Source organism: Rhinolophus sinicus, linkage group LG04 (assembly GCF_036562045.2).
Source record: "Rhinolophus sinicus isolate RSC01 linkage group LG04, ASM3656204v1, whole genome shotgun sequence".
In the NCBI taxonomy this organism is placed as follows: domain Eukaryota; kingdom Metazoa; phylum Chordata; class Mammalia; order Chiroptera; family Rhinolophidae; genus Rhinolophus; species Rhinolophus sinicus.
In genome coordinates, this window is record NC_133754.1 from 72,444,332 (window position 1) to 72,588,510 (window position 144,179).

The 144,179-nt window shown below is 35.7% G+C and overlaps 3 protein-coding genes across 50 annotated transcripts in view; 1 reads left to right on the top strand and 2 right to left on the bottom strand.

Annotated features, from left to right (window-relative positions):
• The first annotated feature begins 3,691 nt into the window (after positions 1-3,691).
• PCM1 (pericentriolar material 1) lies at positions 3,692-82,559 on the top strand. 48 transcript variants are annotated; one of them, XM_019737978.2, is made up of 44 exons: positions 3,800-4,144; positions 5,702-5,771; positions 13,243-13,387; positions 14,029-14,146; positions 15,543-15,788; positions 16,809-17,078; positions 17,765-17,935; positions 18,120-18,236; positions 19,725-19,913; positions 24,213-24,390; positions 24,552-24,641; positions 26,740-26,849; positions 28,906-29,119; positions 31,010-31,205; positions 32,310-32,483; positions 32,971-33,128; positions 33,254-33,489; positions 36,054-36,208; positions 36,346-36,475; positions 37,477-37,617; positions 38,338-38,528; positions 39,740-39,943; positions 41,282-41,501; positions 41,605-41,750; positions 42,261-42,451; positions 44,413-44,584; positions 46,984-47,342; positions 54,161-54,325; positions 56,554-56,610; positions 58,931-59,103; positions 59,443-59,574; positions 63,642-63,762; positions 65,204-65,362; positions 65,616-65,752; positions 70,760-70,894; positions 72,590-72,787; positions 74,454-74,513; positions 74,779-74,911; positions 75,220-75,380; positions 78,039-78,114; positions 78,638-78,894; positions 80,531-80,623; positions 80,736-80,853; positions 82,219-82,559. In XM_019737978.2, the coding sequence occupies exons 4-44, from the start codon at positions 14,051-14,053 to the stop codon at positions 82,242-82,244; spliced, it is 6,555 nt and encodes a 2,184-aa protein (XP_019593537.2). In that variant the 5' UTR covers positions 3,800-4,144; positions 5,702-5,771; positions 13,243-13,387; positions 14,029-14,050; the 3' UTR covers positions 82,245-82,559. The 48 variants fall into 48 exon arrangements, with proteins under 48 accessions (XP_074185839.1, XP_074185833.1, XP_074185846.1 ...); XM_019737977.2 differs by having other exon boundaries at positions 78,620-78,894; positions 82,219-82,379; XM_019737975.2 differs by lacking the exon at positions 82,219-82,559 and adding an exon at positions 81,676-81,842 and having other exon boundaries at positions 78,620-78,894.
• An 8,050-nt stretch (positions 82,560-90,609) lies between these two features.
• Positions 90,610-121,601, bottom strand: ASAH1 (N-acylsphingosine amidohydrolase 1). Its single transcript, XM_019738009.2, has 14 exons — positions 121,252-121,601; positions 109,698-109,744; positions 105,824-105,914; positions 105,254-105,340; positions 103,031-103,109; positions 97,884-97,958; positions 96,488-96,533; positions 95,776-95,920; positions 95,188-95,242; positions 94,981-95,062; positions 93,581-93,712; positions 93,353-93,476; positions 92,874-92,930; positions 90,610-91,708 (listed from the first exon to the last, which is right to left on the bottom strand). The coding sequence occupies exons 1-14, from the start codon at positions 121,444-121,446 to the stop codon at positions 91,619-91,621; spliced, it is 1,305 nt and encodes a 434-aa protein (XP_019593568.2). The 5' UTR covers positions 121,447-121,601; the 3' UTR covers positions 90,610-91,618.
• A 20,229-nt stretch (positions 121,602-141,830) lies between these two features.
• FRG1 (FSHD region gene 1) overlaps positions 141,831-144,179 on the bottom strand; it is a 15,751-nt gene continuing 13,402 nt past the window's right edge. Inside the window, exons 7-9 of the mRNA XM_019738013.2 lie at positions 144,055-144,146; positions 143,142-143,252; positions 141,831-141,936 (exon numbers count right to left, since the gene is read on the bottom strand). Coding sequence (XP_019593572.1) covers positions 141,900-141,936; positions 143,142-143,252; positions 144,055-144,146 — 240 coding nt within the window. The 3' untranslated portion in view covers positions 141,831-141,899. The remainder of the gene's footprint in view (positions 141,937-143,141; positions 143,253-144,054; positions 144,147-144,179) is intronic.

Sequence of the window (144,179 nt, forward strand, 5' to 3'; positions counted from 1 at the left end):
TGTGGTCCTTTTCATTGAACATGGTTCTTCCATTTAGGCCTCCTCCTCCATCTTTAATACACCTGTTAAATTGTTCTTAAATGTGGAAAACTGAGATATAGTTTCAATGTGTATCTCTTAGCGGCCACTCATGTTCCCCATCTATATTTCCACCAGACAGTTGCCCCCAGTTTCATCCTACTTGGAAATCATGGAACGATCATTATCTTGGAGGTAGTTTGTCAATACTCTTTCTCTAAATTCCTACAGCACTTACTGTCTGTATTATTTATTTGCCATATTCATACACTACTGGTACTAAACTGATCATTTGCACAAGTTTTCTTTTCTAAATTAGATGGTACTTTTTTTGGAAGTCCGGATAGTTTTGTAGATTTTTTGTTTTTTTTCTTTCCTCTCTCCCCTGCTAAGATCAGTAATGCCCATATTTGAGTTTAAGTACCCCTTTTAAATGAGAAAAATTTTCAGACTTCTCCCTCCACCACAGACATATTTCTGGGTCCGTAAATTAGAAAAACATGAATGATCATACTGATTTTAGTAATGTTTTTGAATTCATATGAATTGTTTCAATGACAATAGCTTCAAAATACTTAAAAATAATATTATGTATGTATATGAGTGAACCAAAGTTTTGCCACCCCAAAATTACCTTTTGGCATATTGATTTTAGGCTGGTTGTTTAAGAAACAAGACCCTTCGCCTTATCTGCCTAAAGGAATTCAGGTAGGAAAACCTGCTTAAAGGAAGGGAGCATCACTTAGCACAAACTAAACTAACAGTAGCAAAGAGAGAAATCTAGGAAATCCTGTTTGTTGAACTTCCTTCTGCATACCATTGTTTCTATGTGGCCCAGCAAGAATTTGTTTATCACGTTTGCTCTTTCTACTTACCTGTAAATTGCCTGCTTTCCCTTTGACGTCCCAGGCATCTGTCTTCTCTTTCGTCCAGAATGGCTTGTAAGCCTAAACTGCCCAATGTTTCCTTGGGGCTCATGTTCTTATGGTACTTCGCGCAGATACATCTGTAATAAATTCTGGACATTTTCTCCTGTTAATCTGTCTCATGTTAATTTGAGTATTATCTCAGCCGAAGAACTTAGGTGGGAGAAAAAATTATTTTGCACCCCCTCATATAAAACAAATGGTGATGATAATGATGATGACAGCTAATATTTTGGGGTCTTATCATATGCTAGTACTTATTTAATCAGAAATCCTTCCAAGGCCTCAGTAGACCTCAGTTTAAACCTGGGCTCTACCACTTGGTGATTTATTTAACCTCTCATTTGTAAAATGGAACCAATGTAGAATCAATCTCGTCAGTAGAATTGTGAGAATTAAGAAAACCACAACAGATGAAATGCTTAATCCTGTGCCTTGTACAAAATAAACATTACTTTTAAAAAAAAATCCCAGGTAGGCAATATTATTATTCCCTCCCCTTCATTTCATAGATGGGGCAATTGAGGCTCAGAAGGGCAAGTAACTTCTCTAAGACCTTAGAGCTGCTGGAATGGTGGAATTAGAATGAGGCCGAGGGTACCCTTCACTACAATAAATACCTAATCCTTGGTTTCTCTGTTCTCTGAGTTCCCACAGCACTTTGTTTTCTTACAAAACAGAATTTACTTACATCACACCCTATTTCTTCACCATTGACTAAAGTATGAACTCTTCAAGGGCAGGGAGTATATTTTTGTTACCTGATTAGCAATGTTAAGACACACAGAAAGTACTGAAAAAATGCATGATAGAAAAATAGTGTCAAAGATCACTGCACTGACTAAACCTGGATACAGTAGCAAGTTACAATAGGCTGGAAGAGCTGAATTTATCTAAATTATGTATTGAATTCTAGTAGTTGGTTTTGCAAACTATTTCTGTTGGTTATTGAGAACAATTTGTTGTTGGAACCCAGGTGCCCATTGTAATGCAGGGTCTTAGATCCCGCTCCCCACACAAGAACGCAGGATATGGTGAGGCCAAAAAGGAACAACAGCCATAGATAGGGGTGTCACACCATTATATTCTTGATGCCAGCTGGTCGAGACACAAAAGCAAACATCTGCCAGTACCCCAACAACGGGTCTTCCTGCACCCCAGTCTCGCTGGCACCTGGGAGAGACACAGGATCAACACGATCTGCAATGTAATCCACTTGCTAACCGCACTTGCTAGGTGTGGGGACAGAGTCCCAGAGAGCAGTTTCCAGGCTCTCGGCCTCACATAGAAAGGTGCTGGCTCGGGTAGTAGATGGCTATCAGCTGTGGCTAATTGGACGTCAGCTGTAACCAGTGAGACAATTAGCCACTGATATAACTGCCGTGGCTGCGCTGGTTGGAGTCAGGAGTGGAATCAGTGAGTTGGTTGGTTGGCAGGCAGAAAAGTGGACAGCAGGTTGCAGGTCGTGTGACTCCAGCCACCAGTGAGACTATAGTGGGGTTGTCCAAACAGTGCCCCGCGGGCCAACTGCGGCCCACAATCCATTTTTTTATTGGCCCACAGCAAATTCCAAAAATATATTTAGTTTACTTAAATAAACCAGGTGAGGCAATACATACTTCACCTCGAGTGAGTGGCCCGGCTGTTTGTGTATTTTACTGCATATGGCCCTTGGTTAAAAACGTTGAAAAAAGTTTGGACACCCCTGCTATAGTGATATGACTCCCCTACCTATGGCTCCATGGGTGTTCTTTTTTGGCCTAGCCATATACTGCGTTCTTATGTGGGGAGCGGGACTAGAGGCTCCACAGGCCGCCTCACAGGACACTACGCGCAATCCGCTGTCTGCTTCTCTGCCAACCAACCAACCAATCCCTTTGCCAGCCTAGCCATGGCAGTTGTATCAGTGGCTAATGGCTAACTGGTTACAGCTGATGGCCACTTATTAACTGAGCCAGCAGCTTTCCACGTGAGGCCCAGAGCCTGAAAACTACTCTCTGCGACTGTCCCCACACCCATTCCTCATTCCTCCTTTTGCTTAAAACAAACTTATCCTACAATTACAAACTGTCTAAAAAGAGAATGCCCTTACACTCAAGTAATATTGACTGGTGTTTTAACTTCTCAGGTAGGCACGCTGAAAGCCTTAATTATCCCTTTGTTGTATTTTGTTGTTTTACGAGAGAACCTATCAACTTACTAACCTTAAAAAATCTGCAGCTGAGAGGAGCGTAAAGAAGTCAGTGTATAGTTTTAGAGAAAATTTCTCGATATAATATTTGATGTAAATCATCTGGTTCTTCTAAGGAAAAAGTAGGACATTAACCCAAGGTGGTATTAATCAACATTTATAATTCTCCCATTAACTGTATGACTTCAAGCCAATTAACTCCCGTGGCTTTATCCTTCACCTATAAACCTAGGGCGAGATAGCAAAGACCGTTTTGTTTCCATCCTTTCGTGACCAGGATGTGGGTGGACAGGGACTAGAAAAGCTATCTCTGTCTTTGGTCTTTTGTCCTCCTTCCGGCACCGTCCGGAGCTGACACCCCCACGGAAAACAAGAAGGCACCCACGCTGTTTTTCCAGCCTCCATGAAGGAGTTGGGGGGTGCGGGGCCGTGAGGGGGGTGGGGCAATCCACTTCCGCTCGGGCCTCGACTCCCTCGTTCCGCCGACCAGCGCCGGAAACCGCATAGTACGCTGGGATTTGTATTCCTCTCCCTCGTGGCGGATGGGCCGGAGCTTACATCCCGGGGTCGAGCTGGTATTCTGGGATATGTAGTCTCTGGTTGTTCGTTGGTGTAATTGGAGTCTGGCTGAAGAGCCAGGGGTTGATACCAGACTCCGGCGGGTCACATGATTCCAGTCCAGAGCGTTGATCGCACTGCGGCTTCGGCCCGGGAGAGTGCTCGCCTGCGCGCGGCCGTTGCCGAGGAGACGGCGCACGTCCCACCGCGCTTGCCCCCTCTGCAGTCCCCCGCCCCTCTTCTCCCACCACAATGAGATCCTAAGATGGCGGTGGCTGCGGTGGTTGGCGCCGACTAGCTAAAGTAGGAAAGGCGGCCATTGGGCCGTAGGCAGCCAGGGGACTTGAGGACTCCCCCTGCTGTGGTCTGTCAGGGAGGACCGCTGTCGGTGGCGGGTCGTGGGGGCTGACCGCTACTCCGCCCTCGGCAGGAGCGGCTGTTTCGTTTACAGGTAATGCCTGCGCGTCCCCAGCCCTTGGCAACCGAGGGCAGCGCGGCGCGCAGGGGCGGGAGAGCAACAGTTCTGGGACAGTTGACCCTGTAGGGCCTGGCTTCGGGCCCACGCGTCTCCGTGGGCTCCTGGGTCTTCCTGTTGCCTGGGCCGACAGTCCGCTCCCTCCGCGGGACTAACCGACGCGATCTCCGGGTGAGCATCTGGAGACTCGTTAGCGACTGCGGATCCCCCTTCTTGCGTCCTCGCCCCTTTGTTTTTTTTCTGGCCCTGAGGGGGAGGCCGCCTTGCGTCCCGGGTGCTCCAGGAATATCCCTTGCAAGCCGAGGAAGCGGAGCTGGGGCTGTGGTTTGGTTCCCAGAGGCAGGGGGTCTACTTTTCCATAGCAAGGACTTAGTGGCCAGTCTTCGTCATTGCGCCCCCTCCACCTCACCCCACCAATTCCATTCTGTGGGGGCATTTAATGTCCAGATCGGGTGAGATAGGACGGGTGAGGAGCGAGGCGACTTTTGGGTTAGGCTGTGAGCAGCGGGATTTCTGCTGTTTCGGGTATTAGAGCAAAAGGGCCGCGCGGGAGGCGTTCCTGACTTGGGCTAAGTGGTGCTTTATACTTGCGAGGAGAATGTTAATAGCTCTTACCTACCTTCCTCCCATTTCTTCCCTTCTCCATCCCTTACTGCACTCCAGTTGGAATGAGTCCAGTATGGGGAAAACTAAACGCCAAATGGGTTTCGGAAAACGTTGCTTGCTTTGCAGAAACTGGTGTTTGGGGAGAAGGTAGTAGGCCCCACTAGTGAGACGGGTCCTCCAAACTTTTCATCCCGCGGCTTCAGGAGTTAGCATTGTCTGGGGGTAAAAAAAAGTTTTTTTTTTTTTTTTTTTTTTGGCTGTTTTGAGGTGTACCTCATGTGCCCTGCTGGTGACGGATCGTGTTTTGGCGCTGGAAGAAGCGGGCTTTCTGGGCGCCCCTACCACCCCCACCCCATAACTGCTTTCCAGACTCCGCCTACTGGTATTCTCTAGTTACTGGAGTGGGTGTTGTAGAGCTCCCCGGTGCACCTGCTCATTCCTTTCTCTATCACCTTCCCCGTGATAGGGAAGGAAACCATTAAAAGACTGAGTTTTTGAACTGAAGGCAAACCTGGTGTTTATGTAGTGACAAGGTTGTTATGAAACCTAGCTTTAAATAAACGTTTTTTCTTCATCGGATAGGCAAAGTTCCTGAATCGTTTGAGTGATAGGAAGTTAAGGACTTGATCAATCCGAAAAGTAAACTTTGGCATGGATCTTTACATAATTAGAGTTAACCATTGGCCTTACATTCCAAAGTAGGTATCAGATTGTTGTTTGGTAGGATCTTGTAAGTTTAGAGGATTTAAATATTTATGTATATCATCACGTTGTTTTTCAAAAGGATTGAAGTAACAAGTTTAAAATACTGGATTTTTTCTTTCCTTTGGTTTTCTAAACGTATTTTAGGTTATAAATGTATTTGTTATTCTATACTTCAAGTGTAAATAATTTATTGAAGGTTTTTGTTTTTTTTTTAATCAAAAGCAGGCAGCAGCTTTGAAGTGTGAAGCAGGAAAAGAGGTGTTTCTGAGCTGCAAAAACTAGTTTCTAACAGGTAATTTGACATCTTTATATATGCATCGTCCTTCCTATTGAAGTAGAGGGATACTTTAGGATGGAGAATGCTGTCAAAATACCAGTGCCTGGTTGAGGCCCTCTCTTAGTAAACAGACCATCTGGGTTTGCTGCCCTGTTTGCCCTGCTTTTTGGCATGCCACTTTAGTCTGACTTCATACTTTTGTTAGAAAGGAGCCATGCCATTCCTAATTATAAAATACTAGAATAGTTTATGTAATACCTTTTGAAATGTCTTTGTCTTCATAGAATTTTTTCAGTCCATTTGAGTTTGAATTTGTCATATAACAGCTGTTTGGATAGCCAAATCATTTCATCTTAAAGTTATCTTTTACAACTTTTCTATTAATTAGCTGTTCCTATTTTTTATTCAAAAACTTTACTTTTTGAGGTTGTTACATATATTACTGACTGAAGTTTTGTTTTTTCTTTTAGCTTTATAAAATTACTTTAAACATTAGTTTTAATGCATACTCATTATCAAATGCCAGTTAGGTAAAGATATTCTCTGACCAGAAGAAAAAAGTCAGTATAAGTTCATTGAGGGAAACTGAAGTTTGCTAAGAACAACTTAGATATTAAATGACTAATGGATGGGGATTAGAAGAAATTTTTGTTAAAAGAGTTTTCAAAATGTTCTTTGAAGAAAATCTCAGACAGTCTGAATTTAATTCTGGTAAAATTTTAGGACAGCCCACTTAAAAAATTTTTTTAGTATGTTCTTGCTTTCAAGGAAATCAGACAGCTCTTCAGCTCTATTACGAAATAAACTGACCCTCATGAGAAAATAAGGACTGACGGTAGATTTGTAGCTTATTTGTAATTTTCAGTAGTATTTTCTTTTTTAATTGGAATACTATAACAAAGTAGGACAAGAAAAATTGAACTCGGGAAATGTCAAATATTAGTGTGTGTATTAGAGTTTTTAACAAGAGTATATGGTAGGAATCTGGTAAAAGAATTATAGGATCAGATATAAACTAATTTTCCTTTTAACACATTAGGGAAGGTGGATAAGATGAAACAAAAACAGGGCTATTGAGTCAACTCACATTAGAAGACCTTGGTTTTCTCGATAGGGGATTTGGCTATTTGTGAAGGAGGCAAGTGTATTTGAGACTTGGAACGAAACATGAAGCATTTGGAATTACCACGCTAGGGAATTCAATAAGCCAACAAGGGATACATAGCAATACATTCATCTTACAAATTTAATTGAGTGCCTCCATATGCTACTTAATGTACTGGAGATACGGCAGTGAGTGAAATAGCCCAGATGTCTTAACTCATGGATTAAGTTGACATTTTGAAAATGTTCGTGTGTGTGCGTCCGCACGTGTGTGTGTACAGTATAGCTTAGTATACCTTATGGTGGACACAGGAAGTACCACTTTATAACTTTTCCCCACTGCTTGACAGTGTGAGAGGATTGGTTTGGCAGAATGGGCAAATAGGTAAGGAAGTCAGGGATGCTAACAAGGTACTTTTGGTATGGCTCACTTGGGTGGATTCCTGGAGAGAGAAATGACAGGGTCGAGAGCAGGTTCAGCAGGAATGAGAAAATGAGAGCTAGAATACAAGAATTTATGATCAGAAAGAGGGACTTCAGAAGTTCAGGATCTTGAACAAATTACCACTTCAGAGTGAAAACAGTATTGGAATAGAGAAGATGAGATGGACATTGGAATTGAGTCCAGAGTCTTAGAAACATCATTGCAGATGTTCAGGTCATGCAAGCAGGGAATGAAGTGGAGAGTGAAACCATGAGCTAGTGGTTATCAAAATTGCAAGATTTTCTTGGGGAGGAGAGTGGGAAATGGTGCCCAAGATAGGGGAGTGATATTTTTGATGGCTAATGTGTTCAAAAGAGGAAAATTAAGCATTAGTTAAATAAAAAAGGTCTGCAGATGGTAGCCTTTCCCCATGAATCTGGAAGATTAGGAAGAGTAGCATTTTTTATAAATTATTTCCAAGGAAATAGTGCTTTCAGAGGGATTGGAATTTTATTGAAGCCAAAGAAATAGGAATGTTTGGGAACAGATAGAAAACGGATGTAATACCAAACACGTAATGCATTTTGTTTTCCTCAGTTTCCATTAAAAGTGCTTATTGTACACTGTATTGAGACTTTCAAAACTGTACGCAGTATTTCCTTTTTATGATTTGTAAAAGAAATACCCCAAATTATGCAATGTTTAGAAAATTTGTACAGATACATAAAATGCCAGCTTTGGGTATTTCTGATTTTAAGTAAATATTTTGGAAAAAACTATACTTGATACATTATTTTATTTGGATGAATATTTCTAAAACCTTGATTTACAGTGGTCAATTGATAAGAGACGATTATGAATAATTTATTGCATTTAAGAAATAATATCTGAACTTTAAAGATTTTAGGAAAATAATCTTTTTTCTTGATTACTTAATTTCTTTGAATTTCTTCTTTGTGTTCTTACTTTAAAAGTAAACCTTAGTTCTCGCTGGAGGGATGTCTGCGGGCAGTGGGACACGGGGCTGGGGCACCTCGTGAAATAAATACAGGAAAGTAAGGGGTGAAGAGGCCCCAGTTTCCCCTCACCCCTCGTGCATATCTCGTTTCATAGTTAAGCTGCACCTTCGACTCACCACTGCAACTGAAACTTTATAGTCGACAAGAAATGAAGCAGGTCAGCAAACGAAATATCGCCCCTGTAACTGATCAGGATTTTACTCTGAAATTATCTGAAAATGGAAACCAAAAAATGTCAGAATCCAAATCGTTAAGCGTGTTCACAGTGACTTGGGAATCTTTCCACAGTTTAAAATATATCCACTTATAAACTAAAGATGGTAACTTGAGTGCAGACGGATTCATTTTATAATCAGAATTCAGGTTTACTTAATTTTGATCATACCTGTGGCACCGTCCATTCCCTTTCCCACTTACATATTTTGCTGGTGGGACAATCTCAAGAGCTTTTTTCCAGTCTAATAAAACGGCACAAGACAAAACCAAAACCAAAAGTAAACCTTAGTCATAGGCATTTTCATGGCAATTATGCTGTGATATTCTACTTACTAGATATACAGAGGGTACCAAAAAATGCATATACATTTTAAGAAAAAAAGAAACTATTAAAATTGTAATAATATATACCGATAACAAAAGATGAATACAAGTCATGTGTATACATTTTTTTGGCACCCCCAGTATATGACACTTTGCTGTAATGAATTCTGCAACAGGATTTGCTTCAAAAAGATCACTCACTGAAAGTAGCTTATAAATTGTGTTTTTGCATTTTGTATCTGCAGATAAGAGCCAAATAAGGCTGTCATAAATAGCTAAATGAAACTTATAAATAGTAATTTCAACGTAGTTTAGTAGGTCAGAGGATGCCTAGAAGTGCTTTTTTAAAGTAGAATTTTCCTTTTATCCCCATACCATCACCCATCACTTGCACCACCAATTGTATTCCAATGGTTTCACCTTTTCAGTCTCATTGTCCGTTAAACTTGCCTGGAAAAATCCCAACCTTGGATGGATTCAATGGAGTGTTTATATCAAGGCTGATGAGAACTGCTGGGGGAAAAAAAATTAACACTGCGGATAAGTGAGATGAGTGAATGTTCTCTGCTCTTACCTGGGTCCTTAATGCTCCCATCATTCTCTGTTTCCTACTTTTCTCAAATCTTTCAGACACTGCCATCTCACCTTCTCACATTTAAAGAATAATTCTTTCTACTTCATATCACTTAGGAACTCCCTGAACTTCCAACCACAAAATCTGCTAACCAGCCTTATCCAATTCCTTTTTCCCTTTCCCTTTTTCTTTCTGTGAAGAGATGTTTCTCTGCCTGTCTAAAGCTAATCATGTTTCTCATGCTCTGGATAGTTTATATTAGTATGTTACAGAATAAAATTGAAAAGGTAGAAATACTATATTTTTAATGGTGACTTTGAGGTGGTTAGAGATGTTGGCATGAAGAAGAGAGAAATGACTTGCCTTTATTTTTTAACTGTTATATGGGGAGATAGTTACTCGCTTAGAGAAATCAGCTGAATGTTAACGTAATGAATATTGATCCACATGCAGTTATTTAGCTTCATACTAATAATTTTATTTATATAGGGATGTGCCTTTTAAACACTTTTTTTATCACTTTGTTATTAAATATTCTAATTGTTTATGAGACCTCGTATGTCAATCACAATATAGCAGTAGACAAAGTTGTTTATTTTGTAAACTAAGAGACTTTGCTTGGTAAATAGTCTTTTAAAAAAGATTTAGAAAATATTTGATGTCTTTTCCCCAAATTAATTTCAATGTATTTAAATTGTTTTAGAAACTTATTTTAATAGTGTTCAGTCATTGGCCTATAAATGGATCCTTAGAAACAGCTCTTCATTTTAGGGGGAATTTATCATAATATAAAGATAGGATATAAAACATTTCTCCAAATACATTTTTAATAAGTTTATCTTAAGTAAATTTGCTTTATTACTCTACTGATAGAAAGTATAACAATCTCTATTTTGAGAAAAAATTGATACGTAAGAGTTTTTACTTAAGTAACCTTAATTTCCATTTTAATTTACAATTTTAGACAGTTTGCGTTTAGTACTTTTAAATACAGTATCACCTTTACTGCAAATGTATTTTTTGAGCTCCTAGTTGCAAAATGTTGAGTTATTTAAATGGGTCATTTCAGTTCACCAGACATATTTCTCTACGGGTATCAATTATTTTGTCAAATTCTTAAGTATATTTCCAGTATAAAAAATAAGGTATTGCTGAAAATTGATAAAGACAGAGGAAAGAGGAAAAATCATCATATTCTTAGCCCTGTAACTGACAATTTCTTTCATGCAAGCATTTTAGTATATGCGTATTTTCTTAAAATCTGTGTGCAATTTTTCATGCTTTTTTCCTCTTTTACACTATATGATATAAACAGGCAGTATTGTTCAGCCTTCATAATTATGTGTTTTGAAGGGTATTCTTGTCTAATGGCATTCAGGCTATCGTTTGATATTTAGTTTATTTGCAGTGGACCAAAATTACAGCATAATAAATAATTTCCTTCCTTATAGTGCCCCCTCCATATTTAAGATTGTTTCTTTAGACTAGCTACTGTCAAAACTCAATTTTAATTCTTGATACAGTATCGCCAAAATGCATTTCAGAAAGGTTATAGGAGTTTAAATTCTCACCATAGTGACAGAATTCTGGTTTCCCTTTGCTGTCATTAGTATTAGGTAATACTGAGTAAATTTAATAGTCCCTTATTTTAATTTTCTACTGGACTTTATTAATATTTTTATCATTTTACGTTTACTGATTTCTTTGTAAATTGCCCAATCATACTTATTTTTTTGGGTTTTCTTTCTTTTTTTTTTTTTAGTGATATTTGTGTTATTAATTTTTAACAAATTCTTCATGTAGTAAAGATAATAACTGTATACATTTCTTTTATAATTTTTTTCCCCAGTTTGTCATTTACTGTTTATTCTCAGCATACTTAGGATTCACTTTTATGTGACTAAAATCTGTTGAGATTGTTGTCTTTTTATTTCTGCTTTCCAAATTAGTAAGATCTCTCTTTTTAAAGGCCATTCTATTTTCTTATTTGTCTGTTGTTTGACTTTTAAAATGTTATCTATCTATTTTTTATCTACTTACTATCTTGGTGTTATGGTATTAAGGCAGCCTTTCTCAATTGGAAAGAATTAAACTTAATGCTCTAAGGCATCCATTGTTTACTGTGAATTAATTCCTCTTTTGTGTCTGGGATGGTACTGGGTATGTACCATCCTTGGAAGAATTGAAAAAACAGTCATTCAAATCATTTTTCTGTGTTCTATGTTTGAAATGAAGAATATCAGTTAAAGAAAGGCTGGTAAAGCTCTAAATCTTTTTCAAAATAGTTAGCAAATTGTCCCATCAATTAAGTAATCCTACATCATAAAATTGTAAAGATTAATTGATAAAATGCACATAAAATATTTAGCATGGGACTTGGCATATATATACATATATATGTATATATATGTATATATATGTGTGTGTATATATATATATATATATATGCTTACACATATAGTAAATACCAATATATAGATGTTAGATATAATTGATTTTTCTCATTTTTTTCTAATTGGGTATATTTGAAGATTTTTTTGGGGGGGCTGGTACTAATTTGGCTATGTAGCCGCTTAATGTGGTTGAATATCTTACTCTCCCAACCTCTACTGTTGCTACTCTTGCTCTTGCTTTCATTTTTCAGATATTAAAATTTTTTTCTGGCTTGTTTATTCTGACTTGCTTTGTCAAATTCCAAGAAGAATCCCAGTGGGTTTATTAAGCCTATACATTTAGAAAAAAATGGTATGTTTATAATGTTTGTCTTCCCACCAGGAAGGTAGTTTGGTTTTTGATTTATTGAAATTCTGTTTGTTTTTTTTTAGAGTTTAATAGTGCTTCTTCACATAGGGCAAAATTATGTTATTCCTAGATACTTTATTTTTTTATCAGTACTATAAGTGATTATTTTCCCCTGGTATATTTTTTAAGAGGCTGTTGGTGGCGTTTTGAAGTTCTCTAGGTTTTTAAGTGCATCTTCTTTAAGAGTGCCACCTTTTCTCTTTTCAATATAAATATTGCTTTCATATTTTTCTGTTGTTTAGAACTTTCAAAACAGTGCTAAATAACTAATAAATGGCATTCTTGTTTTGGTCTTTATTGTAATAGGGATGTCCTTCATGTCTTATTTTAAAATTACTGGTTTAAAGCAATACTTCTTTCAACTCTGTAGAAATTTATTAAAGTAATATATACTCCTTGAAAAAAACAAACTATAAAGTACATACAACTGTAAGAAAGTGTCAATGTATTGTACTTTTTAAGATTTTTTTCTTTTCCAAATTTGAAGTGTTGAATTTTATTACATCATTTATTTCGAGAACATAAAATTTAACCTACTACTTCGTCTGTTAATATATTATTCTAATAGATATTCTAGCGTTAAAGCATCCATTTGATAAATACTACTTTGTCGTGGATGATAACCCTTTTAATATTGTGCTCTCATGAGTGGGATAAAGTAGGATCTTAGAATCCAAGCGCCTGGGATTTGTATTCCTTTGACGTTTTTAGCTGAATGACCTTGGCAAAGTTATCTACTGTGTTTCCCGAACATAACCAGACAATCAGCTCTAATGCGTCTTTTGCTTAATATAAGACTGGGTCTTACAGTAAAATAAGAGCGGGTCTTATATTAATTTTTGCTCCAAAAGATGCATTAGAGCTGATTGTCTGGCTAGGTTTTTTGTTTGGGGGAACACGGTAACTCCTTTGAATGTTAGTGTTACTGTTTGTAAAATGAGAAATCTATTATAACCCTGATGTCTAATGGCCTTCCCTTCCCTTGAATGATAAAGTTATCTCACCATCTCTTCTTTCACTCAGTCCTCTAACCTGTGCAGTTCCACTCCCAATGGAAATCCAAAGTCTTCCACCAAATATGTAGAGATCTTAGTTTCTCATGATCATCTCTGCTTCTGAACCTCTGCTTCTACCATTGCTGCTTCTGTTTCTCATCTCTCTGACCCAGGTATGAAATTCTTTACTATCTTCCTTGATTTTCACAAAATCTCCACAATACAATTTAAAATAGGATAGTAGACACTAATATTTTTAAAGTGTTTTTAGCCACTGTCTTTGCACTTAGTCCTACTTCTTTCTTCCTGCCTTCTTCTCATCTTACTTACCATTACTTTGCTTCCTAGTAAAACCAAACCTTTCTCCATGTTTCATGCAGAGCAGTTTTGCCTTCTGAATCTTCGACACAAAATGAATGCCCAGGTCTTTGGGGAGTGGGGGTCTTTAGGTTCTTTGCTAAGAGCACTTTTGGTTCTAGCTATTAATAACTTTTTCTTACCTTGTTACCTTTTAGGACTGTATTGAATAAATTAAGTACAATAATCTTAAAAGCTTTCAGGCCAGTACACTTAGTGTATATTCTGAGGTTTTCCTTCCCCTCACCGACACTCCAGCTGTTTAACTCATGTTAATCATAATATGCCTTCAACTGCTAAATCAATTTGTTCGTGATGAGTGGTTGACGGTGCCTCTTTTTATTTTATAAAATCAACTTTTCTGAGATTCCTTTATATTGCTAAGCTTCATGGAATGGTTTAAAAATTAGAGTTTGTTTTTATGTGTTAAAAAGGTTAGTTTTCACTTGTTTTACAGAAAGTTAATTGTTAAAGCCAGTATGGCCACAGGAGGAGATCCTTTTGAAGAAGGTGTGAATGACCAGGATTTACCAAACTGGAGCAATGAGAGTGTTGATGACCGACTCAACAATATGGTATGATGTCTTATTGATAGTTGTATTAGTAGTATTAAAACACAACTTTCCCTTACTTAGCCAAATAGAACTCACTTTGTATGTTTGTAAAGCAAACATATTTTTACTTGCTGGCCAAGCTATTAACTGACACAAGATATTAGTTGAAGATATTTTTGTTTGCAGGTAGCAGATATCACTTGAGTTAGCTTAAACCAAAAAAGGAAGGTTTTTAAAATAAGGATGTAAAGATGTTTTATGGAAAACAATTAAAAGGAATAAAGCTGGGTTTTAGGAAGGGATTGGAAAAAAGAACTAGAAGGTTGTCAAGAATTAATTTTTTGCTGCCCTTACTCTGCTTTTCTCTGCTTTTAAGTGCCTCTGCTTAACACAGCTGTTTCTTCACAGACCAGCTTTCTCTCTTGTCCACATGGAGCCGCCTTTTCATTCTAAGGTTTTCAGTTATGGCTGCAATTATATACTGACTAGTAATCTCTTAGCTACAATTTGAAATTTTAAAATATGATTTTCCCAATTTGAATTAGATACGCATCCCTTTTTCAGTCAGCTATGGTCAGGATGGGGTTGGGTAGGTAGAACAAGAGGTTGGCAGGAACACCCACACATGGGTTGGGGTAGAGGGACAGTTTGTAGAGAAGGGAGTTTTGTAAATGAGGAGGATCTCCCAAAGGTTTTACTAGCAAAAGCTAACAAAATTGTTTGGTGGGATTTGATAGACTTTTTTTGTTGAATGAGTTAGGTTATGTGGGTATAATTAAGTACATAAAAATGTGTTTTAGATGAACAAGTGTTTTTTATCAGATCTTATACAATGCATTGTTGCCTATAAAAAATGTTATATATATGCTTACCATGTACTAGGCACTGTGTTTTTATGTATGCTATTTTTAATTGTGTTTTAAAGGTGACACTTCTAGAGATTAAGAAACTGCGACTGGGAAGTTAATTGCCTAGGGTCACACAGTGGAGCATTTTTCCAGAAAACTTTACTTTAGAACTCGAGTTGATTATAGGTCTGTTTTCTTATACATAGTGACTTTAAAGGAAGTCAGTAAAAGTATCTAGAATTCATTTCATTATTTAATTATAAGTAGTAAAGAACCATTTCTAAAAATGCTTTTGAAAATAGACTGTCTAGGGTTGGAATTTGGGGGTTTACATTTGTTAATGATCTATGAAAAGGAAAGTAATCTATTTTTTGAAGAACAATCCAAGAAATTTAGGCTAGACATAGTGGGAAATTGGTTAGTAGAAGCAAATAATTGTCCCTAGGACTGTGTTTATGTGAACAGTGTTTTGCCATTTTTAAGACTGACCAACGTTTTTTTTCAGCATACCAAATTATTTTCCTGGTTTGGTAGCGGACATAGTAACTCTTGCCTTTACTTTTTTAAAGGATTGGGGTGGCCAACAGAAGAAGGCAAATAGATCATCAGAAAAGAATAAGAAAAAGTTTGGTGTAGAAAGTGATAAGAGAGTAACAAATGCTATTTCTCCGGAGTCATCACCAGGAGTTGGAAGGCGAAGAACAAAGACTCCACATACGTTTCCACATAGTAGATACATGACGCAGATGTCTGTCCCAGAGCAAGCCGAGTTAGAGAAACTTAAACAGCGGATAAACTTCAGTGACTTAGATCAGGTTTGTGAATTATTTTAAAAATCAAGTCATAACGGGGGGAAATTTTGAAATGGATTAATCATTTGTCTTAAGAATAAAATACTGAGCTGTTTATTTCCTTTTCTTAGTTTCTGTGCATGTGAAAAGAATTTTAATCAGTGGTTATGGTACTGTGTTCTTTGAAGGGCAACAGAGTCTTATTTCTAAACTTGCTAAGGACAAGTCTTTCTGGACTTTATTACTATAGGATCTGACTAACTTAAACAATTTCGTTATGAAACTAAATTTTGCATGGTAGTACTGAATAAGAATGCTATTAAGGACAAGGGAAGATCCAGTTTAGAATATTTAGTATTGGCTCATAGTGGAATGTTCTGGATAACCTCAAGTTTAGAGTAAAACTATAGTTCGTATTTGTAATCACTGAAATAAAGTTTAGAACTAAGAGCAAGTAGAAATGATAATGAACTTGTAACAGATAATTTACTATCACATCTATACTTGACAAAGATAAACAGGTTTCCAAATATGGATAAAGGTAGATCAAGTCTAGTATGGTGAAGATAGTGATCATATATCATTTAGTCATCTATTTACTAATTGTTGAACACTTACTGTATGCCAGGCACTGAGCTAAGTACTTTTTCAGGTAGTGCTTCTTAAAGACACATTGTTATGCTGATGTTCATATTAATTAACATTGATTCATTGGGACTAAAGCCTATATAAGATTCTGTGGACAAAGAAGAATAGCAGTATGAGTTATAAATATGGTTCATAGTCCTAGTACCTCATTTAGACTAATCTTGCTTACATTCATCAATTGAATTCTGTGATAAAATTAGAAATTGGAAGTACTAATCAAATTTTGGTATTTTAGTAGAATTTTGTAGATCTGAAGCTGTTTCAAATCTTACTACAAGCTGTATATGCACACCTCCCGAATCAGTATGTGATGGTGAAACTAAGTACACTGGAATATTTTTTAAAAAATTGTTGGAAGATTAATGTTTGTGGGTTTGATTTCTTTTTTATATATAGAGAAGCATTGGAAGTGATTCTCAAGGTAGAGCAACAGCTGCTAACAACAAACGTCAGCTTAGTGAGAACCGAAAGCCCTTCAACTTTTTGCCTATGCAGATTAATACTAACAAGAGCAAAGATGCTGCTACAAGTCCTCAGAAGAGAGAGGTGATTGGATCAGCACAATGTAAAGAGTTGTTTGCTTCTGCTTTAAGTAATGACCTTTTGCAAAACTGTCAAGTCTCTGAAGAAGATGGGAGAGGAGAACCTGCAATGGAGAGCAGCCAGGTCATAAAATTTGCTTCTTTTACTCTTTGCTTTCACAAACCTCAAAGTATAAACATTAACATAAAAAAAATTAAATTAGGTTATGTACATAGGAATTTTAGTTAGGTAGAATTAAAGTACTTCCCTGACACTCATCATTAATCTATCACATTTATTCAAAATAATGCAAATTTCTTTTACCCAAAGTGACTATAGAAATAAATGGCATATTGAGGTAAATCAACCTTCTGCCAAATGCTATATTGACCATTGTTAGTAAAGGGGGTCTGGGAACAATGGGATTAATAGATTATTGTAAGAATTTTTTAAAATTATGATATAATTCTTTTAAAAGTGCTTTCAAAAGCATACTACTTGAAATTTATAAATAAATATAAACATTAGAAAAACATAGTTTGGTATGCATCTCTATAAATAAAAATTTTTAGGTAATATAGATTAAAACTAATTTTGAAATTTTAAAATTAATAGTAGTTGGAGCTGTTACTATTGGCAGTTACGTTTTGGTTAAATTCTAAATTTGATTCAGATCTTTTGCATGTATGAATTCACACAAGAATTAGAAGTATCTTTTGTTGTTACATCTGAAATTTAAAATCCATAAAATTGTTGCTGTTGAATGAGTTATGCTAAATTTTACATACTGTTTACTTTCATGTTCTTTTTAAAAATATTTCCCTCTGCAGATTGTAAGCAGGCTGGTTCAAATTCGTGACTATATTACTAAAGCTAGTTCCATGCGGGAAGATCTTGTAGAAAAAAATGAAAGATCTGCTAATGTTGAGCGCCTTACTCATCTAATAGACCACCTTAAAGAACAAGAAAAGTCATATATGAAATTTCTCCAAAAAATCCTTGTAAGTTTTAGACCTTTTAAATAATGTATTAAGTTATTTTGTAGCATGTCAGTGTGTATGTACTGATGACATTCTGATGCCACCTCAGAGGAATTGATATATTTTCAGAAAATCGTGTCATCCATTATAACATTTTATTGCCCTTTTTAATAGTTGTATGATTTATACCACTAAAATATTTCAGGCTAGAGAAAATGAGGAGGAGGATGTTCGGACTATAGATTCAGCTGTGGGATCTGGTTCTGTAGCTGAGAGCACATCGCTAAACATAGATGTGCAGTCTGAGGCTTCAGATACCACGGTAAGCAGCTTTTTGGTAATTAAAGTGCTAGAAATGAAGACTTAAACTTTTCCTCCATTTTTGAAGGTGATATTTTTATCAGCATTCCTTAATGCAAAGTGTTTTTTGGGGAAGAAACCCTCAAATTATTAATGCTGAATATATTCTTTTTAAACATGGAAGTTAAAGTTTTATTTATTACCATTAAAGATAGTTTTAATAGTTGATTTTAAAATCTAGTAATTTCCGGTCTTCAGCTTACAGACACATGGTTTTTCTAGTTTGTTTCATGAAGCACAGCTTTATTCATTTGGAGGAACATGGGGAAAGTTCACATTCATCGCGGATGTAAGAGCTATAAGTAGAGAATATCATTGCTTAGCATATTGTCTATTGGAAAAGTCTCTAAGTTCATTGGCCATTGAGGAGTTATTTTAAGGCTAGTAGGATTTTTCGTTTCTCAGGCTAGCCTAAAACTGGAATAAATCAGATGACTGAAAAGTGGAGATAAAAATGGGACAAGTTAGCATTTCCATTGTGATTCATTCACAGCGAGAAAAAATACTATAATTTCTGACTGCAAAATGAAATTTATTGAAATACTTCTTTCAAAAAAATAATCAGGAATTTATTTTTGAAGAAAAATTTGTGAAATAAACTTAGTTTATAGAAATTAGTGTGCTTTGAAACGAGTTTGCTTTTTAGCATTTTTATTTTATGCATAACAGATATACCTATAATCATGCATTTGTAAACTTGAAAACCTGTTACCAGTAATGACTTTTCTTGTGAAAGGGTAACGATGTATGTCTATGTTTTGTTTTTGAGATATGTTCCAAATACTATTCAGCATTAGGAATTGGAGGGTTTGTTTCCTTTTAGAATTGACCTGCATAGTTTATCTGCCTCCTTTCTCTTTCCTGCCCTTCTTAATTTGAAGAGGAAATTTGAATTTTTTTCACTACATTATTTTCACCAGTAGATACTCAGGCCTGATCCAAACAGTTGTTGAAGAATGAATTCTACTGTGGGGAAATTGTTTTTTCTATTTACAGTGGTGCTGGGAATAATTTCTTCCTCACATTTCATTCTTGCAGAAATCGAAGGGTTGGGGGTGTGTGGGTAAAGGAATGCTATTGGGTGGGGTGGGAAGTGGTATAGTTGATTATTATAATTTATATACTAGCACTTATAGTGATTACTGTGAAGATAATTTTTTATAACAAAATCATGATATTATGAAAGTTGATTAATAGCATAAATGTTAAAATATGCTTCAGCAGTTGTTATATAGCTTGAGAATTGCCCAGCGTAAGATACTTAATTACAATAAGCAATAGTCTAGTGTACAGAAATTTAAAAGTCTTAATTAAGCTTATTGCCACTTGGGGGAGGGTGGATTGATTTTTTAAAAGATGGATTGGTAAATTTTTTGTATTTATAAGGCGGGCTTGTATGTTAAACAGGAGTTTGTGTTAAGAAATTAATATGCTACACTATTTAATAAAGGAGGCATCTTTTAGTCTGAGAATTCGGCCGTGCATTGAGGACAAACTAGGGAATTCAGCTTCACAAGAACAGGTTTCAGACATTGACGTTACTACAAGTCCAAAAGGGAAAGTTGACAGACCTCCTCAGAATGACAGGGAACTGAGGCCTAATAGGAAATATAGCCGAAAACGTGGATTTCCCTCAAAGGTATACTTCACAATATTAACTTGGGAAGTCTCTAAATGAGCAACTCTTTGTTAATATTTCCTTTTTCTTATTTGCTTTTCTGTTGTTGCTATTACTCTCTTAAATATGTAAATTGTTAACATGCTTAATTATACTGTAATTTGCTATAGTAAAATGCTGTCCTTTAGTGTTTTTACTCTTTTCTGTTTTCTTATATTCTTCTCCATAGATTATATTTGGCAGCTGTTTTTATTTGTGTGAACAAAGGACTTGAAACTTAATCCATTTTCCTTTTTAAATTTTTTTTGTTTTTTTTTTGTGCTAAAATCCATTTCCTTTTTTTGCTACTGAGAACTCATAACACAAAATATAGCAAAATATTTGCCTGGACCATTAATTGCCTTTTGTTTCTGATATTTGTGTTCGTGGATTAAGATGATACTTTTAAGTTTTGTCTTATTTCCTGTAGTCATTCATTAAAGAAAAACAAAATAGAGCAAGTTATTAGCATTCCTGTCTTTGTAAGAATGAAATATTTTTAGTGTTGGTTTATGGTTTTGATCCTGTTGGAAACCCTTACCATTTTTTTTTTTAAGATAATGCTTAATTATCCAGTGACTTGTTTGCTTATATCTTTGCTATTTTTTTTCCTTGAATGTTTGCTGTAAAGGTTCTTTTTTTTTTAAATTTTTCATGATTTGCCTAAAGGCACTCAGGAAAGGTTTAAAGACAACTATTTGTGTACTTTCACTTAAACAGTTTGAATAAAAAAATAGCATTTGTAAAAGGGCTCATATCCATTTGGCAAGAATAAAGTACTATTTTAATAATCGAGTATTGATAGGACTAATTTCATGTTTTATTACTAGCTTATTACCTAGGATTAGTCTTTCTTTTCTATTATGTACCGTGTTTCCCCGAAAATAAGACCTAGCCGGAGAACCAACTCTAATGCATCTTTTGGAGCAAAAATTAATATAAGACCGGGTCTTATTTTACTACAAGTAAAATTTTACTATATTTTACTATAATTTATAGTAAAATAAGACCTGGTCTTATATAATGTAATATAAGACCAGGTCTTACATTAATTTTTGCTCCAAAAGATGCATTAGAGCTGGTTCTACGGCTAGGTCTTATTTTCGGGGAAACACGGTACATATTTTATATTTTTGTGTCTGTTTAAAAATGACAAAACTTAACCTGTAGGTATTTTGGCTTTTTTGTTTTGTCTGACTCTCACAAGAGTTTGAGGATATGGTTGGAAATAATCTCTGGTGATGCTACCATCAAGTACCCCAATTCAATAGAAGAGTAAATAAAAAGGTAGCCGATTATTTTTAAATGCTATTTCTTTTAGCATTGGAGAAGAGAAAATGAATGTGAAGCACAAGTAGATATCCTTTGGAACTTATTGTTCTTCTTTTTAAGTCTTCTGAATAGTGACAAACAACTTAAGAGTTGACAATTACTATAGCATAGTATCTGCCAATTTTACTTTTTTTCCCTAAAGCATTATATTTACTTTTAAAAACCACTTTCCTCTTAAGTTTCTTCGGATAATATCCTTATAAATGAATACTATTCTCAAACTTTCTTCTTGGAATTTATTCTAATTTGAGTCTCTTTAATCTTACGATTCTTAGGGCCATCCAAGGGTAGTTCTATCAATACTCCGTTCACAAAATGATTTTAATTTCTTTAAAAAAAATTCCTAATTCCCACCATCTGACTATTCTTTTTCTGCTATGCAGAATCTGTTCTCCCCACCGCATCTTCATTCCCTCCTTAACATCCTTTCAAAATGTAGTATTCTGTTAGAAGAGGAGGAAAAAAAGTTGAGATCTTAACTGAAATTCAGAGTTTAAAGTAATCTTGTGACTTGCAGTTTAATAGGAAATGATTAATATTCTTGAGTGCCTAGAAGGGCAGAGTCCATTTTGTGGAATATTTTATAAAACTTGATATTTTGCATAATTTTTAAAAAGAAGCCTTCCACAAATACCCATGCCTTCATTATTTTTCCATACTCATCTTTCCCCCTACACTTAATCTTAGCTTTTACAGGATTTATAAGCTTATTTTATACCATCTACCCTTTTTTGCTATTATTTTCATCATTTCCAGTTATTTCATATGGGTTAGTTTTGTCTCTCAAACCAGACTTCAGAGAATTGTATGTTAGACTTTTGTATTTAGAACTATCTAAGTGAATAATTTTGGGGTAGACTGGTGTGAAAACCACTGAACCTAGAATTCTGACTTCCCCTAACTGTGATATTGGATAAATTCACTGTTTATCTCCTTTGGGCTTATAATTCCTTACTTTTCACATGAACAAAATTGGAATATTATCTGAAGTATTTTTTAACTGTAAAAATATATTCAGATCCATGAAGAATTACTAGAGGAACCTCAGTTGAGTAGAGGAAAGGAAGACTTTGGGTTTTCTGAAATTGGTCTGTTACCTCTATATAACTCAGGATTTTATACCCAAGTTTTTTGTTTCTGTTTGATCTGTAAACTGAAAATGTGCTTGCTAAAAGTGACTGAAGAAGTTTAGATGAAAATATGTATTGGAATTGTGGATATAGTCCTAACTCCCTTTTTGTATTTCCTTTCCATGTAACATTCTCTTGGCATGTTCCTATCCCTAAGTATTTTTATTTCCATTTTTTCATCTTCCCTTTCTTTATATTTGATAGTAGTCCCCACCCACCTCCCTCAGCTCAGTTTTTCTAAGTATTCTTCTTAAATGTTATTTTTATGGATGCAGGTTATTAAGCAGTAATAAAACCTCTTGAACTTAAAAAATTGTTGGGAATTCATCTTTGGATTAGTGAAAAATCTGAAGGTAATTGTGTTTACTTCAATAAATAGTTCAGAATTCTTTATAATTAGAGCATCAAAGCTTTGCAAATAAATGTGACTAACAAGGATTAAAGTTCTTTTAAAAAGTTTTTTTTTTTAAAGTGTAAAAATCCGTGATATCAAATTGTTTAGTACACTATTTAGATAGCTTTCAAGATACTTTGATGTCTAAACTATTTTTGAGCGGTGGGAGGATTATAAATTGGGTGTAGATGTACATTTTTGAAGGTTTGTAGCCTAGATGACATTTTGCCTTATTTGTGTAGTGTTTCTTCTAATGAATGGCCATTGATAATTCGTTGGAGTATTTGGTTGATACCAATTTGGAGAGACTTCTCTTCGTTATTCAATTGAGATCTGTACTTATTTGGGTCTGGTTTTACATTTTACCAGTGATTTTGATGAAATTATTTTGGATCAAATATGAGAAAGATAGCTATTGCTATGTATCCATCCCCCTTCAAATTGTTTTTTCAAAATGTAAACAGTCTTGAAATATTCCAGAACTAAGAAGAGGAGTTTTGACAGAAAAGAATGTAATATTCTAGGTTAATAGAAATATTTTATGTAAATATTAGGTAAAATCGTAAGATTTCTTTTAGAAGGCAAGTCAGTGTTGAAAAATACCATTATGGTATAATTTCAAGCATAATTTGGCTTGTTTTTTAGTTATATTTAAATTTGTCTTTTTGCTTCACTGACTTATTTTCTCTTGTTGAGTTACGTTTGAATAGTTTTAAGCCTTTAAAACTTAGTTTTAAAGTAATGTGATCCTTCACTTTCAAGCAAAATGCTAGGTTTTGGGGGGAATTTTAAAGTATCCTATTTTTATGTCCTCAGATTCAGGTAAAGGAACATATTTTAAAAGAAAAAATAGTGATATTTTTGATACAAAATTTTCTGCTTTATTGTTTGCTTATATAATGTGATGCAAGTAAATTAAAGCCTTTCATATCAGATTATCAGATAAAAAATTTATTTTTTAAATTACTGTCCTTCATTAGAAAATAGTGTGTTTGTTTTTGTTTTGTTGGTTTTTTAAAACATCATAGGAGTAGTGTGATCTTTTCCAAGGATACTTTTAGGGCATTAATCTGGTGTGATCTGCTCCTTCTATGTAAGGCCTGGATCCTGTGCGTGTGCGCTTGTAGTGCCTTTTACCTTCATAGCCTTCCTGTTTTCTTTTTTGTGTGTCTTTTTCTTTCCTTTTGTTAATTCCTCTTTATGCTAAGCCACTCCTTATGGTCTTTCACCGTGAAATTACCTGACTCTTAATATGGCAGGCTATCTCTGTGTTACCATTTTATTTTTTCTTCAAGTCTACTAAAATTATATCCAGGGTTGTATATTTAATACTAATTTATAATCTACGTATATACTTAGCCATTGCTAGTTGAAACAGGAACGTGAATTTTAATAGATATAAATATGGTTGGTCTTATTTTCTAGGCCAGAGATCCTCAGCAGGAGCCCTTGGAAGAGATAGAAAGTTTGAAGAAACAACATGATTTATTAAAAAGGATGTTACAGCAGCAAGAGCAACTGCGAGCTCTGCAGGGACGACAAGCTGCTCTTCTTGCTCTGCAGCATAAAGCAGAGCAAGCTATTGCTGTGATGGATGATTCTGGTATGCCACAGTCTTAGAATGTTGTTTTTATAAGCAAAACTCAATAAATAGTGGCATTGCAAGATGGATGCTGGTTATTGTAGTCAGATCTTGATTGTTGACTCGTTTAGAAACCTACACGTGAGGCTTACCCTGTCCTGTGCTTTTCTCTGGTTATGCAGAAAAGATTGCAGGGACAACTCCTGGCCATCATACTGTACCGTGCAGACAGCCAGCTCGCTCTCCTTTTCATCAGAGAGTACCCTTAAGAGGTAAAAGGACAGGCTGTAGTTCTGCTTTTGTACATCAGACTGACAGAGCTGTTGATACTTTTATTTCTACTATTTGTACATCATTTAACTGGGATTACCGTACTTTGATTGCCTCCTAAAAAAGGATTAAAACCTTGAGATAGTGATTCAATTTACAGACCTTCTTTAACGTCTAAGTTTTATTAAATTCTTTAGTATTGAGTCTAATTTTATAGTCTCATCACCTTCAAACCTAAGTGTTTAATTTCTCAAGTTGAAAACAAATTGTTACTAAAACTCAGTAAAACTAAGATGTATTTTCTAGTGGACTGTCATCCCAGTCTAATAATAATTTATCTACTGTGGGCTCTCCATTTTAGGTCCTTGCTGAGGTTACCCTGTTTTTACTCAGTTTATCCTGCTGCCCACACCTAGCCCATTGGTTCAGCCCTCTGATCACTGTTATGCATAATTTAATTTTGCATTTTCATAAGGAACTTTATGACTTGCAAGTTACCTACTTTTTTGTATAATTATATAATTATATGTAATTTATGTAGTATAGTATATAGTAACAATTATACAGATTTTTAGCCCCACTTTTTACTTATAAAATCCAAACTGTCGTTAGCTTTTACGTTTATATTTAGGAAAAAACAAAATATTTTACCAATGACCAATACTAGTTTGGTTAATGACTAACCTATTAAATACTTTTCAAATCTGGAGTATCAGATTTCAGAGACTTTCCTGTGATAGTTATGTTATTTCAAATACTTACATTTACATCATCCCATTTGATCATCACAAAATTGTAGGTTAGTTGCTGGAACCTTTTTTCTTATTCTCATTTTATAGAGAAGGAACTCTTAACAGAGTTTGTGACTTATCTAGGCTTATACAGAATTTTAGAATCAGATCCCTTGAGTTCTAGGTCAGTGGTCCTTATTTATGAATATGAACTTTTAAGTAAGCAGATGATTGCTTTAAAAAAAAATGTGTACCATCATTAAGCAGGGACCAGGAGTAGAATGAATAAAAGTATAATTTTATTTTATATATTATTTTAAAAAGAATTTTAGGTTAGAAATTTTAAAACAGATTTCCTCTTGGATTTTTGAGATTGTGTAGGGCAATACTGAATGAAAACCAGAATTGTAGTATTTAATCTTCCGGTATATGAGAGGCAACATAATTGTCGTGGGAAAGAGTGCTCGTTTCATCATTTAACTAGAAAGTTATTTATTATCTAGACTGATTTCATTATTTTCAAAATAGAGTTTGGATTACATATGTGGGATTCTCTCCAGCCCTGAAATTCTAATTTCTCAGTGGAGAAAGCTAGTATTTTCCTGTAAAACATAAGTAGTTTATAGCTAGTGTCTCTTTTAGAGCTGGAGAGGATAACCAGAGGTTGGGTAGTAGAGCAGTAACTTATCAAAATTGTCATCAGCATACTGCCTTAGGAAGACAAAAACAACTGTCTTTTAGTATGACTCATATCTCAAGCAAAGTACTTCAATCAATGATCTGTTCTATTGCGGGGATCAGCAAACTGTGGCCAGCTGGCTTTGGCCCTCTGCCTGTAATAAAGTTTTATGGAACACAGCCATGCCCATTTGTTTATGTATTATCTGTGGTTGCTTTTGCCTTATAATGATAGGGTTTGGGCAGCTGAGACAAAAACTGTATTTTCACAAAGCCTAACATACTTACTTTCTGAATCTTTAAAAAAGTAGTTCAGCCCTCAAACTAGAGCATTTATTCTGTTGGGAGACGTGTTAGAATCTACTATTCTTTTTCAGACTACCCACTTTCCTGCCACTCCCCCAACCCAACCTGGTAGACCTGCCCCCACTGTGAATGTTTGAACAGAAAAAGATAAATCACTATACTAGAGTTTTGTGAGTTTCCCTTTATTTTCAGCTTAGATGGAAACTTAATAAAATGATTGGTTGGCAGATAAATCTGAGGGTTAACTAATTTCAAATTATGTTAGGTGAGATTTTTTTTTTTTTTTAATTTCCTTTTCCCCCTACAATTTAATTTTAGCTTCTCAGAAATTGTAAAGGTGTTGTATTTATTTGCTTTAATGAATATTTGTTAATTTTCTTTCCAGCTGTAACAGAAACTACTGGAAGCCTGTCTGGCGTCAGTATCACATCTGAACTAAATGAAGAATTGAATGATTTAATTCAGCGTTTTCATAATCAGCTTCGTGATTCTCAGGTAACAATTTTTTAATGGTATAGTTGAGTTTAAAATCACATTAATTGAAACAATAGTGCTCAAACTTGACTGAGTGTAAGTATCATCTGGCACGATTGTTAAAATAAAAAAATGTAGATTTCTGGTCAGTGGGATCCCCCTATCTTCAAAATTATGATTGATACATTTGGGGTGGGCTTCCTCGAATGTGATTCCAGTACTGGTAGTGTGGGGCCTATAAGAAATACTAAATTAGGGGAAAATCTACTTTGAAATGATTATTGAAATTTTTCCGTTGTATGCTACTAGATAACACGTTCTTTTTTCCTGTCTAAGGTTAATGGTCACAACTTTTAAACTTAAGTTACGTTTGAATTTGTGTCCTTACAGTATTTTACTAACAATTTTAAGAAAGTTCTTAAGTTTAATTTCAGAGGCAGTAAGTTTATAATTTGTTGACCTTTTAAAATAATGATACAAATGCAAAATTTTCAATCTGTGCGCCTTGAGTAAGAAAAGGTGAATTATGAATTAATACGTGTCCGCTGGAAATAAATATGATTGACGATTCGGTGTCTCCTGACCAAGTGAAAAATAAAAGCATAAACCCTAACCACTTTGGGGAGTTATTTAGCAATATGTATAGTACATTTTTTTTTCTAGTAACCCTGCAGTGGCCCACCTTAGAGAAACTCTCATGTTCACAAAGAGATATTTGCAAGAATGTTCATGGAAGCATTATGTTAATAGCCAAAAATCAGAAACAATTTAAATGTCCATGAACAGGAAAATGGACTAATAAGTTATAGAGTGAACTCCTATAACCTGTTACAGTAACTGAACCAGAGCTAATGAATTAAAAAATACAAGTTTAAGAAGGCTACCACTTAGGTTATGTTTAAAAATGTATGAAAAATGTATAGTTTTTTATGGATACATACGAAGGCATTACAAAATAGAAACATGTATAAGAATGGTAGATAATCAAATTTTGGATTGTGGTTATCTCTGGAGAGAGTAATGGGATTGGGACCTGGTACATGTACAGCTTTAGCTATATCTTTAATGTTATATTTCTGTTTGTAAAAAGAATTGATGCCATGTAGCAAAATATTAAAATTTGACTGAGCTCAATGGTGTTTATTCATTATATGATTTCCTAAGCCTTAGTGGAGTTTTGAGATGTTTTATGTATATACACACACACACACACACGTGTGTTTTTTTAAACGTAGGAAAAGAAGTGGTAGGAAAAACTGATAAGTTAATAAGTTAGAGTTAATGGTAGTAGTTCTAAAAAGATGGCAAGAGAGAATATTTTTGAAGGTTTGTTTTGTGTAAAATGTGGCATTTCTAGATTAATTTAGACCCACTGAATTTGGATCCAGATAATGTCCAGTGAATCTGAGACCACTGTTTACAATAGTTATGTGTATCTATAAAACTATGTGTACGAGGTGTGATCAAAAAGGATGGTGAATGTTTAAATTTAAAAAAAAATTATTACAGTAAAAGACACATTTCCATTAATCCTCCTCAAATACTCCCCCTTGCTTCGAACACACTTATCCGATTGTTGTTACCACTTTCTGAAACAGTTTTGGAAGTCCTCTTTCATGAATGTCTTTACTTCATCCTACATCATTACAACGCTACGTGTCACACATTGCTTCTGGTACGGCAATTTCTGTCAAATAAAAACATTACGGTGTGTCCTCATTCACTTTATTCACCAGTTCTGGCACCGTGAACTTCTGGTTTTCTCCCAGAGTCAAGATGACCATGAAAGGTAAACATTTTGAATCAATTCAGGACATCGAGGCAGCCACGACAGTGCAACTGAAGACACTCATGAAAGAGAACTTCCAGAAGTGCTTCAGAAGGTGGCAAGAACGATGGGATAAGTGTGTTTTAAGTGAAGGGGAGTATTTTTAGAGGGATTAATGGCAATGTGTCTTTTACTGTAATACATTTTTTTTATTCAAACCTTCACCATATTTTGTGATCACACCTTATTAAAATGAGAATGCAACCTTTAGTTGCCTTAGTTTTACTTTTTCTTTTTTCTTTATAACAGCCTCCAGCTGTTCCAGATAATAGAAGACAGGCAGAAAGTCTTTCATTAACTAGGGAGGTTTCCCAGAGCAGGAATCCATCAGTGTCAGAACATTTACCTGATGAGAAAGTGCAACTTTTTAGCAAAATGAAAGTATTGCAGGAAAAGAAACAAAAAATGGACAAACTGCTGGGAGAACTTCATACACTTCGAGATCAGCATCTGAACAATTCACGTAAGTCAACCTTAGCTGCGTTGGGTGTAGGACATGTAAGTATTATGGCAGCACATGGAACTTAGTGAATATTTGGTGAATGAATGAACATATAGTTCCTCAAAATTATAATTTTTGTGGGGAGATAGGACTTGCATGTGAAAAGATTTTAAGTAAAAAGGCAGTGTATGATAAAAGCCAAATAGATGGTAGTTCTGTTCTATAAGTCATAAAATAGAAAGGATAAAGTTGGGCCTTGAAAATTGGTAGGGTTTTAATGAGAGAAAAGAAGAAGAGAAGGTGACTGTTAGATACTTGGACATAATAACACTGCATTTTCTAGCATATTCAAAATTTTCTCTTAAAAACTAATCCAAATTAGTACTTTGATTTAAAAACTACGAAACAGCTTTAGAAAGTATACAAAAACAATGAGATATGGAAAACTTACATAATACACATGGTTTAGTGCAGAATTTTTATAACCTGCATCCTTTTTTAAAATATGTAGTCATCTCAGGTGGGAATAGGAAAGGCATAGTCATCATAGTTACACTAGTTCTACAGGAAAGGCAGTGATCATCCTAATTATACCATGGGACCTGTCTTCTCTACAGATGTTTTATTTGCCCCTAATCCAGATCTGGCACACTTCCTATCCTCATACCTTCCCAAGCTTGGTTCCTACCTCCTTCCCAAGCAGTTAGCAGTAGGACCTCAAACATTGGAAATTGAGTCAGTAGGGTCAACCTAACTTGTCATTATTCTTCAACATAGCTGCTGTTTTATTAAAGAAAAAACAAGGGATGGAAACATTCCTGGGGTCCTTGTTCCTGGTTTTTTACCCATCTCCTATTTCTCTGCCACCTCCAAAAGAACCTGACTATTTCTACCGTGAAACATACTCCTTTCTTTTACCTGACCTCTGTTAGTCATCTCTTCTACAGTATAATCTAATCTCAATGCTTATTCTTCCTAAACAGATTAACACAGCTAAGAAAACCTTAAAATTTGAAGGTTGTACTCAAGGCCTTGTGATCAGTTTTATACATGTAAAGAAAGTAGCACTTTGCCTACTGATGATGCCAAAAAATAATTTTCTTCCCATTGGGAAACAATGAAAGCAGCAGCAAAAAGTAGAACAGTCAAGGAATAGAGTGAAGACACTACTTGGAAACCAGCCATAGCAATAGATAATATAGGCAACAAATAATGATAGTTGTGAGAAAGAGATAAATGACAAGTAGTTTTAAAGTGGTAGATGAAGTGCAAAGGTTCTTAATCTTCATTCATTAAACTCTTAAAGGCATAAGATACTCTGATCTTTGTGGACAGAAAAGTAAAATGTAGTTCAAGGACTATAGGGGATTAGCCATCATCTACTTAGAACATTTTATTGCTGAGCAGTATTCCATGGTATGTGTGTACCACAGTCTCTTTAACAATTTTGCTTTATCTTTTGGAACAAGAAAAGTTTCATCTTGGAGACCATATACAATTTCCTCTGTGCTGTGGATTTGGAACACTCTTAAGGACATAATATGCTAGGGCTGCCCTGTAAAGATTTGTAGGTTGGTGTACCTCACATCAGATACAGTGACCTTGTTTAGCTTTACCTGGAACCAAGTTTATCAAGGAAGACTAGTTACGTTTTAAAGGTTGAATATCATAATTCTTGTCAATTTCCATCTTGCCTGTCTTTATTCTTTCCTTCCTGTTTTAACTGGTTGAGGGACATGTTAATGAATAAGTGGCTTGGATGTTGTGTCCTTAAGTTTCTACAATTTAAATCTGCAGAATTTAAGATGTTAGTAATTTATACTATTTTTTTCTGTATTCCAACAAACTGAATAAGTATTGTTTGATGCCACATTTGTTTATTATTAGTAACTAGTCTTTTTTTTTCTGTAGTTGTGCCCTCTTCAGCCTCTCCACAAAAGAGTGTGGATCAAAGAAGTATAACTTCAGCTCCCTCTGCTCCTATAGCACCAGTTGTCAATGGAGAATCCAATAGCCTAACATCATCAGGTCCTTATCCTGTTGCTTCTCTGGTTTCTCAGAATGAATGTGAAAATGAAGGCCATCTAAATCCAACGGAAAAACTCCAGTAAGACACTTTTACTTATATTGTTACAAAGATTCGAATTGGATAATGGGGATAAATTCTGGGATTTTTAAATTTTTTTCTTGGTTGTTGAAAGTCCTGAAAAAACTGAATTTACTTAATATGCTAAACATTCTTAAGTGATATGGTGGTAGAAGTGTGTGTGTGTTCTACGGGCAGTCTTTGAATTGTCCAGGAGATATGTGACATTGTAATACAGGTAATTTCTGTGAGGTAATGCATTCCCATTTCCAAATAAAGGATTAGAAATGGCTGGACTACAGTTAAAAGATTTTTATTAGCTTGGTACAAAAGTAATTGTGGTTTTTGGAATTATTTTTAACCTTGTAAACCGCAATTACTTTTGCACCAGCTTAATATATTGAAATGGTTTAGAACCCAGGCTTTAGAGTCAGATAGCTCTGAAATTGTATCTTTCAAGACTGTGTGACTATGGATAAATAACATACTTGCATTAGTCTCTGTTCCTTCATCCATAAAATAGGCATAATAATGTACCTGTTCATAAAGGTGTTTTAAGGATTAAAAAACATGGGCATACCTCCTGGCACTTACTAAAATGACTCAGAAGACTTTCTTGTTATTTTTGGTAAACACTATATATTCTTTACGTTACAGACACATCAGGAACCTTCTGTAAATGCTCAGTAGTGCGTGCATACCTGCATTGTCTGAGAGCTAGCATTCAAATTGAGTTATGCTTCTCATTTTTGATACATATTAAGAAACCTAGGAATATTTTTGACACTGAGTTCTAAACTGTTAACATTTATACTGCTTAAGGTGAACACTTGAAACTGGTTTTCTTATGCTTTTGTCCCTAACACAACATAAGAAAATAAAGTGATGAGATTTTGAGGAAGCTGTATTTGAGATTAAATTCTTTATAGTCACACCCCTGGTTATTTAACTAGGTTTACATTTTGCTTGTTCTGGCTGCTATTATATGAAAATACTGCTTGCTTTACTTTGTTACTTTTTTTTTTTTTTTTTGAGCAATCTGTTTTATTATATAACTCTATAACCAGAAAGTGAACAGAAATACACACTATGCTTACCTGTACATGTAAACCTATTGTTTATCAGGAAGTTAAATGAAGTTCGAAAAAGATTGAATGAACTAAGAGAATTAGTTCATTATTATGAACAAACATCAGATATGATGACAGATGCTGTAAATGAAAATACAAAAGATGAAGAAACTGAAGAGTCAGAATACGATTCTGAGCATGAAAATTCTGAGCCTGTTACTAACATTCGGTAAGAATTTCTTTAAAGTTTGTTTTTCTAACATATTTATCCTACCATAATACTTTTAATATGGAACCAAAGAAACCTCAGTAGAGTACTGACTATTTGCCTTTTATTTAAACTTTTCTCCTATAAGTCTGCTGTTTTGGTCACTGTAATTTCACTTGCCCTGTAAAGAAAAACAGAGAAATATTGAGTACAGTAATTTAGTAAATTTGCTATTAGATCAAATGCAAGTAAATTATAAGAAGTATCTAATTTAGCATTTTCCTACCTCTTTATTTGTAGGTATAATTTTGATTTTTTTCAGATGTTTTTCTTAAATTTCTAAACAGCAAAAGTAATGAAAAGCACAAGCCAGTTATTCATGGTATGAATTTAAATGGGGAAATAGCCAATTATGTTCATAGTTTATTATTTTATTAATAGTTCCAAAACTTTGATTTTTATTATTTTTATTACCTAAAATAACTTCAGGCTGTTTTTTTTCTTTTAGAAATCCACAAGTAGCTGCCACCTGGAATGAAGTAAATAGTAATTCTAATGCACAGTGTGTTTCTAATAATAGAGATGGCAGATCGGTTAATTCTAATTGTGAAATTAACAACAGATCTGCTGCCAACATAAGGGCTTTAAACATGCCTCCTTCTTTAGGTATGATACTATGAATATGACTGTATTCACAGAAATTTTTGCCATATTCTTGGGAAGTGTATTTTCTTTCATTAATGCTCTTGAGTTTATTAAATTATTGATTTAATGATACATGTTTTCCACAGATTGTCGATATAATAGAGAAGGAGAACAAGGGATTCATGTTGCACAAGGTGAAGATGATGACGAGGAGGAGGACGAAGCAGAAGATGACGGAGTCAGTGGAGCTTCCTTATCTAGTCATAGGAGCAGTATGGTTGACGAGGCTCCAGAAGATGCTGAGTTTGAACAGAAGATCAATAGACTTATGGCTGCAAAACAGAAACTTAGACAGTTACAAGATCTTGTTGCTATGGTACAGGTAACTATGACTTGGTTTTTTAAAAAACTGTCACATAGTACATTCTTACAAGGTAAAATTTATGTGTTTGATAATTATTGGTGTAATTTTACTAGTACACATTTATGTGTTGAGTTCTTACCATATTCCAGGTTCAAGTGCTTAATACTTTACATGCCATATATCAGACATGAGCAAACTTTTTTATTAAAGGCAGGTTAGTAAATATTGTAGGCTTTGTAGGCCATACAGTCTCCATCACAACTACTCAATGCAAAAGCAGCCGTATATGATACATAAACAAATGAGCATGACTGTGTTTCAATATAACTTTATTACAAACACAGATTTGTTTCTTTTTTGCTGGAGACCTCAGTCTTTATTTTTTTAAATTTATTTTTCAATTACAGTCTATTTTTTCACTATTTAGAAAGAATGCTCCAGTGAGCATTATTGCACAAGCCTCTTTGTGTATTTGTGTTTCTCAAGGGCAGATATGAAGAAGTGAAATTGCTGTGTCAGAGTTTATGCACATTTTAATGGTCACTGCTTAATTGCTCTCCAGGTGACAGTATTAATTGTTGATCTAAGCAGTGGTGTATGAGTCCATTTTCCCATACCTTGATTACATTTTATTATACAGATATAATGTGGCTCGTTTAATCATTACTGAAATTGGCTTTTGACTTTTTCCAAGTTTTCCCTATTATAAGAAGGGTTTTTGTTATACACACATATAGAAACACATGTAGGTATGTATATACACACATACATGTTTTTGCTTATGTATTCAAAGTATATCTGTAGGATATATAAACATAACATTGGTTACCTATGGAGAATGGAGTCAATTAGGAGACCTTTTTAAATGTCTTTTTTACTTTTTGAACTTTGATCATAGTATTGCCACTTGAAAAAATTAAAACAGCTTCTAAAACAAATAGTAATAGGTTGTGCTATCTTGAACGTCATTGTACTTGTTACTTTCCCATTTTCTTTAAGATGCCTTTCTTTAGATGTATTACCCAATATGGGAATAATAGATCAGAAATGATGAGTAACTTAGTGGCTTACAGATGAATCAGCTTAATTTCAGGCCTGTATTTAATGGAAATCTTTTGCTTTAGGGAGTGTTTTAAGACTGTAGATTGATCTATCTATCTATCTCTCTATCTCTTTCTATCTCGCTATTTCTCTATCTATCTATATCTATCTATCTAATCTAATCTAATCTATCTGAATGAAATGAAACTGCAAGCCAGAGGGATTAAGGGATCTCTTCCTGAAAGAGAGCTGTTAAAAAAATAATTGATGAATTTTACTCATTGTATTAAGAATAGTCTTTTTCTTGTACCTTATACATATCCTGTTTCCCAAGAGACTCAGGAGAGGGTGTAAACAGTTACATAGTTATCATGATTATACAAAGCTGTTACTGTTCTTGGTTAGATTAGCTTAGACAATTTCCGTGGCCCTTATGAAACCTTATGTGTCCTAGAAGTGTCCAGGTATCTATCTCTTTTAGTTCCTTAGTCTGTGATATGTATCAATACAATAATTCTTTAGTCAGTCACTTAGTTTTAGTGTTAGAGATTATGCCATTTCAGAGATTATGCCATTTCAGTTTTTTAGGCACCCTTATACTATCATTTGAAACTTCATGCAATGTTTTTTGTGTCTTGTATCATACTTTAATTTTTCTTCTTTTTATCATGTGAAAATGCCTCATGATCTGGCTTCTCTATTCTTGAGTCCCATAGCCATACTAGTAATGAATTACGCTAGTTTTTAGATTGCAGAAACCAGAATAAAACCGTCTACAAACTTACAATTGATTACAGTGTTATAATTAAGAGTCAGTTCTAACTTTTTACAGTTTTATTAGAATTATATTTCCAAAGGTTCAAGTTTTAGTTGAGGACTTCAGAGAAAACATGAATGCATAAAATTATGTAGAATTAAATGTTGAGGAAAGTGCAGAAGTTCACCCCAGATCCCCTATTTTAATAAGTACGTTGATTTCAACAGAAGATGTGGGTCTACTGTTAGGAAGATACGAACTTCAGTTGTTTTTTCAGTACTCATTACAGATTTGAGATGGTATATTGTCATAAGTTTTTGTATTGTGAGCCGTTGGCACTTGTTTTGCAAACTAAAGAGCAAGTGAGGAAATGGAAAATTTTAAGTAAGCAAATGGATATTGATTATTTAAAATTCTTAATGTAGAAGTTAAATCTTATTATCTAATACCAAGCATTGCCAGCTCCAATAGTATATTTTTTATCTTCATATTTTCTGAAAAACTGTTCTTTAATAGCTCAGATCTGGTCAAGATAAGAAAAGGCAACTTAGTATTTGTCATTACTGAGTAATGGGCAGGTCAAATTTAAATGTACTGTTTTTATAGTTTTAACACTGCATTCCTGTCATTGGTAAATAGAGGATGAACTTCATTGTTTTCTAAAAAACACTCACTTTTTCTACTTCTTTAATTTCATGTTATGTAAATTTGATAGATTAGTGATATTTATTAAGGTATGAAATGGATATATCAAGGTCATTTTAATATAATGATGTGATTTTAGGATGATGATGCAGCAGATCAAGGAGTTATCTCTGCCAGTACTTCAAATTTGGATGATTTCTACCCAGCAGAAGAAGACACCAAACAGAATGCAAATAACACTAGAGGAAATGCCAATAAAACACAGAAAGTTGCTGGAGTAAATGAAAAGGCAAGGTGTGTTAAGCTTATAGCCTTCATTTAAGAAAAATGTCATGCCTATTATAGAGAAAGATTAGGTGTATTGTATTACATCATGCTTAATTCTGTCAGATTTATTGGACTCTACAAATATAATGTCAATTTAATTATAGAGAGAAATTTTATGAGGCTAAACTACAGCAACAACAGAGAGAGCTCAAACAATTGCAGGAAGAAAGAAAAAAACTGATTAAGATTCAAGAGAAAATCCAAGCACTGCAAAAGGCATGTCCTGACCTTCAGGTAATTAGGAAATTTCTTTCTTTCCATTTGTCTGAAAAGAGATGTTTAAAAACCAGTGCCAGTTGAAAGTACTCTATCTTCTTGTAGTACTGATCTAATGGATTTTTATCTATTTTATGATTAATGAAATGAAGTAATGAAATGGGTTAAGGATATATATTTACAGTGGAAGATAACACATGGGAATTGACTGATTATTTCCATTCTTTCACATGTTGGGCTAGCTAGATAAAGATTCAGAACATGACTATATATAACTATTTATTAAAATATTCTGGTTTGAACTTAGCAATTAAGGGACTAGCATTTCCATCTTTTATTGGCCTAAAATTATAATAAAGCTCTTAAGCCATCATGCGGTATCTAAGAAATTAATATATATATATATATATATAGTTTGAATATTGACTGTATATACCTTTGCTTATTAACGGTACTCTATGCATAGGTCTTTGAGATTGAGCAGAGGATGAGCAGTCTTTGACTGTCATGTAGTCAGGAGTAGGGTTAATATGGGAAGGGATTACCAATTCTTTTTGAGATTTTTGTTCCTGAAATTTATTGGTTAGCTTTATTCTTTAGTCAGGTTTTGTTTTCAAGGAAAAGGAAACACATTAAATGATATTTCTAATATAAACTGTTGTTTTCTAGACTCTTAACCTTTTCCGCTTTATCTAATCCTTTTTTCCTTGTTCCTGATCTAACAATGTCCAGAGGAATATATGCTTGAGTTGTATTGAGTATGTGAAATTTTCCACAACAACATTTTATCCTTCTTGTAGCTATTGTGCCTGAAGGTTGGTTAATAACTCATTAACTTTAGCCTGTGTTCTCATCTTTTATTATGTTGGATTTTCTTTGGATCATGATGGCGATTGAGGTCTGGTAATAACAAATTAAATATGTTATAGAACTATAGAGAAGTAGTAAAATAGCTGCTTTTATGGAATTAACGTAATTGCTTTAATTCCTCATAATGATTTTTACAAATCCTTTTTTAGCTGTCAGCCACTGGTGTGGGTAATTGTCCCACAAAAAAATATATGCCAGCTGTTACTTCAACTCCAGCTGTTAATGAAAATGTAACTAATACAAGCAAATCTGTTTTTGAGCCTGAAGATTCTTCAGTAGTAGATAATGAGGTATTGTATATTATACCGTTGTTCCTGAATCTTAAGTCATATCTTTTTTTAAAATTTACTTTTCAATTACAGTTAACATACAATATTACATTAGTTTCAGGTGTATAGCATAGCGACTAGACATTTATATACCTTACAAAGTGATCCTCCTGATAAGTCTAGTACCCATCTGACATCATACATAGTTATTATAATATTGTTAACTATATTCTCTATGCTGTATAAGACACATCTTAAGAAGTGAAACGTTTTTAAATGTGGCATGTTTTGTGTCTTTTAATTGGAAGAAACAGTTTGTTCCAAAAAGTAATTAAGTTAGGATCTTTTCAAAATAGTCTTGATCTTTATTAGCAAATATTTGGAAGAATTATATACGTAAAGGATAGTTGGCAGCAAGTAGTAATCATTTCAGTTACAAAGACTTATCCTTTGGCATTTTATTTATATGTGATTTGTATGAAACATCGTAACTTTCTCTAAATAGTTAATGAAGTATATTTGGGTGCTACTTGTTTTCATTAAGAGTTAATAATTGCCTAATTTTTTCTTATTCATCATTAAAATATTATTATTTTAACCTTCATGGGTATCTCAGTGTAAAAAGGATCAGTGAAAGTAGAAGTCTTTGCTGCAATTGACAGTAGTATTAGCTCATTATTCTTTAAAATGAAACAAATCCAAATATTTTCGCTAACTTGACTCTGATTTTTAAATTAATAGTTGTGGTCAGAAATGCAAAGACATGAAATGTTAAGGGAAGAGCTGCGGCAGAGAAGAAAGCAGCTTGAAGCTCTGATGGCTGAACATCAGAGGAGGCAAGGTCTAGCTGAAACTATATCACCAGTGGCTGTTTCACTGAGAAGTGATGGATCTGAGAACCTGTGTACTCCTCAACAAAGTAGAACAGAAAAGTAAGAGAGTGTTTTGTAAATCATTGTTTTAAACATCACCTACCTGAGGCATGTAGGATAGGGCAGTGAGGGTGGTGTTTAAGCATGACCCTTGTGACTCATTTTCACTAAATTGGGCTACTTTCTATTCAAACTTCTCATAGCATCAACTTTTTTAATTACTAAGGAACTTGATTGAATATTGGTATAGATTTTCTTGAATTAAGTTTTAAGCTTATGAAAAGAAAATGCTTGATGTTTTGTGGTTCTTTCAGGCCAGAAATAAGCACTTTATTATTTAAATTGAGCATCTGCTGTTTGTAAGGTCTTTATAAGTATCTTAAAACTTTATTACATAACATTTTTAGTTTTTAGGGTTTAAGTTTGAAATTTTCATATGAAGAATATTTCTAAAAGAGTTAGTCACCAGTAAGATCAGTTAATCAGTTATCTATATAGAAATACTCAGATCTAAAATTTTGAAATCCAAATTTGTCGTGGCCTAACATTTTGATATCCTCAGGTGGCATTTCTGGGACATTGCACCGAGCCTTACTCTCTTTCTTCTTCTTAGAAGAACTTTTCCTGTTCTTGGAGTCCCCACGTGCATTTATTGATCAGACTATACCTACAGTATTTTATCCTGTTCTGAGTACCACACTTTAACAAAGTTCTTTAGCAAAGTACTTTAACAAAATTCTTTGGTTTTGATAAGCATCTAGGTTTCAGAACCATGGGTCTAGAATTGTGCTTTCTAATATGGCAGCCATTAGATATAGATGACTCAGTTAAAATTAAATAAAATTAAAAATTCATTTTCTCAGTCACACCAGCCACATTTTAAGTGCTCATGTACCTAGTGGCTATTGTATTGAACAGCACAGATTCAGATCATCCCTACTATTGCAGAAAGTTCTGTTGGATAGCTGTGATCTAGAAAACGGTTACTCAAGGAAAAGTTAAAAGTTGAGGGGGTTTAGTGTAGGATAAAAGTTCTTGGGGATATTATTACTATTTTAATTTATTTGCAGAATTGTTTTGTAGAAGGCAAAGTAAGCATTCTATAACTGCAAGGGGAGAGTACTACCCATCTCATAGTACTGTGATTAAATAAAAATTTATATACACATACACATATATTTATATTAGGTATAATGTCTGGCACACAGTAGGTGGTGAAGTATTTAGCTTATCTACAGAATGATCTCGTGGTTTTATCTCTTAATCTCTAGAACAATGGCAACTTGGGGAGGTTCTACCCAGTGTGCACTAGATGAAGAAGGAGATGAAGATGGTTACCTTTCTGAAGGAATTATTCGGACAGATGAAGAGGAAGAAGAAGAAGAGCAAGACACCAACTCAAATGATAACTTTTCTGTGTATCCTCCTAACAGCGTGAATCATAACTCATACAGTGTAAAGGAAACTAATAATAGGTTAGTTTCACGTTTTAATTTTTTGCTTGATTTAAAGAGTCTCAGGTCTTTCTGACACCAAGTTGATTCTCTGAATCAACTGGGTGTCCTACAATTTAGTTCAATTCTGACGCTAAGTATGTGGAGTTAGGGCAGACCCCAGCAGTTAAGGGGCTCAGTCCCACAAGACTGCCCTCACTTCAGATGCCAGTCATAAGACCCAAGTCCCCAGGGTGTTCACACTTCTGTCAGACCTGTATATAAATTTGGCGGTTCCCACAACCCCTCTTCAGGTTCCATAATTTGCTAAGACAACTCACAGAACTCAGGAAAACGCTCATGTTTACTGGTTTATTATAAAGGATACAGCTCAGGAACAGCCAAATGGAAGGGATGCGTAGGGCAAGGTTTGGATGGGAGAGGGGGTGCAGAGCTTTCAGGCCCTCTGTGGGCGCACCACCCTCCCAGCACTTCAGTGTGTTCACCAACCAGAAGCTCTCGTAACCACTGCCTTGTTTAGGGGTTTTATGGAAGTTTCATTACATCCACACAATTGATTAAATCATTGGCCATAGGTGATTAAACTCAACTTCTGGCCCCTATCCTACCCTTCTTGGAGCTTGGGGAGTGGAGCTGAAAGTCCCAACCCCTCTAATCAGCAGGTTGGTTTTTCTGGCGACCAGCCTGCATCATGAAGCTATTCAGGGTCTTTCAACAGTCATTAGTATAAACTCGGTGTGGTTGAAAGGGGCTCATTATGAATCACAAAAGATACTCAAGAATTGCCAAGAGTTTTAGAAGTTCTGCTGGGAATCTGGGACAAAGACCAAATGTATTTTTTATTATACCACATGAGTGTTGCGGAGATGCATCCTATCTAGACTGGATCAAGATTCATAAGCTTTGAGCTTTGCTTCTGTTTTGGGGAGTTTACAAAAAATTTAAAAATCGTAGGTAGTGAAAAGGCCTGTAACAAAGGTATTCATTGCATTGTTTTTTATAACTGAAAAATGTTTCATGAATAAAAGCTGGTAGAGTAGTTCCAGTTGATGTAATGTGGCTAAGCTTAAAGCATGAAGAATGGAAAAAATGCTTATAATATAGTAAATACTTTCATTTTGCAGAATACAGAATTATGTGGATATTTTTGTAAAACAGGAAAAAAGCCTGGAAAATAATAAAAAATGATAATGGTATAAAGCCAACAGCCTGGAATGTTGACCCGCTTTATTTTCCATACTTTTTGAGTCCTTTGAACTTAGAATACTGGCCTGTAGACCAGGATATTAGGGTTTATTGCTAGATTTTAAAAACCAGATAATTGCATATGATGACCTAGTGCTTTAAATCTTTTGTTAGGTGGAAGAACAGTCGCCCTTTTTCAGCAGATGGAAATTATCGTCCTTTAGCCAAGACAAGACAACAGAATATCAGCATGCAACGTCAGGAAAACCTTCGTTGGGTGTCGGAACTCTCTTATGTAGAAGAGAAAGAACAATGGCAAGAACAAATCAATCAGCTAAAGAAGCAACTTGATTTCAGTGTTAATATTTGTCAGACTTTGATGCAAGACCAGCAGGTAAAGTTTGCTATGAAAGTAAATTTTTTTAATCTTGTTTTTTAAGCATTACACAGTTTTCTCAAGTCATCAGTAACTATTACGATTTTTTTTCTTTCCATAGACTCTGTCTTGTCTGCTCCAAACTCTTCTCACGGGTCCTTACAGTGTTATGCCCAGCAATGTTGCATCTCCTCAAGTACACCTTATAATGCACCAGTTGAATCAGTGCTATGCTCAGCTAACATGGCAACAGAATAATGTACAAAGGTAATCTGTTTCTTAGAAGTCGTGAGACTGTATAGCAAGGGCTAAAACTGAGCAGCGATTTTACAGTTATCTTCTGGGATGAAAGGACATGCGCCAAATTACATTTTCAAATATTCTGTCACTTGAGAATTTTATGAGCAATGATTTGCCCAGTATTTCCCTTTAATATTGTGAACTTCACTTTTTAACAAAATGTATAGTGTTCAACTTTACACTTAGGTGAATTTACATTAGGTGAATTATATGGTGGTGACTTACACCTTAGTAAATCTGCAAACAAGAAAAATGATGAGTTTCATATAGGTATACCTACTATCTGAGAGAAGTGCTAAATGGAGTTCTTGTTCCAAAGGCCAAGTTATTGAGTTAAGTCTGCACAACAAGCAAGTATTTCTTGTAGCAGCAGTCTGTTCTGTTGAATTACTTTTTACATATATTCTTTCTGAATGTCCTTTAAATAGATGATAATATAACTAATTTTTAAATTACTGACTTCTTAAATTTTTATAGGTTGAAACAAATGCTAAATGAACTTATGCGCCAACAAAATCAGCATCCAGAAAAACATGGAAGCAAGGAAAGAGGCAGTAGTGCATCACAACCTCCATCACCCAGTTTATTTTGTCCTTTGAGTTTTCCAGCACAGCCTGTAAATCTTTTTAACATACCTGGGTTTACTAATTTTTCATCATTTGCACCAGGTAAGTGACTGAAAATTTAAAGGGAAAGTAAATACAGAGTGTTTGAGAATATCATTTGTGTGTTACATGGATTTTTATCCCTGTCTGTTTGGAATGGTAAGAAATGTTTGCAAAGAAAGTTACAAATTCGTTTCTACTTTGATTCCTCATAGTAAAAGCTTAAGCTTAGTATGGTTGCTAATAGAATTAAGTAAACTGAATGATTGCTTAGTTTTATAACTTTGAATTGTTTAACAACTATTTATTAAAGAGAAAGGGAATTTACCTATCCAATGACTAGTGTACACCAGGCATTGTGTAAAACATTGAGAGAGTAAAGATGAGTGAGATAATGTTGTAGAGGAGCTTTAAGTCTCCTTAGGAGGAACTTAACACTAGGGAGGAAGGGAGAGAGGGAGGGAGGGAGGGAGATACACTACTAAACTAAAGGTGAGTACTCATATTTTTATTTAGCTTAGGATTCAGACCTTTTTCTGCACCCATTTTATGCCAGACACTGTATATATGACTGGGATTCAAAGGTAAGACTAATAATGCCTTAAGAAATTTCGAGTTTAGTGAGGAAACTGAGTGTCAGTCAGTGCTTAGTGTACAAATGAGTACAAATGAGGTGATTGGCCTATTCCTTCCTTAGGGAAAGAGACCATCAGCAAATGTGTTTTTTCCAGGGGAAAGAAAGTGTTATTTAAGATAAAAAATGAATAGCATTTATTTCCAGGGAGATTAGAAGGGAAGGGGCTTTCTAATTACTGGAACCATTTAAGAGTTACAAAGCAGTGAAACAGTATATCACTTAGGGAATTTAGAGGTACTTAAATGTGGCTAGCGCTTAGGGCCTTGAAGGGTAAGAGTATTTGATGTGGTTGGAGAACAGCAGAAGCCTTTTGTGCTGTACAAAGCAGCTTAGACTTTCTGTTGCAGACAGTGGGCCATTGCAGGATTTTGAGCAGGGGGATAGCATGTGATTTATATTTTAGATGGCACTAGTGATAGTGTTGAGAGAGGGAAGGAGCTAAGAGTACAGCTGGTGAATAGACTATAGAAGGCTGTTGCAGTGATAATCAGAATGAAAGCTTGCGGCAGTCGGCAGAAAGAAAAAGGCGTCATTCAAGACATTCTGGAGGTAGGATCCGTTAAGTGACTGGTTAGATAAGGTGAGTCCTGAAGGAGGATCAGTTGAAGGTGTTTGCCAGGGATTATAGAAGGTTAGAGGTTTGGAAGGGCTTTGTGAATATAAATACAAATAAAAATACCGCAGTGTATTATCTTAACAGGATTATAGTAACATAATATAAGAAGTTGCACATGCAGTTCCTTTTCACTGTAATGTGCTTCATACCAGGGCCAACCAACCCTGTGCAGAAACTGTTCATGCTTCACAAACCAGGTCATTTTTGTGATGCCTTCCCTGATCCCTTTTCCTCCAAGTTGTTAGTAGGGCCTTACAAATACCTCTAATACAACACTATATGGTATTTAAGTATATTTTACTTTCCCAATTAAAGTAAAACAGAGAACATCAGCTTTGGAGTCATGCAGACCCAACATCTGACCTGCTCTTTTATTTACTAGACGTTTTATCTCTAAGCCTGTTTTTTCACTGATGAAATGAATAGAATACCTGTTTCAAATGAATAGAACACTTGTTTTATAGTGTTCTTTTGAACATTCAACAAAATAACGTGTAAAGTCTCTACGGTAGAGTCTGGCATCCCGTAATAATTTGATTACCAGGTAGTGTTATTTCTAACTCTTAGCTTGAAGGAGGTGAATCATTATCTTTGTGTCACCAGTGCTGAAAACATTGGGCTGAGCTGTTATCAGTGATTTAATAAACGAGTGTTAGTTTAACAATTTTGTTTTGGTTGATGTGAATGGCACATTGAATTAAAACTGTCTTAATTTTAAATTAAGGCTAAAGGTTCTTTATTCTTGTCTTACTCATTGCTTTTATTTATTAGGTATGAATTTCAGCCCTTTATTTCCTTCTAATTTTGGAGACTTTTCTCAGAATATTTCTACACCCACTGAACAGCAGCAACCATTAGCCCAGAATTCTTCAGGGAAAACAGAATACATGGCTTTTCCAAAACCTTTTGAAAGCAGTTCTTCTGTTGGAGCAGAAAAACAAAGGTACTCAAATGCCAGCATAATCCATTATTTGCTGAAAGATCACTTTTGTGATTACATCTAATTATATGTAATTTGAAAGCACAGGGAGGATATTTGTGATTGTTTGGCCGGGTAGTGTTGGGAATATGAAACTTTGACATCTTACCAGCTGTCTCTCATGCATGTACCAGCTGCCGACCTTGCTATAAGAGCAGTTCAGAGTTTTGATCAGGGTAGCCTGTGAGATTCATTTTGGAAGGATAAGACCTGACCCATAGAGTGTTTTGGCCTTGATTCGGTATCTGTCTTTAAATTCACTGATTTAGGACTAGTAACTAATATTAATTAGTGGAGGATAGTTGTGTAAGTGGTGGCTTCTTTATTTGGTTCAGCGCTCCTGATCAGAATAGTTCCTAAAGACCTATCCAAATGTAATGTTAAGTACTGTTAGATTGTAAAAACAACTTTGGCCAAGGAAGTTTTAGTGCTATATGGCATCATGGATTTTTGTTTGTCATCACTTTTTAGTTTTTAATATGATAATCTTCCAAAATATAATTTTGACTGAAATACAAACACTAGTTGGATTGGGGAAGGTTAATCATTCTATAAGCATTTTTATAGCTAGATAAATAATGTTTTTAATGATTGTGTTAATCCAGAAAATTATTTTGATAGCCAACTGATGAAAATAGCCTTTTCATTGTTATTTACTTCAGGAAAAACTCTTTAGGAGGATGAAAAATTAGAGGTCAATTGAGCCTAATAATTTGTTCTGTAAGAAGTACTGCTATGATTTTGTCTTTCCTAACCCTTTACAAGTATATAATTCATATTACTGTTTCCTTTTAGTAATGGGATTAGGCATGTCTTGGGCTCTTAAATTAGCAAGTTGACACTGTTTAATTGTTAAATCATGAATTTTTTTTTTTTTACTTGATTAACTGAAAATTCACAGAATTGAACTTTGTATTTGCCTGTATGAATCCTTTAATTGACTTCCCTGACTTTGTTTTTCTTAGCTGTACTATTTTTTCCTATTAAATCTCATGTTGCTTTATAAAAATTACTGTATTGTCAGAGCCTGACTGTATAGTTTACAGTTGCCATTCAGAAATGGTAGTTGAATGAATCTCCATCATAAGCAATAAACATTTTTTCAAAGTTTTAGTGAATAGCCTTCCTACTGGAAGGTCCCTACATTATTATCCATATTTTATATATAATTGATACTAAAAAAGAATGGCAATGGATATCTAATATTGTTTTAGATATTTGACCTACTTTAGATTAGGCATCATCTCTTTTCCAAAGTCTTAACTAGTGTAGGTTCCCTGAATTAAATGGCAAAAGTTCAGATGGAACGATGTAGTCTTGAGCCAGGGTCAGAAAACTTTTCCTATACAGGGCTAGATAGTAAATATTGCAGGCCATACAGTGCCTGTCATACCCATTTATCTCTGCCATTTTTGCATAAAGGCAGCCATAAACAGTATGTAAAAAAATGAATGGCTGTGTTCCAATAATACTTTATGAGCAGCAAAATTCGAATTTAATATAAGTGTGTCACAAACTTTTTTCTTTTTTGTTTTCCTTTCCCCAAACATCATTTTAGCTCTCAGGCCATACAAAAACAGGCAGGCTGAGTTTGGCCTGCAAAGTGTCGGTTTGCTAACCTTTGTCTTAAGTTAAATCCTGTAGGTCAGAGTCTCCTACTAAATTACGTTCTTAGCAACACTGTTGTCCATGTTAGGTTCTTTGAGAAAAGGTTTTGGCCATCTCATATTTTATAAAGTACATGGATATATTAAATGTGCTGAGAAATCCTGCAGACCTGTTTAACTTTGTTTTGACTGTTTTTCCCAAACTTAGATGACCAGTGAATAAGATATGTGATGCCAGTGCTTAGCAGATAAAATTTGGAAAATGACACTGCCAGCTGAACTAAACTAGACTTAATGTGTGGAGAAATTAATAGTTGCATGGCCATTGTTTCACAAAATTCTGGTTTTAATTGGTCTGCCTTAGGTGACACGGATCCATGTATGCTTCAAACCCTCTGCTACAGCTCTTTCTTAGCTATTCCTCCATGTTTTTTTGTTTTTTTCTTTGTATGTCCCATCCTTCCTTGGTTTCCTTCTCTTTTCCGTTGTGAATGCTAGATCTTTGGTTTGGAACATTTGCCAGTCAAAATGGTTTAGTGAGAAGGGTTCAATATTAAAGTTTAAGATAATTTAGCACACTAACCTATATTAGAATATTTATATATTTAATACATTTTTGTGAAAATATTTTTTATAGTTTGTTTTTATTTACCTAAATCTACTAGTAAACTGTAAATTAAGTGCTATATCTGGAGTTTTCATTAAACATAAAAAATCTATCATTGTAATCTACAAAAACTTATTTTCATTGGTAAGGAATCAAAAAGAGCCTGAAGAGGAGGTGGAAAACAGTAGGACACCATGGTTATATGACCAAGGAGGTGAAGTAGAAAAACCATTTATCAAGACTGGATTTGCAGTATCTGTAGAGAAAACTACAAATAGTAATCGCAAGAATCAATTAGATACCAGTAGGAGAAGACGCCAGTTTGATGAAGAGTCATTAGAAAGCTTTAGCAGTATGCCTGATCCAGTGGATCCAACAACAGTAACTAAAACATTCAAGACAAGAAAAGCATCTGCGCAGGCCAGCCTGGCATCTAAGGATAAAACTCCCAAGTCAAAGAATAAGAAGAGACATTCCACTCAGCTGAAGAGCAGAGCTAAAAATATGGGTAAGTACTAAAATTTGTTGAATATTGATGAGTTTAAGTGCCTTACTCTCACGTGCTGACACATTTCAGTATTGCTAGGTGGGTGGGCACTGTTCTGGATCTACTTGAACAAAGTCATTTTTAGTTACTTATACTAGATAGATAGATAGATAGATAGATAGATAGATAGATAGATAGATAGATAGATTTTTTTTTTACAAAATTTATCAAATAAGATTTAATATTAGATATTTTTAAAATATGGCATGTATTCTTTTTTATGCTTCTTAGAGCTTCTTGTATTTCCTATATATGTGGTTACTGTGAACTCAGAAGAGTTTTTTCACGTCTTGTAGGTTACTTAAATTGCTAAAATGCCCAAGTTTTACTCTTCCTTTTAATATTACATCGTGTCCTATATCCAAAACTTTAGTCATGACTTCTGGTTAGATTCTTGAGTGATTCATTTAAAGGAATGTGAGTCTAATTACATTGCAGTCTTTGACTATATCGTTTAGATGAAACCACTTTTAAAACACGTTTGCTTTTAGCCTTGTAGGAAGTGAACCTTAGTAAGGTATAGCATTAACCCATATTTTATTGATTTGTGCCATTGAGTATCATATCAAAGTTCTCTTTATAGTGTTAACTACATGTTAAAAATAGTTATACTACTAAAGTCTGGAGTATTAACTAAAAGATGCTCCTTCAAGTTTGCAAAGGGTACTTATTGGCTGTGTCTTTTGAGTGGTTGTTATGGGTTCAAGGAGATAGTATTTGGTGCTTAAAAATGAAGTATTCTAGGCATATAGTCAGAAAAGTTTGAAAAATGACTGCACACTGCAAACTCCTCTTGGAAGCTCAGTATATATATATATATATATATATATACACACACACACACATACATATATACATATACGTGTGTGTGTATACATATACATATGTATATATGTGTGTGTGTGTATATATATATAGTTCCTGAGAAATGTTGTAGTAAAAAAGTCACTTGTAAGCTTTGACAGCATTCATCTTAACCATTTTTGGGTAATGGAACCCTTGAAAAGTCTGATGGAAACTATGGATGCACAAAAGAATACATGCATATTCTTTTTTCATTTCAATACTTTATGTATCCTTCAAGTTCTGCCCCCATGTGAAGAATCTGATTTGATGGTTAAAAAATTTGAACGGGGTAACATTTTTCTCAGCATACACATCGTCATTCTTGAAATAGTTTTCCAGTTGTATAGGTTTAGGAGGAGATGATTTGTTAGTAATTTAGTCAGTGATCTGAAACCATTCATATGAATGAATATACAACTACTGTGCTTTCTCTTGGTGCCACCAGAGAACATTTCACTAGATAATGGCCATTTTGAGAGGCCCTTTTGGTAACTCACTGAACTTTTTATTCCCTAATACTTTGCCCCCCCCCAAAAAAAAAAAAAATAATACTTCCATATGAGTAAATGAAGAAAAACGAATATCTGTTATTCTGGCATTCTCTCACTCACCTAGTTAATTTGAGTGTGCTAGGGCAATGTTTCTTAAATGTTTCATACATATCTCCTTGGGAATGTTGTTTAAGGGCAGATTGTGATTCAGTTGTTGTGGGGAGGGACCTGAAAGTGCTTTTGTGACAAGCTCCCATGTGTTGCCAGTACTGGTCTGGACTGCACTTTGATTAACAGGATCTTAGTGGACCCTTAGTCAGCTTACGGTCATGGCTACCTAACCCTGGAAATACTGGTCTATTTGTGTTTACCCTGTAATCTGAGGAGTTAGGCTTCTATATATGCAGTGCAGCCTTTAACATTAAGGCAAGGATTGACATTCTTATCTGTATGCTCTCTTCTTCCATATTTAAGTTTAAAAAATACCTGCCAAAGATATGCATTTCACATTTGATCAACAGGCATTGAAGACCATCTGTAGGGCACACACACAAAAAAAATAAAAGACTTGATAGCAGAATCAAACTAATGTAACAAAATCAAATTAGTCAGCTAAATCCTTGCTATTCAAAATGTGAGCCATGGGCAAGCAGCATTAGCATCATCTGGAAGCTTATTAAAAATGCAGATTCTTGGGCCCATCTGATACCAACTGAATGAGTATGCATTGTTTCTCAGTGTGCATTTTAGTAAGATTCCAGATGTTTTAATGTGAAAAGATGCACATTAAAGTCTGAGACACACTGGGCTAGTGTGGCATCCCGCACTACGAGAATTGTGGGGAGTGAGGAGGGCGGTGTAGGGTTAAGAAAAGACAGTAAAGTTTAAGCAGACCAAGGGACCCCCAGTCTCAAGGACTGGAAGCCCCTAACCTGGCCTAGCATCAGCTTTTATTAGTTAGGTGGGGAAGCAAAGGAGATAAAGCTTTTCAATCTCAAGATCTGTGAATCCCATACATCATAAGAGGAAACCAATTCAAGCCAATCACCCTTGCCTGCAGGCAGCTGGACCATAAGTCTCAATTTCCCCAAGGGACAAAACCTGTATGCATATGAATAGATGGAGAGCACCTCTTTGAATCACTTCCCTTGCAGGTTTCGGGAAGGAATGCAGCCACTGAGGCTGAGGCTTTCCTTAGCCTGAGGAAGGTGGGGGGCTGTGCCCACCTCTGTGACCCCGTGGGTTCTCCTGTTGGTTCCCACTCGACTGCGCCTGGCTTGAGTTGTTCCTTCCGTGAGGAATCTTACTCGTCATTGACTGTCCAGTCATCTTTCTGGGACCAAACAGGGAGGCATAAGGTGCAAACACAAAGGTTTAGCAAAGTCCCTGAAAGGAACCGTCTTACAGACTCTCGTTTCTTTGGGGGCAGGTAGAAGGAAACAAACGGTGTGGTGACAGGCTAGATCACTAATTGATGTTGCTTTTGTTTTCGTTATGGCATAAGAATAGCCACGAATTCTTAGAAGAAAGAATGTTTGCTCTGTCATAAAGGAAGTGGTAATGGAGGTGAATGGAGAGAAGATTGGAAAGCATTCCAAATTGTAGTAACAGAAAGTATGGAGTCAGGACAGAGCAGGAAGAAAAGATGAGGGGAACTGGGGAAGGAAATAGGATAAGACAAATAGACCAGCATGGTGTGACTTAGGTTGCTGACACAGTGCAGCCAGATACACTGTCCCAAATTTACTATACTGAACTCTGTGTGTGTGTGTGTGTGTGTGTGTGTGTGTGTGTGTGTGTGTTTTGTATATATGTGTGTGTGTGTGTATGATGTGTGTGTATGTTTTGCACATGTTGACAGTCTTTCAGAAGTGGCATGTTAAATCTTCAGTTTCTTGTGATAGTAATATATTTTAATCTTTAGAAAATCTTAATAGTTAAAGATATATGTTACTGCATGTGAAGTAAGATTTTACAAATTACGTGATAATCATCTTTTAAACTTCAGTTCAAATTCAGACTATATGATTTCTCGCCATGCTGGATATTTTAGTTATCAGACCTATAATTTGGTTACCAGACCCATGATTTGGCTACAATCTAACGGGCCCCCTTCCCTCTTGATATTATTAGAGAGGAGTAGGAGCATACAGTCTAGATCTTCCTCATTCTTTTCTTTGAAAATTGGCTAGAGTTGTTAATGTACTGACTTTTGGGTTCTGCCCATCCCTCAATCTTTTCATTTCTTCCCTTCTCCCCTTCCTGTTACTCACTAATGAAGATTGAGAGGAAATGGATGTTAAGCTTTACGTGAGGGCAGACCTAACAGTGTAGCCAGTAAAGAAACAGCCCTTTTTAGATTCGGAATGTTTTACTACTTACACAGGTAGAGAAAAGGAGAGGAGGTAAAGGTGCCAGCTCCCGTGTCCTTATTCCATACACCACTAGGGCAACAATGAAACAGAAGGAGCCAGAGGACAGTTGTAACATGAGTGGTGGGACACCTGTTGCAGTGGCACCAATGCTGAGCTGTAGCTAAGCCATCCTCAGGGTGAAGCAGAAAGGTTTCATATGTCATCAGAACCAGGGAGGAGATGAAAAACTCTCATGACAGCTTTCCAGGACAGAAGGGGAAGTGAGTGAAAATGGCCACACAGCAGCTCCTCACAAGTCTCCCAAGTTCTCGTGTTCCATGTTCCAGGAGGTTTATCATAAGGCCTTCTGCGAAGGCACAGATTCAGCTGCAGTTTAGTACTTACCTGGGTGGCGTATGTGAATATATGCAGAGTCTCCAGGGTGCCATGGCTGAGCTGTTTCCCTACAGTAGAGACACAGTTAGAGGCACTGTTCTTCTAGCTATGTCAGCCACTCATGCTGAGAAAAACAGAATGGGGGTAAGGGAAGGAGTGATGGAGTGGGATAGGGGATAACACCTTTAAAATAATGAACATCATGTGTTGTTTGGCTGGCCTAGCCAGTGTTACTCCAAAGTATTAACCTTCATTAAGTCTCCTGCTCGCTCTGGAGGATAACTGTTAAAGTATCCAAAGAGAAATAATTCAATCACACACCAGTACCTTACCTTTTGAAATCTAGCTCTTGATGTTTTTAATTTGGAACTTACATAAAACCATAGGGGTTTTTTTTAAAGAAACTTTTTATAGCATTTGAATAATTATAATGTGCTTCTTTTCACACAAAGAAGAGTAAGTTTTGGAGAGTACGTTTGTCTTTGAAATGCCTACCTGGGCTCCCCAAAGAGAATTTTGCGTATGCCAGATAATGTATTTTTCAATTTTGATTAGAATTCATTAAACACTTTTCAAATTCAGAAGCAGTCAGAAGCTTAATTTCATTTTTGTAAATGTTCTTGTTGGAGTAACATACTTTAAATTATTTTCTTTAAGAGCTTTGTTTTTAATTAAATGAATAAAAGTACTACCAATCATACTATTTTACATATTACTTTTGGCAATCAGAAGTAATTGGACTTGTTGGACTTGTTTCATATATGTTTTATATGAAATAACCAAGAGACCTCTTTTTCCAGTAAATTTCGTGCAGAATGAATAAGAGTGGCTAGACTTTAGACTGAGAGATCAACAGAAAAACCAGGAACCTAAATAGGAGATGATGAAATCCTAACTTGAATTCTAACTTTAGAAATAGAAAGGGAAGGTTAGGTCCAGGTCTCCAGATAGGATATCACAGACTAAATTGACAGTATATTGAGAACTTGTCCTTAGCAGAACAACTGCTGTGATCTGAGAGTTGTAAGCAGCAAGGCTTTAGATTCCACGGGCTCTTTCAGAGAGTTTCTGGGACAAAGATCCGAGCTGTATGGTTCTCGGACAAAACTTGGTTGAGGAGATCCATGCAACCCTCCTGTTCTTGGCACCACTCTCCCTCCCAAAAGTAGCAGTCTTTGCCACTGTCAGGTGCTAATCGGCAAGGCTGTCATTGAACAAGTAGGTGGCCTCTTCCCCACCCTGAGCCTCGGGGAGCATTTACCTTTGCAGCTTTGGAGACTGAGGCATACACAGGCTTCCTCTTATGTCTCATTGGAGACCAATAACGTGCTAGCCAGAACATTGCCTCCCCACAGCAGTGAGCCTTCCAAGCATTGGCAGCACGCTGCCATTAAAGCTGCCCAACAGCTGCGTCCAGCCTTAATGGTAGGTAAGGTCATGACTAGCCTAGTGAACATACCAACACGTATAAAAGGGACCAGCAGCCAGAGAGAAGACATAGAAGCACACCGTTAGAACAGGCAATATCTGGTAGAAACAGAATTATTGAAGGAAATACACACTTGAAAAAAATATTAAGAACACTTAAGTAGATTGAATTATAAATTGTTTAGAACTAGAAAAAAATTACTTTCACATATAATGTTTGGATTATTTGAAAAAAGGGGATGAATGTTATTAAGTCCCAAATTAGTGGCCTAGAAAATTGAGAAGAATTATGTCGTTAAACAGAGCAAAAAGTGCTAAGAGGTAGAATAAGAGGAAAATGATTAGAGGCTTAAGGACAAATCTTGGAGATCTGATATGCAAGGAGTTCTAAAGGAGGGAATAAGAAACAGGTGAGGCGGGCCTACGCACATACACACACACACACACCCCCCATGAATATTCTGATAAAATTCCAGAATCCCAAGGAAATAGTAAAAAATCTAGTAAGCTTCCAGACTGAAAGAACAAGTTATATACAAGTTAAAAAAAAAGAAATTGATGTCAGACAATCTTACAACACAAGTAGTAGAAGAAAATGGAATAACATCCACACACGGACAGAAGAGTGCAACTCAAGAATCCTCTACTCAGACCAGAGACCTTTCTTTTACCTGTCAAGATGAAAAGAAGCTATTGATGTATCCTATCTGGGGAAAACGACAGAAACAGCATATGAGTGAGAGTAGAGAATAGGGGAAGGTGATAAGAAGTAACAGTTTAGTAAGCAATATATGAGTATAATGAAACTTAGAAGGAAAATTTAGTAAAGACCTTTCAAACCAAGTCATAGTACATAAAAGTTATAATAAGAAGGTAGATATGTTTGATCATATGTGCCCATTACTCTTCTATTATGAATATTATTTATATAGATTGGATGTGATTTTTTTTCTTGTATTTCCTAATATTGAAAAATTGTTAACTTGGAGTTTAGTTGAAAATTTGGGACATACAAATTGGAACATACTCATTAAGACAGATATCAAAGGACACTGAAGTGATATAATTTAATACTGTAACCCTATGCTTCCAAAGGCTATTTCAAAGATATCTCCAAGACTTACCATTTACTGTTTTGTATTCTATTTATACCAGGCCTTCTTTCTAAACTGAGTTAACCTGTACTATTTCACTATGGGAATCAATTTCCCTTTTAGTTTGAGTTAGTTACAACTGATAACAGTTGTCACTTTTTTTACTCAAGGGTATGAAAGTGCCAGTATGTCTAGCACATATGAACCTTGCAAAAGTAGGAACAGACATTCAGCCCAGACTGAAGAGCCTGTTCAAGCAAAAGTACTCAGCAGAAAGAATCATGAGCAGCTGGAAAAAATAATAAAATATAGTAGGTCTACAGAAATATCTTCAGGTATGTTCTTTTCTTTTTGGTTTGCTTTGATTTAAGGACTTCATCTTAGATTTGAAAAGTTATATTAAAACAAGTTTTAAAATTGGTCTATCATAGTTTACTATCATGTGCAAGGGTTTTTTAGTAGAGATTACGGCACACATTTCTTTATACCAAGAAATATAAACGAAATATTTTTTTATTGTTGTAATACTAGCTTTTGACACATTTTGATATAATTCTGAACAAAATATAGTTAACATTAATTTAGAACTCTTAATTTGAAATTCTGAAAATCTTATCTGAATAAGAATTTGATATACGATCATATTCTCCTGCTTAAAACTTTTGGCCTTCTCTGTGCCTACTGGAGAAAGTCCAGATGCCTTAATGCAACATAGCTGGCCAGCAGAGAGATGCTTCCTGCCTGCCTCTCCAGACTCATTGCTTATCACCCTCTGCCTTGAACTTCCTTCTTTCAGTGGCACTGAACTGAAGTTTTCCCATTGCTATCAGGCAGTTTCTCACCTCAGCTGTTGTCTCTTCTGCCTCAAGTCCTTTGTGCTCTTCATAAGCCCTGTTCTCTGCTGGACTCTTAAATAAAATCTTAATTCTGCAACTCTAAAATTGCATCCATATGCAAGTTGGGATAGGTTTCCCTTTCTCCTGTTTTGTTTTTGTTGTAGCCTGTGTAAAACCTCTTTCATTGCCTGTATCACATTGTGTAGTATTTACTTATTTAAGTGTCTTGTATTGCCTTTTTAAGTCCCTTGGTAGCAGATACCCTTTCATATTTGTATCTTAAATGTTAGCATGACACTCGACACATGGTAGTCACTCGGTGTTTACTGAATGAATGGAGTCATATGTATTTGCCACTGATTTAGTTTAAATAAGCATTGGTACTTCTTGATTTATAAAGAATAAGTATATCTCAAAGAAATTTGGAGAGGGAGGCAGTAAATATAAACTCTCAATTCTTGGTTTTTAGTTAAGACCATTGATAAAAAGGTAATAGCAGCTACCATTTGTATAATGCCTCATTGTTTGTAAATTCATCTCTTTTGAGCCTCATAATCCTGTGAATTGGTTTGATTTCCATTTGCAGATGAGGATACTTGGTGAGAGAGGGTACCTGATTTTTTACAACACTCAAAGGGCCAGTAATATAAACTGCTACAATTTTTCTAGAAAGCTTCAAAAGTCGTGCCCTTAACCCAGTAATTGTACTGTAGGCATTCATCTTAAGGAAACAAAAGTGAGATAAAAATTGAGATTTAGTTTTGTCTGAACAGTATGATTCCAACTATGTTTAAAAACAAAACAAAACACTGAATGAAAAAAGACTGGAAGAAAATGCATCAAAATGTTAGTAGTGGATTTACCATCTTTATTAAACTCTTCTTTATTTTCTGAAATTTTTATAGGATTTTCTACTTTTGTAATCAGAAAAGAAACATCACAGTTTTTTGTATTTTGAAATGACTTCCTCAAAGTCATACTGTTGGGAAACGATAGAGCTGAAGCTTCAGTCCTGGTTTCCTGTTGAGTCTGATCCTTTTGACAAAAATATCAATTTTATTGTCTTGACCCTGACATTTAACCAAAATTTCATAATTTTTATCTCATTTCACTATCTTCATCAAATAATGATACCTTCAAAGAGTAAACATTTGGGTAGAGGCAAGGCACTAAATAATTACCTAAATAATTGATAGTTGGTCATAGTACTTCAAGACCATATTACTGTCACTTAGAAAAATAAAGTGATTGAATTTTGGTGAACTGAAAAATGTTTCAGTAGTGTAAATATGCTTTTGTTTTTACATACTTTCTAAAAAGACTTATTTTTAGTTTTAACAATTAACCTATACTTTATAGTAATAGTTTTTCTTACATGATTATTAGTGTGTAACATATGACTGCAAGTATTGAATTGCACATTCTGCTCCTTCAGGAGTTATGGGAGGTGCACCTTGATATGTATACTTCTAAGAGTGAATGGTAGAAGTTCATTATGACAGTCATCATTAGTCACTTTATTAAAAGTTTATAGTAAATCTTTTGATACTTTCTCTGATTAGATTATTTTTAAATAGAGCATAAACCGTACCTTGTGATAACATTTCAGTTCAGAAAATTTTAAATAAACTTGTTTATTTTTTTCATTCACTTATTCATATTATAGACCCTGTCATTACTATTCATACACATTTTATGTTCATCCTTATGTCTGCCCTTTCCTACAGCACATGCTAGGAGAATACTACAGCAGTCTAACAGAATTGCATGCAATGAAGCGCCAGGTAACAATATGTTTAGTTTTGGTGTCCACTTTTTGTTAGTTTTTTTCCCTTTGGCCCTAAAAATCCTTAGTTTTATTGCTTTTTTTTTTTTCTTTCAAGATTTAGCGTAGTGAATATATGTTATTTGGCTTATAAAAGTGAAATAAAATTCATACTCATTAAAATTCTGAAGCTTTTCATTTATAATTCTTTATTTGGTTGATAAAATTGGCTGCTTTTCTTATTTTCATTTTCTGTTAGTGTATGTAACATAACCAACACATTTAGATGGATAATAGAAAACCTTTCTATAATTTAGTGTTTTAGTGAAGTTATTTATTTTGTATTTCTTAAATGCTTAAGAGCATTAATAACTTTTAGAAACATAAATACAGCTCTGATTTATAGTGTTTAGTATGGTGTATGTATTCTGTTGTAGTTGCTAAGTTTTCATTACCCATCATCACCTATAAAAAGTAAACTATTAAATAAAAACAAATATGACATGCAACCATGATAAATAAAGATCATGGAAAATTATAGATTCTAAAATGCTGGTTTTGTCTTTAAACTACGTGTTTTCATTCAGTATGATTCTGTAAGATTTAGAATTGTAAATACTCTTTAATGCCTTCTATACTACACATGGCTGAAAAATAAAAGCCTGTTGTGAACTGTTAGAGGAATCTAAGGAAGAAAAACAAGGACTGAACACAGATAAAGCTGAATATGGCAGTGACACTTCCTAAAGAAAGAAACTCTCTGAAAATAGAGAGGATAAAAACAAGATGGAATCACAGAAACTGGACTGTGAGCAAGAATTTTTCTAGCCTAAACTAAAGCATTTTAGTCCATGAGGAGAAACAAACTTTTCACCCCTCTATTGCAGGCGGGAGGGATGAAGCATCTGTTTGATATAATTCATTATATGGGAATAATTTAATCTTTAATGATTAAAATAGATTGATAATTTTATCACACACACAGGTATGAAAATAATAAATACGCTTGTTACTATAGCTTTGAAATAATATTTTCTGAGTTGAAAATATATCAACTACAATGTAGTATATAAATTGAAAGTTGGCATATTTTAGCTTCTTACCTGGATTTTTCCTATAAGTAGAGATTTCCTACAGAGATAGCTTTGGTTCCTGCTTATATTATTTTTGTAGAAATATAGTACATTTGGACATTTTAAAGCTACTAAGAGAGCTTTAGTGTATCATTTCATTTTATACTCATAAATGTCAGAGGCAAAATAGGCAAGTTGTATTTTATTCTTAGTTATATGTGTGGAAATTGAGACCTAAAGATGTTAACTTACTTAGGAAATGAGTGAAATATTTTCATGAAATCGCATTTCGCTTTGCATTTTCTTATCCCTCTCTTGCAAAAAGTGAATTAAATCTTTATGGTCTTTGTACATTTATTAGAAAACACAATATATTAAAACATTCAGTATTTCAAATTTCTTTTCTTAGAAACTTATAACTCATTTTTGTGGAATTTGAATATTTAACTACTTGTGATTCTGTTGCTGTAGAAAGTTTATAGAATTTGATATCTAGAAAAGCCACTTGGTCATAGAGAACTCAAAACGAGAACTGTTTTTAATTTGTATTCTTAAAAGTAAATATATGACTATACCTTTCAGGGTGATAATTCTGTGTTAAATACATATAGCAGAATTGTTGCTAAACAAAGTGATGCCTAGGCTCTGTGAAACTGAAAACTTCTACTGCCTCCTCCAACTTACACTGAGTATGTCAGTAAGACACTGTAGTAAGATTGACCGATTATGTTTATGTTACAGTTACAAATTCAGTTTTTCATCACTACGGTATGATAGCTAAGATTTCAGAATTAGTAGACATAACTAGATAGATCTTACAATGGTAGCCCTCATTGGCAGCATTCACTTTATTCTCAATATTAATAAATTTCCTTTTTTGTAACAAGTTCATATTAGCAAAAAAAGAAAATTATTTGCACTTAGCTGATTTCATTCAAGTGCTGAAAAATTTCCACTGATTACTCCTGTAAATGGGTAACATTTTCCAGATGTTTTTTACTGAGAAATGAGTATGGTATAAGTAATGCTATGTCATGTTACTCATACATTTAAATATTTCCCTAATATACAGTATGCATCTTGATATTTTTAAGATTATTTTTATCTTGGTAATTTTAAGATTCTTTTTCTACTTTAAAAGCCCAGAAATAGAATTAAAGTATGTTCTGATTTTTAAGTAACTTAAAGTTGAGAGTAATGATACAATAGAAATTATCAGGAACATATTTTATCAATATTAACTTTCTGATCTTTTATATATTCCAGAAACTGGAAGTGATCTTTCCATGTTTGAAGCTTTGAGGGATACTATTTATTCTGAAGTAGCTACATTAATATCTCAAAATGAATCTCGTCCACATTTTCTTATTGAACTTTTCCATGAGCTTCAGCTTCTTAATACCGACTACCTAAGACAGAGGGCATTATATGCATTACAGGTATCTGGTACCTAATATTCTTTTTCCTACCCTATCGGGTATTGCTGTTCTTCCCAATTACATCTGGTTGCTTTCTTAGACTGAAGTATGTCCTTGTTCCATACATACTTTGATCTGTTTTCTATATGCTTTCTTGCCATTTTATTTAAAACTTCTTGTATAGATCAAAGAGCTTTTCTGATCAAAAGTCTTTTTCTGATCAATTTTTCAGTGTTTTATCTTTAATGTTATTCCTCGCAGTTAATCCGTGAGAAGTATTGCATTTGTTCTTCTATCTGCTTCTTTTAAATTTGTGATTAAATATATATGTTTTAAATAAATACCTTATTTCTTATTTAGGACATAGTATCCAGACATATTTCTGAGAACCATGAAAAAGAAGGGGAAAATGTAAAATCAGTGAATTCTGGTACTTGGATAGCATCAAACTCAGAACTTACTCCCAGCGAAAGCCTTGCTACTACTGATGATGTAAGCTAATAATGATTAATGAAATGATTTCAGTATGCAGTGAACAAAAGTTAAATAGGTTGTTATAAATTATGAATATACCTAATATATTTGGTTTTCAGCCTTTTTTTAAAAAAGCTGGGTTTAATCCATTACTTGGAAATGACGTATAAAAGTCAATCAAAATACTGCAACAAATATCCAATGTTAGGTATGAATTATACATTATAAGGTCTGAAAGAGCCATATTTATGTCTCTGTTGCCCAGCATAGGAGATGACTCATAACAGACATTTGGCAAAATTTATTGTGTTCATTCAAGACATTCAGTAAACCAGACGACAATCAGATCACAGTAGAACCCTTGGATAAGTAAAGATAAGTTGGGTCTTTGGGTTGGAAGAGAAGCGTAGGCAAAAGAAAGCCATCCAGGACAAAAATGTAATTTAATGTAGTAAAATTGATGAAGAAAATTTTGAATAAAGTAAAAAAGGACCTCTAACTGGAAAAGAGTGGTGAGAAAAATGGTATATTTTCAATAAACTATGAACTCCCAATAACACCTACCTAGCAAGTAGGACCTATATGCTAGTTAGGTGCTATTTAAATGACTAACTGGCAAACTACTAGGACATCGAGGATATAACATGCTAGGTATTTGGAAAACACCCATTTAAAGGTTCAGACCTTGATTCTATTGTGAAAGATCATATGTGGTCTTGGGATAGCCAGTATGTTCTATTTTATGCCAACTCTAGCACCTGGATACCCATGGATAAGAGTACCATAAGTGATTAGCAAATACCTGCTATATAGTTAGAGAGTTGACAGCATATTACTGTGTCTCAGCCCGTTGTTGATATGTTAATATAATTTTTTTCTGAAGAGATAGTGTTTTCTCAAAAGACCATCTTGTCTCTTCTTCACATACAGTAATTATTTTATTATTGAGGACTTTTTCTGGACTTTTGCTCTTTAACTTATACTCATGTTTAAAACAATATTTCACCAAGGCATCTTTTCTGCTTAAAACCATTCTCCGCCATGCTGCAACTCGTATACTACTGTAAACATAAACCTGTGTCTAAAAACTATGTGGTTTTAATTGACTTTGCAATGTCAAATATAAATTAATGTAAATAATTGCTACTTGGGATTAGTTGTTATTATGACTAATTGAAAATTGTGTACTCCCTTTTTTGGGAAATGAAAAGTGGTCCAGCTGTACGCATAAAAAATAGATATTAAGTTACATTAAAGTTCATTAGGCATTGAAATAACTTCCTGAGAGCATGAAAAGTGTCTGTTCTTAGAAATCTTTTTAAATAATTTTATATCCTTAACTCCAGTACCTCCCTTTTTATCCACATTTTATATAAGTAGCATTACTTCCAATTATTTTAAAAGATTTGAGCACATTGCTGTGTACCATCAATTGCAGATTTTGAAAATTAAGCTATAATTTATAATCAAGTTAACTGTGACAGGTTTTAGAGTTAAATAAAGTTTAAAGATACTATACTTCCTAATAAGAAGGTGTCTTAGCTTAGGCTGGTAAACAAAGTACTATAGATGGTTTAAACAGCAGACATTGATTTTTCATGGGTCTGGAGGCTAGGAAGTCCAAGATCTTGCTGTTAGCAGATTTGCTTCTTGATGAGGTCCCTCTTGGCTTGCAGATGGCCACCTTCTCCCTGTGTCTTTACATAGCAGTGAGAAAAAGCTCTAGTGTCTCTTCCTCTTTTTATAAGGGCACTATGCCATCATGGGGGGCTCCAACCCCATGACCTCATCTAAATCTGATTACCTTCCAAAGGCTCCACGTCCTAATACTATCACATTGGGAGTTAACGTTTCAACATACAGATTTGGGTGAGGAGGTGCTCACAAAGAATCAGTCCCTATTTATAGGGACTTGGCGTAAATACACTTAATATTACTTTTAAATCACTAAATTCTTTAATTTTTCATCCAAAACTTAAATTCAGCATTAATGTCAACATCTCCCCTTTATTAATGCCATTTAATTAGCACCACATCCAGTATTCACACCCGTAGATCTAGAGTAGTGCAGTCCAGTAGAACTTTCTACACTGATGGAAATATTTTACATCTGCACTGTCTAATACAGTAGCCATTAGCCACATGTGGCTATCGAGCACTTGAAATGTGGCTAATGAGATTGAGGAACTAAATTTTAAATCTTATTTAATTTGAATAGCTAGATGGCTAGTGGTTACAATATTGGACAAATAGTCTCATTCTCCATGTTTCTAGGCCATGGTCCTTTGAGCTTAATGTATGGAGTTTTTACACATTTCAGAGCATGTAAAGGAGTCCTCATGCCCAGGAAAAACAAGTGAATAGGCATCTGGGAGTTATAAGTAAAGGAAAATGAGCAATTGAGATTTAGGAAGAGGAAGAAAAATTTTGCATGTTCTATTCCAGGTGCTACAAAAATGGCAAAGCACATCTACTGGCAAGTCTTACTTGAAGGAGCAACAAAATGGTTTCATTTTTGAAACCTGTTTCCTAATTCTTGAATTTTCTTTGATTAGAGAACAAACCTTTCATTTCACAATTGAAGAGAAAAATTTAAAAGGTCAGTAGCTAGGAGAAAGAACACAATTGTGAAGTGAGTTTCAGTCAAAATACAAGTGAGACACCCCCAATCACATTGCACACAAAAATTAATTTGAAATTACTTAAAGTCCTGAAAAAGCTAAAACTATAAAACTTCTCAAAGAAAACAAGAAATCTTCATGATTTTGACATAAGCAAAGAATTCTTAGGACACAGAAAGCACTAACTATAAGAAAAGATTGATAAATTCTGCATTTCAAAAGTTACCATTAGGAGAAAATAATTTCAGTGCTTATATCTGATAAATGACTATATAAATGACAAATCCAGACTATAAATAATTTTACAAGTCAATTGTAAGGCAAACAACTCAGTAAAAACTGAGCAAGAGATTTAGACAGGTGCTTCATGGAAGAAAATACATTAATGGCCAGTTTGCAAATTAAAACCACACGAGATCCTCACACCCACTAGAAAGGCTGAAATTAAAGATTGATAATAAGTGTCGGTATGAATATGAAGCAATTGGAACTCTCACACTACTGGTGAAATTGTAAAATTGTATAACCACTTTGGAAAGCAGGTTGGCAGTTTCTTATACAGTTAAACATAAACTTGGCATGTGACCCAGCAATTTCTCATATAGGTATTCATCCAAGAGAAATGAAAACATATGTCCACAAAAATACTTGTACATTAATGTTCATAGCATCTTTAGTCATAATAGCCTCAAACTGGAACATCAACAGATAAATGGATAAATAAACTGTTATGTCCATACAATGGAATACTATTCATCCATTTAAAAAATAATGAACTTCTGAAACACAACACAGATTAAGTTCAGTAACGTACTGAGTAAAATAAGCCAGACACTGAAGAATACATACTGAAATGGTTCCATTTATATGTAGTTGTAGAGCCAACAAAACTAATCTGTGGTGATAAAAATGACATGAGTGTAATGTAGTAGAGGTTGACCGCAGAGCAGGGTACGAAGGAAATTGCTGGACCGATGGAAATGAACTTTAGGGAAGGTGGTTATATGGTGCATATATTTTTCAAAACTCATCAAATTGTACACTTAATAGGTGCATTGTTGTATGTAAATTATATTTCAATAAAGTTGATTTAAAATGATGAATGATGCTATCATGTTTTCTTTCTGATATGAGAACCAGATATCTTAGTAAGGTATTAAGCATTTTTAGGGTTTGGCGATAAGAGAATTTCCTTAGGGTGTAGAAATAATTTAAAATACTATTCCAAGTTAGAATATAATCAGTAACTGGCTCTGTATATTTTAATCTACATAATGACAAGTGTTCTGTGAGGTTACTTAATATTTTAATGTTCTCTGATTCTGTATTCAACGTGTTATAACTGATGATATCACAATTGTATAGTTTTATGTAGATACTTAAGTTTCTATGTTAAATTTTTAATATCGCCATAAACTTTTAAAAATAATTCTTAGTGATTTTGTTTTTAAACCTATAACTTAGGAAACATTTGAGAAGAACTTTGAGAGAGAAACACATAAAATAAGTGAGCAAAATGATGCTGATAATGCTAGCGTCCTGTCTGTATCTTCAAATTTTGAGCCTTTTGCAACAGATGATCTAGGTAAGCAGAATTTTTTTTTAATCTTAGACCATGACTTTAAAATAGTCTTTAAATTGCATTGATAAGGAAACAAAAGTCTAGAAAGGCAAGTTGTGGTAGAAGGAACAGGGACTTAAAAGTCTATCCATCAGTCTAAATTCAAGAATCTCCTGAATGTTAACTCTTTGACCTTGGGCAAATCATTTGGGAATACTGTGTTCTTTTGAAAAATATACAGAACTTTCTAGTAGGCATAATAGAAATTCAGAAAATGTTCATTTCAGGAAAAGGTCATTCTTTAAGGTCTTACAGTTAATCAGTGGGAAAAATTCAGAGGTAGCAATGCCTCATTGGATCACATTTTCAGTAACAATGTTAACTTCATTATTTGAGGTAACAATTGAAATTTCTTATCATAAGTAATCTTTAGTGAGAAACCCAGGTAATTCTAAGGCATGGCACATTGACATTTTGTTCATCAATAATAAAACCAAAGAAGCTTAAGAAGGTTGTGTAACTCAAAGGGAGAGAAAAAATCCTGAATGCTAAATTTGGAGAGGAGGTTAAGGGAAATGAAAATTCATTTTCCATGCTGTAGCCTATCAAAAGATACCCAAGTATTCAAGCAGTCAGACGTCCAGTGCACTTAATTCATGTCGTAATCTAATGTCCCATTCTAGTGTGAGTTAATATGATGAGAACAAGATTTAGATGATTACAAAGGCATTTTCCCACTGTAAAGAAAAGGGCCAAGCCTTGCCCTATCATTAGGTATCTATCTTTTACCAAAGCAAAAAAAAAAGTCTTTTGCCTTACCTTGATTATCGAGGATTCTAAGCCCAGCTCCCTTCAAGACTGTACTGAGCTCATCCAAAGAAATATCACTTTGTGATCAACGCTTTCTCCTTTAATTGTCCCCACTTTCTGCGTTGCCAAGTGGCTTTCAGTCCTACCTGTTTTATTTCATTTACTGATTTTTTTTTTTTTCTCACAGTCATTTACCTCTAGCTTTGTCAAAGTGGACAAAATAAAATTGGGAAATCTCATTCTTAGGTCTTTCCTAAGTTGGATTGTTAGGTTGGATTGTTTGCATCAGAATTTGCATGATACTTTGAGATTTATTTTGTTATACTGTTTAAGCAACATGATGTACCGAAATAAGAACTTTGGAGTCTAAGTTCAGAGTCTAAATCTCTACTATAACATTTAACTGGTTATGAAACTGTGGATAAGTTACTTAAGTTCTTTGAAAATGAAGGTTTTATCTACTTTATAGGGTTATTTTAAGGATTAAATAAATAAATGTGATAATGTTTGCCAAGTACCCAACTAACGTAATATCTGGAACTTGTTAAAGCTAGTTTTCTTCCCTATGTTAAAAAATTATTTTCTATTAATTTTGAGGAATGCATGAACAAATTTGCTTTTGTATGTTTTAGAAATATTTCTATTTCATATGCAGGTAACACTGTGATTCACTTAGACCAAGCACTAGCCAGAATGAGGGAATATGAGCGTATGAAGACTGAGGCTGAAAGTAACACAAATGTAAGATGTATCTGCAGGATTATTGAGGATGAAGATGGTGTTGCTGCCACAACTACTGTTAGTAATTTAGAAGGTATGTGTGTTCTTGAATTCATTAACAGTAAAAATCATAATTCCACATATAAAAAATTAAAAGCCCCATCTGATGTATAATAGTGATTTTTAACCACTTTCTTGTAATTTTTAGGGGTGGTAAAACTATATAGATGTTTCTTTGTATTATTTTAGCATATATCATCATAATTTAATATTTAGAATTTTGCTTAAAGGCATATGTATAATGTCACAGACTTAGTTTTGCTAATACATTTTCTTTTTAACAATAGAAACTCCTATTACTGAAAATCATAGTTCACAACAACCTATAAGTGAAATTTCTACCGTCCCATGTCCTAGAATTGATACTCAGCAGCTGGACCGGCAAATTAAAGCAATTATGAAAGAAGTCATTCCTTTTTTGAAGGTAAGCAATAATTTTTAAAAATAAATAAATGTTATGTTTTGTTTCTTAATTCATACAAAGGATTCCATTGTAATGAATTCAGAAAATACACGTAAACAACAGAAAAAAACTAAAAACCCATTAATTTTGTGACTCAGAGATAGCTTCTATTAACATACTGTGAATCTTTCTGTAATATTGTGCATATTACAGGATATGCACAAACATGCACAATATTTTGTGCATTCTGCTTTTTTGATATGTCTTTCTAGATCACTTTTTCTACTGCATAATTTTCTACTGCATAATTTATTTTTTTTTTGCATATTTTTTTAGTGGTTACACAATATTCATTCAAAAATATTTGTAGAATTCCTGCATCAGGTCAGGTTTTGTAGACATAACAGTGAACAAGTCCAGGCGTTTGTTGTCATGAAGCTTACATAATAGAATGAGAATGTGGACCCCAAAAAGTAAATATAAAACATATAAGGAAATGTATATCAGGTAGTTATGTGTGCCATGCAGAGAATTACAATACAGTGATACAATGGTGCCTGTTTTAGACTGGATGGTCAGAGAAGGTTTAAGCAGAAATATTTCTGCTTAAGAGGGAATATTTAAGCAGAAATGTGAATAAGCAGCCAGCTTAAACCAGAGTTATTCCAGACTAAGTGAAAGGCCTTAAGAATGGAACGAACCTGGCATGTTAAAGGAACTGGAGGAGGACTCATGGTTGTAGAACATTTGTGTGAGATGAAATTAGGGAGGCAGGGGCCAGTTACATAGCACATTATAGGCCATGATTAGAAGTTTGGACCTTGTTTGAAGTTCAAGGGAAAACTCCCAAGAGGGTTTTAAGCAAGAGAGAAAAAGTCTGGTTTGTTGTGGATAATTGATTATAGGGGGTCAGGAACATAATGAGATCAGATGAGAAATGAAGTGGCTTAGACAAGGATGTGGTACTAGAGACGGGGAGAAATAGACAATTGGGATATTTTGGAAGTCACCAGGTTCTATTAATGGTAGACAGAGTTACCTAAAGCATGGCACTAGTTAAGAGAAAGGCCTAGAACTGGAACCCAAGAGAAAGGCCTAGAACTCACCCAAGACAAGGTGAGCCAACATTTAGAAGTTGTGCAAAAAAGGAAGAGTCAGAGCTGACCAGTAGGAAGGACTGCCAGTAGTGAGCTATGTCGATTGCAACTGTGAGGGGTGAGTATTCACAGAATAGTATTTTCTGTTAATTATTTTATCAGTTCCTATTGTCAAATACTTGTTTATTCTGGTTTCTTTTTCACTATTATAAATAATACTAAATGATTTAGCTAAATTTAAATATATATCCCATTTTTATTACAAATGGGATGTATGTTATATACTGAAATATAATTAATAATACTTAGACATAGAACTTCTAGCTCTAAGGGTATAAACGTTATTAAGGCTTTTGAGACATCATGTTAAATTGTCTCTCAGAAACATTTAACAATTTAATTCCTACCAATAGTGAAAGTATGAGACTGGTAAGCAGTACTATTAATTTTGTTTAATAACAATGAATAGGGTAGAGAAGTGTGCAAGCAATGGAAAGTGAAGACTGGACTTTACCTGAGATGGCACTCTTTTTTACATTCTAATTTAAAATGGAAATTTTTAAAATTAGAAATGAAAAGACAGTTTCATTCAGGGATGCGAAAGTACAAAATATGTTGTCATTGGGCTCATTTCTTACAACCTACTTGTACTTGTCAATGTATAACACATGGACAACACAATGTTGTTTCCATACACTTATATTTCTTCCCTCGGTAGAAATATTGCTTTCTTGGAATATTTTGAGAGAATAGAGATCTTTGAGAAGGAAATTATAGAAACAGCTTTCTGTGAAGATTTTATTTTCAGAAAAAGAGAGATAGGATCATCTGTGTAAGCCCAAATGATTCCATGTAAAAACTGAAAAATTGAGCCTTTTCCTGTGCAACTATAACAGTTCCTACAAGTCTTTCTATTTGCTTCCTCTTCTAATTTTTCAACTCTCCTGCTAGCATTAGCGCTTAGAAGGCCTTGGCGCTTGCTGATACTTTTCTGCCCGGAATGCTCTTCTTGAACACACCTGCATGGCTTTTCCCATAGAATCCTTCAAGTCTTCAGTCAATTAGTCTTTATGTTTTTTTAGTCTTCTAGTCATTAGTCAATTACCTTTTTGGTGAGCATATTTCCCCTTACTCCTTACCTGCTTTTCTTTTTCTTCATAGTTCTTATCACCTTCTAACTTATTTAATATTTTATTTATTTTGTCTCTCTCCCCGTTAAAATGTAAGTTCCATAAAGTTGGAGATCTAAATCTGTTATGGTCACTGTCTTATCACCAGTGCCAAGAGTAGTAGCTGCGTATAATAGTCACTGAATAAATACTTATTGAATGAAATAATAAATGAATGGATCCTTCAAATCTCAACTAATCAAGCTCTTGGGGCTCTAAGAAGTATTGTTTGAAAATAACTGGCCCATAGGATCCAGATAAGGTACAACATCACTCACACAACCTTTACAGCCTGGTCCTGGTCTCTTAAGTATTCCTTCCCACATACCTTGTATCCTACTTGACATTGTTCAAAAAGGCACATTGCCCATGTTACTTCCTTTGCCTGTAATGCTCTTCCCCTGTCTCTGTCAGTCTTATCCTTCAGGACTCAGTCCAAATAGTTTTGCATGTTCTGATGGGCAGAATTCCTTCTTCTCTTCCCTGCCCCTGGGATATTTGGTACATGCCTTTAGTATAGCACCTATGACAAAGTATCATAATTATTTGTATGTATTGCCCTACTAGAATAATACCTTTCTAAAGCTCTTAGTACTTTAAATCCAACCAGGACTTCAGAGACTGGATACAGGGAATTTGAGGAGATAAGACAAACACCTCAGTTTCACCAATTTATCTCCCGTTATTTATAAGATATGTATTCTTCCTCAAAAAGAATATTTATATTCCTATAAATTGTAATAATAGGCAGATATTCTTATAGAAAGGTAGGTATTTATTTAAGAGTTTGAAACCATTCTCTCAAATGAATTGACTTGAACTAAGTTATTGCTTGGTTTCATCTTAGGCATAGATAACAAAGTGTTGCGTTTCTTCTTTTACAGTTTGTTTTGTGAGTAATTTAGTAAATATTTTTGAACTTTTTTTTTTGGTTAAAATAGTAGGTATATTGGTAGTATTTATTTCATATATAGTTATTTTCTAAGGTTAAAAAAAATCTAAATAATTTAGCTTATGTTTAGGGAATACAGCCATCCTCAGTTAGGAAATTTTATTGCATTTACCATTTTGTTTCTGATTTAAGTGACAACCTTTCACAAGTATTCCATTATGGAGTTGAGCTCTTCAAAAACTTTCTAAGGGCAACAAAATGAGTAGAACTAATGATTTGTTTTTTAACTATTATGTCTTATTTCACTTTAAATCTTGACTTTTTTGTAGAATTATAGAACCTCTTTGTTAATGTCAGCTTATAGTCACCTACGGTAGACATCTTGACTCTCTTACCCTCTATCACTGGTGAGTCAATAATTGATTTTTCCCCCTAAGAATGGTCAGTTTTATTACTTCCTTCTCTCTAGTAGCATAACTTTTAATTCCTATCCTTTTGCCTAGTCTGCCTGTCATAATAGGCATGGAGTTAATGTTTACTAAGCAAACTCCTTGGCCTTCAAGAGACTTTACCACTGAACCTGGTACACTTTCTCAACTTCATCGCTCATCTCTCTCCATCTAGGTACACTTACTTCAAATTAGTCAACATTTAGCATTCCTGCCATTACTTTTGCACATACTAGCCTACTGTACAAGTTGTCATTATAAAACATATGAAATAACTTTACTCTTTTCTGCCTGGCTGAAATATTTTTTCTTCAGGGATATTTGTTACTGACTCCAATATGCTACCACAGCTCCTTATCGCACCTAGTGTGTGCTGCTTTTATGATACTTATTTATCCATTCAGTAATGAATGTGTCCTGTGAGCTAGCCACTGTGTTGGGTGATAAATGAGAAGCAGTCCCTGCAGCTAAAAAGTATTAATATCATCTACTGGACAGTACATAGCTTTAGTGACTCATGTATCTGACTCCTCCTGGTATTCTATCCCTTGAAGACAAGGGACATTCTATCCCTTGCCTTTTTTTCTTTTAATTGCCTGCCTTGACACATTCTTTTTAAAAAATGAGCTTAAATCCTTAGATTTAAGGGACTTTAGACATCATCTAATTTGGCCACCTCATTTTACACATTTGTACAGGAAAAAATAAACTTACCCCACTAAAGGTTAAAGGACCTGCCCAAATGAGTAGTGGCAGAAGAGGGCTTAGAACTTTGAGGTTATTGATATATGGGTGTTTTATGGACACACCTCAGAAAGCTAACCATGATTTGGATTATTATATAGCTTGAACATGCTTCTAACGGAAGATTAAGGAGAAGAGACTTGCCGGAAGTGGCTTGTTAGGAACTTAGGATAGTGATTCTCTTTGACCCTAAAACCATTTTGTAATGTCTAGATACATTTTTAGTTGTCAGGACTTGAGAGGATGGAGGGTACTACTGGCATCACGTGCATAGAGACCAGAGTGCTGCTAAACATCCTACAACGCACAAGATGCCAGTGTGCCAGTGTTGAGGAAGCCTGAGTATGGTTGTAAGTGTAGTTGGAATGACCTGAACTAAAAAGAGGAAGACGGACAATATGGAAACTACGCCATGAGTAGTTTCAGAAAGAAAGTGATGAAAAAGTATTTAATTAGCAGCTTCTTTTACTGGCTATTATCTGCTATGGTGGGTCAAAATTTGCAGACTTCAAATTTTGGGAGTGGGAGTTTGGCTAGTTTTTAATGAATAAATAATTCCAAATGTATATCTGAAAGTTGAGAAACATCTATGCAAGAAAAATAAAATATATTATGTGGATTAATATTTTTTGAACAATAGGAAAGTTTGTATGCTAACCAGCTAGGATTTTTCTCAGGAGCACATGGATGAAGTATGTTCTTCTCAACTTCTGACTTCAGTAAGACGCATGGTGTTGACCCTGACGCAGCAAAATGATGAGAGCAAAGAGTTTGTCAAGTTCTTTCATAAACAGCTTGGAAGTATATTACAGGTGAGAGTTTATACTTGTGTGACATCAATATGTACCATCTGGTTAGGATTTTTTTGGTTATTTTCTGGCATGCTTCTAACGGCATTACACAATTTATTCAAGTAGCTATCCATTGTAGCATCTAGTTGGGGTGACATTCTGGTATTTTAGGTTATTCCTTTACCTGGTTAAAAAAAAAAAATTGTATTAGAGCCTGTGTCTTCATTTAATTTGATCATCTCTAAGGCTATCCCAATTCTAATAAAATTTTGTTTTGATTTTTCTCCTACCTAATAAGAACATTTCAAGTTTGAAATGTTTAGAAAGTATTCTGTCGTATTTTCTAAAACAATTTTTTATCAATCTGGGAAATTTTAGAAGCTAGAAACGAGCAATAGTTGTGGAGACTTCTTAGGCTGTAACAGTAACCTTAAATTATGTTAAAGCAGTGATTCTCAAGTGGGGTGGCAGTTTTGATTCCCATGAGACATTTAGCTATGTCTATAGACATTTTGTTGGTCACAACACACAGGGAGGCATCTGGCATCTAATAAGATGTTAATAGTGCCAAGGTTGAGAAACCCAATGTTAAATAAGGATACCTTACTCCATATAAAAAACATCTTTACAGTTAAATTCACCCATGTGTTTTTCCATTGAGATAGTTTAGTGATGTGTTTTGTTACTCCAAACTAGAAAATACGTTTTTCTTTCAGTCTTTATTACAGAATTTTCCTATGAAGCTTTTCCTTCTAGTCTTGTGTTTTAATTGGTTTTAGAGACAGTCTTATCATTTTAATTTTTTAAAGCCCTAGGTTTGATGCAGATGTCCACCACTATAATTTTCCATTTTATTTTTAAGATTAAAGTATAAATTCTATATAGTTTTTAAATTGTCCTGATTCTATTTAATCTATAATAATACAACTAACATAAATTTTATAAGGAATATAAGGTTCCAGTGGATAATTTTTAGATAAATGTATTTTTATAAATTTAGCTTATTTCTATAGAAAGAAATAACTCTATTTTAGAATCTGTCTGAAGAGAAATTGTGTATAGTTTAAATACTTTCGTTTATCAAGATCCATGCAGTCCTTCTTTAGTGTTGCCTACTATTATCACAATTGTGGGCAAATATCAAAGTATTATTTAGAAATAAGATTATTTTCTAAGTCTCAGAAAATCAGACTGTTTTTCTTTTACCCCATCCTGATTTTTTTCCACAAAGGGATGTACATAAAGAATAAAAGTGGTGTACATTAAATCTTGCCCAGAGTATTGAAAGTTTTTCATGAGATAGAGCTTAAATTATTTTCATTTTTTCTTACGAAACCTGTTCAATGAATTTTTTTTTTTTTTCACAAAGCACCCAGCATTTGTACTTCTTTCCATGATTGTGCACGGTAAGGTAGATTTTTGGAGGGGAGGGAACACCAGACATCATAGTTATTTGCCTGTAGTCCATGTTTTTAGGAGGAAAGAACAAGAAAAGTGGTTTTATTAAAAAAAAAAAAGTCTCAAATAGCACGCAGACTTCATTTGATGATACTGTATTTCAACTTGAATAGAACTAAAATTTTCCAATACTAAAAAGTAATAAAATTGTTTTTCACAAGGTGAATATTATAATTCAGACTTGTTAATCATCTGTATTGCTTTGTCCACAGTTGAAGTTAACTATAATCTTAAAGTGATTTGGTTATCTTTGAATAGGATTCACTGGCAAAATTTGCTGGCAAAAAACTGAAAGACTGTGGAGAAGACCTTCTTGTAGAGATATCTGAAGTGTTGTTTAACGAGTTGGCTTTCTTTAAGCTCATGCAAGATTTGGATAATAATAGTATGACAGTTAAACAGAGATGCAAAAGGAAAATAGAGGCAGCTGGAGTGATACAGTCTTATGCCAAAGAGGTAAATGACATTCATTTTGATTTTAGAAGTAATTATAATTAGCATGTAAATATAGTTCTTGATTATTATTAACTAAAATTATACTTACCCTCAGAAAAGTAGTTTTAAAGTAATACCAGCTAATCAGATTATAAATCAGTACATATGCTAGCCACATGCTGAATCTCAGTGGTAACAGCAGTGGCTGCAGATCAGGAATGCAGATAGGAATTGATGCCTAATGTACACTGTCAGATATCCAATTCCCATTATTTAGGTTTCCAGAGAAGAGAGGATGACAGGGATCTGGTTCTTGACCAACTAGTTGCCTGCCACAGCTATTGCCAACCCCAGTGGATTCCCGGGGTATTATATATATCACCCCAGCCCACATACATGCTTATTTATCAGTTAAGATTTTTGTTGCGCGTCCCTCTAGCTTCTTATAACCTGTTAAACTAGTCTTGATTACGTGTGAAATTGAATGGGTTTTTCCCCCTCAACTTGAGGCATTCCAGAAGGCTTTTTCCCTAGTCCTGTACCCTTTTTCTTGACTAATAATGAAAGGGAAAGCAGGTCAAGACCCAAAACAGAATGAAATAACTCTTCTTCCTTAAATCTAAAGTAGATAAAGTCAAGCCGTCTATTTCACACTTTTTATGGTTTTATTCTAGACATAAATAAGTTTCAGATTTCAGCCATTGCTTAGAGCTTGAAGGTTAAAACAGGATAATACCATAACAAATGATTGGAAGGGCTCCTTTAGATAGGTAATCGCACCAGGCTCTTTGAAGGCGTAAAATAATGAGCTTAAGGTATGAAAGACAAGAAGAAGTTTATAATGAAGATGAAGGGGAAGAGCATGGAAGATGAAGGAGAGACCTATAAGTGTAAAGACTAAGGCAGGATTGAGCAGTTTGGAGAAGAGACAGAAGGCCAAGGAGGCAGGAACACATTAAATGAGATGAGAGTGTAGGCGATAAAGTCACAGAGGTAAGTAAAGCCAAATTACTGGGCCTTAGAAACCGTGGTAAGGACCTTCTGTTTTATTTTGTTCTAAGCCTGATGGGAACCCATGGGAAAGCTCGAAATAGAGGAGTGACATAATCTCATAATAATAGTATGACAGTTAAACAGAGATTAAAAATTTTGTCTGGATACAATATTGAACAGGAATTAAAGGAGAGTAGAGATAGAAGCAGAGAGACCAGTTGTAAGGCTGTTTCAGTAGTCCAGGTAAGAAATGATGTGTCTTAGCTTTGAGTGTGCAACTACAGAGACACTTTGATGATTGGGTCAATAGGCACTGTAATGGTTTAGATGTGGATAATAAAAGTAAAGCACGAGCTGGTTCTTAGTTTTCTGACTTGCACTTTTGGGTGAATGAAGGGCCATTAACTGAGACTGGGAGGGTGGCATTTTGGAAGGAAGGGAATCAAGATTTTTGTTTTGGACTTAGTAAATTTGAAATACCTTTTATGTATCCAAGGGGAAGTTAGTAGGCAGCGTTCCTTTGGTTTTGATAATTTAAAAGATTTAAATGCAAGAGTTTAATTTACATTTCTAAGAAAGCATTCAACTCTTTGGATGATGGTCAAAAAATGCAGCATTTGTTAAAATTTACTGAATACCCAAGTGTAATGGTGAAGGTTTACTCCTAAATTCTGTTTAATTGACTTGCTTATAGGCCAAAAGGATTCTTGAAGAGCATGGTTCACCTGCTGGAGAAACTGATGGCAAAGTCAAAGTACGTGCTAATTAATTTGCCTAAAAATAATGCTTTTGAAACAAAAAGATTAAATGATTTTGCCAGCTTTTACCCATAATGTTTGAGAGCAAAGTATATCATGAAATGTCCTTTCTTCTGATTTTATTTCCTTTTAAAAACAAAACTAAAGTGCCAAGTGATTCCTTGTGGTTTTTATTAAATTAATGATGACTTATTTTTATGATAGACTTACTATATGCTTTTTAAAAATGTACTTTAATGACTCAAATTTATTTGTGGCTAGGACAAGGATGTGACTGAAACAGTTAAGCAGACTCAGACATCTGAGTATAATGGGGAGAGTCCCAAAAATGTGAGATCTGATGTTTCTGATCAAGAGGAAGATGAAGAAAGTGAAGAATGTCCAGTGTCTATTAGTAAGTTTAAAAGCTCATGCTAGGTTTATACGTTAGTACTTTATAGGTCTTTTATTGAAACAGTTTGGTGGAGTATAATGAATATAGAATTAGGTGTCAGACAACTCTGAATTTGAATTCTAGTGTGACACTGACTAAATTACTTGTCCTTTCTGCATCACAGTTTTTTTTATAGTACTTAACTGTTTTGAAGATTTCATGTTGTATGTAAAGCCCTTGTACAATACAGGAATGTAGTGAATTGTGTTAATAGCTATTACTACGACTGAGTGCTGACATTTTTCTAAAAATTCTGTTAATCAACTTAGATTTGTCCAAAGCTGAAACTCAGGCTTTGACTAATTATGGAAGTGGAGAAGATGAGAATGAAGATGAAGAAATAGAAGAATTTGAAGAGGGACCTGTAGATGTCCAGACTTCACTTCAGGCTAACACTGAAATTACAGAAGAAAATGAACACGATGATCAGGTATTCCAGTGTGGACTAACACACCTTCCATCAGGCTTATTTTAACTATTAAAAGCACATCCTTTTTAAAGAGGTCAACATTTACAGCTTCCCCATTTTTATTTTCATGAATACAAACCTTTTCAGTATACTTACTGAAATGTGAAACACTGGTTTATTTTGGTATTTAGCAATGTTTAAAGCACTGTAATCTTTTTATTGTGACAAGCCCTAAAAACTATGAGATTACTTTAGAATATCTGGATTTTTAATTTGTATTTTTCCTAGCCATACATGGAAATAGTATGTAACAAAATAAAATCATTCCCTTTCCTACCACTGCCTCATCCTTCTCCAGAGGCAACACTTTGTATGTTTTTTTTCCTGCTGTTTACCTCTGTGTTTTTGAATAATATGCATCTGTGTGTATATTTATTTATTCATTTATGTATTAGGTGTTATCTGTCAGCTCCCTATTATAGTAGGTAAGGATTTTTAGGTCACTTATGGCTCATTTAATTATATCTTTTGTTTAATTCTATATATAACCAAATGTTTAGATTTAACCAAACTATGTAAATATTACTGACTGCTGAACTAAGCACATACTGTTTATTGCTTAGTTATTTTTTTATCTGAGTTTAATAATTGTGTCAGTTTTTTATTTTCTTTGAACATGTAACCAACTCTTTGTTATGCCCACCAATAGCTGTATAAAAAACCTCTTGATGGAATTTTCTACATGAACCAATTTGTCTGTTTTGTCCTTTCTGGAGTACTCCCCCTTCCTGCTCCATTCTATGTTTGGCTCTTAGACCTGCTGAAAATAATGAAAAATAATGGAATCCATAATAATACAGTTCTCTGTATTATTTTGAGGTTGTTTAAGAAGAAAAGGAAAGCTTTTTTACTTAGCCATATTGAAATTGCAACCACAGCTTTCTTCTTGAAACACTTTTAGATGATATTTTTAAATTCCCTTGTCTGAGGTCAGGTTAAGCATAAGCCATACATGAGCCTGGGAATCTCTATTGTCATTTTTATTAGATCTCTGTTCCTGGAAGCCAGTGTTTGTCTTTCTCTTTCTTGGTTTATTACCTCATTTTGGTGGGGCACATCTTCCAGGAACTCTCTAGGAAAGAGTGAGTAAAAGATAAATATTTTGAGTTTTTACATGTCTAAGAAAATCTTCATTCTTCCATGGTGAAAATCAATTTCCCTCAGATGTTTTAAGGTATGGCTTCTTTATCTTCCAGTTTTCAGTGTTGCTGTTGAGAAGACCAGTGCCTTTCTTAGTTCTGATCCTTTGTGTGTATCTTTTTTTCTTTCCTACTCCAGAAGCTTCCTGGAGTTCTGAAATTTTACAAGGATACAGTACATTGTTGCAGGTCTCTTTTCATTCACTATAGTGGGTACTCAGTGGGTCTTTTCAATCTATATCATGCCCTTCAGTTTGGTAAATTTTCTTCATTTTTTCCCCCACCATGTTTTCTTTCCTTCTGGAATTAATATTATCAGATATTATTAGCCCTCGTGGATTGAGCTTCTAATTTTCTTTTCTTCCTTTTATTCTCCTATTGCTCTGTTTTACTTTCTGGGAGATTTCTTTGACCTTAATACTTAAATGAAATTATTTTTATTTCAGCTGTCATATATTTTTAATTTCTAAATCCTTTTTTTCTGATTATTACTTTTGTATAGCACCCTGTTACTTCATGGAGGCAATATCTTCTTCTCTTACTATCTGGAGGCTTTCTTCAAATGTCTGCTATACTGTCAGTGCTTATTTTAAAGAATGATATACTAAAAAGCTGCTTGGGGTTCTTTTGGGCTTCACTGTAAGCCAGTTGGGTAGACAGTTAGCTTTTTGATAGAAACTCCCAAATGTCAATACCTATTGGTCTTGTCTCTGAGGTGGTTCAGTTTCTCCAAAGAGTTGCTGGTATTCTAGAGCCAGATGTGAGAATGGGGTTGAGGGTCCCACCATTATACAGACTTGCACTGAATCCCTCTGTTTTCAATATGACACTTTATTCTGTCCTTATTCATGGTTTCCTTACCCTAGCTCTACCCCTGATGGCCCCCAGGCCTGAGACTAACTAGTTCAATTTCTTCAAAATGTAAACTCCCATTTTCTGTTGAGGTTGGGAGAGGGAACCTAGATGTCCACATTTTTCTTAAACAACTTCAAATGACACCTACCACCCCCTTTTCATCACCAACTCCCACCCCATCACAGTATACATTTTTTTCTAGAGTCTGGCACTTCCAATTATGAGGTGGATCTCAGTTTTTGTTTTATACTGCTGAAGGCACTTAGCTTTGTTCATCTTTCTCCCCTCCTGGTCAGTTCCTCTTCCATTCACTTAGCATCTACATATGAACAGATGTCAGTTTTATTTAAGATAGAGTCTACGCTGAAAATAAAAATAGTGGAATCTATAATATTCCAGTTCTCTGTGTTATCTTGAGGTTGTTTCAGAAGAAGAGAAAACCTTTTTACTTTGCCATCTTGAAATTGCAACCATAGCCTCGTTGAAACACTTAGAAGATACTTTTAAATTCCTGTGTATGAAGGTCTCAGGTTGAACAAAAGCCACATACTACCAACCATCTTTTGTATAGTGACCACATATTTTAAATAGGCCCTGCTATCATGACATTTCTTTTTCCTTTTAGGTTCTACAACAGGACTTTGCAAAATCAGCAGAAAGCAAAAATGTCCTATCAGAACAAGAACCCATTACTAGTAAAGGTAAGAAATCCAAATAAGTATTCAATTTTAAGATGATCTAAAGTGCCTTTTATGTGCTTAAAATTAAATTCTTAGCTAATGGAAGTTTGAAGGTGTTTTGGATCTAATATATGTCCTTTTTCTCCCTCTAAAAACATTGTAGAAAACATGAGGGCTTTGTTTCTGCCAGCTGCTGTTAAAGAAAGTTGACATAAACACACAGAAAAATTCTGCAAGGAAGACATCATTAGATACAAATGTGGAGGACTTTTTAAAAATATGCATTCCTGGGCCTTAACTCCTGACAACCTTGTGTCATTAGAAATCGGGTAGATTTTAGGAATCTAATTTTAAAACTATCCCTAGATGAATCTGATCAACTAACTTTAGGAACTATTGACAAGGAAAACTTGTAGTTGCCTTTTCTTTTGGTATTAAATGTCTTGATTACTCTGATTCATACATATTGTCTTTTTGGGGGGGTAATAGTACAACTTAAGAACTGGTGTATTACACTAATGTTAAGACTTTCTTTTGATGACAGATGACCAAGATAGCACCCCTGTGAAACCATGTTACCTCAATATCTTGGAAAATGAGCAATCTCCAAATAGTACTCTGCAAAAGGACTCACTCACTACCATTGATTCATCTAAACAACCTAATGCTTTGCCGTTACCTTTACCTGAAATCGAAACCTTGGTGCCTAAAGTCAAAGAAGTTAAATCTGCTCAGGAAACTCCTGAAAGCTCTCTGGCTGGAAGTCCTGATACTGAATCTCCAGTGTTAGTAAATGCCTATGTATGTATCATTTATATTTCTTAATATTTCTGCATTTTATTTCAGTGCATATTTCTTCATTTTCAGGATAACATTCTAGCATGTAAACACAACTCCCCTTTGTGTTTAGGTTTAGAAACTGTTGGAATATTTTAATTTCTTAATTCAAACTTATTTTAAACTTGAACAGAAGGTGATTATAAATTAAGATGACCATCTCAAAACCTAGAAGTTATTCTACTTATTATAATTTTGAGAACCAAAGAGATGAATTTTAGGAGGCAACCTTGAGTGAGCTCATTTCAAGTTCAGATGTGAAGAGATAAAGTAATGATTCTTGAATCATCATTTGACTACCCATACATGACTTCTCAACTATTTAGAATATTTCATAAATCTTTGATAAACCTGAAAGTTTACATTTGGGATGGGAAATAAAACAATATGACAGCAATAGAGTCCTTACCTCTATACAGTGAATGACAGAAATAGGCTAGCAAATCTGCACTTACAATGTAAGTAGGACCTTTGTATCAATAATTTTATAGCAACTGGGTTAGTTTTTGGATACTTGGGTTTTATGTGTTTTATATACTTTGTCTTATCAACAAAAATGAAGGGACTTATAGTTTTTAGGTCTAAGGAATGTGTTTCATATTTTTTAATATAGATTTTCTTCCCAAGCATATATTTACAGTTACGATTTCATAATTTCTAAGAGAGGGGGCTTATAATGTTTCAAAAACATTAGTGGAAAGAGTAACTTTTATCTCTTGTTTGTTTCACTACCAGTAAAATTATGCACTTAAAACTCTGAAAGTTACCTGTTAGATTTATTCTTATTATCATTTGATGAGTGTGTAGAGTTGTTATAGGAAGTACTGAATTAAAATTAAGTTTAAGTTAGAATACAGAGGGTCTTGAATTCAGTTTTCGGCGGGGAAAATATTCGAAGTCATGAATTTTCAGATGACTCTGATGACTGTATGAGATACGTTGTCAAGGAAGCAAATGTTTGGAGGTTCCATTATCATATAAACAAAATACGAGCTAAATGAAAGATGAGTGAGAAATGTTTCAAAAAAAACAAAAGCCTAAGGTTTCTACTTAGGTAATCAGTATAATGATGATACTATTTAAAAAATCAAAAAGAAGAACTAGGAGAATAAAAAAACTCAAATTTCAGAAAAAGCAGCATGAAGTGATCGCAAAAATTAGTTCTAAATTCATACCTCATCTTTCTATTTGAGCCTCCACAGTGTTGATATTGAAAATCTGTAAATGTTTACTTATAGTCTGCTGGATACAGCTCTGCTGTATTCTGTAAACATATTAAGAAAACAAAAGTTCTAATTATTTTAGCCCTCAGTAATAACTCTGCTACTATTTCTCCCTCTAACCTGTATAAACTGACTCTTTGAGAAAATGAAAAAAGCACAACAGTACGCTCAACATCTCCAGGTGTGGAGCCTTTCCTATGAACTCTATATTTGTTTTATTCATAGAGTTTGAATATATAAGAAAACCAAATATGATAGAATTACTAAAGTATACTTATGTGTAAGAATCCACTCTGTCTCTTGGCATGGATGATTTTGATTTTGACTCAGAGATAGAGTGGATTGCCTTCATTATATATAATTTGTTTATCTTACAGGAAGCAGAATCTGGTAACATAAGTCAAAAATCTGATGAAGAAGACTTTGTGAAAGTTGAAGATTTACCACTTAAACTGACAATGTATTCAGAGGTACTTGGCTCTCTTTAATTAAAATTATCTTTATATCTATATATAAAATTACCTTTATGTATAACAAATACCGTTAAGATGAAAATGATTTTGTATTTTTTATCTTCCAAAGGCAGACCTAAGGAATAAAATGGTAGAAGAAGAACAGAAAAACCATTTATCTGGTGAAATATTATGTGAAATGCAGACTGAAGAATTAGCTGGGAATTCTCAGACACTAAAAGAACCTGGTATGAGTTAACCAGTTTTAACCACATCATGTTGAAAATTACTTAATCTTGATACCATCATTTTGTTTTGGTTTTTAAATGCACTACTAGTACCTGGAAGATTTAAGTCAAATATTGGAAAGGAAACATAATTCTGTAAAAATTTTAGTTCCGCTTCCTAATTTATAAAATAGTATAATCAGATAAGTTTTTCTATTTTTAAAATCTTCAGTTTTAGCAAAGTAATATATGCACATGGTTTAAGAAAGAAAGGTACAAAAGAGTTAATGATAATTGTCAAGAGCCCATTGCTTTTAATTGTTGGTTTTTGTTCTTTTGGAGGAGACCATCTGTCTCAAAATAATATTCTTATAATTTTTCTTAATTTAAAAATGTAGATAATATTTCTTAGCTCCCAAGTGAAAAGTGGATATTTAGATCTACGTCTCCTTTAAGTGTTCATATTGTTTTTTTCATTTGTTACCTTTGTTATTTTTAATATACAGAGGGTACCAAAAAAATGTATACACATTTTAAGAAAGGAAAAAAGCTGTATCAAAATTGTAATACTCAATATATACTGATAACAAAAGATGAATACAAGTCACATGTATACATTTTTTATTTTGGCACCCCTGGTGTATTTTTTCTAGTTTCATGAACTGCTCCTTCCCTCTTGATTTTGCCTTCTCTGTTCAGTTTTAGTCATACTCTTACATTATTTTTTAGTCATACTCTTACATTATTATGGTTATTAAACTAAAGTCACTTACATTTTATTTTTATAACTATATCTTCTATGTTTTTCCAAAGATTATTCTATGTAAATGTGATTCATTGCAGAGCCTAGTGATAGTCCCAGATTTCCTTCTTTATGAGTCTAATAGCACAACCCTGGGCAACTCAGAGGAGAGCATTTCTTGGATCGAGGTCAAAAGATTTCTGTTACTGTCTATCAACTCATCAATTAATTAAAATCATATACAATTTTTAATTTTTGTTTTTCTGGAAATGAGGTGAAGAAAAGGGCAGACCAAATATCAAACCTTCAATTAATTTTCCAGAGTTCAGCCCAGTTCTGCTTGTTAGAATCTCACCTGGTACTTGTCTCATAGTGTATCTTGGCTGCAGCTTCTTCCCCTCTCACTGCCTTCCTCTGCTTTCACCATTCTGGGAATCTGTTACCGCCTGTCCTGCCATCTTAAATCCTCACCTGTTCTTTTTAAACTCTTGACTGTGTGTTATCAGGAAATTATTGTAGTAAACTAAGTATTTCCTTTGTAATAACTATATTATAAGTGTGAAAGCATTAATGAAAACAATATTAAATTCTAGTAATATCTTAATTCAGTAAGTAGTTTATAAGACATTATTATTCTGTTTCAGAGACAGTGGGAACCCAAAGCACATGAGATGTCTTCAGAGGCTCATCTGACTCTCTCTTTACATAGTCAATGCATATATGAAAATGGTTCTAAATAAACATGTTTTGATCTGTATAAAAATGTAAATTAATTCGACACTGCATTTTTGGTAGGTGTGTTAATTTCTGCCCATGGCAGTTTAAAACACCAGAAACTACGTTCTAAACAAATTCAATCCTTGATACACTGAGGGTTTTTTTCTTTCTTACTTTTTTTTTGGTCTTGATTTTTTATCCCATTGTGATGTTTGGTAATGTTAAATTTAAAATGTAGTTTTAAATAAAGTTTGGACTTATCTGTAAAGTATCTTTTTTGGAAATTATGTTGAATTCTATACAGCAAGTCACTGTTCTATATAATTAGACTATTCAAAGAAGAGCAGTGGTCAAGAGTTAAGAGAAATATACTATTTATTACAAAACCCAGCCATTAGGCTAGGCTTCCAGATAATGCCAGTGTTACTGTTGTTGGGTCTAATGTCCTTTTAGTCTTATTCCTGTGCAACAATAGGGCAGGTTATAAAGGTTTCCAGGATATCTGTGAAGTTACTGTAGAATATATATTAATACTCTATTCAAACTGGGTTAAGTTTAGGACACATGTCTTTAGTACCTAGAACTTAACATAATTATCAATTAGATAAATATTTTCCACAATTTCAATTCCTATCTATGTTACCTCCATCTAAAAAAAAAAAAAAAGTTTTATATAATTAGAGAGTATTTCTGCACAGACAAGTAACATGGTGATTAATTTTAAATGAAAAACTGAGCTCTTTCAAGTAGGGATTCATAGAACTAAATTTATGTATCAGAATATAAGGTTCTATATGCTTTTGGACAAATTTAACTTTTGAGATGATAATTTAAGACCAGAACATAGCAGTTGCTTCTGCATGTAGTGAGAAGAGAAGCAGGTTCGCAGATGAAGTATTAAGTAACAAAATGTGTGTGACTTCTTCATCACTAAGTTAAGTCAGCTATTAAAAGGTTGTTTACCTTTAGATCTCCAAATTGTCATGTATCCAGTAAGGCTTCACAGAGCCAGTTAACAGTTAAGTCAGCCTTATAGATTCTTCCTTGAATAAAATATGCAGAGTATATTTTAACTTTGTTAACAATTGACTGAAATATCCTATAAGAAAAGAATTTGTTTGATATTCCTTTAAAATTCTTACCTGCCTGATACCTCAGTTTCAAATTGTAATGTCCAGTCAGGGAGTGTTAAATGAGCATTTCTCTATGAGGACATTTACTGGATTGCTACTTAATTTAAATTACATGAGACATATAGCTCCAACTTTAATAAAACCTATTCAGAAAACTGTCATTTCCAGAATCAGGAATTCTCATCCAGTTGGTGTGTTGTTAGGGAAATTGAAACAATAAGTTATATTATATGTATACTCCAATTCTGTATTTGTTTTCTAGATTGTACAGGAAGAGGGGAAATTTTCATTTTGGTACTTAAGCCAAGCCTTACATATGATGACTCTCTGCATGGCTGTTACAGATTGATACAGTGGAAGAGTTATATCTTAGTTATTACTGTAGTACTTATTTGAATTATGTTATAGCTGCTGTAATCTAGTCTGTTGTTCTGTATTTTACTAGATAATTTAGTTTTAAAATACCTAGAGCTTGAGAGCAGATAACGTGTTTCCTGTTTTTCCCTAGTAGCTATTGCTAAAGGGTTACGCATTAGCTAACCTGTTTGTCTTGATTTATAAGTAAAAAATTTGGTTAGAGATAAAACAGGGAGAAAAGGTCAAAATGAGTGAGAGAAAACCCACACAGGTTGAGATGATGCCTAAAATAGTATACTCACCAGACTGCGCAGGTATTCTTTGTATTTTGTAACATTCACTTTGGGTAAATGCTTTTTCACTGTTAATAAATGTATATCCTGCATATGTGCCTGAATTGCATTTTCATTTAAATTGACATACTCATTTATGCTTCAGAATTTATTACAGAACTGTGGCTTATTTGACAATTTTAGATATAATAAGAAAATCAAAACATGAAAAATAATGACATCAACTCACCAGAGAGATTTCTTAAATTTGAGACCATGTCTCTTACAGTGCAGCTATACTCCACTATTTCTCAGTTATTATATCTATCTTATATACGTACGACCATATTTCCCCAAAAATGAGACCTTGCCGGACAATCAGCCCTAATGCGTCTTTTGGAGCAAAAATTAATATAAGACCCGATATTATATTATTATATTATTATATTATGTGGTCTTATAGTAAAATAAGACCGGGCCTTATATTAATTTTTGCTCCAAAAGATGCATTAGAGCTGATTGTCCAGCTAGGTCTCATTTTCAGGGAAACACAGTATGTAGAGAACATTCCCATACTTACTCAGCATTAGACTGGCATGTTTCTGGCTTATTGCTCAACTTTCTTTACTATAAACAGCTCATTCATCTGTCAAAGAAGTAATTGGCTCTGGATTTCACTTATTTCACTGTATAAGTATGGTTGCCCAGTTGCCTTGCCTGGAACAACCAGCATGTATTGTTCTTGGTTATTTTGGAAACTAATCACAACATAAAGTTCCAGTACAACAGAATTCTCTTATATAATAAATATTCTTGCATTAAGACTTTTCCTGTGTGTAGTTATGCCTGATATATAGGTCTAACAAATCACGTGATTAATTTAAAATAATGTAGTTGTAAATACAGTTATTTTGTTAGAAATTCTCACCTTTAATTAACTGTATCTCCCAGAGTACAGCAGTATGTTTAAGGCCATTTGTTGATCAAATGACATCACAAAAGGCTTTGAAAATGTAAAGTGCTATACCAATTCACAGCTGTAATATTTAACATTTGCATTAAACCTCACTTTTAGTGAGACGGTGGACACACACTTAGAGTTTTCCCATTTCCGCTGCTCCTTCACCTGTCACCTCACAGTTGATATTTGGTGTTTTCCTAGATGGGGAATGTCGGTTAGTCTATCAAGTGAAGTAGTCCATGGAAAGGCTTTGAAGACAAGTGCTGCACAAATGCAAGGCATCATACATGTACCCATGTTGGAGAAGAAGGGCTAAGATTCTCCTCAAACTTACATAAACTCAGTGATGAGGTTTTTGCTTACTTTCCAATGTTCTGACATTTTAAAAACTTATTTCTAAGGCAGAGTTTTAAACACTAACTACCAGAACCCACACTTGAGTCCAGGTATTCTTTGCTTACAATCTTCCCTAACAAGTTCTGGGTATATACTCTCTTTGTAATTTTCCCCTCTTTAGGTAAGGAGGCAAAGTCCAGAGAGCCTTCATAATAGTGGATCTTAGATGTGGAATTTTCCCAGTGTCACTTGCACCGTTCTAGGTATCTTCTATTTCACATTCTCTCCCCTTTCCATTTCCTCACTCTATCTCCACACCCCCCAAAAATGTTTGTGAAGTGGGTAGAATAATGGGGTTCAAGCTACAAGATTAGTATTTCAAATAGCTTTTTGGATTGTACAATTTTCAGTTTTACTTTGGATTATATCACATATGATTTTGCCCCCTTTTCTCCTGATTTTTATATTCCACCACCAACAACTGTCAAATTTAGATTATATAGGTGTTCAATAGATTAATTTCTAATAAACCCTTTTTTTGGGTGGTCTTTCGTTGAATTCTGTGTTTTGGCATAATTCCTGGTAATAGCTAGAAAAATAAGGCATATTTCAGGATGTAAAGTTTTCTAACTAAAGAAATAATTTTCTATTTCTTATTTCAAGTTATTTTGAAAGTTTTTCTGGTAGTGTCAGTGGTCAGTCAGTCTTAGATTTTCATGTACAAAATTTCTATGCCTTTTAAGGGGTTGTCAGGATTAAGAAACTCGTATATAACATTGTATAGTTCAGCTTTTTTCTTATAAATATTAGCAGTTGTTTTGATATTACACATTAGAGCCCTTTTGTTCTTTATCTTAAAATTCTTTCACAGATAATGTTTGGACAGTATAATGAAGCAACAGAGATAGTATTAGAATGACACTTGGAAACATGATGCACAAAACATTGTTGACATTTCTTATTTTCCTATATGCAAATTGCTCATTTTCCTATATGCAAAATAGCATTGTCCTGGATCTGAGGATGCTTTTAGTATTTACATTTTAACAAATGGCAACTAGCTACATTGTTAAAAGGAAGATTTATGAAAAGGAAAAGGAAAACCAATGAATAAGCAATTGTATAATTATCAACGTTTATTAAAATCACAGCAAACAAAATGTTGAAAACCTTAGTCTCTATCTCATAATTGGGATTAAGCTATAAGGATCCATGTGACCCCAACTTTTGTCAGTTATTTCATTATTTGCAAGGGTCTGGCCCATTCATTTGGCATGGTGGCGCAGCCTAAAAAAAAAAAAAAACTGTGGACTTACTGTTCCTTAACAGAGTTTGAGGCAAGTTCCTCAAACCATACTCCATAGCATGGGAGAATGGTGCTTCTATAGAGGAACAACTTTTCATCCTATTCCCTCTGGGCTTTGTAAAACCTAAGTCAGATATATATAAGGTGTGATGATCAATACGGTGAATTTAAATAAAATTTATTAGAGTAGAAGACACATTGCCATTAATCCCCCTAAAAATATTCCCCCTCACTTCAAACACATTATTCCATTGTCCTTGACACTTTCCGAAGCAGTTCTGGAAGTCCTCTTTCGTGAGTGTCTTAAGTTGCCGTGGCTACCTAGCAATTCCTTTTTCAAGTCTTCTACGGTAATAGGTAAGTCATATTCATTGATTAACGTGGAATTTTAATTTCAAACACATTGAACTCAGTGATATGATACAATAGATTTTAAGCTAATCATTGAAAAGCCTTTCAATAAACCGGGATTTTACTTAAGAATATCTAGTAAGTTTCTGGAAAGAGGACCCTCGCCCCACTTCCATTTCCTACTAAAAAAGGTCCATGAAAATTCATAACACCTGTAGTTTGGCAATAATAATTTATATTCTTTGGCAAAGCAATTCAATTCCTAGAAATATATTTTAAAGATCAACAACTTAGTTGTAAGACCTCTTTTGTATTCTGGAATAATTTTTGTCATACATATTTATTGCAAATAATTTTCTCCCGGTCTGTGCTTTGCATGTTTTCATTTCTTTCAAAGATGTTAATTATGTCCTTTTTAAAAAAATGTTTGTACCTCATGTCCTAAGAAATCTGCTTGTGCCAAGGTCATTGAAATTTTTTCCCCGTTTTTAGAGGTTCTGTAGTTTTTATAGCATTTACATTTAGGTGTATCACTGATTCTGAATATTTCTTTTTGTATGGTGTGAAGTGTAAGAATCAAGATTTATTTTCTTGCCCTGTAGAAATCCAGCCAGCACCATTTGTTGAAAAGACTTCTCTATTAAATTATCTTGTCACCTTCATGGAAATAAATTGGCCATGTATGTGTGGATCCATGTCTGGAATCTATTATGTTCCACTGATTTTAATGTCTAGTCTTACATCAGTGTCCCACTTTATTGACTACTGTAGCTTTACAGGAAGTCTTGAAATTAGGTAATGTAAGTTCTCGTAAGTTGGTTTTTCTTCCTCAGAAATTTTTGACTATTCTCTGTCCATAATTTTGCATTTCCAATTTTAAAACCATGTTGCTAGTTTTCACAAAAACTGAGGTTTTAGTGAAATTACATTGAATAAACAGATCAATTTGGAGGAAACGCAAACTGTATTGAGTTTTCTAATTCATGAATATTGTGTAGCTTTCCAATCATTTAGATCATCTTTTGGCTAGATACAGAAATTTAGTTTGACTTTCTTTTTTTCCCTTTCAGCACATTAAAAATGTCATTTCATGTCTGTCTTGTGTGATTTTTTGGTGTGGAGTCTGTCATTTTCTTCTCTGTATAATGTGTCTTTTATCTGGCTGCTTTTAAGGTTTACTCTTTATCTCTGATTTTCAGCAACTTGATTATGATGTGCCTCTGTGGTGTGTGTGTGTGTGTGTGTGTGTGTGTGTGTGTTATGCCTAGAGTTCACTGAGCTGTGGGTTTCTAATTTCCATCAAATTTGGCATGTTTTCAGCCATTCAGATATTCTTCTCCTGGGTTTACAATAACATGCATGTTAGACTACATAGAAATAATTTATTTGAATGCAGAGATTTGCTCAAAAGTTAAAGAATACTCAGGCAAAAACTAAAGGATGAGAAAAGGAAAGCCCATAACTGACTTTTAAGGGCATCTGCCAAACCCAGTGAAGTTTTTCTTTGGTTTTTTAATAGCCACACGGGGTTTAGCAGTCAGGACACATACCCCAGTGGTGCCCAGTGGTCAAGATCTAAAGGAAAACCATTTCCAGCACCATCTCCTGAATAAAACCAATCCCACCAAGAATTAATATCCTCAATATAAGATTAACGGAAAAATAACCTGCATCCAGAGTACTACTGGAAGAACAACTGCCTCCCTTTTGTTTGTGTGAGGATATTCCCTGAGAATTCAAAGCCATAACCTGGCCCTGAATACACTAAGGTCTACAAAACCATCAAGACAAGAATTTAATTTACAGTGGTAGTGCCCCTCAGGCCCTGGCAGAAGTAAATCAAATCCTCTCTGAAAGAATCCACTTTCAACCCAGTCCTGAAAGGATTTCCACAGAGAAGCTTCAATGGGAATGCATGCTTGCTGTCACAAATAATAAACAAACAAATTAGCAGAAATAGTACAATCAGACCTGCAAAAGTTTCTGACATTCAATTACCAAGCCCAGAATATAAATATTTTTAATAACAAAAGATTTAGAAATATAAGACCAATAATCTAAAAAACTTTACCTAGATCTGTAAAAGAGACAATATTCAATATATGAAAAACAATTGAAATTAGAAACTGAAAGGCTTTAACAGATTTGCCACAGCAGAATATGAATTGCTTAACTATAAGATAGACAAATTACAGAGACTGAAAGACACAACTATGGAAAGTATGAAAGAGGTTATGACTTAGGGAAAAAAAGGTTTAACATGCATCTAATTGGATTTCCAGAAGGAAAGGAGAAAGATTGCGCTGAGGCAAATTTGAAGAGAATGGCTGAGAATTTTCAGAATAATGAAAAATGACCACAGAACAACACACCCAACAAATTCTAAATAAGAAAAAAATTAATATCCAGAAACATTACTGAAATTTCAGAACTACAAAAAAGAACCCAAAGATCCTAAAAGCAACCAGAATGAAAAGACACTGCCTGCAAATGAATAATATTTGGACTGACAGCTTATTTCTCAACAGTGGTATTCAGAGAAAATAACAGTTTAATCTAGAACTATGGGCCCAGCAAAAATTTCCTTCAAAGGAAAGACAGAGTCTGAAAATTGTTTTCGTCAATAGATGCTATTGCTAAATAAAATTTTCATTTGGTAGCAGGAAATGATCCCAGGAGGAAGAAGGTGAAGAGGTGAGAAAGAATACTGAGCTATTAATGTAGTAAATATGTATACAAGGGACAAAATCCAAATAAAGTTTAAATTAATCGAACTCAATTTTAATACCCGCTTATAATTCTTCTTGCCTACGTAAGATAATACTGACGTCCCTATAGTTTTGAGGAAGCAAAACAAAACCTGTGTGGAGGAAAAGCTGCCTTTGAACACGTGCACTCTGGGCTGGTAACTATGGATTAGGAGGTGGGAAGGATCAGACACGTGTGCTCCAATGTTCACTGCAGCTTTGTTTACGGTGGCCAAGACATGGAAACAACCAAAATGTCCTTCGATAGATGAATGAATAAAGAAGTTGTGGTATATATACACAATGGAATACTATTCGGCGGTAAGAAAAGATGAAATAGGACCATTTGTGACAACATGGATGGATCTTGAGAGTGTAATGCTAAGCGAAATAAGTCAGAAAAAGCAGAGAACCATGTGATTTCACTGATATGTGGTATATAAACCAAAAACAACAAAAGAACAAGACAAATGAGAAACAGAAACTCATAGACACAGACAATAGTTTAGTGGTTACCAGAGGGTAAGGGAGGTGGGGGGTGGGTGATGAGTGTAAGAGGATCAAATATATGGTGATGGAAGGAGAACTGACTCTGGGTGGTGAATGCACAATGGGATTTATAGATGATGTAATACAGAATTGTACACCTGAAATCTATGTAATTTTATTAACAATTGTCACCCCAATAAATTTAAATAAATTAAAAAAAAATTGTGACCATCTATAAGTTGAATAATCCACTTACACATTACCCTTAATTCAGACATTATATTCAACTTCGATTTCTTCCTAATAAGCCCTCCCCTCAAACCAACAGGTAGGTATACACTCAATTAGCATACAAGACAGCTGACACAACTTCCAGTGGCTGTTTATTGAATGTCATGAATACAACTGACAAAATACAGAAATGGAGTGGATACAATTGCGCTTAACATGCATTTCACAGTTGTGAAAGTTTGAAAAGTTCGATTAGCACTTTTAATAAATACTGATTTCTGAAAAACATTTTTAGTAACTGTACTTCATTTTTAAAAAATATATATTGATCAGAAAGAAAAACTCAATCTGTTTATTAAATGAATGATACAAGAGTTTACAATAATGGGTTCACCTTCCATTTTCCATAACTCTGACCTGTTTACTTACTATTCACGGAACCTGGGACTCAGATTTTGAAGTTAACTTTTCCGGGGTTGCTGGGAGGTAGGGTAATTATGAAAAAGGAAACACTTCAATTCTGGGTATAAAAGACTGCCTTGCATAACTTAATGAACCCCAGAAAGGACTACTATTCCGAGTCAAAGGCACAGGTATTGCCCATTCATATATACAGATGAATGTCTGTCTCCCTCCAATCAAAGTTAGTGAAATTACTGTGCTGTCACAAACAGCAAAAACATCAGTATATTAATTTCAGTAGCAGAACAGGAGGAAAAGGCTGCTATACAGAAAAACAAAAATGTAGATAAAAGTGAAAAACTGAATAATGTGGACTGTTTATTGTAAAACTATTACATGGATATTGGATTCAGTGCCCACAGCAAATCCAGCTTTATTCCATGGAAATGGATCCCACAATAGTTTAATCGCCCATCCCCATCCCCAAATGTCTAAGTGAAATGAAACTCAGCAAATTCTGAATGACTGCTGTACGTAAATTATCTGTAAATACAAACATCAACTGTTAGGGCAAAAATAGCCTATGAATTGTAAACATACCAAGAAGGACAAGCTCATGCTGTGAAGAGAAGCTGCCCTGAGTCTTAGTCTTTGGAAAGCGATCCGATGGCTGCACTAGCGGCCACATGTGAGCGCCCATCTTCATGTCACAGAGAATGCATTCTGTAGGCCAGGTGTATGCTCACCAACCTATACAAGGGTCTGGGCAATCCCGCAGGTAAGTTTCAAATTGACCTTTGGCAACGTCCATCAAGGTTGTGAATACAGTCAGCTGAAAGAAAAGTTATTTTTACTTAAACGATGCTTTCATTCTAAGATGTCCTGACTCATTAACATTTCTTTACTTGTGGAACTCCTTTATGAAGTTACTTAATATTAAATAAACAATATATAATATTACATTATATGTAAGATATAAAAAATATAAAGATCCAAATGATAAAAACAACTGACTATTCCAGGTCATGAATATAAATTGGCTTGGGAGAGAATCTTCCGTTCTTGACAAGGTCTTACCTCCTGAGCAGTACACTGCTTCACAACCAATGCTTTAAGACTTAACCCTCCCGTCTGTGTAGGCTGCAGACGGGACAATCTAACAGCAGCCTAACAATCTGAGGTCTGAACAGTTGAGCTTTGGCTGTCCTTATCCTGAAAGCACGTGCAGTGAGGACACCGCAGGCATGCAGGTTACAAGGCACACACACAGGAAGGCGCACAGAATCTGTAAATAACCTCTGAGGGCCCCCGAAGGTGGTGTGGACAACGTGACAAGTATGGCAGGGTCAGTAGGCTTAAAGGCTTCCTGCAAGAGCCAGGTTCTGATCTGAATGTTAATGGGCAGGAGGAATTTGTTCTGGCAGAGGTAATGGAGACACGCTGATTTTAGGGAGGGTTAGGAAAAAGGACCAAAGAATAGAAGGAACTAATGGGAAAATCAGAATACACACGGGGAGACTACGAGCAGCAAATTGGATGATTAGGAAACTTTTTGCAATTTTTTAGCTACAGTGTGGGGAAAACATACAAGAATGTAATCAAGTTTAAGAGAAACCTTAATCCACCAAGACACAAAGCTCTATCTAAAAATGGACTTCAGACTTTGTTTTGTCGAGTTTTAGGTGTTAGTTGTGGTGTACAGCATAACATTTCTGATAGACAGGGAGAAGTCAACTGAAATACTAAATTCAATGCCATGTAAGTAAAGCTGGAAACAATACTGACCATATTGGACATCAAGCCACAGTAATCAGTTTGTCGCATGCCAACAATTACTATTTTAGTCATACAAAAACATTTTAAAAAAATCAGCCTTAAGCTAAATGTGACTTGGGATTCTCTCTGATTTATCCAATATAACAGGAAAAGATAAAACACAGGACCAAATTCTTTACCTAAGAGCAAATTGTGTGTGTGTGTATTTATTTTAAAAATACCTTGTTGAGGACAGGTTTTGTTGACAGGACATCATATATGGTTGACAATGAGATTTTCTAAAACACAAAAAGAGTTTTGTTCAGTAAGTTAAATACAGAAGTCAACGGCCTTATCCACACAAATGGATCGTTAGAAACCAGGACCTTCTTCAACCAACCTCCCCACAACCCCCTACATGAATTTCCTTCGGAGTCACTGTTAAAACATAGGTAACGGTTCTAATGTATCACTTTTTCTTTTTCATTTTTCATCTAATTCTTGCCTGTCTGTCATTCAAGTTCACAGAACGGTGTCCAGCATTAGAATAAGAAAGGGAAGTACAGCACTTTAAATTAAAATTTGCCCTTTAAATTCGAAACAAAAACTCAGTGGGAACTGTTGCGAGATACTGAATAATAGGAGGTTTATAAATTGTTCAAAGGCCAAAGTGACTTTAATGGTCACCATTTCTTTCTGTATTTGACAGTGTGGCTGTTACCTCTTGGGTTGTGTGGTTTAGACACATCTTTGCAGCATCTCTGCGATCATCAAGGAAGAAGGGATTTTTCCAGCGGTCATAGTTCGTTTCAACCACATACCATCTATCCTGCTTGGAGTCGAGTCTAGATACAAAGAGAGACTCCTCTCAGGCTTCATGCTTTAAACCTGTACATATGTCAGCCTATGTTTTAGTTGCTACTTATTTGGGTTTAACAAATGTACTTACTCATATACATCCAAAGACTTTCTTCTGTCTCGTGTAATCACACAGCCCTCCCCAGACTTATTGCCTCCCAGGATAAAGTATGCTGGGGCCAATAGCTTCGATTTGGTCAGTATATTCTTGGCTTCTTCATAACTACATAGAAACATTTTTAAAAAATGAAACGTTTTTAGTTGACTTGGGATGGAAATGTTGTATCTCTGGAAACTAAGCAAAAACAAATATCTGACGAATGTGTATTTTTTTTTTTTTAAAGAATGGTGAGCAGGGCTCAGGGAGGAACAATCCCAGACTCCTATGTAATGAAACACAGACCCAAAATAGTGCTTCTAGTCTGAACGACAAACAAAACAGCCTCAAGAGATCATCTTCCACCCTTATTGTCTATGCCTTTCAATAGAAAAGGGGAAATGGAATTTACCACCATAGATAGGATTTGGGGAACAGAAAGTAAACACTGAGAATTAGGGCTATTAATAATTGAAGTGAGTTTTCAAAGACTACTGAATCTTTTTTCCCTGGAAAGCATTTAAAATAGGATTAATGCCTGTTTAATCTAGGTCATTTTGATGTAGTACTTGCTAACGGCAGTTTTGCTATTATTATAAGAATTCTGCACCCGCATGAGTATAATTTCTGGGTTAATAGGTATTATGATTTAAATGTATATTTTATTGTACAATTTTTATTTTTTGTATGGGTGTTTTTTGACACCAAGAAAAACCCATAGGTGCCCTTCACAGTGGCATTATCCCTAGCACTTCTTAAACAAGTCATTCGTTTCCTTGCTTTAGAGACACACACAAACACACACACACACACACACGCATGCACACACTCATGCACACACACAAACAGGCACATACACAGCCATAAAAAAAGAAGGAAATCTTTCCATTTGCTACAACTGGATGGACCTTGAGAGGTCATTATGCTAAGTGAAATAAATCAGAGAAAGACAAATACCATATGATCTCACTTATATGAGCATGTAGAATCTTAAAAAAAAAAAATCTCATAGATACAGAGAACAGATTAGTTGTTGCCAGAAGGGGGGGGGGGGGAGGGGAGGGAGGAGGGAGGCGAAATGGGTAAAGTGGATCAAAAGGTACAAACATTCAGTTATAAAATAAAGGAGTCCTGGAGATCCAATGTACAGCATGATTACTACAGTTAGTAATACTGTGTCATTGAAGGTTGCTAAGAGTTCTCAGAAGGAAAAATAATTTGTAACTAGTATGTGTGGTAATGGATGTTAACTATACTTATTGTGGTCATCATTTTGCAATATATACAAATATCAAAACATTTTTGTACACCTTAAACTAATGTTATACATCAATTATATTAATCAAAAAGTTTAAAAATAAATATTAAATTCGATAATAAAGTGCCCAGATTACCTTGTGCTATTTTCCAGAACTGATCTAGAGATAAACCCTATCCACATGGCATCTCTCTTTCCCAAAATCCACTCTATGACACCTGTAAGAGATCAAGCATATACAGTGTCACAGGACCTGTAAAAGGTGAGACTATTAACCAGAAGGCTTAGTCCAGCTCCCTCTTAAAACATCTATGAAATTCCCATTTAAGAACTCTCTACTCACCCATATAACCGCCACTTGTACTGAAACGTTCATTTAGTGTAAGACTAAATAGTCCCTGGGAAAAAGACAAAGCAGTGAAGTCAGAAACTTAGACCATCCTGTTTAAGTCCCTCTCCCTTTATATGGTATATCAAAGCCTGGGCTAGGTAATGGGGAATGCAAAGATAAATCAAAACCATGATAATATCACTCTACTACTAACGAGCCTTTTTAGAAGTTCAAAGCATTTTCACATCCAGTGTGTGAGATAAGTAGGTGGGATGTTATTGGCCAGACTTTTCTGACAAAGGAAACTGAAGTGCAGAGAATTCATGCCTAACTTGCCTGAGAGGGAGACCCAGGACCAGATTCCAGATTTATATTCCCAGCCCTCGACATCCAGGCACATGCTTCTTCCCCAGAACGGGCTCAGGAACCTTCACTTCCTTTCTCCTCTTTTCTACCATGAAGGTGACAAGAAGTACAAAGGGATGAACTGGGGCTTTGTATTCTTTTTAGGTCCTCATTTCCTTAGATTCTACCCGTCACAGAGAGTTAAAATCAGGTCACAGAGCTACCTGTAAAGTTATGTAACAGTAGATTCCTTACTGGTTTGAATCCTGTTAACATGCCCACATAGCCAGCAAAGCTTGAAGCCTTAAAGACAGTTTTATTGTTTCTTTGGAAGTCCAAATTCACTGTTAAAGGTTTTAGTTCCTCAGTTACGACCCAGGTATTATTATTTATATTCCACCTACAAAAGACAAATTTCAGTAACATTTAAGAACAACGCTGATAATGATGAATGGTGAATATGATGGCATGGCCAGGCATTACTCTAGGTACTTTAATCTAATCCCTAATGATCCATCCTAACAAGAACTTTGCAATATGGGTGGTTTTATCCTCCACTTTTCACATGACAGACTGAGGCTCAGAAAAGGTAATTCTCCCAATATAACAGCCTATAAATAGCAAGCTCCAGATTCAAATTTAGGTCTCTGGTTATAAACTTGTTATATTTTTTTCAGAAAGGCCAAGAAGACACATAACATACAATGCTATTCTTCCTTTTAAGCAATAAAACTAGACATGCATCTGGGGCCTCCAAGCATGCTCCAGATTTCTGTTCAGTGGGTGCGCCTCAGTTACGTATTCTCAAATGACTGTTAAGAGTGTGCCCATCTTGTCTCAAACTGAACGCATCCAGTCTTTTCACTTCTGGTCACACTTGGAGCATGATTTGGGACTGACTTTTCATCAATGGAATATAATCTACTCTTAATGACTGATATACAACATTTTTTTTTTTTTTACTTACCCAAGAAATATTCCAAAATCCATGTTTCGCCCATGTAACAGATGACCTAATTGAAAGTAAAAGAGACATATAGTAGCAGTAATGAAAATATGATTGATCTTAAATAAAAGCTGGACACTTAACTTTGGTTAAAATTAACTGTTGAATCCAATAGTAAGAATTAACAGCATCCTGATACTGTAAGTCTTAAGATCAAACTGTTATCTCTGTGACATTAGTCAGAACCCCTATGATCCCTGAGAGCACAGGGTTCCAGGGAAGATTACATCCTGGGAAAAGGATCAGTGGTCCATCTTTGATTCACTGTGACACGGTCCGACCCAGACATAGCTATTGTAGCCTCACCCAATGTCACGTGCTGATATGCTTCCCTTCAGGCACTGTCACTGACAGCTCAACACCTCAAGAGCAAGGTACAGGCAGACTTTATACCCAGAGTATAGGTCAAAAATAAGAGTGAATCATCCTGTGCCTTGTACTCTGGGGATTAGCCAGGGAAAACACGGAAAGTGAGGATGGTCTACAGAGGGTCTCTTGGCTGGGCAATGATGGGAGATTTGTCCTGAGCTCCAAGGAAAGGCTGGGATGATTGTGTCTATGAAGATCATGATGCACCCTGGGAGTACTTACATCAAATCATGAAGTTGGGTATAAGGGGACTATGAGGACGGGTAAGAATATTCATAGTCCTGAAATATTTCTTCTAATTTTTGTTTTGCCTACTTTAATTAAACTTTAATAGGCAGTATAGCAGTAATCCTAACATAAGGATAGTTTTCAATTCACTTTTTTTTATTATTATTAGTTTCAGGTGCACAAAACAATGTAATAGTTAGACATTTATATCCCTCACAATCTACTACCCCACTCCCCCAATCTACTACCTCTCTATTCCTTATGCTGTATTCCACTTCTTCTGTGTATATATATATATATATATATATATATATATATATATATATATAGTGTATATCATACACAATATACATATTATGTATATGTATGTATGTGTGTGTGTGTGTATATATATATATATATATATATATATATATATATATATTAAATTATAGTTGACATTCATTATTGTTCAGCTTCAGCTTCAGGTGTGCAGTGCAGTGATCAGGCATCTATACTATCTCTGAGGTGGTCTCCCTAATGGGACAAGTGTCCATCGGATACCCTACAAAATCTTTACATTATTGATTATATTCCCCTGTCTTTCGTAATCCCGTGTCAATTCACTTTTAAAAATTAACCAAGATCCATAAAACTATATGCAACATACAGAGAATTTGCATAGTAAGCCTAGATTGTATAAGTTCTAATTCTTTTAGAAGAGTTTTCTTTCACTCCATAGGTACTTTGCAGTGCCCAACCTCCCTCAGCACACATTTACCTTTTTTGTCTTCTGTTATTATTGAAGTACAAATGGTAAAAAATTCATAGAAAATGTTGAATGAAATAATTTCTCCTATGAGAAAAGATAGGAAATTTTTTGGTTAATATACAGAACCGTGACATTGTTAAACAATTCTTTTTTAAGAACAGGTTGAACTGTCATCACTGTGTGAGCTTTTGCTTTGGCATCCCTAAGTGTCTGCAGACCAGTCTGAGTGCGCCTGAGCAGCCGGATGGGTGAGGGTGTCTTCATCAGCCTGTACACTCTGCTGACTAAGGATAAAGCAAGTTCCCAAAGAGGGAGTTTTTGGGCAAGTTGAGCATCTGGGCATGTTGAAATTTGACTACAACACAATGTCCACATTTTTTCATCAATATGCTTCATTTTAGCTTTCTTTGGGGGGGCGGGGCTCAAATATGATAATTTAATACATCTGGCTCTTGATTGTATACTGAATATGTATTTTGCTCAGATCTTTCAGTGTGACTAATATTCAAAGTTCAAAAAAGAAATCCAGGAAATATATACATCAGTGCAGAGCTTACCAAAAAATCCATTATACAACATTTTAATTTTTGAATGTTCTTCCAAAACTGTATAATAATAATACAACTCAGCATTTAATTCAGTGATATACAACACACTTTTTCTCTGTTGCATTTTACGAATATATTAACGCGTTACAGTTAACATGTTTTTTTTTTCCCCACCCTAATTTAATGTTTTATCTCCATTTGATTTCTATTTTGGTGAAACTCCACTCAATTTTCTTTCATTATGAATCATATGTTAACCTTCTTAATCTATTTTTATTTTGAGCTATTTATATGTGGCATTCATTTGCTGGAGTTCTTTACAGAATAAAGCAATTAAAGACTTCTCATATAGGCTGCAAGTATATATTTTCTGCATGTTTTGATTATCTTTTTAAAATCATTTTTCTAAAGAAGCAAAAACAAAAAAATATCTAGCCACTTTTGTAGATAAATGCTATTGATTTTCTGAAATTCTCAATCATCTCTCTTGTAAAAACAAGCTATGTAGGCTACTAAAAATAATTCTATTGTTTGGTAAGTTAAAAATAACTTTTGGAATAGCAGAAAAAGTCTGTTTTATTAAATGCTATGAACTGGAACTGGAATTTTAAAAGTAGCTTCCAAAAGTATCAATATCTAAGAATATGATAAATGATATGATGAAGGATACGATAAACAAATGATATGCAAGACCTCCTCCCTAAAAAAAAAAGAAAACAACTCAGAGAAATCAATAAACTAAATAAATGTTGAAATTTCATATATCATGTTTATGGACTGGAAAACTCAGTATTATAATCTAATTCAAAATATCAATAGGCTCTTTTGTCAAAGTTGACAGGCTGACTAAAATTTATATGGAAATGCAAAGGGTCTAGAACAGTTAAGACAATTTTGAAGAAAAATAAAGTTGGAAGTCTTACACTATATAACTTTAAGACTTACTAAAAAGCTTTAGTGATTGCAGTAGCATGGTACTTGTATAAAGACAGACAAATAGATAAATGAAACTTAATAGAAAATCTCCAAACAGAATCAGGCATATATACAATCATTTGATTTACATCAAGGGCACCACTGCAATTTACCGAGGGAAGGATAGTCTTCCTAATAAATGGTGTTCAGTCAACTGGATATTCCATATGGAAGAAAACTGAAACTTGACCCCTAACTCATACCATACACAAAAGTTAACTCAAGATAGATTATAGGACTATATGTAAAAAGTAAACATAAGACATCTAAAAGAAAAGATAGAAGACTATTTTCATGACCTGAAGTATGCAAAGATTTTTTTTATGATGCCAATTTTAAATAGTTTTATTTAAGACATCACATTTTATACTTCACAATACAGTGCGTATAAAGTACATCGTTATTCCTTTCCCTGTGCATTTATTCCATATTCAAGTATCAAGAATGCTGTTATTTACTATACAGCAGCTCAACTTTAAAATGGCTATGGAATTTGCTACAAAGTTGTGTGGAACGATGCTAAATCTAAGCTCAAGGTTGGCTTATTCAACCTCTTCCATCCACGGTGGGCCCAGAAGAGGCACCACCAGAAGGAGGGTCTCCACCACCAGGGAAGCCCTCAGGGATGTCTCCTGACATGCTTCCTGCACTCTGGTACAGCTTAGTAATGATGGAGTTGCAGACATTTTCCAGCTCTTTCTGCTGGTGTTCAAATTCTTCCTTCTCTGCAGTATGATTCTTATCAAGCCAGTTGATGATTTCATTGCACTTGTCAAGAATCTTCTGTTTGTCCTCATCATCGACCTTGACTTGGAGTTTTTCATCTTCAACAATTGCTTTCATGTTGAATGTATAGGATACAAGTAAATTCTCGGAAGACACCTTGTCCCTCTGCTTCTCATCTTCAGCTTTGCACTTCTCAGCTTTCTCGACCGTGTACTCCATCGCTTCCTCGCTCAGACACCCCTGTCACCAGTGATGGTAATCTTGTTCTCTTTTCCTGTATTCTTATCCACAGCAGAGACACTGAGGATGCCACTGCCATCAATATGAAAAGTGACTTCAATCTGAGGAATACCACGAGGTGCCTGTGACTTCAAACTTGCCAAGCTGGTTGCTATCCTTAGTCATGCCCGCTCACCTTCATAAACCCGAATCAGCACATCAGGCTGATGGTCAAAGCAGGTGGTGAAGGTCTGTGTCTGCTTGGTAGGGACGGTAGCATTGCACCTTATGATAACAGTCCTGACTCCACCAGCAGTTTCAATGCCAAGGGAAAGAGGAGGGACATCCAACAGTAGCAAATCTTGGACACTTTCAGATCTGTCTCCAGATAGGATGGCTGCCAGGACAGCTGCACCATAAACAACAGCCTCATCAGGGTTGATGCTCTTATTCAACTGTTTTCCTTTGAAGAAGTCCTGTAGGAGTTTCTGAATCTTGGGGATACGGGTAGAACCACCCACCAGGACAATATCATGGATCTGGGACTTGTCGAGCGTGGCATCCCCAAAGGGCTTTCTCTGTAGGGTCCAGGGTGCCACGGAAAGGTCAACACTCAGTTCTTTAAATCAGGCACGAGTGATCGAGGTATAGAAGTCGATTCCTTCATAGAGTCAATCAATCTCAATACTGGCCTGGGTGCTGGAAAACAGAGTACACTTAGCACATTCCCAAGCAGTCCGGAGGCGACGGACAGCACTCTTGTTCTCACTGATGTCCTTCTTATGCCTACACTTGAACTCTGCAATAAAATGGTGGACTATTCAGTGGTCAACGTCTTCTCCACCTAAGTGGGTGTCCCCAACTGTAGATTTGACCTCAAAGATTCCATCTTCGATTGTGAGAATTGACACATGAAAAGTGCAAACCTCCCAAATCAAAGATCAGCACATTTGTTTCAGCTCCAACCTAAGCCATAAGCAACAGCAGCAGCAGTTGGCTCATTGATGATTCTAAGTACACTGAGAACAGCAATGGTTCCAGCATCTTTGGGAGCCTGACCTGAGTCATTGAAGTAAGCAGGTCCTGTGACGACAGCGTTGGGCACAGTCTTCCCAAGGTAGGGTTCTGTGATTTCCTTCATCTTTGTCACAACCACAGATGACACTTCTAGTGGATAGAAATTTTTTGTCTCTGCCTTGTATTCTACTTGGACCTTGGGCCTGCCAGCATCATTCGCCACCATGAAGGGCCAGTGCTTCATATCAGATTAAACAGCATCATCAAATCTATGTCCAACAAGGCAACAAAAATCGTGTTGGTGAGGTTCACTGCAACTTGATTCTTTGCGGCACCACCGTTCAGTATCAGTAAAGGTGACATAACTTGGGGTGGTTCCGTTTCCCTGATCACCGGCAATTACTTCCACTTTTCCATGCTGGAAGACACCCACACAAGAGTCTTGTCATCGACAAGATCAATGACTACTACAGGTCCTTTAGACATGGTTGCACAGCGTTCTGGAACTTTCATTCTCGCTCCCGTTCTGTGAATGGCCCCAGGGAAGGCCAGGTGGGGTTGAGAGAGCCTGTACCCAAAGATTTCTTAAATGGACACAATAAGTATTACCCATAAAAAATGAGAAATTGGACTTCATTAAAATTTAGAATTTCTGCTCATCAAAAGACACCAATAAGAGAATAAAAAAGCAAGCTACAGACTGGGCGAAGATACTTGGAATACATATATCTGACAAAGGGCTTTTAGTCAGAATATATGAAGAATTCCTTCAAACTAAGAAAAAATGGGCATAAGATTTTAACAAGCACAAGGAAGGAAGGAAAAGGTCAAACTGTTCCAATGCATTAGTCATCAGGTAAATAAAAATTAAACAATAATGGGGTCCTATAAAAACTCAACAAAATGGCTCAAATAAAAAAAGACTATCAAGTGGAAAAGTACCAAGTGGAGAAAACTAAAACTATTATAATTTGCTATCAGTGGATACAATGACTTTGGAAAACTGGGTGGAAGAATCTCCAAGGCTAACTACCCTATATGCAGCTACCCTGTAACCCAGTATATATCCAAGAGAAATGAGTGCATTATACTCATCAGAATGTTCACAACTGCTTTATTCTTAATGTCCAAAATGTGGAAACAACCCAATATCCTATTCTTACCATAGCATACTACTGTGTTTCCCCGAAAATAAGACCAGGTCTTATATTAATTTTTGCTCCAAAAGACACATTAGGGTTTATGTTCAGGGGATGTCATCCTGAAAAATCATGCTAGGGCTTACTTTCCAGTTAGGTCTTATTTTCGGGGAAACACGGTACCTTAATGATAAGTGCAAGAAATCAGACACAATAGTTCATACTATTCGGTTCTATTTATAAGCAGTTCAAGAGGCAAAACTAATATATGATGAAGTCAGAATAGTTGTCACCTGGGGACTCAATATTGTCTGTGAAGGGGCATGTTGGAGCATTCTAGATAGCTGCAATTTTCTGTATCTTGATCTGAGTTTGTGATTACGGTCAGTATGCATTTTTAAAACCCTATTGATACTTCAGCTCTGTGCTGTATACTTCAGATCTGTGCAGTTTACTGTATGTATACAACACCTCAATAGAAACATTTTAAGTGGTTTAATCAATTTTTTAAAAGCTGAAAAATGAACTTTACCTAAAGGTATGCCGGTAATATCTGAAATCCCCTTCATTTCCTCCTCATAAGGGCCAGGAAAGTGTTCAAGTAGACCAGGCTGAAAACCAAATAAATTAACAATCAGTCCACCTAAAAGGTTGCTTTGAGATTTGGTTCTTTTACATATAATTTATTCTACATACTGCTGCCATAACAGGTGATCTGTTATTTTTAAAGATACTTTTACATCATGTAATTCTTAAAGATCTATGCAATACTCACTGTAACTCTTGCTTTTGTATCCCTAAGCTCATTTGTTCTCAGGTGATTCTCAGATTGTTTGTATTTCACCCTATTCTCCAGAGAGATAGGGAACTGGAATAATTCCACTTGGATGACCTTGTATGACCCACAACACAGGACCATCACAACTAGCACTCCTTCGCTGTACTCAAACTCACCCGTTAGCCACTGGCACTACTCCCTCATTACTATTTCCTTCCCACACATCAAAATATACGTATTCCAGTCACTAATGAAACCTTTGGTCACGGTTAACAGCTGACCTTGGGCTAAGATGCATTACTGCATTCTGTTAGCAAACAAGGACACACGGGCAAATTCAACTTTTATCATACTGGATATCATACTTTTATCCTCAACTGTAACTATGCACTAACAATGAAATCAAGATTTAAGCTCACAGCCTCTTGCTAAGATAATTACTTAAAATGTCCAAGTCTCATTTTTCACCAGGTTGCTATCTGTGTGTAATGTGACCTAACTAAGCACATTATGTGATTCGCTAGGAATTCAAAGGACTGTACAAGTGGGATAGTACCTTCAACTTAAAAACAAAAATGACTTATTGAACATTTATTAACCATTTATTACATCCAGGCGCTGTGCATAACACACAGTATGTCACTGAATCCTCAAAACCATCATAGATAATATATTAGGAAATTCTCCCTGATGAGAAAGCTGAAGTTTCATAGGTTAGGAAACTTGTCAAACGACACAGCTAGTATGTGACTGATCCGACCTTAAAACCCAATGTTTAAAGGCTACACAAAACCCCCCACGTTGTCTGATTACAAAGGCTTTGCACCCCTTGCATGCGGTTCTCCCTGCTGACATGCATGGGGGGGCCTGGAGCATGTGGAGATGGGGGACTCTGCTGCTGCTGCTCCTGCCAACATGTATTTGGGGGGAGTCTGGTTAGTCTGACCATAAAGCAGAGCCTTACTCAAAGGCCCAGGGAGCAGAAACCTGAGGAGGAGCAGGTTTGGTGGTTGGCAGGTGCAAGTATCGTAGGAATGATATGCCCAGAGCATCCAGCCTGGAGAACAATAATTCTCAACTAGGGGTGGTTTTCTCCCCAGGGGAGATTTGGTGACATCTAGAGACATTTTTGGTTAACACAAATGAAGGGGTGACACTGGCGTCCAGTGGGTAGAAGCCAGAGATGTTGCTAAGCATCCTACAATGCACAGACAGCCCCCACAACAAAATAGTATCCAATCCCAAACTTCAGTAGTGCTGAGATTAAAACACCTGCCCTGGGACCTGGTGTCCTCCCCAGTCCTTTGCACCCTGCAGGCCAGTGAGGGCCTCAGAGTCAAGACTGGAAAAGGGTGATGAGGATCTCTCAGGGGGTTCTAGGGGCCGGGCCCTAGATTTTTCCATGGGTTCCACCTAAATGAAAAAAAAGGGCTGAGAAATGGAGTCTTCCTGCATGAGCAGGAAGAAAATGAAATGGTTTGGTAAATGCATAACCACAAGGAATACACAAGGCAAGTGAGTTTCAATGGTCACAGCTACAAAAAGACTCCATGAAATATAGGGCTGGCTGAGAAAAATCTTTAGATACTAAGTCCTGAGATACTAAGGCAAAGTACTTAAGAAAAAACCCTAATTTTCAATAGTGAACTTGCAAACTCAAGTATATATAAGAGGAAGAAAATGCTGTACTACCAGATGAAATATGTGTATTTTGCCCATTGCTCTGTAAAATTGTCCATACTTTTAAAAAACATTACAGAGCAGTTAATTGCCAAAATATGCCATGCTATTTTATGTCCCGTTACTCTAATATTACCAAGTCCCAGAATTTTAAATCCCTCTGAAGTTTTGCGAGCAGTCTAGAATAAATATAAACATGTCCAAACTCCTTAGAAGAGGTATCAGTATCACAGCCTTTTCTGAACTGTGTGTATGTGTGTGTGTTTAAAATTTATTATGGGAAATAATAGTCCTTACCAACTTTTGATCCACTATCTGCATAATTTTTCCACTTGGAACAAATGCATTTGCTATATCCTTCATGGAATTCACGATCACCTTGAGCTGAAAAGTCAATCAATTAATCAATTAATTAATAAGAAACATAAAGAAGTGTTAAGATTAATATTAGTATCATGAAAACAGATATACATCTTTAAATACATCTTTAACACGATTAACTAGTTAGATGAAGGTACATGATACAGAGAGAAAGAAACAAAGTCAAAGGCTAGCGAAAGAGCAAACTACAGAGGAATGACATCTTTTCATCTATTATCATTTATTGTAAATGACAGAAAAGTATCCAAAGTCCATTCTTAAAATACTTGGTGTGTAATTTCATGAAATGTACATTTATAAATGCAATTATATTCAGTAATGTCAGAAATAGGAAATTTAAGAATCATAGCGGGGTGGCCGGTTAGCTCAGTTGGTTGGAGCATGGTGCTGATAACACCAAGGTTGCTGGTTCGATCCCTGCATGGGCCACTGTGAGCTGCGCCCTCCTTTAAAAAAAAACACACACACAAAAGAATCATAGCATACCGCTGGTGCCTTTTCAGTGATCAATTCTTGCCATCTCTTGTAGGGCGGTAAATCAAGATTTATGGTGTACCACGGAACTGGACCCCTGTAGCTGTAATGAGAGGTGTATCATCTTGCAATGTTACAAGCATTTTTCTGATGGAGGTGAGATCATTATATCCATCTGGATATGTTATAGACATATTCTTAATAACAATACAGAAGTTAGTACTCAAATCAAAATTCCAAAAGCTCATTTTCTGGTGCTTCTGTGCTATGCTGTATATATAATCATAAGAAGTTTCAGAAATCTTAGAAGAGAATTATACATTCTGCGAGGTTAGTGTAAACTGGTGATATGAGAAAGAATAAGTTTTGGCTCTCAAGTATAACCTGAATATCACCACTAGGAAATACCTGCCTTTTTTTCCCCCTCCTATTCTCTAAGCTTGGGGACTTCTTTAATTGGTTTCCCAGTCAGAATTCCCTCTTAGACAGTCCAACACTATTGCCAAATCATTGTCTCTAGTGTTGGCTTCAGTAAGGTCACCTTTAAGAGCCCAAAATGACAGCATGTATTAGCTTCCCATGGCTGGTTTCAAGAACCTTCACTAGTCACTCAGCCATCTTACCGTTCCTACTATCCTTCCTCTCTTCTCATTCTTCTGTAGTATGTCCAAGCCAAAGCACTGTTTGATCATACCCATTTCCTAACTCCCTACTCATCAACTTACATGCAGCCATTTCTGCTAGGAGGAGACAGCAACACCCACGCCCTTCTCTTATCAGCGGACCTGGGCCTTATTTCTGGTAGATGAACTTTACAACATTTCTGTCACTATGGAAACATTATCTTCTGGCACTTGTTACTAAACTAAAATAGCCTCTAAGGGTGTGCCATTCAGTGACTTAACAGCTTAAAACTATTCCTGAAAATAGGCAGCATTTGCTCCATTACTGCTGTGCTCCAGAGAAGCATAAGGTGTATGTATTCTGATGTATGGGACGACGTTACCAGGCTGTTAAATTAAAATATTATCCAGACTTACATCTACAGCAGAGACAGGTTAGTTCCTAAAAGTCATGAGTTGTGGTCCTATTTATATATCTATTGTCATGAATAATTATTTGATTCTCTAAATAATGCCACTGAGCTTGGGTCCTGGGTGTATGTATAAAGTTTTATGAAACTGTTAACCAGCAGCCACTTGGGTTATGATTCAGACTGAAAAGGAAAACACACTTAATTTTGGAAATATACATTTAAACAAAATCACAATGAATGAATTTTTTTTTCCTTCTCAAAGCATTTTCAAAATGCCAGTTCCCTAGTAGCTGATATCTATATTAAATACTACAGTACTTAACTCCTAGAAAAAACTTTACATAAAGACAAATTCAGTTTCTGACCGATCATAATTTAACATGTAAAATTCTGTCCCACGATTCAGTAATGATTTTCAGTAGCAGGTGCTACTGACCGCCTCCCCTCCCCGCCAGTGTGCATTTGCATTTGTGTCTAACAGCAATAATAAATGAGTGGCCTCTTGAAGCTGTGCACATAGGTGGCTCTGTCATATGACATGTGCTCTACCTGAACTCCAATCAGCCGCTCCTCCCCTCATAACAATCAATACAACCCAAACCAGGGCCCTAGATCTGCCCTAAATTCCTGATTCTTTTTCAGTGCACAGCCTCAGTAGGCTCAAGGACACCAAAAAAGAAATAGAAAGGAAATGAACTCATTAGAGCAGAGGATTAAATTAAGTAAGGATGGGGAGACCCAAGAAACCTCTCTATAATAAAGCCTCCACTAATCAGAATTCTTTGAAAGAACTGTTAATCTGATTAACAAAATTATCTTAATAACTAACCCTCAGCCATGATCCCATACTTCACATTAAACATTTTTATAAAATATCTCAGTATTGAACATCTGCACCTCAATTTCCTAGACAAATACACAGTATCTACCTTATGAGGGCAGTGAGGATTACTGAGTGAAATATGCAAACACTACTTAGCAGGACTGGTATTCAATCAATAGTAATTTCTATAGAATATTTTCCTACTTTACAATAAACACTTAACATGACATTGTTTTTGAGACTTAGCATCTGCTGTGCCCAGCTCATAATCAACATTAAGCACTGACTGGACCCACTTGGCTCCCCAGGGGGTTTGGAAACTAATCCAAGTGACACACACACCTATACAAATAACAGAGCAGATGCTGAGCACCAGTGAGCAGTAGAAAAGAAATGCTAATGGGATACAGATGGGTTCAGGGGTGCTCTGGTGCCAGTCCCTTGACCGCCAGCACTGAAGTGACTGGTCAAGCTGGATAAACAGGTGTTTCTTTCCTGCCTCATGGTTGCCCAGGCATACCTCCAGAATCTACACACTTGATTAAAAAGGATGACCTGAAAGGTACAGGAGGATTGGTTGTCAATCAAAGGTATATGAACACCACACTTTTCTTCCACATCTCGAGATCCATGTGTAGTTCAGAGAAGAGAAGGATCAGAGCGGAGTTGAGGAGTTCTGGGTTGGGAACCGACTAGCGAGGTAGGAAGGAGTCCAGCAGAAATACCATTTTTTACATACCATTATATGAAAAATACTTATATAATGTAGATGTATCAGAAAAATGTGTTTATTTGTATATGTGTGTGTATATACACTTGTATGTACACACACACATTCGGCAATTTGGAACCAGTTAAAAGAAAGTAGGGAAGATTTGCTGGGCAATCAATTCATAAGACACATAAAATGCACATAAAAGAGAGTAGGAAAAAAGCCTAAACGTGGAAGGTACTCATTAAATATTCCATGAATTGGGCAGTGAGACCAGCCAAGAGATTCACACAATCAACAAGGCACTAGAGACTAATATGGTGCCAGTGGTGACAGAAAGGACCTCGAGAGAGCAAGCCATTAGAGAGAAGGCTGGAAAGTGCGCGGGCTTTAGAATAACACAGACATCGATTTCTTCAAAATCACTTCCTGCCAAATATTTGCCTCTTTCTTTAGAAAGGTAAGTAAATCAAAAGAATTCAATTTATTCTAGTTTTACTGTATCTGGAACAGAGGCTGTCCAGGACACATAATTTAGGCAAGTGCAGTACAAAATATGTAATTGGAGCACTACAAAAACCAAATGTCATCTTGATATCACTGGTTAGAATTGCACTCTGCCTTCCCCTACCCCCAACAGGCTACTATGAGCGGGAGGGAAGAGCAGGGCCAAAAAGATTACCCTTCCTTATACCTTTTCCTTCTTTCTACATCCTGGTACCCTCTGGGCTGGTGGGCTATTCTTAAGTCTTTCTCACAGAGCTATGTAGCCACAAAGGATTTGAAAAGGTCATATACATACACCTAGACTAAAACTATTAAATGTTAAATACACTAAAACATGATATTGGCCCTTCTCTTATGTTTTCCAATCCTGCTTTTCCCGATAGCTTTGATTATCATGCCAGGGTTTATTTCTTGAATGTTTCACATATAAGACCCTGGACTTTTTTATTTCAACCTAATCTGGTAGTTGATACTCAGCCACCACAGAAAAACACAGGTCAGCTCTGCATTTGTCAGGATGAGTACAGTGCTTACTGGTAGAAGAATTTAGTGGAGAATAGAAATCTTCTTTTCTTTTCTATTTTGACAGGCTAGAAATAGACATTTTAAACATGGGGTACTTTCATATTTGTCCAGGGTCTTAGTCAAATGCATAATACACAAACCTGAGGGAGAAAAATTTTTGTCTTTCTTAGGATACAGGGCATGACAAGTTTTTACTCACTATCGTTATTTTTATGAGATCATTACATAGGAAAAAATCTCCCCAAAGGTTAAACTGAGTTTTGATCATTTGATGGTTACTCACGTTGGTCCAGAAGGAGGGTAGGTTGATTTTCTGCAGTCCTCCGTCCACTAAAAAACAAAGAAAACGTAAAATTTCAGAAAATAACAAACTGAATAGGCAATTTTCAGAAACAGTTAAAGTTTGTGACGACAAAATCAAGTAATGATTTGCCCTTTTAGACCATTTCAATACCTCTTAAAAGTTTTCTCCTCCCACAAAAATTTCTAAAATCTCAAACTTAAGTGCATTTTCAATCTCAATTCAATTTGCACTAGTTCCTGGTGTTGTAATTAGGCTTCTCTACTGCAAATATATTGAGTGAAGAGGACATGTAGGAAAGCAGATGGAAAATGTTTGTGTTAAATAGGTTGATTTGTCATTAAATTACTTGATAGGATGTGACGTCCCTTGAATTTATGAGCTAACTCTCTTGCAATAGAGATGTGTATCCCAAACCAGATTTTCAGGGCACACTATCCAGTGCTCTTCATAATCTGGCCATAATTTACCATCCCTGCCACTCCCCCTATTATGTATAACCACACACAAACATATCCTATGATCTCTCATCCTTGCATGCCTACGCATGTTCTGTTCCCACTGCCTAGAATGCCCATTCTCTACATGGTGAACTCTAGGCTTTAATTTCTAAGATCCAGTTCAAATGCTGCCTTTTTTTGTGACGTCTTCATCTACTTACCATATGAAAATAGTCATCTCCTCCTCTATACACCCACAGCATTTGTACACATCTCCATTACCATATTTATGACATTGCATTATAATTATTTGTTTGTGTCTCTCTGCACTACCAAACTCTGTGCTCCTTGAGGTAAGGATGGCCCCCAACATTGAGGCCACTGCTGAGGCAATGGATGAACCAGACAGCAAATTTGTGTGACAATGGAGCTCTTACATCTTGTTTTAACTTTTAATAGCATGGGAAGTGTATAAAGTAGCTTGACATTACATGTGACACAAACACTAATTGTCAAAATAACTTTCTACAGTATAAATTTCTCACATAAGTGTTGTTTTGCCTTGTAATTTTAGGTTGGTTTTATTAAGTAATAGTATCAAGTATCAAATTGTCAATCATTAGAATTTAAATTATATACTGTGTAAATCATTACAATATAAAGTATTACATATTAAATATTAATTTGACAATTCAGTATCAACTTAGCAAAAGCTAATTTCCAAAGCCACTCAATGTTCAATAATAGTGGTTGAGGGTGGTTCTTCTTGTTTAGAAAAATTTCAGTCTCAGCCCTGGGCTCAAAAATCACAGTAAACCTTTAGTGCTGCTAACCTATCTAACTGCTGTGTGGGAGGGGATTCAGCATCTATTGCTTACAAAAATTCACAGCAATGATGATGGTTAAGTCTATGAGAGCAAAAGAAGTTCACTGTTGACATTACTAGTTCAATAACACATGACAGACTCAAGTATTTTCCATAAAATACCTGCAATCGATACTATAATAATAAGCTTTAAACATCGTGCATTTTCCCAAGTTCTGTACATTTGTCCAACTAAGCCTTTTTTTTGCTCCACATATATATCTCTATATGTGTAACAACTGTCAGTTGCACATCATAGCAGAGTCTACTTTAGGTCTTACTAAATGACTGAATTCTCAACTTCTTTGAAAACATCCTTGCCTGTAGTTGCTTCATACAGATTATTCATAGAGACTAATTCTTTACTCTTAAACTTGGTGTTGATGCTCTAATAAGTATCAATAACTGATCAGTAACTTCAAAAGCCAAGAAAAACAGCTGGGAATCGTTTGCCTTGTTCTTTAGTTGATATTAATATTGGCGCCAATGTCCTGGGCAACTGTTCTCATCTACAGGCTAATAGTGTAGACAAATGTTCTCAGGACACATTTCTTCTGCTGCTGCAATCAAATTCAATTTTAAGTCATCACTGGAAAGTGGCTTTCCCCCCTTTGCTAACCAATGAGCTCCTTGGAGACTTACTTTGGTTGCAGCCTCATTTTACTTTTTTAAAATTTGTAGATAAATTCTGCTGTGATGAGACACTCTGCTTTACATTTTCTTCTTTTTCTGATCACTTTTTTCCTATGATTTGGGAATATTGTGATGGGGATCTATGATAGGCATCTTGTAATGTCACATTTATTGTCTTCTTTTACCACAATTCTAGTGTCACTGCATAATAAACAATGCTTTGCCATCTAAATCAGTAACAAGATAATCCATACTTCACTTTGCCTCATGAGAACATTTTCACATTTTGATATGATAGGTTTGCACCAGTAATTTTTTTTAAAGAGTAAAGTAACACAGTATATTGATACATGTGGCACTTAAAATGTTGTTATCTGAAGTGCCCGAGCAGCAGTGAAAAGCCGTGAGTGCACCGTATACAGGCTCTCTTGAAACAACTCAAAGATGGTGGTCCTAAAGTAGCCACAAACAATAAGCAAATGGACAAGTGTGGCTGTGTTCCAACACAAATCTCTTTATGGGCACTGACGTGTGAATTTCATATACTTTTTACATGGCACAAAATATTAATCTTCTTTTGATTCCCCCCCCTAACTTTTTAGAAATGTGAAAACCATTTTAGCTCACAGGACTGACAAAAACAGGTGCAGACTGGATCTGGCCTGCTGGCTGCAGTTTCCAAACACTGCTCTAGAGTACCAACACCCATACAAGCGGCCTTTGGTCTTGCTAGACTATTTATTCAGTTTCTTCAGAAGAAAACCCTTTGAGGTAATGAAACCCTTTCAGAGGAAAACCCAGAGAGAGAGAGAAAGAGAGGAGGAGAGAGACTGTGTGTTTAGTTTTTTGCCCAGCAATAATGCCATACACAGTTCTGTATGCAGAGGTCAGGATGGGGGCGATTTTCTGTTTATTGGCCCCTCATTTAATTCTCTTTTCATCCTCATGTATTATTCTTACTTTCCAAAATAACTGCTACTGTGAGCCAGAGCACAGAATGTAAGAACAAAAGAAAAAAAATCAGAAACTATGGGGTAAACTGTAGTCATTAGAAAAGTATGGTCCCAACTAGAGAACAGTCTCAACTAGAACAGGAATTCAGTAGGTTTCAAGAAGAATAGATGTCAAAAATGTTGAGAAAATAAGTCAGAAGCTGAAAAATATACAAGATATAGTGATGGTGGCATAGGTTTGGTTTCTTCTATTGAGATAAAAAGAAAAGAAAGCAATTAGAAACTCCAAGGGAAAAAAATCTGTATAGAAAACGCATGATATAAATATAAAGCAAACTAAAATGTGGCACGAATATGAGTATTTGATAGAGAATATATTTGAATATTCATTCAGTGCCATTAGTTTTGGCTTTAGACTTATAGAAAAGGAAATGTAATCATAGTACACTGAGCAATGACCTCTATTTACAAATCTACTTCTTTAAACACTGTTTACTGTTTTTATCTTTTAAAAGGAGACATACAGACGAAACATGAGCAACTTGATTATAGTTATAATTATGTTATTAATGTTTACTAAGCAATAGTAAAATATATAGAATGGAAGAAGAAAATGGAGAGAAAGGTAGAGGGATCAAGGATGTCTACTTTCACTGCTTCAATATTGTGCTGAAGTATCTAGCCAGGGCAATTAGTCAGGAAAATTAAACAAAAAGCATCCAAATTGGAAAAGAAGTAAAACTGTCTCTCTCATTTTCAGATGACATAATCTCATATAGAAAATCCTAAGGAATCCACTAAAAACTTTTAAAAACGAATAAATGAGTTCAGCAAGGTTGAAGGATACAAGATCAATGTACAAAAATCAATTATATTTCTATACAGTCGCAATAAGCAAACTGAAAATGAAATTAAGAAAACAATTTCACTTATAATAGCATCAAAAGAATAAAATATGCATGAATAAATTTAACTGAAGATGTGCAACACTTGTACACTGAAAACTACAAAACACTGAAGAAAAAAATTAAAGACCTAAATAAATGGAAAGACATAAACATTCATACATCGGAAGACTTAATACTGTTAAGATGGCAGTACTCTCTAAACTGAACTACAAATTCGATGCAATACCTAACAAAATACTAGCTGGTTCTCTTGCAGAAATAGACAAATGACCCTAAAATTCATATGTAAATTCAAGGAACCCAGAACAGCCAAAACAATCTTGAAAAAGAATAGCAGATTTGGAAGACTAACACTTCCTGATTTTAAAACTTACTATCAAAGCTACAATAATTAAGACAGAGCAGTATAAGCATAAAGGTAGACATAAATCAATGAAATACAAATGAGGGTCCAGAAATGAACCCTCACATTTATGCCAATTACATATCATATATTTGATGAGACTTGTATTTAGAATATATAAAAATCGTACAACTCAATTAAAAAATAGGCAAAGGATCTGGAGAGACATTTCTCCAAAGATGTTAAGCTAATAAGTACATGAAAAGCAGCAACTAGAAACATCATTTGCCAGGAGAGAAATGCAAATCAAAACCACAATGAGATACCACTTCACGCCCACCAGGATGGCAATAACAATAATAAAACAAGTGCTGGCGTGAATGTAGAGAAATTGCAATCCTCATACGCTGCTAGCGGGAATGTGAAATAGCACAGCTGCTTTGGAAAACAGTCTGGCAGTTCCTCAAACAGTTAAATATAGTTATCATGTGACCCAGCAATTCCATCCCTAGGTATAAGCCTAAGAGATATGAAAACATATTTGCACACAAAAAATTGTGCACAAAAATTCGTAACAGCATTACTCACAACAGCCAAAATTGGAAACAACCAAAATTTCCATTAACTGATGAATGGATGAATAAATTGTGATGTAGCCATACAATGGAATATTAGTCATAAAAAGGAATGAAGTACTAAAACATACTACAATGTGGATGAACCTTGAAAACATCATGCTAAGTGAAAGAAGCCAGTCACAAAGGACCAGGGACTGACTGTAAAATCCCCTTTATCTAAAATGTCCAGTATAGGCAAATCTATAGAGACAGAAAGAATATTAGTGGTTACCTAGGGCTGAGGGGTAGGTTTCAGGATAAGGGCTTTTTGGGTGGTGATGAAAATGTTCTCCAATTTATTGTAGTGATGGTGGTGTAACTCTATAAATATTCTGAAGCCACTAAATATGTAATTTTAGTGGGTGAATTGTATATGAATTATATTTCAATAAAATTGTTAAAAAAAAAAAAGAAAAATTTCAATAAAATTGTTAAAAAAAAAAGAAAAAAAGAAAAATTCAGCACAAACACATTATGAGTAGCAACATTAATAAAGATACCCAGGGGATGACAGTATAATAAAAACTTTCAGCACCCAATATGACATGGGCAACCATTAATCAAACCAGACTGAGCTGCCAACAACTAGAGTTAGATTCTGGTTAAATATCACCCGAGTACAAACAGTGAAAAATGTTTGTTTCTAGAGAAGGAGGATGGAGTAGAAGGAATGAAGCAGGAGAATGTTGGTTTTCATCACAAGCCAGTCTATATTATTTCATTTTCTTTAACTATTACACTTTGCTACAAATTTTAAAATATTAAAATTTAAAGTCACATGACTTCATTTACATTATGTGGAAGATTTTCAGACAGTGATTTTCTGACATTTTTTAAATGTGTTTTTAACTGCCATTATCTAAAATTATTTGTAAGTAACAACATATAACTGCAATGGAGGCAACATACTCTAAATTAACTAGTCCTTGTTTAGTAAAGTTGGAAATGGACACCAAAAAGAAGTGTACCTAAGAAAGTCTTAATTTACAACTACTGATTTTCCAAACCCATAATTTAATAAGAGCCATTATTAACTTTAGAAATTCAACTTTTACTTCATTCTAACTTATTCACCGTAAGATTCTTCTAAATATCAGAACTTTTGGTTTGTTTTGGATTTGATACACAAAAATCCAAATGCCCTTTTTCCAAATTTCAAGTGAGGAATAGAGTGAAGAAATAAAATGGCGTCACTATTGTCAAACTAATGAGTTACTACAATCAAGTAGGTTCAGGCATGAAGAAACAATTCTGTTCTTGTTTTAACCAGCCTGGGGACTTAAATTTTCGAATTTTCCAGTTGTGTCAATGCTTGGATATACATCAAACCTCCAGAAAACCCCTCTGATTACCCCCCTGAATGGCTAAGGAAAGAATATATATGTATTCAGATCACCAGTCATCTAGAAGATCACCATCTCAGACCAATTCAGAGGCTAAAAATACAGGCTGATTCTTCTCAAGAATATACTTTTTACTATAAGAACTTTCAGTTTTTCTTTCTTCTTTGGAACACTGGGTATTGCCTAGAGTTTACGGTTTACAAACCCTAAGATTTTTAAATAAATCTTTATCATTTATTTCTAGCTCAAGCCTCCAGACCCTTTTTCACTTCATTTGACACAAGTTATCAGGAACTTTAGGGTCATGTTATGGATGCAAAGCCCAGCTCCATTAGTGATTAGAGGGTTACACAGCGGATGACAGACCCAGTTTCTAGAGCTCCAGTTCCAGCTTTCCCTGCTCTCTCTCAGCTTCCCACAGAGATAACAATAAAACTACTGCCTCAGCTGAATTCCTAACAAGAATCTGTACTTCCTTCAGGGCTTTTGATGATTACTAGAATCTATTTATTTTTTACAAGACAACTGTGAGGAAAGTTGAAAGTGCTCTGTCATGTCTTAGGAGAGAATGCAACATGCCCCAGAGGTAAGAACGCAACCTAGCTGTCACACATGTAGGAGTCTAAGGTCCACAAGACATTTTACTATGATAACACCGGCAGCAATATATAAACATGAATTATATAGACATGATATCTACTGATATCTGGCTGTAAGAGCGAAAAGTAAAGAAGTCATTTTAAACAGGTTAGATTTGGGGCTAGAGTGGAGACAGCTACATCCTCATCTAAAAGGGAGACTCCTATAAGGAAAAACAGCATGAAAATCTATGTATAGACTTGAAATAATTACAATAAGCTCATTTGTTATTTAAAATTTCTTACTGTCTCCAAATTTAACTGCACCTGGTTTTAATTTAATAATAGATAACCTTATCAAGATAAGTAAACATTTAAATAGATAAGAGGTAAAGATTATAAATAGATGACAGGATAGGAATATTATGTAGTGTGCTTGGTATACTGTGCTACTCCACCGCGGGAATAAACAGAACCAACTTAGGATCTCAATTACTCTTTCTCACATGGTCTCTCTCATTTTTGCTTCCTATGGCCAGAGGAAGTGGTGAAAAATCTCTGTAAAACATTTTGTAAACAGTTTCTGGGTCAGTGAATTCTCTAGTTATTCTGGTTATTTGATAGGAACTTGAACCTCTTTGAAGTTAATCAGTCTTTATGTCTTCCCCACTCATTAAGAAAAAGTAATTATAGAGCTACTGGACATACTATATTTAGTAAAGTAATATATAAAGTGAAAATTCTTTCATTCATGACGTGAATGCTACACACCTAAAAGAAATGACATAACTCACACAGCTCCTTAAATATGAGGCCTGCAGAATTAGTGAGAACCTCAATGAAGAGACTACGAGAAGTTCAGAAAACCCTGTGTGCTTGTCATATTCACACACTACGAAAAAAGCAATGATAGATCATTTAAAGAAATCACATAGCACACACTAGTGTTTATACCATCAGAAAAGAAGCTGAACAATTCTAACAATTTTAATTCAATCCTTTAATTCAACAACTATTTTAGAAATAATATTTTTCTTAAAATGTTCTCTATGTATAACAGAGTAGATACACACCTACTGAATACTAAGAAAGGGCATGTTTCTTGTAAATATAACAAATTCAATTCAGCATGCAAAGTTTTTCATTTGTTTGCTGACCTTTGATGGGGTGGCACCCTATTAAACTAGGAATATTTAGGTAAAAGGAATGTGAATAAACCTTACATGAGGGCAGGGACCTTTCTACACTGTTCATCGACCCATTCCCAGCATCTGGAACGGAGTCTCACACACAGTAGGCATGCAAAATGTGTTGACTTAGTGAACAGATTATACTTGTGTGTTCCTTCCTTTGGAGAACTAGGGAAAAGCAGATGCACTATAATAAAAGTGGGCAGGCCAGATCGGGTTTATGTGATTTTGGGAAACTTTGTGGAAATCATTGCTAAAAGCTGATTTAGTAGCAAATATTAGCAATGCTACTACTCATATGAGAAGATGATATATAAACATAAGTTCAATTCAGCAATTAATTACTGAGCCATTACGTTTCATTTTCACATTTTAGAAATCTGCTCAGATTTATTTCTGAGATCAGTCATCTCTTCCGCTCTGATTCCTTTCCTTCTGATCACTCCTCAGCCTACTGCAATCTATTATCTGCCCCCAACACTGCTCTGGCCAAGGTGACGAAGGCCCTCCAGCTGCCAAGCACAACTGACACTTGACATCTCAATGGCATTCAACATAAGTAACCTGTCCTACTCTCTCTGAGCTTCCGCAATACTCACTCTCCCATTCTGGCTGCAGCTTTGTCAGTTCTCTACCCGACTGACACATTCATGTGTGGGTCCCTTGGCCTTTGCCTCGGCCTCTTGTTTTGTTCTCTTCCTATATCCTCTATCTGATCAATGTTCACCTGCTGCAATGGCTTCAAATAATATGCCTAAGACTCCAAATATCTTTCTTCTCAGCTCCAGTCCCAAAGGCCTGCTGGATATCTCGATGCCACCTGAAATTCAACATAACCAGAATGAAAATGCTCTTCAATCTTCCACCCCCAAACTCTTCCCTCCACGTAGTCCCTGGTAGTGATGCCACCATTCGCCCAGCTGAGCACCTCAGAAAGGTGCCTATCTCTCATCCTCATGCAATCCTTCGCTCTGCTCATTCTACCTAGTTTTCTCTAGAACCATCCACTATTCTCCTTCTCCACTGGCATCACCGTCCTGGGAGTCACCCTGTTTTCTCCCCTGGATTACTGTCCTTACATCCACGCTTGCTCCCTTCCAATCCAAAGTGATCTTTTCAAAGTGAAAAATTTATCTTGTCACATCTTGTTTAAAACCATCCAATGGCTTCCCAGTGTTTTCAGGACAGACTTCAAAATCCTTAACAAGATCTACAGCGCCCTGGATGACACCATCTCCAGGTGTCCTCCAAACTTTTCTTGCACCACTCTCATAACCACCATCTCTTAATAGGTTTTTTTTTTTAATAGAATCAATAGTAAAGAATGACTCAGGAAGATCTTAAAATATGCCATATTCTGAAAAGCCTCAAAAACAAAATAAAACAAAACCCACAGACATTCCATATCAAATGACTTTTGTTTGTAATTTAAAGCCAGGCCTCATTATTCATTTATTGGAAGTAGTTTTGAAATATCTTTTGTTACTGTGTGGTTACAAACAATTTATCATATTAAATGATTCAAAGTGAAAAACTGCTTATTCTTGTCAGAGATTGAGATCACTAAATTTCTGTGAGGAATCAACAATCCTTTCAGCCAATGGCTCCCAGAATTTTCCAGATCAGTAAAAAAATTAAGAGGGGCCCAGCACCGGGGAGTCCAAATTTTTATTCTCCCAAGTGGAAATGTTAAAACAACACAAAAACCCACACAGATAAAAGAAAGAACACTTTAACAACAAAAATTGGAAGGCCATAAAATCAAAATAAAAGCTAACATTCTAACTTAATAATTTTAATTTTATGCCCTCATTTTTCTCATTTCATTAAAGACTTGTGAAAGCAATTTCCCAAACTGACACCACCAGTAGCTGGACTACATTTCGACAACCACTGTTCTAGATAAGAACTATTAAATTCATGGAGACTGTTAATTCTTCTTGTTCTAAAAACATCCTTTAAAATACTTTTGCTTGAAAAAAGTAAAGCAGTGAGAAAAAAGAAAATGTATCCCCTGACATCTGAAACTCCTCTGAGGTTTTCAACTAGACCTCAATATTATCACAAGTTGGTCTGACATTCACAGCCAGGCCATTTCTGCTCTCCTGTTGGATATAACCAATCTCACAGAATACCTACCTCAGTTAAGCTTACTCTGAGACTAGATAAAATTAGACAAGGCAAGGCCACTCATGATTCTGTCTAAACACAGACAAAACAGGGGTACTGTGCAACCCACAAAATATCAAACATCCCCTTCTCTTGATAAATGAATGACTGTTTCTTCTTTCCCCAATCATAGAATTGTGCCTTTAAAAATTTTTTTTTTTTTTTAAGAATTGTGCCATTTTCTAAAAGCATTCAACCTAGAGCAAACCCTCGATTCCTTAGACCTACCTCCAAATCGCACAACCAAAATCCTAATCATGACATGGGTTTTTCCTAATGCCCTTTATCAAGAGACCCCACAGTTAGCCATAGTGTGCACTCTCCCTCACGCAGAGCAATAATTGTTCAATTACAAGTGTGTTTCCTGGTGGATTTGGCTGAAGGGCACTGATTTGTATCAAAAAGTATTCCCTACCCACACTAAAGCAAACTAATTTTATTTGTCCTTATGCTCTTCCAATCCTTGTCTACATGTACATACTGTGCAGTTTTGTTATTAAAATCAACTGTGCAAACTATTTTGTATTGTATCAACTTGTAATGCATACTAATCCACCATTTTATTCTTAAAGCAGTTCTCCTTAGAGAAATAAAAGAATAGGAGAACGCACACCTTGCTCCCACAGTTGTCAATATTCTGCTTAAGCTATTCAAGATCATTCCGATCAAGTCTGAGATCAGAAACGGACAAGTTCCTCTTTTTCCGATCAGTTGGCAAAGACAAATGTAGTCTTGTTACTTGTAAAGAAGAGAATTATGAAAGAGCACCAGACTGGGCGTCAAGAGGCTTGAGTTTAGAAATGCTTCAGTAAACAAAAGTGTGACCGCTGGCTAGACATCTTCTCAGTCTACTCCCTCTTCTGTAAAATAAGGAGTCAGGCTGGTCCCTCACTACCTCTTGCAGTTATCAAGTCTGTGTTTCTGGGACTTCCTTGTGGGGAAAGAGCCACAGGACACGCGTTCACATGGGGAAAGAGCCATGGGACAGGCGTTCACATGACTCGGGGTGAAGGCCACAGCAACCACATGGGGCCTGTCTGGGCTGCTCCCACTGCTTTGCCTGGGGACGCCTCAGCGTTTCCCAGGGCCCTCGGATCCTTAGCTGCAACCTCAGCACCTCGACACCAGGCAGAGAATGCCAAAGTCATCAAGCAGTCGCTGGAGTTATGTACACCAGTCGAGTGGAACTTTTTCTCTCAACAGTTCCGGATGCACGAGGCTGGAACTGGTAGAACAAGAGTGATCCCCTAAATTTGGGGGTGTAAATCACAACCACGATTATGCAGAGATTAGGATTTCCTAAAAGGTTTTCTTGTTACTGATGTACTGAGTCAGTCCGGGGTGGGGTTCACCCACACTCCTGCGCAGGTAACCACAGACCCGGAGCAGGTGTTCCCCACTCCACGCCGACCCCCGCCCGCCATGCCTGCACCTGTGCCCTCCCTCCCCCCGTCCCCGGCGCGCCCCTCTCAGCGCCCTCGGATCGAGCTCACCCACCGGCGGCACGTGCTGCGCAGTGGCACAGGAGACCGCCACGGTCAGGAGGACGAAGTTTAAGAGACTCCGGCCCAGCATCGTTCCAGCCGCCAACGCCGCAGCAAGTCGCTTGCAGGGACCACGAGAGGAGCCTCCTGAGCTCAGAGCAGACCGCGCCCCCCGCCACCGCGTGACCGGCGACCAGGACCGCACCATGCGAGGTGGGGATGTGAGCAGAGCGTGGAGGAGACGGGGCGAGAAGGTGAGGGCAGGGCTTTTCTGTGTCGCGGAAAGGGAACAAGGAGCCTTCCCGGATGGAGGCGAGGTCTGCAGGAGGAACCTGCAGGATGGGAGTCAGCGCTCGCGTTAGGACCGTGCTGTTGGACAGATACCCCCCTCCCCGCCGGCAATGGTTGGGCCGAGCCAAAGTCCCGCCCTCGCGGGTGCCGTGGAGGAACTTCTCTCCCCGGTCTTGCCCTGCCGAACTTTGCACAACCCTGCGCAGCCCCCGGAATCCTGAAGGTGGGGGCCTCCTCACGTTCCGGCCGCCGCTGACACGAAGGCGGGAGATCCCGCTCCTCTCCGGGCCTAGTGCCTTCTGTGCAGCGTCACCAGACCGCCCAGGACGGTCTGCGCTCAAGCCACTCGGTGCCGAATGTCCACGAAACGGACCCAACTTAAGAGTCTCACAACGCGCGCCCAAAACGCGACCCCTACCCATCTTAGTCCTCCGAGGATACCATGCCAGAAGTGGGTGAGGTTATTAGTGTCAGGGCCAAGAGGGGGGATAACCTAACCCCCACGACTACCCCAGGCCGAGAATTACCCACTTAGGCTTTCACTGCAGAGCTGACAAATCACAGAATTGAGGCTTCGGTTACTTACGCTTAGACACAGGTGGAATGACCAGGCAGAACTGCCACCCTTCCTCACTGTGTTTTCACCTACTGAAGGGCTTTAGGTTATCAGAGTTGAGCAAACCCTGGGAGAAGGGTAGCTTCAGCTGCAAAACAAGTACATTTACAGATGCATTTGCTTGACATTCGTGCCTTCTATGGAAGCTCTCGCTGGTAGGATGAGTTATTTTAAAGTCCAGCAGGAAATCATACTCTCTGGGTTCCATTGTCTGATTGAGTCTCTTTGACATTCCAAATGTTTTTGTAAAACCGTGAATACTGGCACCAACATTTAATATATTTATTTTTTCGTGTGTGTGTGTGTGTGTGTGTGAAATTGCAATTTTACTCATTTATATTGATTGCTTAGAAAAATAATCTTGGAGATTAGGAAATGAGAATTTGATGTTTAGGGGTTTCTTTTCTAAACTTTTTTTTTGGTAGATGACAGCATTCCTTTTTGAGGAGGAGGAAGTTTGACTTTTGAAACATGTCATATGATTAAAGTGGTTCCTACTTAAACAGTAAGCAAGCAGATCATAGAAATATTCATTATTTCAAAATATATTTACTGTCGGCCTACTATGTGTCAAGCATTTCTCCAGACACTGAGGATAAGCAGAGATAAAAAAAGACAGCATTCTTCCCTCAGGAGATTTACAGTCTAGATGAGAAATGGACAGCAAACATCATTCATAAAATTCATATAAGATGTTAGAAGGCAGTAGATGTTATAGAGAAAAAGCAGAGTAAGGGAGATCAAGAGTGGGAGAGTCACCATGTTAAATATGACGGATAGGATAGGCATTGTTGAGAAAGTGACCTTTGAGCAGAGGTCTGAAGGAGGTGAAGGAGGTAATCTTGTGGATGCCTAAGGAAGAGTTTTCCAGACAGGGAGCAGCTGGTGCAAAGGCTTAACTGTGAGAACATGCCTGGCATGTTAGGCTAAAGCAAGGAAGTCAATGTGGGTGGAGCAGAAGGAAGAGGAGAAAAGAAGTAGATGAAATCGAAGAGGTAAGATGGGGAGGGCAGATTATATTGGCCATTGGAGCCATTATAAAGAACTGGCTTCATTCAGGGCAAATATGTAATGTGTAAATAGGTCAAATTATCTTGGACCTTAAAATAACTGTCAGAGTAGAGGATTCCCATCTTTTAGTACATAAAATAGCTATTTGATTTGAAGGTCATTTACCTCAAATACTACTGAGGGCACTTTAAACATGTCACTACACATTTTTTCCTCTATGAAAGGGTATTAAGTGGTAGCCAGGTTGTTGTGGCAAACTCAGATCCTTTATGCAGAAAACTTGTGTCAATTGGCATAATATTCTTAGGCACAATTTTCTTATAATTTTGCATTTAACTTTCAAAGGTCTTTTATATACTGTTGATTCTATTTTCAGGCAAATTAAACGTTTAAATATACTACCCTAAAATTATACCATTATATGCATTTTTTTCTTAAACATGCCTTTTTTAAAAACTACTCCATTTTTTAATACTAGAAATGTACAGAAAGCCAAGGTAAGACATGTGGCCATAGGAAATTTTGCCATGGTTTGCGGCATAACTGACATGTTAATGGAAAATGGTATTTAAATGTACAAACGAATGACTGTGTTGGCGGGAAGGGTGGTTCAAATACTACCTCCACAGCAAACATCAAGTATAAGACTTGGATAACCTGTTTATAAGAGTCAGCATTAGTAATCAAATTGTTTATCAGAATAGCTGAAGTTCTTGGCAAGCTGTGGACCTTTTCTAATCTACCTAACATTCCTAGGTTCCTGAGGTGGAGACTTGATTTAAAATCATTGCAATCAAATCACCCCACCCTAAATGAAATCTACCACACATAACACCACATTATCCAGAACAGGTATGACTTGATTTATAAAACCGGATATTCAAAAATTTGTTCAAGAAGATCAAGAAATACAGAGATGGTATTTCAGTTCTAAAAACAAACATTTACAAGAGTATTTGCCAATGAGTTGTTTAATTTTAAAAAAGCCTTAGTATTTCTAAAATATAATCTGAGTTTCAGAAATAGATTTTTGCCCATCTTTTTAGGAGAATAAAAGTTGTAAAAAATGGAAAATCAGAGGTCACACAAAATTGTTACATGATTCTCTTTCTCCAGTAGATTTATCACACTAAGAGTACGTGCTTTATATTTTACCCTTCTGTAGAAAAATATGTTAAATCATTACCTTCAGCTCAAGGCATTACACTACACACCTACAAATTTAGTGCTCACATTTAATCCAATTATCTCCGCATCTTATGTGGAAATAAAATAATTATTTTAATTATCTTTCCCTTTTAACTTATCTTTCTGTTTCTTTGTGGAACATTTTTGATGTCTTAATTGAATCTCTGACATATTAGAGTTTGAAGAACCATTTATCCCATTTCCACTGTCTTTGATAAGGCATATGGTTCTGACGTGGAAATTACTTGTCAACTGAGCTCAAATCCAATAATCTCTAAATCTTTTTGTTGTTCTGACTTCATATTTCTGCATTGTTTCACTTTGCATAAACCATTATAGTTACCTATATAATGCTCCAACCAGTTGCTTCTCATATAAGTTTGTGGTAAGTTCATGTATTCTCTGAATAAATTTTGAGCACTTACGCTAGGTGCTGGGCAACTAGTCAACAACTAATCCCTGCCCTCTTGGGGCTTTCAGTCTCATGGTAGAGAATAATGAAGATGGAGGAGAAACTGTAAATCAAATGAATATCTTGAAAACATTCAATACACCTAACTAATTATGCTATATGCTAACCTCTGGTTTAATATTGTGGGTGTTTCACCAACCTCAATTCCACTCCATTATGTGATTTGGATGAGCCATATCCTTATCCTTAGTCTTACCTCTGGAGGTGGGCCCTGGTTGGCCTGACATTTAAGGTTACCCTAGCCCTCTTGCCCCAGTGCTTAACTTCAGTCTTAGTCATTTGGACTCTTGAATCCAATATGCCATGGTTTGAAGCTCAGGGCTTTTGCTGTATGCTTGAGGCACTTGTCTTTTCTCTTCTTGCAGGAAAGAGTAAGCTAGTAGTCCCCATTACTGCTCGCATGCATGCTGTAAACTTGAAGGGATCCACCTAAGGATGAATAGATACTGTGGACAGCACAGAGGAGAGAGATGGAAAGAAACTGGGTCATTTGGACATTGTTAAGCTGCTAGATCAACCGATCGCAGATTCTGTCGAAAAACCAAACTCTTCATTAACGTGAGCCACTACTCTTTACTATTTTCACTAGGTCATGTTGGTTTGCCTGCAAGTTGATTTATTGTACCTGAGAGCATCTTAACAGACGTACACACTAAAATAGGTATTTCTACCTTATCAAGACCAGAGTGGGATTTATTGTAAAGCTATAACACTTAAGTTTTAAGACCTTCCTTGCTTGTACCTCTTCCAAGCTTTCTACCTAATTTTATACTTGTAATTCTTTTCCTTAAAAAGGACCATCCAAATTGTATGAGCTGCAGGCCTCACAAAACCTGGATCTACCATCAGCTATTTTGGGTAGAAAACTTCCACCTTTCTCTCCAATCCCCTCAATTCATGTCTCTTTAGGGGAGGAGTGACTTACCTAATTAGTAAATAGCCGGAAGGGTTACGGCACATGTGTGGCCTTGCCTCTCTGGCTCTCTCATTCAGACCTGCCTGCCCACAGTAGTAAGCTCACTGCCGCAAGCCCTAGATGACAAAAGTGGCAGGGGAAGTAGTTGCCGCCTTTGACCACATCTTCCCAAATTGGCACCTCTCCAATAAATTTTTTAAATGCTATGTTAACATGATGGCTGCAAAGATTCTGAAGAAAGCATCACAAAAGGCTGACTCTGGGAGATGTGGAAAGAAGGTAGTCAAGGAATGGTGCCTTCTGTGAGTATTTGCATCTGCTGCCCTCCAGCCTTACCCTGCCCTCAGTTTATTCCCCTTCATGGTAGAAACTGGCTGTGCCCTTGGGAAGCAGTTTGCATTTGTCAAGTGACTGTATGAATTCATCCCAGAGGAGAAAGAGTTGGGACCCACATCTGGACCTCAGGTCCAAGCTGTTTCCTCTGTTCCATCTTAATCAGCAATCAAGCTGATATTGATACCCATCTGATGACTGTATATATTTCTCAATTGTTTCTCAACTTGGAATGATAAGGAGAAGAATTATCATTCTGAAATGACAACAGACGTTAGCAATAGCAATTATAGTAATAATGTATGTATGAAAAGTACTAAATGACCAACTAAAAGTACCAAGCCGATCACTAGATGTTTATGAAAGATACACATGCCATAAAATACGAATTCCTGCTCTCAAGGAGTTTACAACTGGGAAAGAAAATAGCACTAATAGATATATATCAACTTTTAAAGCTGACCACAATTCACACATACTAGGTTGAACCATATGAAATTGCCATTTTTCTAGGTTAAAAAGTAGTTGACTCTCGGCACTCAATAGCCAACCTAATGTGACCAACATCCAACACAGTCACAGTTATTTGACTTGACTTGGAAGCTGGTGCCACCACACTGTAGATCTCTGTAGACTTCTGGTGGCTCCTGCTTCCCCTCACACTTTGAAGATTTTTCACACCTGGCTCATTATCACTGTTTCTGACATGAGTACTGTCAGCATTCTTGGTGATTGAAATATCCACAAAGACAGTCCTTCCAATATTCCCGTTTCTCGACCTCTTGCAATGTTCTTGGCCTCTGTTTTACCTCTGATACCCAATTCCATGATCGTATCTTACACATCGCATCTTACTTCATTTAGCTTTGGAATACCACCCTTTTTTGATTCTCCTCTTTGTCACTGGCCACCTCTTGAATAGCCTCTGTTGGTTTTTCCTCGTTAGCTGACCTCTCTCTGTAGGTGTGTCCCAGGGCTTAGTCTTCAGATGTCCTTTTTTTTCCCTTTACCTATGCTCACCCCTTATATGATGTTATCCAATCTCATGACTTTAATACCTTTTCTATATTGATGACTCTTAAAGTTATGTCACTAGCTCAGACCTGTCCCTTGAACTCAGACTCTCATGTCTAGCTGTCTTCTCAACGTCATCTACTTTGGATAGCAAATAGGCATCTTAAATTTAGCATGACTAAAAATGAACTCTTTTCTTTCTGTTCCAATCCACACTGTCTCTTTCTCAGTCGTCCCTATCTCAGTAAATGGCAGTTCTATTTTCTAGTTTGCTTACGCCACAGATCTTAGTTACCTTTGACTCTTCTCTTGCTTACCACACACCCAGCACACCGATAATTCCTATCGGCTCTACCTTCAAAATATATTGTTTGCAGAATCCAATCACTTCCCACCACTTCTACCTCTGCCTTGTTCTAAGTTACTCTCATCTGGATTGTTGCAATAACCTTGTAATTGGTATCCCTGTTTTGCCCATCACCCATCTAAGCTTCACATAAATCAGGTTAGTCCTCTCCTGAAAATCCTCCAGTGACTTCCCACCTTATTCAGAATGAAGACAATGTTCTTACTACAGCCTATAAGGCCACTTATGATCTGGCTAGCTTCCTGCTACTCTCTGATCTCATATCCTACCAGCTTCACCTTTTCTCATGGTGCTTCAGCCACAGTGGTCTTCCACACTGGACTTCAAACAAGGCAAGAATGTCCCATCTGAGGAACTTTGTATTTCCTGCTCCCTCTCCCTGGAATGTTCTTTCCTAGATATCTATATGGCTTACAAAAATGCTCAAATAGCCCCCTATTAGGCAGGCCTTCCTACATCATCGTATAAAGTCTACGTCTCCACAGGTACTCCTGTCCTCCTTTTCCCACTTGACCTGACTTTAAACATTAGCATCATCTGGTTTAATACATATTTACTTTATTTGTTTAGCATCTGTCTCCTGACCAGAATGTAAGCTCCATGAGAGCAGGGATTTTTTGTTGTTGTTTACTGCTTATTCTCAGCACCTAAAACAATGTCTGGCACATAATAGTACTCATTAACAAATAGGTATTTGTTGAATAAGTAAAATAACAAAAGGAACTGCATTAACATCATATACCAAATTGTGTTTAAAATAATATAAGGTATTACCAAATTGCAAATGGATTGTTTCCAAAGGTTTTTAAGTCTGATGTTTGGAAATCAATATGCTTTTTTTCATATGAATATAAAGTAGGTGCTGTTATAATCCCCATCTTATGGTTGAGAAATTTGAGGCCTAGGTTAAGTGACTGTACTTAGGTTTCTGATTCCAAGGCATATAACCAGGGCACTAAATTCCCAGGCCAGATCACAGCACCTTCTGTGAGTTATATAGTTCTGATTTAAAGTATTCTACAAAAAGGAAGAACTACAATGTAAGACACCTATCTTATACATGAACAGCTGTATTTAGAGTCTAGACTGACCTCCTCGGTTTCTAGATTGTTCACTCAACTACACCTCTTCCTTGATAGGTCTTTCTGCTTTCATCGTCCTATCTGCTTTCTTCCTATACATCAGCGTCCCTATTTTCCTGCCCCTCTCTAGCTTAGATTCCATGATCCATCATTTCAAACAGACATTTGCCAATATATGACATCTTGCTTTTTGTCCTTTCATTGCCCACGCTGTAAAACCCCAACCCTCGATGAACACAACTCTGCATATCTTCTACATACCTGTACCTTGGCTGCTGAGTTCTGCTCTACACATTAGATATCATGATAAATTCAAAACAAAGAAGTCTACTGGGCTCTCAGTACTATGTAGCAAATCTGTGATTCTCATGCACTTTATCTCTCCCTTAACTCTTTTAAACCCTCTTCTCAAAACTTTTTTTCTTTTAAGAGTTTATTGGGGAAGGAACAGGACTTTATTGGGGTACAGTGTGTACTTCCAGTACTTTTTTCCAAGTCAAGTTGTTGTCCTTTCAATCTTAGTTGTGGAGGGTGCCGTTCAGCTTCAAGTTGTTGTCCTTTCAATCTTAGTTGTGGAGGGTGCCGTTCAACTTCAAGTTGTTGTCCTTTCAGTCTTAGTTGTGGAGGGTGCAGCTCAGTTCCAGTTCCAGTTGCTGTTGCTAGTTGCAGGGGCCACAGCCCACCATCCCTTGTGGGAGTCGAACCGGCAACCGTGTGGTTGAGAGGACGCGCTCCAACCAACTGAGCCATCTGGCCACCCCGGAGCTGAGCGGCAGCCCACTGACTTCATTCTAGTTGCGGAGGGCGCAGCTCACTGGCCCATGTCAGGATCGAACCAACAGCCTCGTTTCCCAGAGCTCGCTCTCTAACCAACTGAGCCACCCGTCCGCCCCTCTTCTCAAAACTTTGATCATCTACTATTTCTTCCATTATTTTCAGATTACCTTTTCTTCTTCATGGAGAAAATATAAATTTCGGAAGAGAACTACCTCAGTTCTCTGCAACCAAATCTACATATGGGTCTATACCTATGCCCATTCTTTGTACTTCTTTCCTGCTACATTGGAGAGCTTGTCCCTCCTATTTAAGTCCAGTCTATCCACTTGTCTTTTGGGTTTTCACCTCTACTTCCTATTCAGCAATACCATGTTATAAATTATGCCTTCTCTCTCTTGCATCTTCAACCTCTTCTTCTCTATTGGCTTCTTGACCCTAGCATTTAAGCATACTCATGTCTCTTCTACGTTAAGGAAAAAAATATTCTCTCCTGGATCCTGTTGTTAACTTCGCTCTCTGTAACCCAAGTCCTCAACAGAGCAGTATACTGGAAATTCCCAAACACAAATCCATGGACTGGTATCAGATTACCAGGAGATGTTTATGCATTTGTGGCAAAATAAGAAACAAATAAGTTAATATTGTTCATGTCTACCCATTTAGCAAGTTCAAGATATACATGTCAGATTAAGGTTACCAGTCGTCTTTTTCTGAGGATTGTCTTTTATTTTGATGTTATAGACTTCGAACATTTTTTTTTGAAATTTAATGCTTTTTATAAAATTATGGTGTTGGTAAAATTTTTTTAAATATGTCTGCTTGGCAAAACAAAAACTTGCTAATCCTGTCTAAACAATACAAAATTTTTTTGCATTTATTACTGTTCCTTTAAATTAAAAAGTGTGGAACCCACTTTGTTATATCTATTTCCTTATCTCTCAGTCACCCACCAATGCTTTCTAACCTGGCTATCAAACCAGAAATGCTCTCACTGAGGTACCCGATGAGCTCTGCAATGCAAAAGACAATTTGATTTCACTGCGTTTTTCAGTGTGTTAGATAAAACTGACCACTCCCTTTTCCTTAAAAAGCTCCCCTTTTATGACATCCATTACATTACATTCTACTGGTTTTCTGAATCCTTCCTTGACTTCCTTTCCTCAGTCTTTTGCCAGCTCCTTCTGTACTAAACTGTATTACTGTGGAAATCCTAGGATTCTGTCCTATGTACTTGTGTTAATCTATGCTGTCTCCATGGTGATCTCATTCCCTCCTGTAGCCTCTATGTCCAGATTGTGTATCTGACATGTCCACATGGTATTTCGTAGGCACTTCATGACAAGCCAGAAACTAAGCTCATCAGATTTACCTTCTCGCTCCAGATCTGCTCTTCCTCCCTCTCAATAATTCTTATGCTCAAGCCGGAAATGTAGGAGTTGCTCTCATTTCTCTCTTTCCTTAGCTCTTACATATAATCTCAATCATGAAGATAGTTAATTATGTTTTAAACCATCCTGAAATCTGTCATCCTCTCTCTACTCTCGCTGCCAATGCCCAGGTTCAGGCTATCGTAATTTCTTGCTTCCAACACTTCAATTTCTTCCTACCTGGACTCATAGTTTTCTCTCTCGCCCTTCTCCAAAACATCCCGTAAACTGAAATCAGAATGGTCTTTTAGAAATGAAAATCGAATACTCTCACTTCCTTGCTTAATAGCTCTCAGTGATTTCCCATTACCTTTGAGTCAAGTCCAGAATTCTCAACATGGCTCAGAAGGCTCTGCTCGGAAGCTGAATTGCTTCTGAGCTTTTGTTGCTCATTACTACCCCCCAGTCATTCCCTTTCAGCCAAAGAAATTCTTCCAAAACACCATGATCTGTCCTGCCTCAGTGTTCCTGCTAACCGGGTTCCTTTGCGTGGAAGATTCTCTCCTATGCATACCTTCGCACATACATCTCCTACGCATCAGCTTATGTCCTCCCTGACCTACATCTTTCCAAAGGTTAGTCACCGTATTAGTCATTTCTCAGCTATCCTGTACTTTTCCTTGTGAGTTCTTTGCACACTTAAAATTATTTATTGTTTGTTTGAAGTATGCCTTCCTTAATAATCTGTAAACTCTTATCAAGACAGGGACCATGTCTATGTTGTTTATTACTATATCTGCAATATCTAGCACAATGCCTGACATGCACTGGTGTATAACACATATACAATGATTAATTGACTGATTACTTATAGAACTCAGGATCCTACCCTCGAAATAACAAGGGTATTTTGAGGCAAAATGTACCCAAGTTCTAACTGAGGTTCTACAAGGCTGTCTCCCTTCTCTCCTCTTTCCTCAACCATACTTCTTTCATTCTCTCTCTCTCTCTCTCTCTCTCTCTCTCTCTCTCTCTCTCTCTCTCTCTCTCTCTTGCTCTTTCCGTACACACAAATAGTATTCAGTCTCCAGCCTTTCTATAGAAAGGCCTTTCTCACAAAGGCCAATTTGTGATGGGCATTAAAGAAGTGTGAGTTCTGGAAGAAGGACTAGTCGAGGATGGCTGAGGGGTGACCTAGGGTGAAACACCTTGGGGATCAGGCTTTTATCTCTGAGTATCTCTGAGATAAGCTTTCCCTCTATTCTCCAGGCTCGAAAGTAAAGTTTCAGGGATTTTCTTTTTTTAGTAAGGATGTAGGAAGCAGAGATTTGTCTACTGTTTGGGTCTCTTCAAAGAACTAAATTATGGCTTTGTTTAATCCTGTAAACATTTTTTTGTTTCTTATTTCAGTATTTTCTACTATTTCTTCCTTTCTACTTCTTTTGGATTTATTTCAGTTTTTCCCCCACTTTGTAAGTTGCAGGCTTAGCTCATTAATTTGGAAAATTTTTATTTTCTATTATAAGCATAAAGACCATACATTTAGTTTAAATCTTGAAATTAATTAAATTTATAATTTCTAATTTTGCTACCTCCCTAATGTTTTGATATGTAACATTTTCATGATAATTTGGATGCTTTTATAATTTTCATTTGATTTCTTCTTTGACCTATGAGTTTTTTAAAATGTATGTTTAAAAAATTTTCCAAATGTGGAGAATTTTAAATTTATCTTTTAAAAACACTCCATGTGTGCTTGAACTTTCTTCCTTAGCTCTGTGTGAATTTCTATAATATAAATTCCAAGAGGGAGTAGTTTTGCATGTTTGATGGTTTTCTCTATATGATATATATTTCTTTTATGGTTAGTATATTGGAGAATGGTAGAGAAATTAGTGCTCTTCCATAAATTCCAAAGGAGGCAGCTCTATGTGAATGATAGGAATCACTTGCAAAATATCAGTTAACTTTGTAAGTTATCGTTTGTTATGGTTTCTCAATAATTCATTGCATTTTGAGGAATATATGGTCTCTTTTTGTTCCTGTTTTTATTTTTGGAGGCTAACTATGGCTAAGGGTGGAGTCAATTTTTGTGTGAAATGTTCTTTATATATTCTTTAGGTCACACTTTATGATTATACTGTTCAGTTCTCTGAGTGTTGTCTGCTTGATTTATTAATTATTGAGAGAGGTAAGCTACATACCTACAGTGATGGTAGATTTGCCAGTTTTTCCTTGTAGTTCTCAGTGTTTGAGGTTGTTATTAGATGCATGCAAGTTTAGAACTGTTTTATCTTCATAGTGAAATCACTCTCTCTTTTTTTTTTTTTAAATTTATTTTTAAAATTTATTGGGGTGACAACTGTTAGTAAAATTACATAGATTTCAGGTGTACAATTCTGCATTACATCATCTATAAATCCCATTGTGTGTTCACCACCCAGAGTCAGTTCTCCTTCTATCACCATATATTTGATCCCCCTTACCCTCATCTCCCACCCCCCACCTCCCTTACCCTCTGGAAATCACTCTTTGACCATTATATATTAACCTGGTTTATGTCTATAATTCCTCTTGTTTTGAATTTGTAACTAACACAGCTATAATGTTTTTTAGTTAGCATATTTTTTTTACATATACTGACTTTCTGAATTCTTATGTTTCTTTAAACGATTTTTGCTCAGTATTTAAAAATCCAATTAAAACTTTTGGAGCAGTTGGCTCATTTATGTTCATTGTGATGGCTAACATTTTCACATTTATTTCTGCCATTATATTATGTGCTTTCCCCTTTTTTCTCTGTTTTGCCTTCTTTTGAGTTAATGTCTTTTTCTGCTTGTTGGATCATATATGCTCTTTGTCTTCTTTTAGTGGTTACCCTAAGTATTTTAATTTGCCTATTTAAGAGAGTCTAAAGTCAGTCAACATTTTTTCCTCCTCTTAAACAAACCAACGACCTTGTAATAATGTAAGTCCAACCCCCCAGTTAAATGCTATTATCCAATATTTTAGTTTTAACATCCCTTTTACAAATTAAACATTATTGTTGCTCTTTTATATACAGTCAGTTTGCCAATTATCTTCGATACTTTTGCTTAACATTTCTTCTGGCATCTCTGTCCTTCCCTCTGGAATCATTTTCCTGCTGCCTAGACTTTATCTGTTTTAATTTCTTTTAAGAATGATCTATTGTGATACATTTTCTCAATTATTTCCTGTTGACAATGTCTTTATTTTGTTCTAGTGCTTTTTTGTCTTTTTCTTGAAAGATAGTTTCATAGAGTGTAGCATTCTAGGATGACAATTATTTTCTCTCAGCTCATGGACGATACTCTTCTGTTGTCGTTGGCTTCATAACTGCTCGTGAGAAGCCAGCAATCAGCTGAATTACTATACTTTTGTGAGTGATGACTCTTTTCTTTTTGGCTGCTTTTAAGATGAAACTTTTTTGTATGTAGCTCTGCAGTTCCACCATAATGTGTTTAACTTTGTGTTTTTATTTATCATTCTTGGGATTCACTGGGATGTCTGAAAAGTTCTCAGTTGTTACCTCTATTACCTTTGTCCCATTTTTTCTATTATCTACATCTATTATCTCTTTCTATTTCAACTGGGCACATATTAGACATTCTCATTACATTCTCTGTGTCTCCTAATCCTTATTTTATCATATATTCCATCTCCTTGTCTCTGTAAGCTATATTTGATTTCATTAATTCAGATATCTACTAATTCATTAATTCCCTCTTTGGCTGTGTTAATCTGATGTTTAATCCATCCACTGAATTTTTAATTATTTTTTTCATTCAAATCTGCTTAGTCTTTTTATAATTTCATATTTCCTGCTTACATTCTGTCTTGTATTATTTCTTTCAACATATTAAATGTAATTATTTAATATTCTACATTTTTTATTTTATTGTATTTATTTACTTTTTTTGGTTCTCCTAAATGGTGCCTTGTTTCTCTGTGAATTTTTAATTTTGATTGTGAGCTTATTTTCTTTGACATATTTTTGGGTAGGATTTAAGGTCAGAAAGCCAGAACCAATTGAGACAACTTTAAACTGAATTCTCTCCTTGAGATTTATTTTCTTTTTAAATCAGAGGTAGTGTGATTTGGGGGTCACAAACCCACTTGTGGTTACATCTCAGATTTTTTCCCCTTCCTTTCCACTCAGTGCCAAGCATAAGACAAAATATTGCTTTATTACCCCATTCTGTAATAAAATTTCTCATGCACAGTTACCCTGAATGTAGTCATACATTTCCTCCTGGGTGAGTCCAGGCTCCTACCTCCAGTATCTTGGGCATTTGTCAAAGCGAAAGCTGAAAGTCTGCAGGATTTGGCAGAAACTTTCAGGTGAGAGCTACCTTTGGTACTCATTTGTCTCTGAGGATTCCTGTTTTCTCTTTGTTTGATATCTGCAGATTCTTTACTTTCATGTACATGAGTGGTGTTTAAAAATATTTTATCTAGTATATTAGTTGTTTAAATAAGGAGTGCCATTCATGGTATCTTATCTGCTTGCTGTACCTGCTTTTGTAAAATAAAGGTGACTCTCCCCCACTCCTCCTGGGTTTGATGTGAGTGAGAGGAGAATTCTCAGGAAAGAAGAAAAGAGAAGTCAGTACATTTAGTACTGATTAGTTTGGGACTCTGTGTAGCTAAATGGTAGGTCTGTCAGCACCATCCCTCCAACTCCTACATATGTATGAGTTGCAGTAAAGGGGGTAGGTAAGAAGAAAGAGTAGTAAATGTGTCCCCAGACATATACAATGACTTTTCATCTTTCACTTATTATTTACACCATATGGCAAATTGATCAACAATTTTCTAATATTAAAGAGAAAACTGAGGGTCCTGATTACAGTTGGAACACGGCAAAACGTGGAATTTCTTAGAAGTAATATGTTTGTTATATACCATGTTTCCCTGAAAATAAGACCTAGCCAGACAATCAGCTCTAATGCGTATTTTGGAGCAAAAATTTATATAAGACCTGGTATTATATTATAAAACCAGGTCTTATATTTTACTATAAGACCGGGTCTTATATTAATTTTTGCTCCAAAAGACGCGTTAGAGCTGATTGGCTGGCTAGGTTTTATTTTCAGGGAAACACGGTAGGAAAATATTAACATTGGATTGAAAAATGATACTTTATATTCTATGAACTCAATCACTATTAAATTATATAATGCATTAAAAAGAAAATAATTTATTAGGTTTAGAAATAAAACCCTATCTGCAAGAAAATTAAATCTGTTATAACAGAGGACTTAAAACTGATAAAGTACATTTCAAAACTTTTTAAAATGAAAAGTGCACTGGGTAAGGGTTTGAACAGAAAAATCCAAAAGGGTCATTCAGAGTTAGAGGAGAGGATTTCTAACCTAGGAAGAAGGTGTAGCAAGAGCAAAATGTATAACTTAGCTGGTCAGTAGTTAAGGTGGAGTAAAAAATTAGGTGAGTTGATAGGACAGAATTTTTAAGGCAGCTAAATGTAAGGTCAAAGCGTGAATGCTGCAGTCAGTGAAACCGAGGATGGGAGACTCAATGAAGAGAAAGACTATGAACCAGGTTTCAGGTGCGTCCAGGACACTGATGAAGAACAATGCAGAATTGTAATGATAATGGATGTGGACGGTATGTGCTTCAAGGACGAAGTTAATGGGTAGGGACAATGAGGAGTTTCAAAACTGGTACTTGGGGCCATGGTATATGATTCTCCAACTCTGGTGCATTGAAATGAGAGCGGAATTCAGCTTGGGATAAATCAGGAAGGGCATTTTCATGGCAGAATCAAGAGGAAATTTATTGGAAATTTTTGTTAACCCTTCAGCTAAGTCTTTGCCTATTTCTCTACGTTGTGAAAGAACACACAGGGGTGGAATGTAGTTATGGCAGTCAAAGGAATATGGATAAAGAAAAGTTGGTAATCATGGGTGCAGAGTGGGAAGAGGTTAAAGAGGCAGTGATGGGATATACAGAAGGCCTCCTAGAGAGGATTTTTGGGCTAAAAATGAAGAATAAGGAAACACGCAAGAAGGTTCTGTTTCTGTAGGCAATTGGGGAAATTATTTTCCTAAACAACAATAGAAAGGGATACATTCAATCAATTCCTGCTGCTGTGCTTTAAAGCTGATGTAAACTAGGATTTATGGGCTAAGGAACTGTAGGACACCTAGGTTGGTCTGAGGCCTGCTGGTGATTTCCAAACAAGTCACCACACTTTAGAAAGCCATTTTACATACACAGGGAGCATCAGACTGAATGAGTGCTGGTGGTTGACTAAATAGTATCTTTGACTTCCCTGAACCTAGGTATAGCCCTGGTTTTCGTTCTGTTTTTGTTTTTGTTTTTCTAGTATCAATAAAAAAGATAAAAGAAAAAAAAAAATGCTGCCTTGGGAGAATATATTTAGCAACAAGATAAGAAAATAGGGATTAATAATGATACAGGTATAAGGGCTAATAAAGAAAAAGAGTAAGACATTAGACGTTTAAAGCATTGGTATTTATTATCCTTTTTTCTTTCTATGTGATTTGCTGCAGCTGTACATTTTCTATGTACCTGTCAGGTGACAGGGAACTAAGGTTAGAAGTTATGAGTTGATTTCTTACTTTGGAGTCTTACTTATAATTAACTTTCCACTTTTCTAAAGGAATAAAGAGTTGTGCTTTGTTTACTTTGTTCTCTTCCTTACATTCCACTTAGTATCTGAGGACCAGAAATAGGAAACTGCATGATGGAAAAATAAACTCTAACAAGTAGTGCTACACCCCTGGTTCTCTACTAGGAACTCAAAACAGGATTGCAAAACCTTTTTAGATTTGTAATATGCTGTGAAAAAAAAACCTGCAGATTTTAATTTGTAAGTCCTTGCTATACGCTCTGAAAATATTCTTTATGAAATACAAAGGCAGGGTTGAAACACGAGGCTTAATGGAAAGAACACATATTGTTTGTCCATCATAGAAAATAAACCTCAGTAATATTTAAGACAAGTATCCCAGTGACGTAAAATTAAACAATTATACTAAATGGTGCCACAGATTTTCCTGGGGTATAGTATACAGAAATGTCAAATGTCAAAAAGCAAAACATGCCTTAACACCATTAAGTTCCCTTTATTAAATATGCATTTTTAAAAACATTTTGAAATAATAGGTAGGTGAGGAAAGGGGAAATAAAAGTATTGAATTATTCTTTTTTATTTGTTTCTAATCTTTTCATTAAATGAAATGGATTTCAGTATGTGTGAGCCAGAAAAAAATGTTAATGGAGTTTACCTGCATTAACCCCCTCAGGCTAATGTTATTGATTCTGACAATAGCATAAAAGAACAATATCATGAAAAGAAAGTCATTGTTGATTTCTCATGCCAGTTATGAAAGCTATCATGCATAACAACTTGGTTAATAAAATATACTAAGCTAGCATATTTTATTAGGGTCTTCTGTGTCATGAGTTTAGAATAACTGAGTTGAATGTATTTCCTGCAGTGAGTTGAAGCCAAGTACTGATGAGTGTCCACACGAGGGCTGACCCAGAAACGCCATAGTATTTGTGTGGGTGCTGGGTTATCTGGTTTGCTGAGTCCATTTTAGGATTCAGGCCTATTTTAAGATGGATGGATGACTCCATTTATTTTAATGATTTATTAACATTTTTGTGTAGGATGTTAGAATTTTCTATCAGTGTCTAGGAAAGCCCAGGCAGGGCCTCAATTTGGGGAAGAGAGAGCGAGGAACTAACGTAAGAGTTCGAGCGAGTCATGGTGCAGTAGCTTGTGCTAGACTAACCTCACACACAAAAAATTAAACTTCGGACAAAATAGCAAAAATTACCTAAAGGTAAGGGAGAGTGACCAAAAGCATGCAGAAACTTGAGAGGAGTTACACTAATAAGAAGGGAATCATATTTTTAACTCTTTCTACTTAGAACAGGCCACAGAAAGTACCACAAAGAGTAATTAAAACTCATATATAAAACCTTAAGTTTTACTAGTTGAGGAAATCAGAGGAGAGAGTGACCAAAGAATCTGGAAAGTGAGGAAATCCTGGAAAGGGGGGAGCCAGAAGGAGCCACACTGCCCAAATCTCACTGATCTCTGCCCTACTTGAAGCAACCCAGCTGAAACAAAAAACTGAATAGAGATTTCAGCTACCTAAAGGGGAGATAGAATCTGCAGGTTGAGATCAAGCAAGTTAACTGCCTACTATACCAACAAACAATTCAGAGGAACAGAATCCAGTTTCTACAATGTCTTATTCACAATGTCCAGAATACAATCTAATTATATCAGACACATGGAAGAAACATGCTCAAAAGAAAAGGCAATCAGTGGAGACCGACTCCCAGGTGACCAGATGGTGAAATTAGTGGACAAGGATTTTTAAGTAAGTTCTTATAACTCTGTCCCCAAACAAAAATCTCCTCTCCCCCCACAAACCCTTTTAATGAATGGGTAGGAAGTTTGAGCAGGGGGAAAAGGAAACTAACAACAATAATAGGATTAAGTGGATTCTAGAAGGGAAAAACAGTATCTGAAATTAAAAACTCACCAGATGGGTTTAACAGCAGTTTGGAGATGGTAAAAATAGGTCAATAAACTTGAAAATAGAAAAACTGAAATCATCTAATCTGGAAAATGTGAGCAGTCGAAACTGGGTGTGGGGTTTTTTCTTTGGTTAGTGCTTTTATTGTTTAAACTTTTTAAAAAATTGAATTATAGTTGACATACAATATATTAGTTTCAGGTGTGCAGCATAGTGATTCGCTATTTTCATACATTACATAATCACCTTAAGTCTAGTTGCCATCTGTCACCATACGGTTATGAGTGTTACTGACTGTAATCTCTATGCTGTACATTACATCCCGTGACTTATTTGTAACTGGAAGTTTGTACCTCTTAGTACTTTTCACCTATTTAACCTGTACTCCCTCCCCCTTCCCTCTGGCAACCAGCAGTTTGTTCTCTGTACCTATGAGTGTTTGTTTTGTTTTTTAGATACCACATATAAGTGAAATCATATATTTGTCTTTCTCTATATAACCTACTTTTAGACAAAGTTACTAGACTGGTATTTCAGGCAAATGCTTGGGCAGATTTCAATAGCACTTTAAACAAAATGTCTCACGATATCCTTACGTGTAAGATAAAAAAATGTGACCCAGATGACAATTTTTAGATGCATTCGGTCTGGACCTCTGCCACGCTCCCTGACTGACTTCAGTGCTGTAATGGGGGTTTGTATGAAGTGCAATGATAGAAACAGGGAAGGAACACTTATCTGTCATCTGTGATTTTTTAAAAATTCGTTTGTTGTCCTCCTTCACTAGAATATAAACTCCATGAGGGCAGACAAGGCATATTTTAAGTGTTATCTTTCTAGTTGCCAGGAAGTAGTTCTGCTCTCTGGAATAGGGGCAGGAACTGGGGGAACGTGAATGAGCATGGTGACGAGGAATCCAGGACTGCACCAGGTTCAGAAATTCAGGCAGACAGAATGTTCCAGGTCAGCGGCAGATGATCTCAGGTACCAAGCTAGTGTTGGAGGCAAACTTCCATCTCGAGGGTAGTGTTGCTCAAAGTGTGGTTCAGATCACTTGCTTCAGACGTACCTGGGATGCCTGTTAAAATGTCCATTTTGGGGCTCAATCCTAGACTTGCTAAGCCCGCATCTCTAGGGATGGGTCTTGGAAATCTATAGGGACCCTAAGTGATTCTTATATACAAAAATTGGAACTTCCATTTATTTTTAGGGGTTGAGGATCTGGCAAAAGCAAAGAATAGACTAAGTCCTAGGGCAGGTTTCACATCCTTGGCAATTTTGGCATTTCGGGCTGGATAATTCTTTGGTGTGAGGAGCTGCTGTCCTGTCCATAATTATATGTCCATAATGGCATAATTAATGCCATAGTAGGATTTTAGCAGCACCGCTAGTCTCTTAACTCTCTAGTTGTTAGTAGTACCTCCCCCCACCCCCCAGTTGTGACAACCAAAAATGTCTTGACATTGTGAAATGTCCCCTGGGAGGCAAAGTAGCACCTGATTGAGAACCACCGCTTTGGAGAATCATAGCAAGCATGTTGGCAATCTAAGAATCAGAAACAAAGGACACAGAGGGGGAATATCCAGCTATTAGCACTGGAGTTGAGTTAGGGTTAGATCTAGAGTAAGAGCTCTTTTCTAAGGTAGCTTAGCTACCTTGCTGTGGAGGGGCCATGTAACTCTAGAGTTGGTGACAAGATAAAATATAAAGGCCAAGAACTAGACATGGTCCGGCAGCTTAGGCCAGGTCTCAATCCCAACTATGCACTGGAATCAACATGGAATTGAAAAAACATAGATTCCTCAGCTAACCTAAGTCCTTTTGAAGCAGAATTTCCAGTGAAATCCAGGCATCTTATATACAACCTGGACTCTGAAACATTCACAGGGTTAGATGACATCTGAAATACCGTGTTCAGAACTCAGAGACAGGCTGGGAATAAAATTGGCTCAGCATGGCAGACCTCAGCAATACTTATTGTCTGAACCTCTTTAAAAGCCCCCATCCCATCCCACAAGTGAGGATGAAAGCATTAGGTAATATCCATTGTGGGTAAACTGGCCTAAGGAGATATCCCCAATTTTACTCTAATCCTCTGTTCTGAGCCTACTTGCTCTTTTGTGGTGTTTTTTGTTCCCACTCCACTGCCTAATTAATGCCTGGTTTCTTCCTCTCTGCTCAGAGCCCTTGTTCTGATGTGTGTTTGGTTGTGTGTGGTTTGGGTGATATTTAAGAGGCAGAATCCAAGCCTCACTGACTGATTGGATTGGGAGTTTCTAACTTCCTTTTAAAGGTATTGATTCAGCATCTATTGTGTCCAATAATGTAAAATAAGACTGTAAAGCAGTGAGATAGATTCCACAAGCTACACAAGAAATATCAGTTGCATAGAGTAGCACCTCATGTTTAGGACAGGAAATCCAGAAAAAACAACAACTCTGGAACTTTAAGTGTGTGCTCTTTCATTTTCATGTGAATCACTGCAGTTAACTAAAAAGTACATCCATGCAGAATCTCGACTGAACTTGATTAATCTTGGTTAAACTAGCTACTAGTTTCGCAGTAATTCCTTAACAGCCCAAGAACTCTGCAAAAACATTTTCATGGATTATTTTATTCAGGAAAAAAAAACAACAAAAGGAGAAGACAAACAAAAATCCTGGTCATTTGCAGTATCTATCAGCTTTCAATTTGGCTCTCCTGTTTAAACAAAGACAAATAATAAAAATTAATCTATGTAAAACATGTTATATGTAGTCAATTGCTACTAAATATAAGCTCATGCTTACAAACTCAATTTTGATTTTATTACTGTAAAATTTATAGTAAAATATTTTAATTAAAATTTTTCTTTTCAATTTTATGTTTCATACTAAATGGATTATATTCTTATGAAAGTCTTTTCCTAATCTTTAACAAATGTTGTCTAAGCAACATTTTTCAATCCACAATAGCAATTTTAATTACCTCTGAATTTAAGCATGCCCCAAACTATTTAACAGGGTGGCAATGTTGTATTTTCATAAGTGATAAGTTACAGGACATAGATCTTATTCTATTTCTTTTGAGTTCATAACCTAACTATTTTTATATCTTCTTGATTTTTTAGAACTAGATACTACATGCTAATTTGCTGAAGCGGAAAAAATTTTTACATCATTTACTGATGTCAGGTAACAACTTGATTAACTAGTTAACAGGAAATATATGATAAAGCATTATCTTTGTCAAGTAATGTAAAGAAATGTTTTAAAGGACTAATTTTGCAACACAGGACTTGAGTGAGTGGCAGGAGATTACCAAATTCTCTTTCAGTCTGGCACTTATATTTGATTTATATTTGTAAGCTCAGAGCTAAACCTCTCTACCTATTTTTTTATGTTGTAAATCTAAGACATGACTTACCTAATTAAGAACAGTAATAAATAAGTATTAACAATATATTATGGTAAATATCCTTCACACTTCTGAATTCAACTTAATAAAAGTGCTTCAATTTATTTAACTTTATACTTAGTAATTTTAAAACTATTTTTATCTAATTTTTAGGAACCTGTACTATAATAGAACCTAATGAATTCTGAAATTAGGCAAACTACTTCTTTCTAGATTTGTTCTAACAGTTATAAAAAGATGATGGTAAATAAAGTTGTGAAGTAGTTTCAGTTAAACCTGAATTTCTTACAACAAAATATACAGGCACTTGGAATCTGGGTATTTTTACATATTCTTTCTTGGTGATCTTTTCCCAGACTTATGATGTGCTTTTTAGGTAAAATTACCACATTCTTAATTAGAAAGACCAAAATTTGAGAACTATAGTAATCCAAAAAGAATACTGGTTTTATATATGCCACTTCTATTGGCTACTGAACACAGCTGGAAATAAGTAAAAATACACCTACCTGTCCAGAAGTGTTTCATGCAAAAATCCATCTTTCCGGGCCTTTTTAAGAATTTTACTGTCTTCTTTGCTTATTTTAAGTTTGTGGTCTTGGAAGCTCTGAAATTTCTTTCTGTTAAGAAAATGTGTTTCTTGAAAAATATCTCAAACTTTGATTATACATGTTTACTAAATGACCTTAAAATTTTAAAAAAGTTTTTCATTAAAATAAAAATCTAAGTGTATTGCTTTAAAAACATACAGTTTCTCAACTACAAAGATGACCTTAGTGTCCCACCATCAAGAGCAGTTGTTTGGGTAGCTGTACAAAGCCTCATTTCTGTTTTCTTTTTTAAAGAAAAAAATATTTAATAGTGGCAGCATAATCCACACAGCACAGGATAAATAATTGATTAAATTATTCAAGTAAAATAGGAAATATTCAGCTAATTAAACTTTTTGGACATCTTTTTTTTAAAAATACATGTCAATGAGATATATAAACTGTCACAAAAGCTGAGTCATGCTCAAATACTAGATTTATTAGTTTTCTTAATTTTCTCTCCTTCCCAAAGATACATCACTGTATCTTCCTCCCCAAAGAAACCAAGCCTCACTTACCAGGGAACATTAACTGGAGTCCCCTGTGTTCTGGCCATGGAACACTATTTGATTGGCAGGAGGTACTGACAAGTTACAGCCCTTCTATTAATTAATAGGGAGAATAGGTGAACCCAACTGACTAGCTTTGGAAGCTAGCAGGATAATTAGGAAAACTGAAGGCTTGAGAAAAGAAAAGCATTTAGCTCAGCGCTTTATCTTAGTTAGCATCTACATTATGCTGCCTCGTCCCATCCTTCAGGTATTTTATTTTAGGCACTTTGAGAAGCACTTCACTGTCAAATCTGTAGGTCTAAAAGGAAAAGAATACGTACACATAATTGATTTCACACTGTTTAACATTTCCTTTGTCTTCTTCTGGAATATCATCTTTTTTCTTAGTTTCTCTTTCAGCACAGGACCTAATCTGGATATTGTAGAGGAGAACCCAACACGTTAC

What these genes read in the sequence shown, in the direction of transcription:
- PCM1 (XM_019737974.2), top strand. Translation starts at nt 14,051, where the DNA reads ATGGCCACAGGAGGAGATCCTTTTGAAGAAGGTGTGAATGACCAGGAT. An exon ending in CTGCAATGGAGAGCAGCCAG is followed by an intron (nt 17,079 to 17,764) that starts GTCATAAAATTT and finishes TTCCCTCTGCAG; the next exon opens with ATTGTAAGCAGGCTGGTTCA. An exon ending in CAGTGTTAGTAAATGCCTAT is followed by an intron (nt 78,895 to 80,530) that starts GTATGTATCATT and finishes TTTATCTTACAG; the next exon opens with GAAGCAGAATCTGGTAACAT.
- ASAH1 (XM_019738009.2), bottom strand. Translation starts at nt 121,446, where the DNA reads ATGGTGCGGTCCTGGTCGCCGGTCACGCGGTGGCGGGGGGCGCGGTCT. An exon ending in AGATAGTGGATCAAAAGTTG is followed by an intron (nt 103,110 to 105,253) that starts GTAAGGACTATT and finishes TTTGGTTTTCAG; the next exon opens with CCTGGTCTACTTGAACACTT. An exon ending in TATTACCGGCATACCTTTAG is followed by an intron (nt 97,959 to 103,030) that starts GTAAAGTTCATT and finishes CTTTTCTCATAG; the next exon opens with GAGAAATTATTTCATTCAAC.